The following is a 113,908-nucleotide window of genomic DNA, read 5'->3' as shown; positions in this document are numbered from 1 at the left end:
CAATAATTCATATCATTGGAAAGTACATATCCTGACGGTGACAGACATATGACATTTATGTGTCAGTACACATTCATTAAGAATTTTCCGTGGTTAATGTTTACTGGTCACCGACCAGTTATTTTTTTCATGATGTTTCTGACATACTCCGTGTACAAAGTTTACTGTACCAATAACTTTTATTTTTGTGAAACTATGAGCAAATGCGCCCATTTCTGTCCGTGGAATAAGATTCAGTTGATTTTTATCCCCCCGGCATATAATGCGGGGGAATATAGCGATCAGCCAGTCTGTCTGTCTGTCCGTCCGTCTGTCCGTCCGTAATCATTTCCTTTTCCGGGGCAGAACTCGAAAACAATTCAGTGTATTTGATCTAAACTTGGCAAATTTATCAGTAACATACTGAAGTTGTGCCTTTTGCTATTTAGGAATTTTAGAAATTTGTTTTTTACGTTTCCATGGCAACAAGTTGGTTCTATAAGGGTGGTGTTCATTTCCGGAGCGTAACTCAAAAACCATTAAATACTTTCTTACAAAACTTTGCATGTCTACCAGGCACGTACTTAACTGGTGCCTTTTGCTATTTTGGAATTTTATAAATTTTTATTTTTTACGTTTCCATAGCAACAAGTTGGATCAAAGTTTTAATATAGGGTGGGTTCACTTATGGAGTATAACAAATAAACTGTTAAATATTTCCTTGCCAAACATTGCATGTCTAAATATAAAGCACATACTGAACTGGTGCCGTTTGATATTGAGGAGTTTTAGAAATGTTTATTTTAGAATTTCCATTTCAGCAATTTTGACATGGGCTAAGAGAAATGGTGGGTCAGTTACCTGGTTTGGGACCATAACGTGTTAAAATGGGCGGGGGATATAGATGACTTTGTTGACTATACGCTTGTTTAGTTATTGTTTCTTGTCATTTGTCATTTGTTTGCATCAACTCTTGACTCATTACATACAGAATTGCACATTTACTTGTGGTTACTTTACAGACAGCTGCCGGGGGGATATGTCATCTTTCTGATGACTCTTGTTGTTATAACGCTACGATAGGAAATCGAAACAGTGGAAATATAACTTTCCTGTCGACTTACTGTACCAGTTATGCCATCGTCTTAACAGCACGTACCACGTGATCACGCCCACCGCTTATACAAATTGCATTTTTTAGTATCTCTGGTATCGCACTCAATATTTTTTTCATCAAAATGAATAAGAAATGCTATTATCAATTTGTCGTCTGCAAACTGACAAAAAACAATATTGCCCAAATTCGATCTACTTTATTAGTAGCATCAAACAAACATGGCGGATTGGTGTCCGGTATAATGCATGTGTACTCGAATAGGTTTCAGAATTGTACTTTGGGGAAGAAATGACAGACAGATAGAAAGCAATGACAACTGAAAATGTATTGTCGCGTTGTTTGATTTATATTTTCGCACGAAATACTCACGTGACACAGCCCACGCGTCTTTTCTAAAATTGTATTTCAGCAAGGTGATTATGTTGTTTTTTTCTAATCATTTCCTCACAAGAGTCCATTTATTCATCATTTTCGGATAAATATTTCTCTTTTCAATGAAAACGAGCAATAGTAAAATGAGATGCGATCACGTGCACACTTTAACGGGGAGCTGGCGATATTTGGTCCTCAGCGATAACCGGTCAGTACCGATATAAAATCCCCATGAAATTGTCAGTGTTTTTTACATCAAAACAAAATTGACGGAAGTGGTCGTGATTAGTTCGTACGCAGACTGTCAAAGAGAATGTTACTATAAGAATGGAATGTATATCTTGAAGAAATCCCGATTACGTCGGGGTAATTGACATCGGACATTTTCAAAGGACAAAATGCGAAAGATCGCTAAACAGCCTTAACAATACTCAAATTGACATCGCTCAATATCTGACATCATTATTATTTCTTAATCAGTAGTGATGGTGGTGGTGGTTTATTTCAGTAAATCAGGCCACAGGCCCATTTTACAATATATATATTCAAGCATTCAAACATGTTGCGCCACAAGTGCATGTAGTAATATCAATACTAATCAGTACAAGGGTATCTGAGACCATATACATATGGTGGTAGAATTAGTAGTTTATATAATGGACAACTGCTTGCTCCTCATTTTAAGAGCAAAGAATGTAAACTTGGCAAGATTATTGATTGTGAAAGCATTACTGGTGGTAAATAAAACTTTACATTTATGCTCTGATGGAGATGTATAATAATAACTTGGCAGAAATTTTCTTCTAAGATCGTCATAAAACGGACAAACTAAACAAACATGGTATTCTGTTTCTACACTTGGAATGATACAAAATGGACAAAGTCTTTCACACTTTGGAATACCTAACTTTCTACCCTGTGATTATATTTCTTAATAATAAACAAGATTATTACGTACCACCCAAGCGTAAGTACATGATGATTCAATCAAAATCGTTGAAACGTTTTCATGGGCAGCAAATCTATTCAACAAACCTATTTTCGATCACTCGTAACTTGGGCGCTGTATGTCATACAAGCACATTGCTCCGGTGTGCAATCACACAGACCGCTTAATTATACTTCGGGTGTTATGACGTGTTGTTAATGGTTTATCTACCTCACAAAAAGCTTGAAACGAGATGCAATTGGACAATTTTAATAGTTGAATTTGAAAGCTCAAGAAGCATAGAGTAGGCTATATTTGATACAAAGAAACGATAACATGTAGGTGAAAGAAGGCAATATTATTGTTTTTGCGGTACAATTATAAGTAATATCTAGATCAAGTGAAAGAGAAAATTACGAAAATATGAATTACTTCGATTGAAGTAGTATTCAATATATATACAGTTCATGTGCTCAAAACTCTGAACACACTTGTTTCACTATGACCACTAGAAAACATACATCCTCGTCTCAGCATGTATTTCGAAATTGGCTGCCTCACTTAGACCTTTTCAGTTATTATGTCTTTCCTTTTTTTCCTTTGGCCTAGCTATAAACTACAGCTTGGGGGGGACATAGTAAATTACACATTTTTGTGTATTGTGAAAAAAGAACCACAAGAACGCATTCCTTTTGCTCTTAGACAAGATTTTCTTTTACAAATTCTATTTCTTACTAAGGATGCAAAACAAAGTAATTATTACTAAATATGTATATCACTGATCGAAGTATTTGATAATTTATATAATGCACGAAAGAAACAAAATGAAAACTATTTAAAACATCAAAACGAAATCACAGTAAGTCTACACTGAAATCATTTTGTCATTCAGAAATCGATTATGAATTTATCTATATATTACCAGTAGATCTAATTATATTTACTGCTTATGTTATAAATTGAACCATGCGAGATTCTAATATATGAGGCTAAAAAATGAAAAAGGTTGTTTAATATTGGGTCCATTTTGACAGCTTTCTCACTGTAAAACATTCCATTCCCTTACTCAACTAAATGCACATTATTTTCTTGGAATATCAAGTCTCCAAACAAACAGATATGAAAAGCACATTCGTCAACATACCAAAATTAGAAAACGGCCCAAATATTCTAACAGTGTTAGTCCAGCGATAAACGGTCTCATTCACTCGTCGGTCGCCATGGCAATCTTCCCATTCGTGATGTACTAGTCTACTTTCTAGTTCTGTCAAAAAGAATATATTACTATTTGGAAACTGAAACCACGTGTATCCATTATACGACCACAACATTAGATCAGCTGTTTGACGTGACGCCATCCACGTCGAAACACGCGAGGTGAAATCACGCGCTCCTACGAGTACCAGAGGACAAAATCACAGCGGCGGGAAATATCCGACCGTCTATTTAGCCTACACAAATAAAATTGAAGATTGTAACGTCATTGAACAAAAAAATAAATAAAGCGTTTACTCACTGCTGACTTTCAGATAACATATCAAATAAGAGTTGAAGACTTGCAACAGATTATACGTTAATTGAGAGTACAGTCTACATCAATAATTTGTAAATTTAATATAAATCGGATCTAATATCCATGGCAGAATGTTGGAAATACGAGCAGTCATCCTATGATAATATATTTCATTTTCTGAGGAGATTTATAATGTATACTTCATGATGTATATACATACATAATTGGTTATCAATTACAGCATGTACCATGTACATTAGACTCATGGAAAATACTATTTCAGCAAACTAATCATAGCGCCATTATCACAGTTTCAATGAAAGGAAAAACAAATCCAAATCGAACTTTACAGCACATCGTATCCATAAGCGGTTAACCCAAATGCAAAAAAAGGTATTGCTGTCATCATTTTAGAAGTTATGTCGATGTATTCAATACCATTTGTTTACCATATGGCGTCGACTAACGTTAGATGTCGTGGCCACACTTTTGAAATCTCCTTTTGCGACAAAATTCATTCACACGGTCTGGTAGATTGAGCAATAACACATGACTATTAGTCATTTCTATTAAAAAAGCAGCAGTTATTTGTCGAAACGGGCGAGCATGTAGGACAACTGGTAGACAAGAAATCGCGGCACTGCTATGCATAAACTATACGACCGTAATATAAACGATCATAGCTACCAGTCCATAACTTAGGTTTGAATATTTTCTGTAAATCAGCATCATAAACAAAAAAACAATCTGCTCTGTCGTTTCGTCTCTAGCGCCGTTCTAAATCGCCATGACACGTCCGTTGCGTACTAATGGTTGGTAGTCTCACGCCAATAAACTGTACAGTGGGGAACAGTAAATCTTCCTGGGCAGGTTGATTTTTTTTTTTTTCAAATTGGCTGTCTGATATAATAAAAGTTACGTGTATGTGACATGGGTGCATAATAAATTCGTTCGCATGAAGTTCAAAATGGCAGAAAAAGGACCATGCAAATCTCGCCATAGTTCGCAATCCGCAACACTGTCTAAAATATGAGTTATACGATGCTAAAGCTCAGATGATTAGGTTGATGGTGGTTATAATTTTGATAGTGCATACTTAGTCTTTGACATCTTAATTTACAGTTGAAAAGGGACATTTTCACGGGACAAAATATGGTCCCGTGGCACCAAGAGGGTGTGAAAAGAGAGGGACCATATATGGTCCCGTGGCACCAAGAGGGTAAGGACGCCCTTGACAAAAGATAATTAATGGTGAGTATGTCGATTGTAGTTCACGGTTGCCAATTCTGTTGAGGTTAGTATCGGACAGTTCAGACTAGGTTATATTTAAACCATTTCAATCACAAGCACCAACATATCTCGGCGTAAGTACGTGGACGACGGCTTTTCACATCTTCATAGGAATATACGTAACCAACCACCCGGAACGGGAACAGTAGCAACTGTCCTATGTCGAAACTATCCTGGGATTGGCGATCAGGTATGGTGGTTGTATGACTACCATTTCCGCATTTTTTCAGTATTATGGTTTAAACTCGGCGCTACTCTAACTTCAAATAGTTTCTATAGTCACAGTGACTTTGACTGAATGTAAGCATGTTCTTATACAATTGTACGTTATACCTAGACGACCAAGGTGCCTGGGTCATGGGTTACACATTGCAACTGTCCGTGGTCACGTGGGCTCCATTCTGAGAAAGCCATGTTATGCTGGACTTTCCCTGTGAAGAATGTGGTCAGTAGATATAGGGGTGTATTTTGCTGGTCCGAATGTTCCGAGTAGCGGGGAAAGTATAACCTTCCGCATCCATGGTGAAGTGTAAGAATGAGTTGCGGGTGCTGTCCACACCCAATGATACCCCAGTTACCGTAGAAAGGCAGTTGTAGTGTCAGCTGAGGTCGTCTGGAAGTCTGATCTCTATAGCAAATATACTGATAGATATTAAAAAGCTCTCAGCTTCAGGTTCAAATGAACAGATACATTGACTCCGTTTGGCCATTATTTAGCACAATAGTCAATGCAAAGATTTCGTGTTATGGACCTCTGTTGTGCATATCCGTTCCGGCAATAAACTTTTGTAGAGTTTTATAACCATTTGCGTATAACTACCAAAGGGTCATTTCGAAAACAAAATGAAAACTATAGTCTATACTGAAATATACCACCTCCAGTAACGATGATTTAGTCTTTTAATGTTTTAGATCCAGTTCAGACGACAAAATCCTATTTTAATGATTTGGTCTTTCAATGTTTCAGAACCATTTCAGAAGCTCCCCTTCCTGGTATAATGAGTTGGTCTCTTATGTTTCAGCTCAAGTTGTGATGCGCCTCTTCAAACAATGAGTTGGTCTCTAATGTTTGAGCTCTGATTGTGATGTGCCACTTCATATTAGTTGGTCTCAAATGTTTAAGGACCAGTTGCAGCGCACCACTTCATATATTGACTTGGCCTCTAATGTTTCAGCTCCAGTTGTGATGCAACACATCATATCATGACTTGGTCTCTAATATTTTAGCTCTGATTGTGATGTGACACTTCAAACAATGAGTTGGTCTCTTATGTTTCAGCTCCGGTTGTGATGCGCCTCTTTATACAATGAGTTGGTCTTTACTGTTTCAGCTCCAGTTGTGATGCGCCACTTCATATTAGTTGGTTTCAAATGTTTCAGGTCCTGTTGTAAGCACCACTTCATACAATGAGTTGGTCTCTTATGTTTCAGCTCCGGTTGTGATGCGCCTCTTTATACAATGTGTTGGTCTTTAATGTTTCAGCTCCAGTTGTGATGCGCCACTTCATATTAGTTGGTCTCAAATGTTTCAGGTCCTGTTGTAAGCACCACTTCATACAATGAGTTGGTCTCTTATGTTTCAGCTCCGGTTGTGATGCGCCACTTCATATTAGTTGGTCTCAAATGTTTCAGGTCCTGTTGTAAGCACCACTTCATACAATGAGTTGGTCTCTTATGTTTCAGCTCCGGTTGTGATGCGCCACTTCATATTAGTTGGTCTAAAATGTTTCAGGTCCTGTCGTAAGCACCACTTCATACAATGAGTTGGCCTCTTATGTTTCAGCTCCGGTTGTGATGCGCCTCTTTAAAAAATGAGTTGGTCTTTAATGTTTCAGCTCCAGTTGTGATGCGCCACTTCATATTAGTTGGTCTCAAATGTTTCAGCTCCAGTTGTGACGCACCTTTACATGTGAAAAAATGAGTTGGTCTCTAATGATGTAGTTCCAGTTGTCATGCACCACTTCATATTATGAGTTGGTTTCTTCATTTTCAGCTCCAGTTTTGACGCACCACTTCCTACTAATATGAGCTGATTTTATGATTCATATCCAGTTGAGACGCATCACATAGACGAAGTAGATAATTTTTCCAGAGAGAATCATTTTTTTCAGTTTTGTGGTTTAAACTCGGCGCTACTCTAACTTCAAATAGTTTCTATAGTCACAGTGACTTTGACTGTATGTAAGCATGCTCTTCTACAATTGTACGTTATACCTAGACGACCAAGGTGCCTGGACATGGGTTACACATTGCAACTGTCCGTGGTCACGTGGGCTCCATTCTGAGAAAGCCATGTTATGCTGGACTTTCCCTGTGAAGAATGTGGTCAGTAGATATAGGGGTGTATTTTGCTGGTCCGAATGTTCCGAGTAGCGGGGAAAGTATAACCTTCCGCATCCATGGTGAAGTGTAAGAATGAGTTGCGGGTGCTGTCCACACCCAATGATACCCCAGTTACCGTAGAAAGGCAGTTGTAGTGTCAGCTGAGGTCGTCTGGAAGTCTGATCTCTATAGCAAATATACTGATAGATATTAAAAAGCTCTCAGCTTCAGGTTCAAATGAACAGATACATTGACTCCATTTGGCCATTATTTAGCACAATAGTCAATGCACAGATTTCGTGTTATGTACCTCTGTTGTGCATATCCGTTCCGGCAATAAACTTTTGTAGAGTTTTATAACCATTTGCGTATAACTACCAAAGGGTCATTTCGAAAACAAAATGAAAACTATAGTCTATACTGAAATATACCACCTCCAGTAACGATGATTTAGTCTTTTAATGTTTTAGATCCAGTTCAGACGTACAAAATCCTATTTTAATGATTTGGTCTTTCAATGTTTCAGAACCATTTCAGAAGCTCCCCTTCCTGGTATAATGAGTTGGTCTCTTATGTTTCAACTCCAGTTGTGATGCGCCTCTTCAAACAATGAGTTGGTCTCTAATGTTTCAGCTCTGATTGTGATGTGCCACTTCATATTAGTTGGTCTCAAATGTTTCAGGACCAGTTGCAGCGCACCACTTCATATATTGACTTGGCCTCTAATGTTTCAGCTCCAGTTGTGATGCAACACATCATATCATGACTTGGTCTCTAATATTTTAGCTCTGATTGTGATGTGACACTTCAAACAATGAGTTGGTCTCTTATGTTTCAGCTCCGGTTGTGATGCGCCTCTTTATACAATGAGTTGGTCTTTACTGTTTCAGCTCCAGTTGTGACGCGCCACTTCATATTAGTTGGTCTCAAATGTTTCAGGTCATGTTGTAAGCACCACTTCATACAATGAGTTGGTCTCTTATGTTTCAGCTCCGGTTGTGATGCACCACTTCATATTAGTTGGTCTCAAATGTTTCAGGTCCTGTTGTAAGCACCACTTCATACAATGAGTTGGTCTCTTATGTTTCAGCTCCGGTTGTGATGCGCCACTTCATATTAGTTGGTCTCAAATGTTTCAGGTCCTGTTTTAAGCACCACTTCATACAATGAGTTGGTCTCTTATGTTGTCAACTCCGGTTGTGATGCGCCACTTCATATTAGTTGGTCTCAAATGTTTCAGGTCCTGTTGTAAGCACCACTTCATACAATGAGTTGGCCTCTTATGTTTCAGCTCTGGTTGTGATGCGCCTCTTTAAAAAATGAGTTGGTCTTTAATGTTTCAGCTCCAGTTGTGATGCGCCACTTCATATTAGTTGGTCTCAAATGTTTCAGGTCCTGTTGTAAGCACCACTTCATACAATGAGTTGGTTTCTTATGTTTCAGCTCCGGTTGTGATGCGCCACTTCATATTAGTTGGTCTCAAATGTTTCAGGTCCTGTTGTAAGCACCACTTAATATTAGTTGGTCTCAAATGTTTCAGCTCCAGTTGTGACGCACCTTTACATATGAAAAAATGAGTTGGTCTCTAATGATGTAGTTCCAGTTGTCATGCACCACTTCATATTATGAGTTGGTTTCTTCATTTTCAGCTCCAGTTTTGACGCACCACTTCCTACTAATATGAGCTGATTTTGTATGATTCATATCCAGTTGAGACGCATCACATAGACGAAGTAGATAATTTTTCCAGAGAGAATCATTTTTTTCAGTTTTGTGGTTTAAACTCGGCGCTACTCTAACTTCAAATAGTTTCTATAGTCACAGTGACTTTGACTGAATGTAAGCATGCTCTTCTACAATTGTACGTTATACCTAGACGACCAAGGTGCCTGGACATGGGTTACACATTGCAACTGTCCGTGGTCACGTGGGCTCCATTCTGAGAAAGCCATGTTATGCTGGACTTTCCCTGTGAAGAATGTGGTCAGTAGATATAGGGGTGTAATTTGCTGGTCCGAATGTTCCGAGTAGCGGGGAAAGTATAACCTTCCGCATCCATGGTGAAGTGTAAGAATGAGTTGCGGGTGCTGTCCACACCCAATGATACCCCAGTTACCGTAGAAAGGCAGTTGTAGTGTCAGCTGAGGTCGTCTGGAAGTCTGATCTCTATAGCAAATATACTGATAGATATTAAAAAGCTCTCAGCTTCAGGTTCAAATGAACAGATACATTGACTCCGTTTGGCCATTATTTAGCACAATAGTCAATGCAAAGATTTCGTGTTATGGACCTCTGTTGTGCATATCCGTTCCGGCAAGGAACTTTTGTAGAGTATAACTACCAAAGGGTCATTTCGAAAACAAAATGAAAACTATAGTCTATACTGAAATATACCACCTCCAGTAACGATGATTTAGTCTTTTAATGTTTTAGATCCAGTTCAGACGTACAAAATCCTGTTTTAATGATTTGGTCTTTCAATGTTTCAGAACCATTTAAGAAGCTCCCCTTCCTGGTATAATGAGTTGGTCTCTTATGTTTCAGCTCCAGTTGTGATGCGCCTCTTCAAACAATGAGTTGGTCTCTAATGTTTGAACTCTGATTGTGATGTGCCACTTCATATTAGTTGGTCTCAAATGTTTAAGGACCAGTTGCAGCGCACCACTTCATATATTGACTTGGCCTCTAATGTTTCAGCTCCAGTTGTGATGCAACACATCATATCATGACTTGGTCTCTAATATTTTAGCTCTGATTGTGATGTGACACTTCAAACAATGAGTTGGTCTCTTATGTTTCAGCTCCGGTTGTGATGCGCCTCTTTATACAATGAGTTGGTCTTTAATGTTTCAGCTCCATTTGTGATGTGCCACTTTATATTAGTTGGTCTCAAATGTTTCAGGTCCCGTTGTAAGCACCACTTCATACAATGAGTTGGTCTCTTATGTTTCAGCTCCGGTTGTGATGCGCCACTTCATATTAGTTGGTCTCAAATGTTTCAGGTCCTGTTGTAAGCACCACTTCAAACAATGAGTTGGTCTCTTATGTTTCAGCTCCGGTTGTGATGCGCCTCTTTATACAATGAGTTGGTCTTTAATGTTTCAGCTCCATTTGTGATGTGCCACTTTATATTAGTTGGTCTCAAATGTTTCAGGTCCCGTTGTAAGCACCACTTCATACAATGAGTTGGTCTCTTATGTTTCAGCTCCGGTTGTGATGCGCCACTTCATATTAGTTGGTCTCAAATGTTTCAGGTCCTGTTGTAAGCACCACTTCAAACAATGAGTTGGTCTCTTATGTTTCAGCTCCGGTTGTGATGCGCCTCTTTATACAATGAGTTGGTCTTTAATGTTTCAGCTCCAGTTGTGATGCGCCACTTCATATTAGTTGGTCTCAAATGTTTCAGGTCCCGTTGTAAGCACCACTTCATACAATGAGTTGGTCTCTTATGTTTCAGCTCCAGTTGTGATGCGCCACTTCATATTAGTTGGTCTCAAATGTTTCAGGTCCCGTTGTAAGCACCACTTCATACAATGAGTTGGTCTCTTATGTTTCAGCTCCGGTTGTGATGCGCCACTTCATATTAGTTGGTCTCAAATGTTTCAGGTCCTGTTGTAAGCACCACTTCATACAATGAGTTGGTCTCTTATGTTTCAGCTCCGGTTGTGATGCGCCACTTCATATTAGTTGGTCTCAAATGTTTCAGGTCCTGTTGTAAGCACCACTTCAAACAATGAGTTGGTCTCTTATGTTTCAGCTCCGGTTGTGATGCGCCTCTTTATACAATGAGTTGGTCTTTACTGTTTCAGCTCCAGTTGTGATGCGCCACTTCATATTAGTTGGTCTCAAATGTTTCAGGACCAGTTGCAGCGCACCACTTCATATATTGACTTGGCCTCTAATGTTTCAGCTCCAGTTGTGATGCAACACATCATATCATGACTTGGTCTCTAATATTTTAGCTCTGATTGTGATGTGACACTTCAAACAATGAGTTGGTCTCTTATGTTTCAGCTCCGGTTGTGATGCGCCTCTTTATACAATGAGTTGGTCTTTAATGTTTCAGCTCCAGTTGTGATGTGCCACTTTATATTAGTTGGTCTCAAATGTTTCAGGTCCTGTTGTAAGCACCACTTCATACAATGAGTTGGTCTCTTATGTTTCAGCTCCGGTTGTGATGCGCCACTTCATATTAGTTGGTCTCAAATGTTTCAGGTCCTGTTGTAAGCACCACTTAATATTAGTTGGTCTCAAATGTTTCAGCTCCAGTTGTGACGCACCTTTACATATGAAAAAATGAGTTGGTCTCTAATGATGTAGTTCCAGTTGTCATGCACCACTTCATATTATGAGTTGGTTTCTTCATTTTCAGCTCCAGTTTTGACGCACCACTTCCTACTAATATGAGCTGATTTTGTATGATTCATATCCAGTTGAGACGCATCACATAGACGAAGTAGATAATTTTTCCAGAGAGAATCATTTTTTTCAGTTTTGTGGTTTAAACTCGGCGCTACTCTAACTTCAAATAGTTTCTATAGTCACAGTGACTTTGACTGAATGTAAGCATGCTCTTCTACAATTGTACGTTATACCTAGACGACCAAGGTGCCTGGACATGGGTTACACATTGCAACTGTCCGTGGTCACGTGGGCTCCATTCTGAGAAAGCCATGTTATGCTGGACTTTCCCTGTGAAGAATGTGGTCAGTAGATATAGGGGTGTATTTTGCTGGTCCGAATGTTCCGAGTAGCGGGGAAAGTATAACCTTCCGCATCCATGGTGAAGTGTAAGAATGAGTTGCGGGTGCTGTCCACACCCAATGATACCCCAGTTACCGTAGAAAGGCAGTTGTAGTGTCAGCTGAGGTCGTCTGGAAGTCTGATCTCTATAGCAAATATACTGATAGATATTAAAAAGCTCTCAGCTTCAGGTTCAAATGAACAGATACATTGACTCCATTTGGCCATTATTTAGCAAAATAGTCAATGCACAGATTTCGTGTTATGGACCTCTGTTGTGCATATCCGTTCCGGCAATAAACTTTTGTAGAGTTTTATAACCATTTGCGTATAACTACCAAAGGGTCATTTCGAAAACAAAATGAAAACTATAGTCTATACTGAAATATACCACCTCCAGTAACGAAGATTTAGTCTTTTAATGTTTTAGATCCAGTTCAGACGTACAAAATCCTATTTTAATGATTTGGTCTTTCAATGTTTCAGAACCATTTAAGAAGCTCCCCTTCCTGGTATAATGAGTTGGTCTCTTATGTTTCAGCTCCAGTTGTGATGCGCCTCTTCAAACAATGAGTTGGTCTCTAATGTTTGAGCTCTGATTGTGATGTGCCACTTCATATTAGTTGGTCTCAAATGTTTCAGGACCAGTTGCAGCGCACCACTTCATATATTGACTTGGCCTCTAATGTTTCAGCTCCAGTTGTGATGCAACACATCATATCATGACTTGGTCTCTAATATTTTAGCTCTGATTGTGATGTGACACTTCAAACAATGAGTTGGTCTCTTATGTTTCAGCTCCGGTTGTGATGCGCCTCTTTATACAATGAGTTGGTCTTTAATGTTTCAGCTCAAGTTGTGATGCGCCACTTTATATTAGTTGGTCTCAAATGTTTCAGGTCCTGTTGTAAGCACCACTTCATACAATGAGTTGGTCTCTTATGTTTCAGCTCCGGTTGTGATGCGCCACTTCATATTAGTTGGTCTCAAATGTTTCAGGTCCTGTTGTAAGCACCACTTCAAACAATGAGTTGGTCTCTTATGTTTCAGCTCCGGTTGTGATGCGCCTCTTTATACAATGAGTTGGTCTTTAATGTTTCAGCTCCAGTTGTGATGCGCCACTTCATATTAGTTGGTCTCAAATGTTTCAGGTCCTGTTGTAAGCACCACTTCATACAATGAGTTGGTCTCTTATGTTTCAGCTCCGGTTGTGATGCGCCACTTCATATTAGTTGGTCTCAAATGTTTCAGGTCATGTTGTAAGCACCACTTCATACAATGAGTTGGTCTCTTATGTTTCAGCTCCGGTTGTGATGCGCCACTTCATATTAGTTGGTCTCAAATGTTTCAGGTCCTGTTGTAAGCACCACTTCATACAATGAGTTGGTCTCTTATGTTTCAGCTCCGGTTGTGATGCGCCTCTTTAAAAAATGAGTTGGTCTTTAATGTTTCAGCTCCAGTTGTGATGCGCCACTTCATATTAGTTGGTCTCAAATGTTTCAGCTCCAGTTGTGACGCACCTTTACATGTGAAAAAATGAGTTGGTCTCTAATGATGTAGTTCCAGTTGTCATGCACCACTTCATATTATGAGTTGGTTTCTTCATTTTCAGCTCCAGTTTTGACGCACCACTTCCTACTAATATGAGCTGATTTTGTATGATTCATATCCAGTTGAGACGCATCACATAGACGAAGTAGATAATTTTTCCAGAGAGAATCATTTTTTTCAGTTTTGTGGTTTAAACTCGGCGCTACTCTAACTTCAAATAGTTTCTATAGTCACAGTGACTTTGACTGAATGTAAGCATGCTCTTCTACAATTGTACGTTATACCTAGACGACCAAGGTGCCTGGACATGGGTTACACATTGCAACTGTCCGTGGTCACGTGGGCTCCATTCTGAGAAAGCCATGTTATGCTGGACTTTCCCTGTGAAGAATGTGGTCAGTAGATATAGGGGTGTATTTTGCTGGTCCGAATGTTCCGAGTAGCGGGGAAAGTATAACCTTCCGCATCCATGGTGAAGTGTAAGAATGAGTTGCGGGTGCTGTCCACACCCAATGATACCCCAGTTACCGTAGAAAGGCAGTTGTAGTGTCAGCTGAGGTCGTCTGGAAGTCTGATCTCTATAGCAAATATACTGATAGATATTAAAAAGCTCTCAGCTTCAGGTTCAAATGAACAGATACATTGACTCCGTTTGGCCATTATTTAGCACAATAGTCAATGCAAAGATTTCGTGTTATGGACCTCTGTTGTGCATATCCGTTCCGGCAAGGAACTTTTGTAGAGTATAACTACCAAAGGGTCATTTCGAAAACAAAATGAAAACTATAGTCTATACTGAAATATACCACCTCCAGTAACGATGATTTAGTCTTTTAATGTTTTAGATCCAGTTCAGACGTACAAAATCCTGTTTTAATGATTTGGTCTTTCAATGTTTCAGAACCACTTAAGAAGCTCCCCTTCCTGGTATAATGAGTTGGTCTCTTATGTTTCAGCTCCAGTTGTGATGCGCCTCTTCAAACAATGAGTTGGTCTCTAATGTTTGAGCTCTGATTGTGATGTGCCACTTCATATTAGTTGGTCTCAAATGTTTCAGGACCAGTTGCAGCGCACCACTTCATATATTGACTTGGCCTCTAATGTTTCAGCTCCAGTTGTGATGCAACACATCATATCATGACTTGGTCTCTAATATTTTAGCTCTGATTGTGATGTGACACTTCAAACAATGAGTTGGTCTCTTATGTTTCAGCTCCGGTTGTGATGCGCCTCTTTATACAATGAGTTGGTCTTTAATGTTTCAGCTCCAGTTGTGATGTGCCACTTTATATTAGTTGGTCTCAAATGTTTCAGGTCCCGTTGTAAGCACCACTTCATACAATGAGTTGGTCTCTTATGTTTCAGCTCCGGTTGTGATGCGCCACTTCATATTAGTTGGTCTCAAATGTTTCAGGTCCTGTTGTAAGCACCACTTCAAACAATGAGTTGGTCTCTTATGTTTCAGCTCCGGTTGTGATGCGCCTCTTTATACAATGAGTTGGTCTTTAATGTTTCAGCTCCAGTTGTGATGCGCCACTTTATATTAGTTGGTCTCAAATGTTTCAGGTCCCGTTGTAAGCACCACTTCATACAATGAGTTGGTCTCTTATGTTTCAGCTCCGGTTGTGATGCGCCACTTCATATTAGTTGGTCTCAAATGTTTCAGGTCCCGTTGTAAGCACCACTTCATACAATGAGTTGGTCTCTTATGTTTCAGCTCCGGTTGTGATGCGCCACTTCATATTAGTTGGTCTCAAATGTTTCAGGTCCTGTTGTAAGCACCACTTCAAACAATGAGTTGGTCTCTTATGTTTCAGCTCCGGTTGTGATGCGCCTCTTTATACAATGAGTTGGTCTTTAATGTTTCAGCTCCAGTTGTGATGCGCCACTTCATATTAGTTGGTCTCAAATGTTTAAGGACCAGTTGCAGCGCACCACTTCATATATTGACTTGGCCTCTAATGTTTCAGCTCCAGTTGTGATGCAACACATCATATCATGACTTGGTCTCTAATATTTTAGCTCTGATTGTGATGTGACACTTCAAACAATGAGTTGGTCTCTTATGTTTCAGCTCTGGTTATGATGCGCCTCTTTAAAAAATGAGTTGGTCTTTAATGTTTCAGCTCCAGTTGTGATGTGCCACTTTATATTAGTTGGTCTCAAATGTTTCAGGTCCCGTTGTAAGCACCACTTCATACAATGAGTTGGTCTCTTATGTTTCAGCTCCGGTTGTGATGCGCCACTTCATATTAGTTGGTCTCAAATGTTTCAGGTCCTGTTGTAAGCACCACTTCAAACAATGAGTTGGTCTCTTATGTTTCAGCTCCGGTTGTGATGCGCCTCTTTATACAATGAGTTGGTCTTTAATGTTTCAGCTCCAGTTGTGATGCGCCACTTTATATTAGTTGGTCTCAAATGTTTCAGGTCCCGTTGTAAGCACCACTTCATACAATGAGTTGGTCTCTTATGTTTCAGCTCCGGTTGTGATGCGCCACTTCATATTAGTTGGTCTCAAATGTTTCAGGTCCCGTTGTAAGCACCACTTCATACAATGAGTTGGTCTCTTATGTTTCAGCTCCGGTTGTGATGCGCCACTTCATATTAGTTGGTCTCAAATGTTTCAGGTCCTGTTGTAAGCACCACTTCATACAATGAGTTGGTCTCTTATGTTTCAGCTCCGGTTGTGATGCGCCACTTCATATTAGTTGGTCTCAAATGTTTCAGGTCCTGTTGTAAGCACCACTTCAAACAATGAGTTGGTCTCTTATGTTTCAGCTCCGGTTGTGATGCGCCTCTTTATACAATGAGTTGGTCTTTACTGTTTCAGCTCCAGTTGTGATGCGCCACTTCATATTAGTTGGTCTCAAATGTTTAAGGACCAGTTGCAGCGCACCACTTCATATATTGACTTGGCCTCTAATGTTTCAGCTCCAGTTGTGATGCAACACATCATATCATGACTTGGTCTCTAATATTTTAGCTCTGATTGTGATGTGACACTTCAAACAATGAGTTGGTCTCTTATGTTTCAGCTCCGGTTGTGATGCGCCTCTTTATACAATGAGTTGGTCTTTACTGTTTCAGCTCCAGTTGTGATGCGCCACTTCATATTAGTTGGTCTCAAATGTTTCAGGTCCTGTTGTAAGCACCACTTCAAACAATGAGTTGGTCTCTTATGTTTCAGCTCCGGTTGTGATGCGCCTCTTTATACAATGAGTTGGTCTTTAATGTTTCAGCTCAAGTTGTGATGCGCCACTTTATATTAGTTGGTCTCAAATGTTTCAGGTCCTGTTGTAAGCACCACTTCATACAATGAGTTGGTCTCTTATGTTTCAGCTCCGGTTGTGATGCGCCACTTCATATTAGTTGGTCTCAAATGTTTCAGGTCCTGTTGTAAGCACCACTTCAAACAATGAGTTGGTCTCTTATGTTTCAGCTCCGGTTGTGATGCGCCTCTTTATACAATGAGTTGGTCTTTAATGTTTCAGCTCAAGTTGTGATGCGCCACTTCATATTAGTTGGTCTCAAATGTTTCAGGTCCTGTTGTAAGCACCACTTCATACAATGAGTTGGTCTCTTATGTTTCAGCTCCGGTTGTGATGCGCCACTTCATATTAGTTGGTCTCAAATGTTTCAGGTCATGTTGTAAGCACCACTTCATACAATGAGTTGGTCTCTTATGTTTCAGCTCCGGTTGTGATGCGCCACTTCATATTAGTTGGTCTCAAATGTTTCAGGTCCTGTTGTAAGCACCACTTCATACAATGAGTTGGTCTCTTATGTTTCAGCTCCGGTTGTGATGCGCCTCTTTAAAAAATGAGTTGGTCTTTAATGTTTCAGCTCCAGTTGTGATGCGCCACTTCATATTAGTTGGTCTCAAATGTTTCAGCTCCAGTTGTGACGCACCTTTACATGTGAAAAAATGAGTTGGTCTCTAATGATGTAGTTCCAGTTGTCATGCACCACTTCATATTATGAGTTGGTTTCTTCATTTTCAGCTCCAGTTTTGACGCACCACTTCCTACTAATATGAGCTGATTTTGTATGATTCATATCCAGTTGAGACGCATCACATAGACGAAGTAGATAATTTTTCCAGAGAGAATCATTTTTTTCAGTTTTGTGGTTTAAACTCGGCGCTACTCTAACTTCAAATAGTTTCTATAGTCACAGTGACTTTGACTGAATGTAAGCATGCTCTTCTACAATTGTACGTTATACCTAGACGACCAAGGTGCCTGGACATGGGTTACACATTGCAACTGTCCGTGGTCACGTGGGCTCCATTCTGAGAAAGCCATGTTATGCTGGACTTTCCCTGTGAAGAATGTGGTCAGTAGATATAGGGGTGTATTTTGCTGGTCCGAATGTTCCGAGTAGCGGGGAAAGTATAACCTTCCGCATCCATGGTGAAGTGTAAGAATGAGTTGCGGGTGCTGTCCACACCCAATGATACCCCAGTTACCGTAGAAAGGCAGTTGTAGTGTCAGCTGAGGTCGTCTGGAAGTCTGATCTCTATAGCAAATATACTGATAGATATTAAAAAGCTCTCAGCTTCAGGTTCAAATGAACAGATACATTGACTCCGTTTGGCCATTATTTAGCACAATAGTCAATGCAAAGATTTCGTGTTATGGACCTCTGTTGTGCATATCCGTTCCGGCAAGGAACTTTTGTAGAGTATAACTACCAAAGGGTCATTTCGAAAACAAAATGAAAACTATAGTCTATACTGAAATATACCACCTCCAGTAACGATGATTTAGTCTTTTAATGTTTTAGATCCAGTTCAGACGTACAAAATCCTGTTTTAATGATTTGGTCTTTCAATGTTTCAGAACCACTTAAGAAGCTCCCCTTCCTGGTATAATGAGTTGGTCTCTTATGTTTCAGCTCCAGTTGTGATGCGCCTCTTCAAACAATGAGTTGGTCTCTAATGTTTGAGCTCTGATTGTGATGTGCCACTTCATATTAGTTGGTCTCAAATGTTTCAGGACCAGTTGCAGCGCACCACTTCATATATTGACTTGGCCTCTAATGTTTCAGCTCCAGTTGTGATGCAACACATCATATCATGACTTGGTCTCTAATATTTTAGCTCTGATTGTGATGTGACACTTCAAACAATGAGTTGGTCTCTTATGTTTCAGCTCCGGTTGTGATGCGCCTCTTTATACAATGAGTTGGTCTTTAATGTTTCAGCTCCAGTTGTGATGTGCCACTTTATATTAGTTGGTCTCAAATGTTTCAGGTCCCGTTGTAAGCACCACTTCATACAATGAGTTGGTCTCTTATGTTTCAGCTCCGGTTGTGATGCGCCACTTCATATTAGTTGGTCTCAAATGTTTCAGGTCCTGTTGTAAGCACCACTTCAAACAATGAGTTGGTCTCTTATGTTTCAGCTCCGGTTGTGATGCGCCTCTTTATACAATGAGTTGGTCTTTAATGTTTCAGCTCCAGTTGTGATGCGCCACTTTATATTAGTTGGTCTCAAATGTTTCAGGTCCCGTTGTAAGCACCACTTCATACAATGAGTTGGTCTCTTATGTTTCAGCTCCGGTTGTGATGCGCCACTTCATATTAGTTGGTCTCAAATGTTTCAGGTCCCGTTGTAAGCACCACTTCATACAATGAGTTGGTCTCTTATGTTTCAGCTCCGGTTGTGATGCGCCACTTCATATTAGTTGGTCTCAAATGTTTCAGGTCCTGTTGTAAGCACCACTTCATACAATGAGTTGGTCTCTTATGTTTCAGCTCCGGTTGTGATGCGCCACTTCATATTAGTTGGTCTCAAATGTTTCAGGTCCTGTTGTAAGCACCACTTCAAACAATGAGTTGGTCTCTTATGTTTCAGCTCCGGTTGTGATGCGCCTCTTTATACAATGAGTTGGTCTTTACTGTTTCAGCTCCAGTTGTGATGCGCCACTTCATATTAGTTGGTCTCAAATGTTTAAGGACCAGTTGCAGCGCACCACTTCATATATTGACTTGGCCTCTAATGTTTCAGCTCCAGTTGTGATGCAACACATCATATCATGACTTGGTCTCTAATATTTTAGCTCTGATTGTGATGTGACACTTCAAACAATGAGTTGGTCTCTTATGTTTCAGCTCTGGTTGTGATGCGCCTCTTTAAAAAATGAGTTGGTCTTTAATGTTTCAGCTCCAGTTGTGATGTGCCACTTTATATTAGTTGGTCTCAAATGTTTCAGGTCCCGTTGTAAGCACCACTTCATACAATGAGTTGGTCTCTTATGTTTCAGCTCCGGTTGTGATGCGCCACTTCATATTAGTTGGTCTCAAATGTTTCAGGTCCTGTTGTAAGCACCACTTCAAACAATGAGTTGGTCTCTTATGTTTCAGCTCCGGTTGTGATGCGCCTCTTTATACAATGAGTTGGTCTTTAATGTTTCAGCTCCAGTTGTGATGCGCCACTTTATATTAGTTGGTCTCAAATGTTTCAGGTCCCGTTGTAAGCACCACTTCATACAATGAGTTGGTCTCTTATGTTTCAGCTCCGGTTGTGATGCGCCACTTCATATTAGTTGGTCTCAAATGTTTCAGGTCCCGTTGTAAGCACCACTTCATACAATGAGTTGGTCTCTTATGTTTCAGCTCCGGTTGTGATGCGCCACTTCATATTAGTTGGTCTCAAATGTTTCAGGTCCTGTTGTAAGCACCACTTCATACAATGAGTTGGTCTCTTATGTTTCAGCTCCGGTTGTGATGCGCCACTTCATATTAGTTGGTTTCAAATGTTTCAGGTCCCGTTGTAAGCACCACTTCATACAATGAGTTGGTCTCTTATGTTTCAGCTCCGGTTGTGATGCGCCACTTCATATTAGTTGGTCTCAAATGTTTCAGGTCCCGTTGTAAGCACCACTTCATACAATGAGTTGGTCTCTTATGTTTCAGCTCCGGTTGTGATGCGCCACTTCATATTAGTTGGTCTCAAATGTTTCAGGTCCTGTTGTAAGCACCACTTCATACAATGAGTTGGTCTCTTATGTTTCAGCTCCGGTTGTGATGCGCCACTTCATATTAGTTGGTCTCAAATGTTTCAGGTCCTGTTGTAAGCACCACTTCAAACAATGAGTTGGTCTCTTATGTTTCAGCTCCGGTTGTGATGCGCCTCTTTATACAATGAGTTGGTCTTTACTGTTTCAGCTCCAGTTGTGATGCGCCACTTCATATTAGTTGGTCTCAAATGTTTAAGGACCAGTTGCAGCGCACCACTTCATATATTGACTTGGCCTCTAATGTTTCAGCTCCAGTTGTGATGCAACACATCATATCATGACTTGGTCTCTAATATTTTAGCTCTGATTGTGATGTGACACTTCAAACAATGAGTTGGTCTCTTATGTTTCAGCTCCGGTTGTGATGCGCCTCTTTATACAATGAGTTGGTCTTTACTGTTTCAGCTCCAGTTGTGATGCGCCACTTCATATTAGTTGGTCTCAAATGTTTCAGGTCCTGTTGTAAGCACCACTTCATACAATGAGTTGGTCTCTTATGTTTCAGCTCCGGTTGTGATGCGCCTCTTTATACAATGAGTTGGTCTTTAATGTTTCAGCTCCAGTTGTGATGCGCCACTTCATATTAGTTGGTCTCAAATGTTTCAGGTCCTGTTGTAAGCACCACTTCATACAATGAGTTGGTTTCTTATGTTTCAGCTCCGGTTGTGATGCGCCACTTCATATTAGTTGGTCTCAAATGTTTCAGGTCCTGTTGTAAGCACCACTTAATATTAGTTGGTCTCAAATGTTTCAGCTCCAGTTGTGACGCACCTTTACATATGAAAAAATGAGTTGGTCTCTAATGATGTAGTTCCAGTTGTCATGCACCACTTCATATTATGAGTTGGTTTCTTCATTTTCAGCTCCAGTTTTGACGCACCACTTCCTACTAATATGAGCTGATTTTGTATGATTCATATCCAGTTGAGACGCATCACATAGACGAAGTAGATAATTTTTCCAGAGAGAATCATTTTTTTCAGTTTTGTGGTTTAAACTCGGCGCTACTCTAACTTCAAATAGTTTCTATAGTCACAGTGACTTTGACTGAATGTAAGCATGCTCTTCTACAATTGTACGTTATACCTAGACGACCAAGGTGCCTTGACATGGGTTACACATTGCAACTGTCCGTGGTCACGTGGGCTCCATTCTGAGAAAGCCATGTTATGCTGGACTTTCCCTGTGAAGAATGTGGTCAGTAGATATAGGGGTGTATTTTGCTGGTCCGAATGTTCCGAGTAGCGGGGAAAGTATAACCTTCCGCATCCATGGTGAAGTGTAAGAATGAGTTGCGGGTGCTGTCCACACCCAATGATACCCCAGTTACCGTAGAAAGGCAGTTGTAGTGTCAGCTGAGGTCGTCTGGAAGTCTGATCTCTATAGCAAATATACTGATAGATATTAAAAAGCTCTCAGCTTCAGGTTCAAATGAACAGATACATTGACTCCATTTGGCCATTATTTAGCAAAATAGTCAATGCACAGATTTCGTGTTATGGACCTCTGTTGTGCATATCCGTTCCGGCAATAAACTTTTGTAGAGTTTTATAACCATTTGCGTATAACTACCAAAGGGTCATTTCGAAAACAAAATGAAAACTATAGTCTATACTGAAATATACCACCTCCAGTAACGATGATTTAGTCTTTTAATGTTTTAGATCCAGTTCAGACGTACAAAATCCTATTTTAATAATTTGGTCTTTCAATGTTTCAGAACCATTTAAGAAGCTCCCCTTCCTGGTATAATGAGTTGGTCTCTTATGTTTCAGCTCCAGTTGTGATGCGCCTCTTCAAACAATGAGTTGGTCTCTAATGTTTCAGCTCTGATTGTGATGTGCCACTTCATATTAGTTGGTCTCAAATGTTTCAGGACCAGTTGCAGCGCACCACTTCATATATTGACTTGGCCTCTAATGTTTCAGCTCCAGTTGTGATGCAACACATCATATCATGACTTGGTCTCTAATATTTTAGCTCTGATTGTGATGTGACACTTCAAACAATGAGTTGGTCTCTTATGTTTCAGCTCCGGTTGTGATGCGCCTCTTTATACAATGAGTTGGTCTTTAATGTTTCAGCTCAAGTTGTGATGCGCCACTTCATATTAGTTGGTCTCAAATGTTTCAGGTCCTGTTGTAAGCACCACTTCATACAATGAGTTGGTCTCTTATGTTTCAGCTCCGGTTGTGATGCGCCACTTCATATTAGTTGGTCTCAAATGTTTCAGGTCCTGTTGTAAGCACCACTTCAAACAATGAGTTGGTCTCTTATGTTTCAGCTCCGGTTGTGATGCGCCTCTTTATACAATGAGTTGGTCTTTAATGTTTCAGCTCCAGTTGTGATGCGCCACTTCATATTAGTTGGTCTCAAATGTTTCAGGTCCTGTTGTAAGCACCACTTCATACAATGAGTTGGTCTCTTATGTTTCAGCTCCGGTTGTGATGCGCCACTTCATATTAGTTGGTCTCAAATGTTTCAGGTCCTGTTGTAAGCACCACTTCATACAATGAGTTGGTCTCTTATGTTTCAGCTCCGGTTGTGATGCGCCACTTCATATTAGTTGGTCTCAAATGTTTCAGGTCCTGTTGTAAGCACCACTTCATACAATGAGTTGGTCTCTTATGTTTCAGCTCCGGTTGTGATGCGCCTCTTTAAAAAATGAGTTGGTCTTTAATGTTTCAGCTCCAGTTGTGATGCGCCACTTCATATTAGTTGGTCTCAAATGTTTCAGCTCCAGTTGTGACGCACCTTTACATGTGAAAAAATGAGTTGGTCTCTAATGATGTAGTTCCAGTTGTCATGCACCACTTCATATTATGAGTTGGTTTCTTCATTTTCAGCTCCAGTTTTGACGCACCACTTCCTACTAATATGAGCTGATTTTATATGATTCATATTCAGTTGAGACGCATCACATAGACGAAGTAGATAATTTTTCCAGAGAGAATCATTTTTTTCAGTTTTGTGGTTTAAACTCGGCGCTACTCTAACTTCAAATAGTTTCTATAGTCACAGTGACTTTGACTGTATGTAAGCATGCTCTTCTACAATTGTACGTTATACCTAGACGACCAAGGTGCCTGGACATGGGTTACACATTGCAACTGTCCGTGGTCACGTGGGCTCCATTCTGAGAAAGCCATGTTATGCTGGACTTTCCCTGTGAAGAATGTGGTCAGTAGATATAGGGGTGTAATTTGCTGGTCCGAATGTTCCGAGTAGCGGGGAAAGTATAACCTTCCGCATCCATGGTGAAGTGTAAGAATGAGTTGCGGGTGCTGTCCACACCCAATGATACCCCAGTTACCGTAGAAAGGCAGTTGTAGTGTCAGCTGAGGTCGTCTGGAAGTCTGATCTCTATAGCAAATATACTGATAGATATTAAAAAGCTCTCAGCTTCAGGTTCAAATGAACAGATACATTGACTCTTTTTCTCTCATTCCCTTCATTCACAAATCCACGTCATTTATTCAAATGTTTTACGTGCTACAATCTCACTGATTCGAGATTTTTAAGACAAGAAACAGTTTCATATCAACAACATGACTTCAAATTATTATTTTTCATTATTTCACAGGATTTTCTTTTTACAGTAAAACCCAAAACTACATCTGCGTTGTTTGTAAACAAACATCGATGGCCATTTGACACCTGTCAAAGTAAATGACCTCGTTAGATCTGACTGACATGAAGAGTTATTCGTATAATTCAACCTTGAACACATTTAATGTCTTTGTTGTCAAAACTGCATATGGCCAGATTAAAGTTCCAAGATTCAGATTGCGAGTGTTGCCAGAACCTGTTTCAAGTGCGCCAAGATCAACACCACCAAGTCCGGGTTTGCGTCTGTGTTAGAGGACTTGCTGTTTAACGACTTTGTCGACCACCCGAATCCAAAAACCGGACTTAGTACAGGCAGGTTTGCCTTTTGTGAACGACGATGACATCGATAAGAATCTTATCTGCAACGGAAAATGAAAATACAATGAAAAAGACTAAACTTGACAAGTTGACATGAACTTAGTTCACAAAATGTATACAGGAAAGAAAAACACTAAAATCAAGAATACTCACACTTTCAACAATGTCATCACAACGGAAACAAACTCATTTTGCAACAACTTTTACACATTCCGAAAGACAATATAAAGATCTATTATTTCGTAGAATTTTGTAACGTTGTGACACTTTTTTTATACGTTTTTGTAACCGCGACGTCAGCACGGTGCGGCACTGAGCGGGTATGCAGGCTGACTGACGTCCAGGCACCATGAGGGTATATGACACAGACGGTTCAGAATTCGAACTGTCTACTATGAAGGGGATCAAAGGCAGCGTAGAGCGTTACCTTAGAGACATGATTACCAACATAAGCTCGCGAAATTGATGCACTTTGCTGAGATTTTGAAATAAAAACAAAAATAATTAAAAATACAAGGAAAAGGAAACTTACCCCAACAAGCTGATCCAGTGTCCGATATTGGCACCTAGTCTCCAGATACCGTGATAGTCTATCAACAGCTATTCCACCATTATGAACCACATCAAAATTTACCATCCAAAACTGGCTCCCACAGGAGATATAGCGTGGGTGAGATCAAGCGTTATTTACATTGTAGATATCACTGCAATGAAATTGCATCACAATGCTTTGCAGCCCATTGTGACGTCATTGTTAACATGACGTCACAATCAAATGACATCACTAATGGCACTGCTATTTAAGCTGTGAGCAGTACTTTTTACGCTTAAACACTGCTTAGTACTGTCTACAAACTGAAAAAGTTGGAAGAATGATGTTGGATGATAAATAAAATCTCACCCTCGTGTCTTTTGATATCAACCCGTGCTGATATATTTGATATCAAAAGACACGAGGGTCAGATTCTGTATATCAACAAACTCCTGTCATCCACTAGGCTGTGTCTACTCCACAAGTGTGTTTGACAAGTCCTCCTAAAATCCCACATGTTCCCCATCAGTCACACTTGTCTCAAATCACACACGATGTTCATTAAACTTGTTGTCCGGATTAAACTGTAACGCCGGTTCACTTGTCATTCCTGGTTTCGGCTGTCTCATATCTCGGGTCATTCATTCCGACACTGTGACATCAATCGTACTTTTCAAAGTTTACCTACTTTTCGTAACTATCCTTGAAAAAACATTACTTCTGTGTTGTTCTTATAGGTTTTGCCATTTTTGTCGAATGACACATTGACAGGTTCTCCGTGTTTCCTCTTCTCAATGTCAAATGCATGCCTATGCTGATGCACGACGGCGGCTTGTCTGTCAGTGACGAGGTCTTGTCAAAACAAGCCTTGATTAAAAAACCTGATGAACCTTTTTTGAAACTTGTCTTCTATTATCAATGCTAGATAATTTATGCTGTGTAAATCAGACAGAAATATAACTGCAATAATGTGATCTTTAAAGCTTTTTAACAGAACCATATTTGTCACGCGTAACAACACGTTACAATTGGAGTAAGTGGACAGTGTTGACGCAAAAAGCTGATTCTTGATCGGTGACAGTTTTTTTCCTACTTGGAACATTTCTTTAATATGATTATGGGTAATAAATGGAATAACCCACTCGGTACGAGTGAAAATATGTCACTCGTGAAATTAATGTTTTAAGTTCCTCGCTAATGCAACATTAATTTCACCTCGTGGGTTATTCTATAAGTATTTCATTTCTCCATAGGGACGGTGAGCTAGCCTAGTAGTTAAAACGTTTGCATGTAGATATGTTTTTTACCATATCATTATCAAGCGTCTACTTTCAAAAGGACCCGTGAAGATCCGGGGTAGAATAGGTCTTCAGCAATGCTTCTCGTAAGAGGCAAATAACGGGATCAGGTGGTCAGGTCCGCTGACTTGGTTGATGCATGTCATCGTATCTCAAATGCATGGATCGATGCTCATGATATTAATCACTGGATTGTCTGGTCCAGACTCGATTATTTATAGACCGCCGTCATATAGCTGGAATATTGCTGAGTGCGGCGTAAACAACAAACAAACACACAAACAAACCTTTAAAAGGGAGTAACATCGAAAACATATTTATGTCTCTTTTTTGAAAATCGATGTGGTAAAAACATGAAGCCGATTCGCTTAGAAAACAGACGTCTGGTTGGCTGAAGAACTTATAAGCAGTGGTTGTTCAACAGTTCACGAAACATCACTCTACCTATAAATTCTTCAATAATTACTGAAGCGTACGTACAATACCTTCAGGAATTTCCTTGCACGACGTGTCAGCTTTGAAAAAATATACTTGGTTTGTTCCATATATAGAAGCCATGTAAAAGACAAATTCCACGTTAAACCAAAAGTTCATAACACAATTTGAACAAATTGATAATGTATTTATTTCCCGTTTCCAAGTCCATAGTCCAACATTATCACCAGCAAAGATTCTAGCCGCCAGGATAAGACATTATTAACAGTACTTGTTGAGTTATATTGTGCAATACATGTCACCGTAATGTGTTAAATCCCAGCGTGACTATGTTTAACATTTGTGAAACACTCAAGTACGGTCACAGTGTAGAGGAAAAAAGGAACATAATATGCTATTCGGTCCCAAAACACCGGAGCTGTGGCAGTTATAAGCGTGTGAGCGTGTGAGCGTGTCGTACGTTCGTGTGCGGTAGTCCAACCTAGTCCCTTCCCAGTCGAGGCCTACACATACGTGGTCAAATACAACGCCTGGTTCGCAGTGATTATGTGTCTAGGTTTGTCAGCACCATATCCGTACCTTTGGGTTTCACCGAAGTGGTAAAAGTCTTAGACTTCGGGCTTTCATCCCACATAAAGCTTACACGCCTTGATATAACTGGAATACTGTTCAAAGCGGCGCTAAATGCAACTCATTCACTCACTCAAATAAAATCCGCTATACATATTGGCGAAACATATATTAAGCCGGACAACATGTCGAGTGTCAGTTATCTGATAAATCATCTACTTTGCGTTATGACTGAAATTATAAGTTTCTATTCCTTATCTTCGGCATTTAAATTAATTTATGAATTTTCATTTGAACGCTTCAATTTATTAAGCACGGCATATTTCTCAAGTACCACCGCATGAGGTTTTTATACGAGACAAAAGAAAATTAGCAATCTTTACTTGAATGGGAAGGCTTTATGGTGATGGGTGAAGATGCGTGTTGACACATAAGCGTTCCTGTGGGATTAGACATCTGCAGTGCTTGCCAGAAGTGAGGACGCATGTACTTCGAGCAAACTTCTCTTATGGAGGGGCAGATGGATGGCCTAGTGGTTAAAGGGTTTGTTCATCACGCCGAAGACCCGGGTTCGATTTCCCCCATGGGTGAAAAGCCCATTTCTGGTGCTCCCCCGCCCCCGCCGTGATATTGCTGGAATATGGAATATTGCTTATAGCAGCGTAAAATCATATACTCACTCACTCATTGTTTTATATTTTATTTCTTTTTGGAGAATACAAACATCAAGTTACAAAGTATATCAAATAAAGTTTAAGAACTGTGTATTTACATTGTGAATATGCTGTATTTTTCGTTTGTTGGTATAATTATATGAATAATACTGTTTGGAACCATTATTGTTTTGAGGACACGTTATATCTGTGGAGGCTACGATTAATCATTTGCCATTTACAATTTGTATGGGAGTTATATTATTAATCAGAAGAGTGGTAAATTTAGAGTGTGGGTGTGAATATAACAACCTTTTAATCCAAGATATCTTTTGAGCAGTGGTTGTATTTTTAATCCCTCTTCATACGGTTTTGTTATAATATTTCTACTGATTTTGTCTGGCTTACGTTTCCATATAAAACGAAAGAAAAGGTGGGTTAGTTTTGGTAAAAATAAAATACTTTTAATGTACTGCACTACCTAATGGGGTCAAGGTGCGTGCTAAGCAGGAATTCATGATGATTTTTTAAATTTTAAGTTTGTCTTTGTAATTTCTCGCACACACGCACGCACGCACGCACGCACGCACGCACGCACGCCCGACCTCACTCACTCACGCACGCACGCACGCAGACAGCATCATTTCCGCGTTCTAGAAGACCTTCAATATATTTGTGTTTGAGACTAACAAACCAGTGGTAGATATAATGGCAAACGATCAAAGCCGTCGCGGGTATAAGATGACACACCTACAGCCATGGATATACAGGTCAGGCATTGTATGACCACCCGAGCATCAGCGAAGTCGTTTCTTACAACATGCTGGGAACTGGGGACATATTCTACCCACGACGTTACGGCACCAGCACGCAACACCATAACCTAATAAATGAATAAAATAAAGGTTTCGGATCATTAACCAATATTGTCTTAAACGATATATCGACTTCATATAATTCCTGTTTCCCCATATCAATACCTTAAGTAATTTGCTATTTGAAATAAACGTGTATATACGTTCAGCAATCAACACACAACCCTCCCACATAGTTGATTAAATAAACATATACAATGTTACTTTGAACTAGAAATAAAATATACGTAGGCAGCTTACTATTTGGATCACTGCCTTGTTAATTGCGTGAAACTATCGAAAAAATAACTACATTTTCACACAAATTAAATTGTAAGTAATCCAGATGAAAGTGAATTTGCTCAGTCACGAGTGTCCTAAAACAAATTAACTTTCGCGAAACGCAAGGTGTAACCTTTTCGCATAAGCAATCTGTTGAATTAATTCAATTCTAGATAACTATATCCATATGATTTGAACATTCTGGTTGCTATTCTATATTTCTTTTTATAACATATTTATGCTAATTGCGGTTATGAGTGAATGCCCCTGTCTTTGATAAATAACCTCGCTCTGTTGAAACTATACCACGAGCGGATAATGGCATGAGCAATAGGCGACCAGAGAGGATATCAAATAAGGTCATTAATATCTTACATTTTAGCAAAAATCAATGTGGATTGCACGTACATGTATACACTATTTCGGATAGAATGCGTGGATCAATGCTCATTTTATCAATCACTGGGTTATCTGGTCCAGACTCGATTATTTACAGACCGCTGTCATATAGTTGGAATATAGTGTGGCGTTAAACAGCAAACAAACACACTCATTCATGTCTTATTCATTACTCCAGTAGTGAGGACTTATAACAGGTGCAGAAGATAAGTTAGTGCAAGGTTATTGGATTGTTCAGTCTGACATGACTTTAAATCTGCCGTGAAGATCCGGGGTAGAATTGGTCTTCAGCTACCCATGCTTGCCGTAAAAGCCGTCTATGCTTGTCGTAAGAGGCGACTAATGGGATCGGGTGGTCAGGCTCGCTGACGTGGTTGATGCATGTCATCGATCCCAATTGCGTGGATCGATGCTCATGTTGTCAATCACTGGATTGTCTGGTCCAGACTCGATTATTTACAGACCGCCATCATATAGCTGGAATATTGCTGAGTGCGGCGTTAAACAACAAACAAACAAACAAACAGTTGCAGCATGCCAAAGCAGATAGTATATCACCATCTTTGGATACATACCTTTTAACATATAAAATAATAATAATCAAGCTCCTGTCATTTCAGGGTTTTATTATTTTTTTTATAAACTTAACATGTGGTTTAACATTATTTACAACACTTATGTTCACCAGTGTGACTAGAACAGAGTTAAACATGGGGTATCTATCGGTGGAATACAGTGTAGTGTTATACATATATCTCATACATACATTAAATTATATACATTATGTACAATAAAAAAAACATATGTACTTCGTGATACCCTGCATACATTGTACCCATTCTTGGGTCCATCCAACCGTATGCAGCTTCGCTACGAATAGAATTCCTGGGTGTGTAGTGAATGAGTGAGTGAGTGAGTTGGGTTTAACGCCGCTTTTAACAGTATTCCAGTTATATCACGGCGTGTCAGCTTAATGTGGGAGGAAAGCCCGAAGTGATGCAGGTATCAGACGTTTACCACTTCGGTGAAACCCACGAGCACGGGTATGGTGCTGACAAACCTAGAAACATAATTGGGGCGAACCGGGATTCGAACCCACAATCATAGGTTTCTGGCGTGCCCAAGCGACGCAACTTTGCACAGCGAATCGCGGCGCCTTAGACGACTGGGCCACCCGTGCCCCCTGTAGTGAATGAGTTCGTGTTCATCGAAACATGAGGTATTGCCATCGTGGGTTAAACAGTCCTCGGACCCAGTGATACCCAAATAGTGTACCGCATACTATGCACCACCTTACATTATGGGGCTGCAGAATAAAGCTGCTGCTCTGACTGTCAATCACTGTTTGCTTATTATAGATCATACATAGTAATGCCTTACATACGGTCCTATGTATATGAAACATGCGATATAAAAAAATGAATAATGAGAGGATGTATGAAAAATATGCGAGGATAATGCGCAATATGATTTTTAATAAAATCTATTGAGCAAGAGCAATGAATGTGCCCGTTGTTTTATTTCAGATTTGTAATGTCAGTAGGTCTTTTTGAGTATTTCAAACACTCACCATAATCCCATTCGTCACCACTCGCCCCTTTCCGTAACCTGCAAGAGTCGCTATTCGGCTTGTCCCGGAATAACACGAATTGGTCACGAATGACCATAACCCCATACAGTTTCTAACAGCTATTTCCAGAACCAAGAGTACTACGCCTCCGGTACAGCGGTGTACTGTTCCATGTGTCATGACAGAAGCAGTGCCTGCCTGTGTGACCGAGGTATAGGTAAGGGCTGTCCCGGGGAGACTTATCGTCTGTTTTGCTTTCTGCAGCTTTGGTCACACCCAGCTGAACAGTCTGTCCCGTCCACATGTCCCATGAAACAAGGTGCACACCGAACATATCTGTTGAGTTCGTGTTTTCATGTTCTGCAGACAAGTGCGTTTCGTTTACAGACGCAGATGTCTCACTGACGTTTTCAAAGCTATCAGCAGACGTCAAACTGACGTTTTGTGAGCTGGCAACAGACGTCTGACTGGCGTTTTCAGAGACAGCAGCAGACGTCAAACTGACGTTTTGAGAGTTGGGAGCAGATGACTGACTGACGTTTCCAAAGCGAACAGCCGACGTCTGACGGACGTTTTCAGTACTTATTACAACAGACGAAAAATAGATTTCTTCGGGTTCAGCGCAAGAAGTAGACGAAGAACTGACGTTTTCAATGTTGCAAGCGAAAAACAGAATGTCGTTTTCAGTGCTCCAAGGCGACTTACAGTTGCTATTCACAGTTTTCCAAGAAGACATAGCACTTTCCGACCTAGAGGCAGACGTTAGAACAACCATCGTCGATGCCTGCTACCTGTATTGTCAAATAAACATCAAATGCACTGTTTTATATAATTGTATAGGCGATGTTATGGCGGTAACTCCAATCCGATTTTATCTAAAATTTGAATTCGATTTCTTTATAGCATCAGTCTAACTCATTGGCCTACCAGTTATGTTAGTTTGGTAATTCCAGGGATTAATCCAACCACGTTTCTACATATCCTACTGAATACCCAGAGCGTGGGTTACATGTAGATTTCCACGAATGTATATATACTCCTGATAGAAAAAAGCAAGCACTTATATCAATCCGCGGAAGCTATCAACACGGACAACCCCAGTTAGTCAAACAAGTCTACATGCATGTAATGCACCTGTGCTGGGTTAGAGTGGAGTGGAGTAGCTCACGGTAGAACAGAAAACGTCGGACTACTGTTTCATTGATCCGCTGGTCTTTATATAGCCTGGTAATCTGTCGTGCTGTGTACGTCAGACAGTCACGTGATGGACATACTTGCCGACGTTATACGAGTCGTAACATGTATACATTAGCCTATATATAGCCACTTAGGTATTGTATATCGGCAAATATACGCCGAGTCAGCTGAATGACATAGAAATCCATGTACGTTTAACCCGACAATCGCAAGGTATACGTTTGTGAATACCGTCTGTCAAACGTGGGGAGTTAACTCGGCAATGTCGCAAGTCGTCGTACTGTTCGAATGTGAACTGTTAGTATGGTGGAACTGAAATCATCAGTGCTTGGTGCAACAGGACAGGTGTTTTTGTTGTAAAGGTTTATTTTTACCTGTGGGGATTCCGGGTTAGGATTGGTCCCTAGCAACCTGTGGTGGTCGTGATAGGCAGACTTCAGGTTTATTTCATTCATTAATCGTCAAATTCTGAATGTATACTCAGAATCCAAAGTAACTGATCATGTTTTGATTTTTCAGAAACACGTACATCAAGATTTCTTTCTTATTGGAACCCTGAATTTGTGTTCTGCATGGTGTACACAGAGCCCTATAGATAAGGTTTGGTTATTTGGGTATTTTACCCAGGGGTTTGATTTTGATTGGGTATCCACAATTTTTAGAAGGTATTCAAAAATAATTATGTATCTAATAACCTTTATCTTGACATTTGTGTATTTTAAAAAGAAAACCTGTTCCGTGACAACCCATGTAAATGATTTAAAACTAAATAAACAGTAGCATGCCCGTCTGCGTCTGCGTGGTCTAGAGGTAGAGCGTCCGCCTGGAGAGCGGAAGGTCCGGGGTTCGATCCCCGGCCGCGTCATACCAAAAGACGTTCAAAGATGGTACTTGTTGTTATCCTGTCTGGCGCTCGGCATTAAGGGGCTAAAACAAGGAATGGTCGGCTCGGAGTCAGTATACTGTGTCTGAGTTGGGTATTCATGTTAAACTGCGGTACGGTATCTCAGTAAGCTAGCACAATAAATCGGCATCTGTCCGAACTAGTACAAGCAGACACACAAACATACATGCACGTCGCTATACAAGTGCAACAATCTTGGACGCGACGATAAACCCCATTTCACCTCACCTCACCTGCTTGCGGCTCCCTCGCAGGGAAGCCCTTTTCGTTTGCAAAACCTAGCGTTGAAAGAAAGGCGCTATTTGTTTTTAATCAACAGACTAATCATCAGAGACTGTTTAAGCTACATTGACGAGGCACGATAAGCATTTAAATTGGAATATATCGGTATTCTAGTTTTTGTGTCGCATTTTCCGACTGTTACCGTCTGTAAGTGAATTTCGCGATCGGCTGATATACAATCATTTTATCCAACACAATATACGCAATCGTTTTAGCTAGTTGTAATATAGATTTTGTTGTTGTTGAGTATTTAATAAGCAAGGATTTGATTGAGTATTTCAGTTTATTTTATGCGTATTTTACGCAAATACGCAGCTTATGTCGAGCACTGGTGTCTTAACTGGGCTGAATTTGTTCCTCATGGGATCTCAAATAAATGTCTGGACAGGTGGTCCGTTGTGTACACATGAAAACACCGAAAAGACTATAACTTATTCTATGCATCTTTACCAAAACCGACAACACGCTTTAATAAAAACGTCAATTTTGTCATATGTCCTGTGTGGAAGCCTTCTGCCCATCTGTTTTCGTTCCCTTGCTTCATGCAATGAGAGCTTCCTGGAGGAGTGTGGACGGTCATACATGCCAGGTCAGCTATTGCTCGACTTATGAATTGACCAGACATACCTGTACCCCTCATCTGAATACTTGCAAAATATGTCCCCCCCGTCCAATGACTAAAAAGGAACATTCATTTTTTATTTAATGTTGCAGTAATATTGCTGGATGATTAACATGATACCCCAAACAGACACAGTATAAGGACTCCAATCCGACCAGCCCTTCTTGTTACCCTGTCTGGTGATATGCATGAAATGGATAAAACAAGTGCCATATTCCATCCTCTTTTGGTATTACCTAGCTAGAAATGAAACCACGTGCAGATGCTCACTCCACTAGACAACCCAGGTGGTGTATTGTGTTATATTTTATATTTATTGTACATTATTGATAAAATTCTCTTTAATTCTGTTTTCTTACTGTGGTTCTTCTGCAAGCAGCCTATACCATGCTGTAGTTCTCACAACTTGAAACAGAATCCTAAATATCACAATTACTAATTAACAAACTTAGCTACACATGTGCCGATACTTAAAAAGTGAAAACAAACCATTCTGGTGATAGGGTATATTACTTACAGTAATGCCCAAAATTGCAAACATCATCTGTTTATCACATGGTGGCAATATTTAGCAGTGCTGCATCTCCAAATCCATGTGCAAGCAAACACTTTAGTCACTGGCAGTGGGGTGGTCTTGTGTTAAAATTTATTATCATACCTCCATGTCAGAATGCTGAGATCTGATTGGTTCACTTGATCTGGATAACATATGATGTATCCCGCCTGGGAGGGAAATAAATGTCTCAGCAGGAGAATAAAGCCCAGCTTATAACCAGCTTCAAAGCAAAAAGCCACATGCTTTTTGCCAGTTATTGACGAGACATAGCACAAGTGAACCTATCAATTTTGAATTTGTTTTAAATCTTTAAAAAAAATGTCGGTAAGATGAATTGGTTGATACTGCTACAAATAATCAATAGTCACCATAACTTTCATCACCTCGGTAGTAAAAGATGTTTACTATTAGTGACTTTATTGTCACATTTGTTCTTAGAGTCAAAATTACAAATTTGGAGATTACAAAATATGCAAACAATCTTAAAATTAATATATTCAGACATAAGCAGCAAGCTAGTTGTCAGACCTGTTTATTTTCATACATTTGCCATGCATCAACGAATGATGGGATGACGGCATAGACAAGGTAACAGCACTTTCAAACAGTCTTCCACATTGGAAACAAATCTGTAAAATAATCAGCAACAAAAACTGAAGAGCTGTCTCTCCACCATACAACAAAAAACCATAAACAGACCGGTACATGTGAACCTACTGATGCATGAACTGAAGTGAACCAAAGTGAACCATTCTGGCTCCAACATGACTCGCGTAATGAGGACATCAAACGAACTAAACAGTTTATGGTGTAAACTTAAATCGAATTCATAGTGAGTGGTGTAAACGGTTAAAATGAGACCATGTTAAGATTGTCTCTGTGACACAGTAAAAGATTACCAATGTTTTCTAGAATACACCTTACTACAAGCAAAGTTGTGGTATGTACAGGATCAAAACACTATGATCTTTATACAAACTGGAAGATTAATGACAAGTGATTAATGACACCATGCATAATGAATCTGATATACATAAATAAATAATACAAAAGATGACATATTTACATTATCAAGCTGGACTGCATCATGAAGTAAAACAAAGACATCTGTTCTGGTTATTTTCACAAAATTCTAACCTGAAGCAATGTGTTAAATAAGTTTTGTAAAAAAATGAAATAGATAAGTAGCATGTTAATCAAATAACTGCTATGATTAAAGCTTTGTATGTAGCGTGGACCATCAGGGTCAATACTTGGAAATCTACTCATTTCTTACCGGTTTTCCTGGATTAGAAATAGCTTTAAGCTAAACAAACCCAATTTCACATTTATGTCATGGACAAACAGCCAAAAAATATTTCAAGTAAGGCTTGATACAGAGGACAATCTTAAGCTGATCTGCACGGCAGAGCAAGTCCAGATGTCAGTGATCACAAAGTGAACTTTTTCTGTATTAGCTTAAATAAAACTAATCTCTGAAAACTTCTGTTGGCACATTATTCCCACAACGGGGCAAACGGAAACTTTTTTTTGTGTGTCGGTCAAACCTTATTTCAGTATAGTAGGAATACTCTACTATTGACACATCTCACCCGTCCATGATAATGTCAAAGTTTAGGACTTAAACGTCTTAATTATCTGGTATACTTATACATTCAGTGATTTTGCTAGAGACAAATGGAATCAAGACATCTGCTATAAGACGTTCTGTATCAGTACAAAATCTGAAATATATCTTACGACACTTTGGACGCCTGGGTCCCGTTCCACAAAGCGATCTTAGCGCTACGATTGTCGTAAGTCAGTGTTAAAGAATGGGAGTTACGATCAACTTAGAGCTAAGATCACTTTGTGGAACGGGGCCCTGGGTCCCGTTCCACAAAGCGATCGTAGCGCTATGATTGTCGTAAGTCTGTGTTAAAGTATGGGAGTAACGATTGTCTTAGTGCTACGATCGCTTTGTGGAACGAGGCCCTGAGCTTTAAACCTGTTGAACAACTCTACCAATCAACATTTGTTGCGGACCACACCTTTGACTAAAGATGACTATTTTAGTCCCCACCAACTGTTGAGTCGTATGCATCATGTGAATGAAATGTTTAGTTATGACCAAAACAAATACCGCATTCGATGTAATACACGCCCAGGGTGCTCTCAAAATTAGAAATAGGGGGCTCATATTACAATATTATTTTGGTGAAAAAAACAGAGGTTAAAGATCGTAAATTTCGTGGTTTATGCTGACAGTATATGTTTATATACGACAAATATATTTTTCCTGAATTTAATTGCCCATAATTAAGGCTGCATAAAAACACGAGTGCGTAGTATACACAAATGAATAAGTCTTATGCACATTGCTCAATCGGAAGGGGTGCTAATTGGAATTGTTCACTAGCTAATATATTAGCAAATATCGCTTATTATGGGCGCTTATTAGAGCAGGGCGCTTATTACGTCGTATGCGGTAGGCTGTTAAAGAGACCCATAAAGCATTGTAAGACAACCACATCATGGGATACATTCAGCGTTAAGTTTATTGATGCAGTCTAACTAGATTAGTATTGCAAACACAGTCACAAACAGCTGGCGTTCCACCAGGAGGAATATTACAGTAAAGTCAAGTCATCCAACCGAGGTAGGTTTCTTAAGCATATATATGGTAGGTGTTAAATTAGTGTAGAAATTCCAACATACATATATCATTATCAAATTATTCATCAGTTAATAAAGTCTATGATTTCACCTTTGTACAATTGTCATTCACACATTTTCATTCATTGACAAGGACAGTAAGGAATCAGGTAAGGGTTATCAGTGTCGACATATACAAACAAATCAGGTACGTCTGGTAGGCTGTTGTCAGTCTGCTTCAGGATTCAAAACTTATCTACCACACAGGATTTGTTGGGAGCTGTCAGTTGACCACGTGATACATTCATTCTGGCTTTCATTAATTGCTACACAATAGCTTTATTTTCTCCATACATTCAAAATAATGAACATACACTTTATGACCACACTTTCGCCAGCAAACCATGAATGAATGTAGCTGTGACTAGTCACGGCATTGGGAGATGGCAAGTAAGGGTTATGACGACAGCATTACACTTGACACGGCCTCTAAGGGCGTTTCCTCAATGTCCATAAGTTCTTCACCGTTTTCCTCCACAGCTGCTGTTGAGTCTTTGGAAGAGTCTGCTAACAACACTGAACTATTTGCAGATTCCACACTTGATTCGTGCACACCACCAATCATTTCGGCTTCCACTGCTTCGGAGTCCACACTTTCCTGCGACAGAGAATAGTCAACTTCAGAAATACTTTCAGCTACAGCTTCAGAAGTTGTCGTCACAGCTGCACTCACTGTTGATTCTTGTGTGGTTAAGTGTTCAATGTCCTCCTCTCCTTCATCATCCTCGTCCTCCAGCTCAACAATCTCACCTCCATCTTCATCATCTTCCTCCCCATCCACTTCAGCATCAACCTCCTCGACCCGGGAATCATCCTCCACAATAGTAACATCCTCAGCTATAGTTTCATCCTGTATTGCAGCTTCGACCTCCTCTGCCTCGACCTCCTCTGCCTCGGCCTCCTCTGCCTCGACCTCCTCCTCTTCTTCCTCCTCCTCCTCTTCGTCTTCCTCCTCCTCCTCCTCCTCATCATCATCATCTTCAACCTCATGTTCTTCACCACCTTGAGTTTCATCTTCTTCAAGGTCTTCTTCAAGGTCCTCTTCCTCTTCGTCGTCCTCCTCTAAAACTTCTCCTGCAAGTTCAGCATTGACCACCTGTGTGACCACCCCTTGTAGGACGTCCGACACTGTAGCAGTTGCTGAGAGTTCCATGTTCTCCACACCATGATCTAACTCTTGACTGGACAGAGGTAGATCAGCGTTACCGTTGACAGCTGTAGAAGAAATGTCTGTGATGTCCGGTGTTGCCAGGAGCTCGTCCGGAGGTTCCTGCTTGATAGCGGGTATCACACCATTCTTAATTTGCACACACTGAAAGCAGACGTATTCCTCGTCCTCTGACACTTCCTCCTTGCCGAGTCCAACACACAGCAAGTGGAACCATTTCTCACAACTGTCACACTGCACCCAATTCACCTCCTCACCTATAAAGAAAACAAAAAATTTACGTAACAAGTAAGGTACAACAGTACATAAATGTCTAACATAAGGAGCCTTGGAAAAATATGTCATAATGTTTCTTAATACCTTTAGAATTCAGCACCACAAAATCTACAAACACATCACTGTATCCTATGACATAATTTGTTAAATTTTGTTGCAAGATTCACCGGCAAAACAATGCCCTGTGATGTCAGCTTAGCGATAGGGTTGCTGGGGTCTTCAAGTGTGCAAGCTGTGCATTGAGTACTGAGTGAGTGAGTGAGTGAGTGAGTGAATATTTATAGTCACGTTGGCAATATTTCAGCCATATCGTGACTAGCATTTAGGTACTGAGTGTGTTCAAAGATAGATTTTGTGTGTGGATAAGTAAGAGTGAGTCAGACAAATTTGAAGTTTTGTATATGCACTTGGTGAACGCAGACATAAATATTAGGTAGCGTTTTTCAACAATAGGTTGCATTGGTGCATATTTCGTCGAGCTAAATCGAGCCCTGAAAATGGAGTTCCCTTCCCCACTTTCAGGACAAACCTATTGGTCAAAATCAGAGAAAAGTCCCTTTCACTCACCAACAGGCTTCAGACACTTCACAGCTGAGCAATCTTCATCATTCTCTTCTTCATCGTCATCTTCATCCACAATCAACACGTCCTTGGACTTGTCCTTCTTGATGCGGATCTTCTTAATGGTGGGCGTCTTCTCCCCGAGCTGTTTCATTCCCTCCAGCTTAATCTTCAGTTTCTTCTTTTTCTTCAGCTTCTCACACTTGTCCTTCTTGGTCTTGTCACCAACCTCCTTCGGTTTAAGTTTACCAGAAACTGTAAGCAGTGAGAAGCTTGTATTACTGAATGCGTGTCTCAGAGAGATCACTGTAAAAAGAACAAAAATCTGAAATCCTGGAAAACTTCTTCATTGTGTATCTTGTTACTCAGTTCAGCTGCAGATTTCCTACCTATTTCTTGGACTGGCAACACCACACATGGAAGATTTACCTGTTAACTTCATCTTAAATTTGGTGACAAAGAGACTAAGGCTTGTTAGCTGTATGTGGGCAGAAAGCCCAAAGTGATGCAGGTCTCGACGTTTACCACTTCAGTGAAATCCATGAACATCGATATGGTGTTCACAAACCTAGAAGTACGGACTCAGATCTAAGATCATAAGATTTGGGCTGACCGAAGAGATGCAAGTCAGCAAACACAATACACTCTTACCCGCGAAGATACGGTTTAGAATACGTCTTCAGCAACCCATGCTTGTCGTAATACGCGATTAACAGGATCGGGTGATCAGGCTCCGTTACATGGTTGATGCCTGTCATCGTATCCCAATAACGTAGATCAATGCTCATGATGTTAATCACTGGATTGTCTGGTCTAGACATGAATATTTACAAACCGCCATCGTATAGCTGGAATACTGCTGATTGTGGCGTTAAACAACAGACAAACACATTAACAACTAGCTGCATATGTTGTACCTACAAACAACTTTCCAGACTAGTCTGATCAAACTAGCCTTACCTTTGTTCTCCTTCTCCTTGCTGTCCACTGGCTCCTTGTTTGGATCTTTGATTTTCATCTTCTTTTTCTTGGGTTTCTCGACTCCTACCTCCTCCTTGATCTTCTTGATAACCACAACCCCTGTGCTGTCTTCAGCCTCCTTCTTCCTCTTAATCTTGATCTTCTTCTCCTTTATCTTGTCCTTCTCCTTCTTTATCCTCTTCACCTTCTCCCCTCGTTCCTTCATGGTTACATTTGCCTTGTCCGGATCCTGAATAATGTCGGGAAATAATGCACCATTAGTCACTTTCCAGACAAAATATTTTGTTCTTCGCCAAAAATAATTACCTGGCTATTTATTCAATTTTAGCTAAAATGTCCTTTTTTTCCAAGATGGATGGTGAGAGAAAGATTGAGTGAGTGAGTGAGTATGGTTTTACGCCGCTTTTAGCAATATATAAAATATGTATCACGTCGGGTTTCTCCCCTCAACATTAAGCAGCCATGCTTTGATATAACGGAAATACTGTTCAAAGCGGCGTTACACCCAACTCACTCACTGATCCTACTAGAAATGGGCTTCACACATTGTACCCATGTCGGGAATCGAACCCGGGTCTTCGGCGTGACGAGCGAACGCTTTAACCACTAGGCTACCCGACCGCCCCGTGAGAGAGAGAGAGTGAGTATGGTTTTACGCCGCTTTTAGCAATATTCCAGCAATATCACAGCGGGGGACACCAGAAATCCAAGATGGATGATAAAGCCTTTGAGTCACCATCTTCCTTATCAAAGATCTTTCATCAATTTGGATATTTTCAACTCCAAGTTTGAATTTGAAAATTTTACAATAAATTGTAATATTTATATACTTATCCTACTGAAGCAACTGTTTATATTTTAATGCAAATAATGCCCTTTCCAACTTCCCAATATATTTTCTCTAATGAAACAAACAGCCTGAAATAGCTCCCAGCTCAGTTTAGTCATGTGGTTTATGTTGCATAACTAGGTTTGAGGAGAAAACAAATAATGCTTGTAGCTTAGCTACCTGATTTAATGTTTGATTACGCCCGTGAAGATCTTGGTTAGAAAAGGTCTTCAGCAGCCTAGCTTGTCGTCTAAGGGGATCGAGTGGTCAGGTTCACTGCCTGGTAGATACATGTCATCGTATCCCAATTACATGGATCGATGCTCACGATATCGATCACTGGATTGTCTGGTCCAGATTCAATTATTTACCGACTGCCGTCATATAACGGGCATATTGAAGAATGCAGAGTTGAACAACACAAAACCAAACAAATGATGTTAACTACCCTACCTCAAAGTCAATGAACTTTTCCTCGTGCCGTGGCTGGCAGGCCTGGAGTATCCGCCAGATGTGCTGCGTCTCGTCCAGGGACACCTCCAGGAGGTCGCCCTCCATCATCAGCTCCTCCAGCTGACACTTGGCGATCTCCGACAGCTCCAGCACCGGGGTCTCCAGCTGCCGTGGCACCAGGGGCGACTTCCGCTGGTGTTTCCGGGGGGTCATTGCTGGACAGAAGGAGAACAATGTGAACGAGTAGGGTCTTAGTCTTAAGCCCCCTTTTCCAATGTTTTAGAATTATCACAGAAGGGTACACAGCGCCAGTTAGCAACTGTCGATGGATATTAGGCGCTTTACAAATCAATTATTATTATTATTATTAAACACTAAGAATGGACTTCCTACATTCAGTGATTTAAATTAAACCTGAAAGTTCAGGACTGTTCTGCAAAGTGATCGCAAGACTACGACTGCAATGTTAAAGTATGGGAGTTACGATCATCTTCGCATTATAATCGCTTTGTGGAAATGGGCCTTAGAGTCGAAGTCCTAATGTTAAAAGTTACAAACTCAGCATAGTCAACGTCACTTCTGATCCTTCTTACAAGGTTACTAAACCACATCAGAAGGGTTCAGTGGCTGCATGCAAGAATCATTTCAACAGGAAAGTAAAAAACGTCAAATTTTCCTTTCTGCTTTCATGAAGCACTACCACTATTGTTCAATGATAGGAATACAAGAAGCCAACCTTGGACACACAACAGAGTGCTGCCAGACATGTTATAAACTGTAACCCCAGGGGTAAGGAGAATTCACAACCTAGGACAGTCCAAAAGTTGCAAATACTTGCTTCCAAGATTAACAGACAGCCAAACAACACTGTGAGTAAAGATGGTGAAATGTAGTCGTCAGCTATTAAAGAGTCATTGCTAGATCAATTATTAATACTACTTTCAGAAATACACAATCCTATTACCGTATTTGATGTAATAAGCGCCCAGGGCACTCTCAAAATTGTAAATAAGGGGCTCTTATAAGAATAATATTTTGGTGAAAAAAGAAAGAAAAAAAAAACAGAGTTGAAAGATAAATTTTGTGGTTTATGCTGACAGCGTGAAATGTTTACATACGAAAGAGATATTTTTCCAGGATTTATTTGCCCACAATTAAGGGTGCATATAACACATGAATGTGTATTATACACGAATAAATAAGTCTTGTGTACGCTTATCAATAGGAAAGGGGTGCTAATTGGGATTGTTCCCTAGCCAATATATGAGCAAATATCAACGTGGGCGCTTATTACGTCGAATATGGTATATCTTTACACAAGGCCAGTAGTATAGCACTGCTCATATTGGATCGCAGTTTCTGGAGTAAAATGGCAATACATGCACCAAAACTTGAAATGCACCTTGTCTAGGGTGATTATTCAATCAATCCCAATACATGATACCTCCCAATTCTTAATTGGCATGAAATAATAACCGATCAATAGTCTGTCCACTTACCACTTTGAAGCGAACAAGACACAAACGGCCGATCTATCGATATTTTTCAACATCCCATGTGACAACCTGATACCCAATTAACTAAACATTGACTTAATTATTGACAAACTGTTAACACACATAACTTTATGTAAACTTACTTGATGCGGCTTTTGACACTGAAGAATAGGCATGTTCCGATGACATGCTGCCATGACTAACAGGGATGGTGTCAATGTCGGTGGAGATATCGTCTGATGTTTGTGATGACTGAGGGGACATGGGAATGGAAGATTGTGAACTGTCTATGTCAACACTGAATAAATTGATCTCTCTCTGTGGTGTCCCATTCTGAACTCCACTGAAAGCACTTTGAGTAACACTAGCCAAATGGCTTTGCAGTTCGGGGTTATTTGCTGCCTTGAGTAACTCAGCGTTAATGATTTTCTCGGTTTTCTCCCGGGCGGCCTGTTCAACCATTCTCTGGCTCAACACACTGAGTTTTGTTAAGGCTGAGGCAAGTTCATTAGTTGTGAGAGCTTGTCGTGCCCGGTCTTGCCACGCCATGGCTCGCTCTGTTAAGCACTGTAGGGCTTCCCCTTCGGGAAGGCGGACAGGGAGTTTTTGTAAAGACACCAGTAAAGAGAGGATAGTTTCCAGACGAGGCCGTCGGGATCTGAGACAGAGGGGACACAAAAATTTCATGTCTTTTGTTGCTTGCATCACAGCTGTTTGGGAAGTCTTGTTTTTCATATTGGCAGATTTAGGTAAGGGGACACATGTACCTGTAATGACAAAAATACTTCATTAATGACAATACATGTGGCAGCAATTCGTCTATTTTAGTACTTGCTCATATCCCCCCGTGAAGATCCGGGTTAGAATAGGTCTTCAGCAACCCATGCTTGCCGTAAAAGGTGACTATGCTTGTCATAAAAGGGTGGTCAGGCTCACTGACTTGATTGATGCATGTCATCGATCCCAATTGGGTGGATCGCTGCTCATGATGTCAATCACTGGATTGTCTGGTCCAGACTTGATTATTTACAGACCGCTGTCATATAGCTGGAATATTGCTGAGTGCTGCGTTAAACACTAACCCAACCAACCGACCAACCTACATGCTCACATCTGTTGAAATAAGCCATAAAATCTATTTCAAAGTTTCAGAGCATTGAGGGCAACTTCAAAACATTTATCCAGAAAATTATTTGGGAGGCAAGTTACTGGTAGTTATATGTCACCATCAGCAGAATTAATATTAAATATTGGAGAGGCATTCCAGTGGTCATTGCACTAGCAAGGTCTTTTCATTCTTTGTTTGTTTGTTGTTTAACGCCGCAGTACATATCTGTTGCTGCAGAGCTTTGGGCACTTATGATAGTACAGATCTGTTCTGGCAGATTTAAGGGCATTTGTGATACTATAGATCTGTTGTAACAAATGTTATATTTGGGATAACACTTTCTTAGTAAAGTACAGATTCTCGTACTTTTTGGGGGGTTGAGTCCCGTACGGGATTCAAACCCACAGTTATCAGACTTTCATTTTTGTGGAAGCCTCGGTGACTTTGTGTGCTGGCGATAAGGTGCCTCACTCTGGCAAGTGTGGGTTCAAATCTCGGACAGGACTCAACCCTCAAAAAGTACAAGAATCTGTACTTTACTAAGAAAGTGTTATCCCAAATGTAACATTTATTACATTTGACCACTTTCTAAATGGCATTGTTTATTTATAGATCTATTGCAAAGGTTCTGGCTTTTTGTGACTGTACAGATCAGTATTTGTTTGTTTATTTGTTTGTTTGTTGTTTAATGCTGATTCAGCAATATTCCAGCTATCTGATGGCGGTCTGTAAATAATCGAGTCAGGACAGACGATCAAGTGATTGACATCATGAGCATCGATCCACGCAATTGGGTTACAATGACATGCATCAACCAAGTCAGCAAGCCTGACCAACCGATCCCGTTAGTCGCCTCTTATGGCAAGCATAGTCACCTTTTAAAGCGAGAATGGGTTGCTGAAGACCTATTCTAACCCAGATCTTCACAGGTGTAAACCTAAGAGATGTAACTCGTTAGTCGTCTCTTATGACAAGCATATGGGTTGCTGAAGACGTATTCTAACCCCGGATCTCCACAGGGCTTTTCAAGCTGCATCTGTAGCCGTTCACATCTGACTTTGCATCACTGCTTCTGATTAATCTTTTTCAACGTTACCGCTTTGGTAACATACACTGGTTCCCTGGCTATATTAATATGACCGTGATATAAGAAAGCACAGTATCTATAGAAATTGACAGATCCAACTCACCATGGAACCAATCCTTGCACAGCTCACACTGCAACATAAAACCTGATGCTCCTTTTCGACATATACAGAACTTGGCCTCCCCTTCAGGACAGTGAAGTTTATCCAGGTTCCGGCCTCGCAGGTCACGCATACACTCCACCTCGCGCTGCTCCGACACCTTGAAGGCTGCCACCTGCAATATACCAGTATTGGTTGGGAAAAACCCAAGACAGGCAAGGGTACATAGATTAACCTGTATCAGTGAGTGAGTATGGTTTTATGCCGCTTTTAGCAATATTCCAGCAATATCACGGCGGGGTACACCAGAAATGGGCTTCACACATTGTACCCATGTCGGGAACCGAACCCTGGTCTACGGCATGACGAGCGAATGCTTTAACCACTAGGCTACCCGACCGCCCCTAATCTGTATCAAAGTACTTCTTGAAAGTATAAAGGCCCATTATGTTTTAGCCATGGAGAAAAAATCATCGGATAAATATTTTGCAGTGCAGCCAACGGGACATAAATATGCACATTACCTATGGGACAAGGATGAGGATTAAAAAACAGTTTTTGTTAGGCCTTGATGAGAAATTATAATTTAACCAACTGAAAATAGATGGTCCGATCTGATGTTTTTTCCCCATAGCTATCAAAGAAACAGAAGACAATAGATAATATATAGAACTAGAATGTGTTTTTACTCATAAAAACAGATGTCTCTCGCTCCTTTTTTTTTATGCATTAGTTCAAGTTGTTACTATAAATGTGTTGCAAATCCTAAAAATAGTAATAGCAAAAAATTACTAGAACAGATTCTGATTAATGCATTAATGAAGTGAGTGAGTGAGTATGGTTTTACGCCGCTTTTAGCAATATTCCAGCAATATCAAGGCGGGGGACACCAGAAATGGGCTTCACACATTGTACCCATGTCAGGATTCGAACCCGGGTCTTCGGTGTGACGAGCGAACGCTTCTAACCACTAGGCTACCCGACCGCCCCGCATTAATGAAGCATCATTACAGTTGATGTCATGTTGACTCTTTAAGGTAGATAAGACTACTTAACTTGTAACAGCAGTCTAGATGATAGATTGTATTGTGCAAGTAGATGTACCCATAATGAACAATCAGTAGCTTTATGCTAAGTAGAAAGACTCTTAAGAATTTCCAAACTGTTTCCATGGAAACAAGAAATTAAAAAACTTAATCTTTAAATTCAAAAATATGAAAAGGCAATAGATGAGCATGTTGTCATTGCACATGTAGAGTTTCATGCAGTAATATTTATTAGTTTGAGAGTTGTTGCTCGGAAATGAAGCGTAGGGTTGTCCAAATTATTTCCATGTAAAAAAAATATAACATCGAAAAAATTCAAAATAGCAAAAAGCACCAGTTAAGCTGATGGGCAAAGCATATGCCAAGTTCCATTGAAATATGTTATGTTATTCCCTAGAAACGAACACTACCCTTGTATGTGATTAGTAGAAATAATTTCCATAGAGACAAACAAAACAAAAATTATTTTTTTTAAATGTTTTTTTAAATAGCAAAAGGTTAAGGTTAAGCTGATGGGTAATGCATACGCCTAGTTTTGTTAAAAAACATAGAACAGTTTTCAAGTTATAGCTCAGAATATGATGGGAACACCAATACATATGCCTTTACAAGCCAACAGTAAACAAACAAAAAACAATATGTATCCCCTACCTTTGTGGGGGAGACATAAGAACCTACTTGCATCTTGATATTATGGATTATCAGTTCCTCAAGAACAAATATTAAAAGACCCTTGTAAAGCTGGGGGTAACAAAAGTAGTACACTCAAGACCGATAATAAAAAAAAAATTTGTACGACAGCTTGATAGATATTTTTGAAAAATCATCCATGTGAATTTAATATTACATCAAACATGAACATTTTCATAAACAATACCATACAGTTTGAGGAATACAAAAGAAAAAGATACAACAAACATACACAACTCTCATCATGTCGATTCACAAACAGTAACACTTCAATCACACAAATGTGCCGACTGTACACACTGGTAAACTAAATTTGGAAAGTGCAGCAACCCCTAGTTTCCCTGGGTGTCGGAGAAAGCAGGTTACACTACACAGCAATGACAACAAGAGCAGTAACAGACGACCAAGTAAGCCACACAATGGACTTACAATGGTTGCTGGGTCTCTGGTTTCTTCTACCTTGATGTCTATGGTGTTGTTGTTTTCACTCTCGCGCCGATCTCGCTCCCCTTCTCGCAGCTTCTTCTTCTTGTTCTTCCCACTCGTGTACATGCCGATGTCCTGCCGCGGGGACAGTACCTACAGTAGACAGTAGAGTTGTAGGGCTTTTGTGATAGTACAGACAGGTTGCTGCCGATATTTGGGCTTTTGTGATAGTACAGACATGTTGCTGCCGATATTTGGGCTTTTGTGATAGTACAGACATGTTGCTGCCGATATTTGGGCTTTTGTGATAGTACAGACATGTTGCTGCAGATATTTGGGCTTTTGTGATAGTACGGACATGTTGTTGCCGATATTTGGGCTTTTGTGATAGTACGGACATGTTGCTGCAGATATTTGGGCTTTTGTGATAGTACAGACATGTAGCTGCCGATATTTGGGCTTTTGTGATAGCATAGACATGTTGCTGCAGATATTTGGGCTTTTGTGATAGTACAAATCTGTTGTTGCAGAGCTTTGGGCATTTATGACAGTACAGATCTGTTCTTGCAGTGCTAGGGCATTTGCAGGGATAATTCTAGGGTGGGGCCTTGTGCTTTTTTAGCCCCTAAACTTGAAAAAAGGCCCACGTTTTTAAATACTGTGGGTCATTTTAACATTGTGATGTATGGGCGTACCTCGGGAACATTTTTATTTAAAGGGCACATGTCAGAAAATTCCTAGAGTGAACCCTGCATTTGTGATACTATATATCTATTGTTGCAAAGTTTCGAGCATTCGTGACAGTACAGATCAGTAATTGAAGAGCGATAAATTGATTTGAAACAAAGTTGTTGAGTGCAGTTGTTCTATGCCCCAGTCAGCACTATTCCAGCTATATGACGGCGGCCTGTTAATGACGAAGTCTAGGTCATGCAAGCCAGTGGTTGATAGCGTAAGCAAGGAGCCAGACTATCTGGGGAAGATGACATCAACTTGGTGATCATAGCAAGGGATACCAGGAGTGGGCTTCATGTAAAATGCTTGCTCATAATGCAACATTCAACACTATTGCTGCTTTATCACTGTGGCCACTGCACCAAATGAGAAATAAAAAAGACACAAGAAAACACATATCTGAATCCAAGAGACATTATTTTACCCAACTGTAATGTATCATAACACAGTAATTATTATATGCATCATAACATCACCAACATAATATATTCATTTTCACTTTTCACTACATTAAGATATTGAGTGAGTGAGTGAGTGAGTGAGTATATTTCACACTGTTTTAAGCATTATGTCAGCAATAATACAGTGGAGGATAATACAATGCTATAACCACAAGGTTTTTCCAACGCCTAAACTACTACTCTCTATATGGACACGCTGCGAGAGAGATCCGGACTACGTTACCTCTAACAAGGAGTAGGTGGAGTTCTTCTTGAGGAAGGTTCTGGCTGTCCTCTCCCTCCACGACTTAGCTGCAGCCACCTGGGACTCCACTTGAGGCAGAGAGTCCAGTCTCACGGGGATCGGGCGACCTTTGTTCACAAAGTTCTCCAAGATGTCCAGGTAGGGATAGGAATCACCGTTCTGGGAAGGAAGATCAAGTTTGGTTTTCACCAATGCTACTTTACCAAGAGTCACAGATTCTTTGTTTCTTTTCTGTGTCAGAGTGTCTCATTCTGAGACAAGCATACAGCTGACATTGTCAAGGGAATTCATCTTGCAGCTATTTTAATTTGGGACGGGATTTTTAAGTTAATAATTTCCGAAGAAAGACTATGAAATACAGTCCATAAAAATTATGGAGAAACTGACCAAAAACAATTTTAGATTTATAATCAACTGTAGGTATATGTTGTATGAGTTGATATTTTCAACCTTTTCATTTTCATGAATTTTGACGATTTATCAAATTTGGTAAATTATTCATGATATACTTTATCTGGAAACATATTGCAAATGGACCATCTGTTTCCTCATAATATTAACAGATATTGTTCACCATAAAACTTGATCTGTGTTTATCATGTTTATACATAACAAGCCTCAAATCAGAATTTTATTTATAGTCATCAATATCAAATCGTTTCAATAACACTGCACTCAGGATGTAAAAACCCCAAAAGTATCACGTGCAGAAACATCATCTTGTCAACTACCTCCCACTCCTGCTGTACACTAACCTGGATGGCCTCAACCTTGACTGTCCACTCTTTGGCCTTCCTCACAGCTTCCTTGAGAGCGCACACATTGGGCAGGTAGGCTGGTATCGACTTGGCTTCACTGATGATAGCCTCTAGCGTGGTCATCACGTGTCTTGGTCTACAATACAGTGGTACTCATTTAGCCATCATGACCGAGACATCCAGGGATGCAAATTGGCACTGGCCTGTTAGCATGGGTCAAGTTTGTCTCAAAAAGCATCCCAAGGGATAGTTGAATTTCTGCATTTTTAGGGGTGTTATCACTATTCAGACTTGTTAACTGCTCAGGTTATGTTACATTCCTAGCCTGTTAGCATAGGTCAAGTTTGTCTCATAGCAACCCAAGGGATAATTGAATTTCTGGATTTTTAGGGGTGTTATCACTATTCAGACTTGTTAACTGCTCAGGTTATGTTACATTCCTAGCCTGTTAGCATAGGTCAAGTTTGTCTCATAGCAACCCAAGGGATAATTGAATTTCTGGATATTTAGGGGTGTTATCACTATTCAGACTTGTTAACTGCTCAGGTTACGTTACATTCCTGAATAGTGAGTCGTCATATATATATATATATATATATATGTCATGTTAAACATACAGTTAAATCGTCATTTGTCCCAAAGACCTGTCTTTGGTGAGGTGAGGTGAGGTGAGGTGAGGTGAGGTGAGGTGAAATGGGGTTTAACGTCGCGTCCAAGAATATTTTACTTATATAGCGACGTGCATGCATGTGTACCTGTCTTTGGCAGATTACTGTTGAGAATGTATAAATGAGGTACACAACACCATCATATGTTTATTTGGAAATTTCTAATCTTCAACATGGAACATACCATCTGGACTATTAGATCCAACTGTATTACAACACAGTATGGTTAGGGTTTATAAGTTGTATAATGCTGCACTCAGCTGTATTCCAGCTATATGACAGTAGCCTGACAATACCTAGCGGGGTACAATGACATGCAACCAATCAAATCATAGCCATGTAAATCATTTAATTCTATATATGAAAGTTACTCTGCTGTGGAGTTACAACTGAATCACTGATAGTGATGTGGGTGAGTGAGTGAGTGAGTTGGGTTTAACACCACTTTTAACAGTATTCCAGTTATATCGCGGCGTGTCAGCTTAATGTGGGAGGAAAGCCCAAGTGATGCAGGTCTCACACGTTTACCACTTCGGTGAAATCCACGAGTACGGGTATGGTGCTGACAAACCTAGAAACATAATCGGGGAGAACCGGGATTCGAACCCACAATCATAGGTTTCTGGCATGCCCAAGGGATGCAACTCTGCACAGCGAATCGCGGCGCCTTAGATGACTGGGCCACCCATGCCCCCCGATAGTGATGTGTATATACAACATTTTATATTGTATAAGGGTCTATATTACTAGCGGGTGACATAATAACGATAAATCGTTTTCATGTTCAATTTATTTCTTTTCCAGTTGCTTTTCAGTAGGAGCGGCGGACCCTTGAAACAGAAATTAAAACAGTGTGGCCTTATAAAAAATAGCGTGTACTGTATACAGTGTATAAAGTGTAGCGTGGTAACGTCCAAGGCTGTAATATGCTCCAACAGTGAGGGGTACCTGGCCTGCAGACAGATCCTGGCCTTCTCCTCCCATCTCTCACTGACAGTCAGCAGTTCCTGCAGGTCAGCCATGGCCCGTTCTACAGCCGAGTGGGGGGCCAGGCTCACCCCCGACTCCATCAACTTCCTCATCACCTCCAGTGTAACGTTGGGCGGGTCCTTCAGCGTGTTCCTCACCTCGTCCAGCCATTTGGCTTGCTGTAATACCTGCACACAGCATGTCAAAACACTGTAGCCAGCAGAGCAAGTGGCAATATTGCAGCAATATCATTAAATACTGAAGGTAACGTTTATTGAAACAAGCAAAAAAAGAACAAATCCACAATGCATTAAACTATAATTTCGCTAAGCTGGATATGAATGTGTCATTATTACTGATAAACAGAGATGTGTTGTTGTCACTTTTGTGAAAATTGGGTGCCACACAGGCTAGTGATGATTCAACTATTTTGGAGGTGAGGTGAAATTAGGTTTAGCGTAGCGTCGTGTGTGTCTGCTTGTACTAGTCCGGACCGATGCCGATTTATAGTGCTAGCTCACTGAGATACCATGCCGCAGTTTAACATGAATACCCAACTCAGACACAGTACACTGACTCCGAGCCGACCAGTCCTTGTTTTAGCCCCTTAATGCCGAGTGCCAGACAGGGTAACAACAAGTACCATCTTTTAACGGCTTTTGGTATGATGCAGCCGGGGATCAATCCCCAGACCTTCCACTCTCCGGGCGGACGTTTGGACAGGTAATGTGCCTTTGTATGCAGTTGTGTAATTTACACAGCAAATGGCAGCATCACCATCACCACTGCAAAAACTGATTCATTCATTGGGTCACAATACGATAACTGAGCACAATTGGTGACTGAGCAATTCAAAAGATTAAAATTCAAAAGTTATCATGCCTAACCATAGCTACTTACCTGTTTGAGTTTTGGTATTTCTGGGAGATCAACATCAAGCACAATTCCAACTTCGATAAGTTTTTCTAATTTCTCCGAATCTGGAGTTTCAGCATCTAAAGCATCTTTGGCTTCAGTCTGAAATTTGACCACCTTGTCAAGCAGTTCCTGTAAGATAAATGTCTGATGTTAACCTGATGAAACACACAAGCATGGGTATGGTGTTATCAAACCAATAATCAGTCAGGTCAAATCATTGGTGCTTCTGACAACGCCACACTCAGGACTATTGCAGCTATATGGTGGCGGTCCGTAAATAATCGAGTCTTGACCAGACAATCCAGTGATTGAGATCATGAGCATCGATCCACGCAATTGGGATAGGATGACATGCATCAACCAAGTCAGCAAGCCTGACCACCCAATCCCGTTTGACGCCTCTTACGTCAAGCATAGTCGCCTTTTAAAGCGAGAATGGGTTACTGAAGACCTTTTCTAACCCAGATCTTCACAGGTGTAAACCTAAGAGACGCAACTCGGCACAGATGCTCGCAGCCCACTGTGGCAGAACCAGACTCTTCATACATATTGATGTGTATCAAACTCATTTGATTAAAATATATTTTGCAACATTACAAATCAAAGTCAATCAGAATGGAGGTGCTGCTATGACCACTCAACTTGATGTGGATGTCCCTGAATTTGGTAGGACTAAAACCTCAAAGGTATTCATACTCTTAGAGCTAAATAATACACACCCTGTCAAATCAACAACTTTATTGACTTTTGAAAATTGAAACTGTCTGAACCATTTGCTCGACACACAGAGAGTGAGTGAGTGAGTTTGGTTTAACGCCACTTTTAACAGTATTCCAGTCATTTCACGGCGTGTCAGCTTAATGTGGGAGGAAAGCCTGAAGTGATGCAGGTCTCAAACGTTTACCACTTCGGTGAAACCTACGAGCACGGGTATGGTGCTGACAAACCTAGAAACATAATCGGGGCGAACCAGGAACCCACAATCATAGGTTCCTGGCGTGAGTAAGGGACGTAAATCTGCACAGCGAATCACGGCGCCTTTGACGACTGGGCCACCCGTGCCCTTGACACACAGAGAGAAATGAGCAAGTGTAACAGTACTGACCTTGACAAGCTTGGCCTCCAAGATCACACATGGTAGACTGATGACCTGTTCATGAAAGATGTTGAGTTCCTCAAGGTTTAACTTGGCTATGTATTTTCCCTCGAGGCTTTGGCGATTCCTGAAATACATAACAAATTGGTGTATTTGTCACAAAGTCAAGTCAACAAAACGAATTCGCTTTCTATACATATTACATTATGAATTCCTAAGACTGACCTGCTGACTATCATTACAGACGACCCAGAACTAGGGGAGATAATGCTTGTGACCTTGGTTGTGTTACCTTGTTCTCACTTTCTTGCTGACCAACTGGTTGGCAACATTGGCACACTTTTCTGCTTCATTCACAGCACTGGTGAGCTGTTGAAACAACTCGTTGTCGGGAAACTTTTTCTCTTCTGCCTCGGTAACTAAATCCTTCAGTTCTTGTAAATCTGTAAGAAGAGAAATTAATTCTTTTTGGCAATGAAGTAACTTTTTCCCCCTTTCTTAGATGCCACTGCCACAGCAAAGTGAAAACACAACTCATCTTCCAAATACTTTCCCATCACAAGAAACTCAACTACATCATCACCTGGAGCTAGAATGTGTTTCCACTTCGCTTATTTTCATAATTTACTTTTCAACTGAATAACTAATAATTGTTGGCAAAAAGTGGTGAAAGGAAGTATTACACTGTGACCTGAATAGCAAATGAATTTGACTTATGCAGCAATATTCCAGTCTGAGCTAGGTAAACCAGTGGCTGAATGCATGTTTATCTGTTTCTTGTTTAACGCCGCACTCAGCACATGTGACGTTAAATATTAACTAACTCACTCACTCCAGCTATATGACAGCGGTCTGTAAATATTCGAGTCTGGTCCAGACAATCCAGTGATTGACATCATGAGCATCAATCTACCCAATTGGGACACGATGACGTACATCAACCAAGTCAGACCGCCTGACCGCCTGACCACCTGATCCCGCTAGTCACCTCTTACGACAAGCATAGTTGCCTCTTACGGCAAGCATGGGTTCCTGAAGACCTATTCTCTACACGGATCGTCACGGGTCGACTGAATGCATGAGCAACAGCTCACACTGTTGAGATGTAGACACAATCAGCCCAGTCATATACTGTAACCACTGATCCTGTCTCATGACAAGCACTGGCAACTAGGGATGCGTTCTAAACGGAATCCCAAAAGGAGTACGGTTTTGAAAAGCCTGAAAAATTTAATAGCTGTTGACTGTTGACAGCAATTGGCTTTGCTCCTCAAGCTACTCCCAGAGAGAGAATGGCTGTTGGTTTGTCTCTCCAATGTCACCTACCTAATTTATCCTCCTGTGGTGCATCCAGTGCAGCCTTGACCTTCACATTCCAGTTATCGAAGGACTCGGCCCTCATCTTGAGCTTGTGTAGCATGGACGGCAGTTCGTCAAGCGTGTAGCGGTAGCGGAGGCATAGCTGAGTTGTGTCACAAGTGCATATGTGTTCTGTGTGGTACAGGCAGACCACCTTGTCTGAAAGCACAAGAGTTCACGCATATCATTGGAAGAAAAACATCTACCCCACTCAAGACACATAATACTGACCAGTGATCGAAACTAACAGTTTTAGCCCACTAGTCCTTATAACGATAACACATAGCAAAGCCCTTAATAAGGGCAAATTTCTACTAGCCCTTATGACACATTAACTATTGGGCAGATTGGCAAGGACCATAGGACTACATCGTTTGGCACTAGTCCTATAGTCCTTGCCAAACTGCCCAATGGTAAAGGTATCATAAGGACTAGTAGAAATTTGCCCTTTTTAAGGGTTTTGCTGTATGTTATCATTATAAGGACTAGTGGATGAAAACTGTTAGTTTCTAACCCTGGACTAGTGCCAACTTCTAATGCTGCTGACTCCCACACAACCAGTCCTTGTTTTATCCCCTTAATGCTGAGTGATAATGCCTTAATCATCCTTATACAGCGTTCGAAATTGGCACTAGTCCTATGGTCCTTGCCAAATTGCCCAATAGTTAAGGTATCATAAGGGCTAGTAGAAATTTTGACTTTTTTAAGGGTTTTGCTATATGTTATCATTATAAGGACTAGTGGACGAAAACTGTTAGTTTCTAACCCTGGACTAGTGCCAACTTCTAATGCTGCTGACTCCCACCCAACCAGTCCTTGTTTTATCCCCTTAATGCTGAGTGCCAGACAGGGGAACAACAAGTACCATCTGTTTACATGTTATGAATGACGAGTCTGGGGATCAAACCACTGACTTTCCACTCTCAGGGCAGACGCTCTACCCACTACACCACAGAGAAGGTCTTATGGAGTCATCAGTAATTACTTTGCTGCTTATACAATCAATAGACTAATCTGTGGACATTGTGTTTCATTACATCAAATTGGGCAGAAAATGTGATAACTGATTTAAGAAGATAAAACCATTCAGTAGAGGGGAAATATTTTTCGAACATTGGGACTTGAATTGATGAGATAATGCCTTAAACATCACCAAACTGCCCAATAGTTAAGGTATCCTAAGGGCTAGTAGAAATGCCATTTTTAAGGGTTTTGCTATATGTTATCATCATAAGGACTAGTGGACTAAAACTGTTAGCTTCTATCGCTGTAATAATAATAAGAAGAAGAAGAATGCTTGTACTTATATTACTCTAGCCTCCAATACACTTGGTGAATGCTCAAAGTACTAACATTATCAACCCGGTCAATAGATCAGTGTTCATCAAATGTTTTTCATTCTCACTTCCCTGGGGAGTATACAACCCACACTATTTTGTCAGTCACATTACCATCTCATCCTACTGGTAGCCCATTCACAGCTGGGTGAACAGAGGAATATTTCGAAACAAATCACTTGCCTAAGGAGACACCACATGTGCTTCAGTGCAGGGCAGGACCAAAGCACTAGCAACCCTCAGGAGTAAAGCTCCAGAACGTGGCCACCCATCCAACTACTCTCCGCAACTAATATGTCACTTAACTTCACCTGATTTGTGACCTGTGCACCGTGTGAACTGAGTACAGGTCAACATGCCACCAATGTAATCACTAGCCTCGTCACATATCCCAATATTATCAGGAATCAAGAGCTCCCAGAGTACCAGGATTAGATTGAGTGTAGGTTCTTACTTGGACTACAGGGGCAGGTGATCCCGGACAGGAAACATGTTGTCTTGCAGTGGTAACACTGGCGCTCGTCATCCGGGAGCAGCTCAAACGCTTCTCTCTCAGCTTCAACAACACCCTGCAACACACAGAAACACACTCAATACATGGTATGTTGAACAGGAAAAACTACTTAATTTGATGAGACTTGGTAATTTATGCCATTTTTAACAATGGAACCAGAAAATGGGTGTATCATTTTTGCAAGCCCTATTTGATATATTACAAACAACACAAGATGCAAAATTATCACTGTATAAAAGGGAAAACTGAAATGTAGTCATCTCTGAACTTCTGTGTCAATCAATTTGCTGCATCTAGAACCAACTACCTGGCACAGGATCACAGTGATAAACCAACTACCTGGTACAGGATCACAGTGATAAACCAACTACCTGGCACAGGATCACAGTGATAAACCAACTACCTGGCACAGGATCACAGTGATAAACCAACTACTTGGCACAGGATCACAGTGATAAACCAACTACCTGGCACAGGATCACAGTGATAAACCAACTACCTGGTACAGGATCACAGTGATAAACCAACTACCTGGCACAGGATCACAGTGATAAACCAACTACCTGGCACAGGATCACAGTGATAAACCAAAAACCTGGCACAGGATCACAGTGATAAACCAACTACCTGGCACAGGATCACTGTGATAAACCAACTAACCGGCACAGGATCACAGTGATAAACCAACTACCTGGCACAGGATCACAGTGATAAACCAACTACCTGGCACAGGATCACAGTGATAAACCAACTACTTGGCACAGGATCACAGTGATAAACCAACTACCTGGCACAGGATCACAGTGATAAACCAACTACCTGGCACAGGATCGCAGTGATAAACCAACTACTTGGCACAGGATCACAGTGATAAACCAACTACTTGGCACAGGATCACAGTGATAAACCAACTAACCGGCACAGGATCACAGTGATAAACCAACTACTTGGCACAGGATCACAGTGATAAACCAACTAACCGGCACAGGATCACAGTGATAAACCAACTACCTGGCACAGGATCACAGTGATAAACCAACTACTTGGCACAGGATCACAGTGATAAACCAACTACCTGGCACAGGATCACAGTGATAAACCAACTACCTGGCACAGGATCACAGTGATAAACCAACTACTTGGCACAGGATCACAGTGATAAACCAACTAACCGGCACAGGATCACAGTGATAAACCAACTACTTGGCACAGGATCACAGTGATAAACCAACTAACCGGCACAGGATCACAGTGTTAACCAACTACCTGGCACAGGATCACAGTGATAAACCAACTACCTGGCACAGGATCACAGTGATAAACCAACTAACTGGCACAGGATCACTGTGATAAACCAACTAACTGGCACAGCCAAGCAGTGATAAACCAAATAACTGACACAGCCCAGCAGTGATAAACCAAATAACTGACACAGCCCAGCAGTGATAAACCAACTAACTGGCAGAGCCCAGCAGTGATAAACCCACCAACTGGCACAGCCATGCAGTGATAAACCCACTAACTGGCACAGCCATGCAGTGACAAACCAACTAACTGGCACAGCCCAGCAGTGATAAACCAACTAACTGGCACAGCCACTCAGTGATAAACCAACTAACTGGCACAGCCCAGCAGTGATAAACCAACTAACTGGCACAGCCACTCAGTGATAAACCCACTAACTGGCACAGCCCAGCAGTGATAAACCAACTAACTGGCACAGCCACTCAGTGATAAACCAACTAACTGGCACAGCCCAGCAGTGATAAACCAACTAACTGGCACAGCCACTCAGTGATAAACCAACTAACTGGCACAGCCCAGCAGTGATAAACCAACTAGCTGCTACATGCTAGCAGTGATAAACCCACCAACTGGCACAGCCCAGCAGTGATAAACCAACTAACTGGCACAGCCCAGCAGTGATAAACCCACCAACTGGCATAGCCCAGCAGTGATAAACCCACAAACTGGCCCAGCCCTGCAGTGATAAACCCACTAACTGGCACAGCCCAGCAGTGACAAAACCAACTAACTGGCACAGCCCAGCAGTGATAAACCAACTAACTGGCACAGCCATGCAGTGATAAACCAACTAACTGGCACAGCCAAGCAGTGATAAACCAAATAACTGACACAGCCTAGCAGTGATAAACCCACCAACTGGCCCAGCCCAGCAGTGATAAACCAACTAACTGACACAGCCATGCAGTGATAAACCAACTAACTGGCACAGCCAAGCAGTGATAAACCAACTAACTGACACAGCCATGCAGTGATAAACCAACTAACTGGCACAGCCAAGCAGTGATAAACCAACTAGCTGCTACATGCTAGCAGTGATAAACCCACCAACTGGCACAGCCCAGCAGTGATAAACCAACTAGCTACTACATGCTAGCAGTGATAAACCCACCAACTGGCACAGCCCAGCAGTGATAAAGCAACTAACTGGCACAGCCCAGCAGTGATAAACCAAATAACTGACACAGCCTAGCAGTGATAAACCCACCAACTGGCCCAGCCCAGCAGTGATAAACCCACCAACTGGCACAGCCCTGCAGTGATAAACCCACAAACTGGCCCAGCCCAGCCCAGCCCAGCAGTGATAAACCCACTAACTGGCACAGCCCAGCAGTGATAAACCAACTAACTGGCACAGCCATGCAGTTATAAACCCACTAACTGGCACAGCCAAGCAGTGATAAACCCACTAACTGGAACAGCCATGCAGGGATAAACCCACCAACTGGCATAGCCATGCAGTGATAAACCAACTAACAGGCACAGCCCAGCAGTGATAAACCAACTAACAGGCGCAGCCCAGCAGTGATAAACCCACTAACCATGCTAACTGTCACAGCCCAGCAGTGACAAACCCACTAACTGGCACAGCCAAGCAGTGATAAACCAACTAACTGGCATAGCCCAGCAGTGATAAACCCACAAACTGGCCCAGCCAAGCAGTGATAAACCAACTAACTGGCACAGCCCAGCAGTGATAAACCAACTAACTGGCACAGCCAAGCAGTGATAAACCAAATAACTGACACAGCCATGCAGTGATAAACCAACTAACTGGCACAGCCAAGCAGTGATAAACCAACTAGCTGCTACATGCTAGCAGTGATAAACCCACCAACTGGCATAGCCCAGCAGTGATAAACCAACTAGCTACTACATGCTAGCAGTGATAAACCCACCAACTGGCACAGCCCAGCAGTGATAAACCAACTAACTGGCACAGCCCAGCAGTGATAAACCAAATAACTGACACAGCCTAGCAGTGATAAACCCACCAACTGGCCCAGCCCAGCAGTGATAAACCCACCAACTGGCACAGCCCTGCAGTGATAAACCCACAAACTGGCCCAGCCCAGCCCAGCCCAGCAGTGATAAACCCACTAACTGGCACAGCCCAGCAGTGATAAACCAACTAACTGGCACAGCCCAGCAGTAACAAACCAACTAACTGGCACAGCCCAGCAGTGATAAACCAACTAACTGGCACAGCCATGCAGTGATAAACCCACTAACTGGCACAGCCCAGCAGTGATAAACCAACTAACTGGCACAGCCATGCAGTTATAAACCCACTAACTGGCACAGCCAAGCAGTGATAAACCCACTAACTGGAACAGCCATGCAGGGATAAACCCACCAACTGGCATAGCCCAGCAGTGATAAACCAACTAACAGGCACAGCCCAGCAGTGATAAACCAACTAACAGGCGCAGCCCAGCAGTGATAAACCCACTAACTGGCACAGCCCAGCAGTGATAAACCAACTAACTGGCACAGCCCAGCAGTGATAAACCCACTAACTGGCACAGCCCAGCAGTGATAAACCCACTAACTGGCACAGCCCAGCAGTGATAAACCAACTAACTGGCACGGCCCAGCAGTGACAAACCAACTAACTGGCACGGCCCAGCAGTGACAAACCAACTAACTGGCACGGCCCAGCAGTGACAAACCAACTAACTGGCACAGCCTAGCAGTGATAAACCCACTAACTGGCACAGCCCAGCAGTGACAAACCAACTAACCAAACAGTGGTGGGTACAACCAAGATAACACTTACCATATCCAACAACTTCTTCCTCAGCTGTTTCTCCTCCTCCACAATGGCCAGCATGTCCTGATGTGTGCAGGCTGCCAGGTTGAGATCCAGACTGTCAGGATCTGCAGCCATCTTACAGATCAACTCCTCATGTGAGAACACACACTGACGGTGAAGGCTACGGTAGTTGTCAATGCATAGACGGCCCATGCCCAGCTGAAGAAAAGATCATACAATTTAAATAAGTAGTGCGTGAGTGAGTGAGTGAGTGAGTGAGTGAGTGAGTGAGTGAGTGAGTGAGTGAGTTTGGTTTTACTCTTTGAACACATGTAAGTAATGTCAGATTCAAATCCACAATGTTCACATGGCAAAGGGAAGCATCTCTGCTTAGTGAATTGTGGCACCTTCAATGATTGGGCTACCAGTGCCCATGAGTAGTTTGTTCGTTAGTTTGTTGTTTAACGCTGCACTCAGCAATATTCCAGCTATATGACTACGGTCTGTAAATGATCGACTCTGGACCAGACAATCCAGTGATTGACATCACGAGCATCGGTCCACACCATTGGGATACGATGACATGCATCAACCAAGTCAGAGAGCATGACCACTCAATCCTGTAAGTCGCCATTTACGGCAAACATGGGTAGTAGGTCAATGGTACAATGTCAATGGAGTGGTGACACAACTATATTTTGGAATCTGAATCTACTTAGTAATGAGCTACAATACCTTAACATGGTAAGAACAGCCTGTACATTTTCTAGTCTGGAGCAGACAAACCACAGAAAAATCGAGCACAATGAGTTGCAATCAACCAAGTCATCGCGCCTGACCGTTTCATAAACTTTTGAAACAGAAAGTCCATGCCTCTAGCTGGCTTCAATGAAGTGATATACATGGACCTGCTTAATAAGAGGTGAGGTGAAGTGAAAAGGGGTTTAACGTCACGTCCAAGATTATTGCACGTGTGTGTGTGTGTGGCTGTGTGTGTGTGGCTGTGTGTGTGGCTGCTTGTACTAGTCCAGACTGATCCCTATTTATAGTGCTAGCTCACTGAGATACCATGCCGCAGTTTAACATGAACACAAAAGGGAAAACTGAAATGTAGTCATCAGTGTAGTGTTTCAAGTCTTAGCCCCTTAAGCAGCGTTAGAAATCGGCACTAGTCCTGTAGTCCTTACCAAACTGCCCAATAGTAAAGGTATCCTAAGGACTAGTAGAAATTGGCCCATTTTAAGGGTTTTGCAATATGTTATCATTACAAGGACTAGTGGGCAAAAACTGTTAGTTTCTAACCCTGTTAAGCCCCTTTATGCCGAGCGCCAGACAGGGTAACAGCGACCATCTTTTAACGTCTTTTTGTATGACGCAGCTCGGGATCAAACTCCGTACCTTCCGCTCTCCGGGCGGACGCTCTACCACTAGACCACGGAGGTGGTCTTGCTTAATAAGAACTTACCCAGTCAGCAGGACAGAAGTTGACAGCCTCAGCGAAGTTGTATCCCTGGTTGAAGCCTGCATGGTAGGCTCTCGGGAAGGTCACCACAAACTCACCCGCATGCTGGTTTGTACGGACAATCTACATAGGACAAATAGAAGTATCAGGCAATGTATCCACATGATAATGCTTCACTGACTAGTGCAGATCAGCATATACATGGACAAATCAACATGATTAGGTCACTCTTCAAAGAAATTGAGAATGGGATATCATCAGTAACATTACAGGAGGAACACACTGTTTAAAATGGAACATCAATAAAAGCAAGGCCATCTGAACAAGTTGTTGGCAGTGGGTTTGGTATGAGCGAGTGAGTGAGTGAGTTGGGTTTAACGCCGCTTTTAAACAGTATTCCAGTTATATCGCGGCGTGTCAGCTTAATGTGGGAGGAAAGCCCGAAGTGATGCAGGTCACAGACGTTTACCACTTTGGTGAAACCCACGAGCACGGGTATGGTGCTGACAAACCTAGAAACATAATCAGGGCGAACCGGGATTCGAACCCACGATCATAGGTTTCTGGCGTGCCCAAGGGACGCAACTCTGCACAGCGAATCGCGGCGCCTTAGACGACTGGGCCACCCGTGCCCCCGGGTTTGGTTTGACTTCCCTTGAACAGTATTCCAGTTGTATCAGGGTGTATTACAGTGGTCCCTCGCTACAACGCTACCAATGGGGTCCAAATAATTGGTGGGCGTTATAGACGATGAGCCGTTCAACCGAGGCCGAGGCGGGGGAGCGCGCTCGGCCAATCTCACGATCTTCGCCTTGTCTCGCACATTGCAATGATACAAGTTGTTTACCTTTCATAGTGTAAAAATATATATCCATTATGTTTTCACCGTTTGTTATTATTTACAAGCCTTAACTGTCACATTCAATGTGAATGTAGTCTACTTACATGAAAATATCGATTGATAATGGTAGTAACAGACGCTATGAGTGAAGAGCCAATCACAATTCATTACACAAGTACAGAGTGTTTCAGTGGCATTGATTGGTCATGAGTTTTAACCAGCACTATGCGCATTCATACACATTCCTACAAATATAGATACACATTCAAGCCAGATTAATTGGTTTGATACGGTTACTTGATCCGAATCAAAAGGAATGACCGCCGTGTTGTGACAGCAACATGTGAGTTGACAGTGTCGCCTCAAATTGGATTGCCCACTAATTAAGAATATAAACTTTGCTTGTGGTTCTCTTTTATTGCATTCATGCGCTTCTAAGATCAAAGGATGTATAGTGTGAAAAGTTAACTAGTAGAACAATCGTATTTCCGGGACTTGCCGCGGATGTTTTCAAACAGATTATTAGAACTCCATTCAGCGATAAACGGTTGATTATGCAATGAGAAGCGTTATGTGCAAATGAACAACGAACAACAATACAATCATGGCTGTGTAAAACTCTCAGTATTAAAAGTGTACATAAATTTTGGGAGCCATGCGATACCGCGCGTAGTAACCAAGGTAGCGCTTTATCAAAGAGCCCAATAGCGAGGGATCACTGTAGTTGATATGGAGGCTGTTCTAGTACTTTGACGATCTGACCTGCTGCCAACACATTATTATTTGTACGATTTTTACATAGATCTGAGCAAAATGAAAACATACTGGCACGCCCTTTGCCATCAGCAGATTCGGGTTCATGATGGTCGTCAGCTGATGAAGCAGGTCTGGAGCCTGCTCAAACAGCTCTGGAGCCATCTGCCTCATGGCTCTCTCGAAGATGTCAGCCGATTCCCCAGGGACCCCATACCATGTCTTGGGTTCTCCCCTAAATAAGACAGATTTATTTAGAAAACTCGTCACATCAAGTCACACAACAGCTGATGACAACAGTCTATCATTGTTGACATCATATGTAATAAGTCACACAACAGATTCTTTATTTGTTTGTTGTTTTACGCCGAAATCGACAATATTCCAGCTTTAACATGCGGTCTGTAAATAATCAAGTCAGGACCAGACAATCCAGTGATTGATATCATGAGCATCAATCCATGTCATTGGGAAAGGATGACATGCATCAACCAAGTCAGCGAGCCTGACCACCCGATCCCATTAGTCGCCTTTTACGACAAGCATAGTGGCCTTTTACGGCAAGCATGGGTTGCTCAGGGTGCGATTTCATTCTATTTTTACCACCTGCTCCAGGTGCACGTCTCACGGTCAGACATGCACAAATCACTGCCAGATATAACCAATGAAATTGTTCCGAAAGAATTTGTTAAATTCTGCATTGTGGTGATAGATGTCACATAGCTAGGCAGCCAATTGCTGCCTAATTCTGTGAAATGTGATGTTTATAGAACGGGATTTACAAGAATTTTTGCTAGTAATTTCCAATGCCTGCTCTGTGAAAATGGACTTTTCTACACCATATAAATTCAGAAATGTGGCATTAATAGTGTTTGGGCGTATAAAGTGGCGAGTGAATATATATGTTTGAGCCAATGGTGTCAAAAATGTGCTACTTATGCAAATACAAACACTAGATGCAACTGTGGGCCTGTAAATTAAATGCGTGTGGTCCAGACAATCAAGTGTCTGTCCGAGGTACAACCCACAGTTGTTCACTGTTGATCGCGTGTGGGCAAAGTTCGACACAGCTTTTTCCATAATAGACACTGCTTCATCACAACAGTTGAGTAATAAATGTGTAATAAACTACTGTATTCAACGTAATAAGCGCCCACGGCAATATTTGCAAATGTATTGGCTAGTGAACAATCCCAATTAGCACCCCTTCCAATTGATCAATGTACACAAGACTTATTTATTCGCGTATAATTCGCACTCGTGTGTTATCTGTACCCTTAATTATGGGCAATTAAATACTGGAAAACATATCTGTCCAGCATACACACAGACTTTTCTTTTGTATCATTTCAGGCTGTCAGCATAAACCACGAAATTTACGATCTTTCAACTGTTTTTTTTTCGCCAATTTTTTTTATTCTAATAAGAGCCCCCTATTTCTAATTTTGTGAGTGCCCTGGGCGCTTATTGCAGCATTTACGGTAAATACTACACTGGTATATAAACCTGTGAACCCAAACAGGACATGGCTGTTTCCTGTACACAAATGTGACTCACCAATGCAGGTAGTTGATGGAGTAGCTCCAGTGGTCCTCATTGTGCCAGCAGAAGCTGGAGAAACACATGCCAACATAACACCAAGGGATCTGAAAAAACAAATGGAAGCATGAAACTACTCTAAATGCGATGAAACAAGTTTTAGTGAAGTTCAAATGCCGATAAACAGTATTTCAATGAAGGGAAGGAAGTTCAAAGAGAGACATGTTGTTTGTTTCTTGTATAACACTGCACTCAGCAATATTCCAGGCACATTTAATATGCAACTCTGACCCAGACAATCCAGTGATTGATATTATGAGCAATGATCCAAGCCTCTTGTGACCAGCATAGGTTGCTTAGGACCTATTATAACCTGGAATCCCCACATGGAGACAAGCAATAGGTTGCTGGGGACTTATCCTAACCCAGCATCCCCATGGGGAGACAAGCAATAGGTTGCTGGGGACCTATATTTACCCAGCATCCCCACAGGGAGACAAGCAATAGGTTGCTCGAGACCTATTCTAACCTCGAATCCCCACATGGAGACAAGCAATAGGTTGCTGGGGACTTATCCTAACCCAGCATCCCTATGGGGATACAAGCAATAGGTTGCTGGGGACCTATTCTAACCCAGCATCCCCATGGGGAGACAAGCAATAGGTTGCTGGGGACCTATTCTAACCCAGCATCCCCATGGGGAGACAAGCAATAGGTTGCTGGGGACCTATTCTAACCCAGCTTCCCCATGGGGAATAAAGGAATAGGTTGCTGGGGACTTATCCTAACCCAGCATCCCCATGGGGAGACAAGAAATAGGTTGCTGGGGACCTATTCTAACCCAGCTTCCCCATGGGGATACAAGCAATAGGTTGCTGGGGACCTATTTTAACCTGGAATCCCCATGGGGAGACAAGCAATAGGTTGCTGGGGACCTATAATTACCCAGCATCCCCATGGGGATACAAGCAATAGGTTGCTGGGGACCTATAATTACCCAGCATCCCCATGGGGAGACAAGCAATAGGTTGCTGGGGACCTATAATTACCCAGCATCCCCACAGGGAGACAAGCAATAGGTTGCTCGAGACCTATTCTAACCTGGAATCCCCACATGGAGACAAGCAACAGGTTGCTGGGTAATGAACAAAATATGTTCCAAAGAAGTGACACATGCTTCATCAACATATTGCTATGCTGGCTGGCTGTTTGTACATCTTACCTTCATCCCTGAGATGTCAGCATTGATATGGCAAAGCACGGACTGTTCTAGAACCGGCAAGTTGTTGAGATTCCAGCCTGAGTTTACATACTCCTGTAACAAAGTTCACATGACCAGAACTTTCATCACACAATACAACCTGAAGCACATACACCAGTTACCACCATTTCTTTAATTTATTTCATTTACATAATATTTTCCCTTGACCATGTCTATTATTTCAGAACAGTGAATTACAAATACCTAACTGAGGCTAAAAAATATATAATAGTCCCAGTTCTCAGGCACCTCCCCCATCATCATAAAGTTTGACGCATGTTTCGGTTTTATTTCCATTTTAAAAAACAAATAAGAAATCCTTTAATATTCCAAGCCCAACAGTATTCAAATACAAGTCCAGCATTTTACACATCAAGGAATACATTAATGTTAGGAGGCCCTTTCCCAGGTTGATTGAACACAATTGTTTATTTGGTTACACAACTGTTTATTTGGTTACATACTAGTTTGAACAAAAAGAAAAAGAAAGAAAAGACACCACCCACCCGCACTATAGTTTACAAAAATATTGCCTGAGAACCAATTGTTGTTTTTTTTAAAGCATAAGTATGGATATCTTACCTCATCCTCGGGACACATGACATCGGACTTCTGTGTAGGGAAGCCACTGCCCATCTCAGAGGCATGGATGTCCGCTCCATACTGTACTGACACATCTTCCTCGATACAGCTGACAAGTCGCCAGAACTCCTTCTCCACAACAGCACAGGGAACCATCTGTCACAGAAACAGGAGCCATGAAATCACAGGATCTTGGAAGTAGAGGGTCTTGCTTCTTAAAGACCGACCATTAAAAATTGGGGGCTTGCTTCAAGACATACAAATGTTTTCTCTGACCCAAACAATTTTCATTTTTTTCTGTAACACATTTTCTCAGGACATCCAGCCTTGCAAAGAATTATTTGAAAAATCTGAACACGTCATTTTTTTCAAGTATTTTCGGGAATCAGATTTTTTGTTTTCCCCAAACAGTCCTAGTCCCTATCAGGGTACAATGATACATAATCAACCATGTCACTGATCATGGCCACCAGGTCCATTAAGTCACCCCTTATGACAAGCAATAGAAAATTGCCAAGACTGTAAAAGTCAGTGTCAGGATTACTGGGGGCTGAAGCAGTGGGTGTGTTCTGTGTTGGCCTTGATAGGCTGAGGGGTAACTGTCACACTCGTCAAACTGGGCAAATGTCTGGCCTGCTGGAACTTGCTTTGCTATTTTCACAATATCCTGAGGTGTGAGATGCTTGGACTATCCTACCTACAGCCTTGTCTAATGTTGCTCAAACAATTTCCCTTCCAGTTATATCATATGGGAGGAAAGCCAAAAGTGAAGCAGGTCTTAGACGTTTACCACTTTGGTTAAAAAAAGCCACGAGCACAGGTGTTGTGCTGACAAACCTAGGAACAAAATAGGGGCGAACCGGGTTTCGAACCCATGATCATTGGTTTCTGGCGTGCCAAAAGGATGCAACTCTGCATAGCCAATTGCGGCACCTTAGACAACCCAACTACTAACTACACATAAGACAAATTTCAAAACATTTTGAAAAAAATAATGAGTTTCCAAATATGTCTTCTGTGGCAGCAGTGTTTCAACCAAATTGAAATTCTATGAGCAAGTGTTGGAGACACCCTGAAAAGATTCAGCTTTATAAATCTTGTAGTTTCAGGGATAACGAAAATGCTAACGTCAATGGACAACAATAAAGACAGAAAAACAATGCTCAAAGACATGAGCTCCCTTGCCTTTACAGTGTACAAAAATGTAAACTATATATATGCACATAAATGATGGCTTGTAAATACTTACATGCACAGGCATGTTGAAGTAGTTAGACTTGAAGTTGTCAGCCATCTCCCCAAATGACTGAAGAGAGTACTCAGTCCTGGACTGCTCAAACCCATAGGGATCCTGAGGCCTTGAACATGCCTGATGAAGAGAAAGATTAATCAAATAATCCAGCGTGAGTGTTGCTTTACAATGCTATAGGAGTGAGTGAGTGAGTATGGTTTTACATCGCTTTTAGCAGTATTCCAGCAGTATTCCAGCAGGGAATACCAGCTATGGGCTTCATACATTGTATCCATGTGGAGAATCGAACCCGGTCCTTTGGCATAATGAGCGAACACCCTAACCACAAGGCTATCCCAATGTCAGACAATGCTATTTGAACATGCATTAATGTTAGTATTAGATTAAAATCACTGTCTAAAAATTAAAAAATTAAAAATTAAAATGGTACTGGAGTCCACTTACTTGTTTGACACACTTAGGACATCTCCAGTCTCCCTTAGGTACATCTACAAGTGGTGGGATGAGGCAGTAGGTGTGGAAGGCATCGTCACAGCCGTCACACAGTAGCATGTACTCCTCCCCATCTCCCCCTTCACACATGTGACACAGATACTTGTCAACCTGGAACACAACACACACAATACAGGTGCTTGTCAACCTGGAACACACAACGCACATAATACAGGTGCTTGTCAACCTGGAACACACAACGCACACAATACAGGTGCTTGTCAACCTGGAACACAACACACACAATACAGGTGCTTGTCAACCTGGAACACACAACGCACACAATACAGGTGCTTGTCAACCTGGAACACACAACGCACACAATACAGGTGCTTGTCAACCTGGAACACACAACGCACACAATACAGGTGCTTGTCAACCTGGAACACACAACACACACAATACAGGTGCTTGTCAACCTGGAACACAATACAGGTGCTTGTCAACCTGGAACACACAACGCACATAATACAGGTGCTTGTCAACCTGGAACACAATACAGGTGCTTGTCAACTTGGAACGCACAATACATGTGCTTGTCAGCCGGGAACACACAACGAACACACAATACAGGTGCTTGTCAACTTGGAACGCACAATACATGTGCTTGTCAACCTGGAACACACAACAAACACACAATACAGGTGCTTGTCAACCACTAACACACAAATCAAAGTACAGGTGCTTGTCAATCTTTAACACACATGACACAGGGTCCATCTCATACACCTCAACACATACAGGGTCCATCTCAAACACCCCCACACATGAGATCCATACAGGGTCCATCTCATACACCCCCACACATAAGATCCATATAGGGTCCATCTCATACACCCCCACACATAAGATCCATACAGGGTCCATCTCATACACCCCCACACATAAGATCCATACAGGGTCCATCTCATACACCTCAACACATACAGGGTCCATCTCATACACCCCCACACATAAGATCCATACAGGGTCCATCTCATACACCTCAACACGCGAGACTCATATAGGGTCCATCTCATACACCCCCACACATAACACACATATAGGGTCCATCTCATTCACCTCCACACGACACACATACAGGGTCCATCTAATACACCCCCACACACAAGATTCATATAGGGTCCATCTCATACACCTCCACACACGAGATTCATATAGGGTCCATCTCATACACCCCCACACATAACACACATATAGGGTCCATCTCATACACCCCCACACATAACACACATATAGGGTCCATCTCATACACCCCCACACACGAGATTCATATAGGGTCTATCTCATACACCCCCACACATAACACACATATAGGGTCCATCTCATACACCCCCACACACGAGATTCATATAGGGTCCATCTCATACACCCCCACACACGAGATTCATATAGGGTCTATCTCATACACCCCCACACAAGAGATTCATATAGGGTCCATCTCATACACCTCCACACACGAGATTCATATAGGGTCCATCTCATACACCCCAAAAACACGAGATTCATATAGGGTCCATCTCATACACCCCCACACACGAGATTCATATAGGGTCCATCTCATACACCTCCACACACGAGATTCATATAGGGTCCATCTCATACACCTCCACACATAACACACATATAGGGTCCATCTCATACACCTCCACACACGAGATTCATATTGGGTCCATCTCATACACCCCCACACATAACACACATATAGGGACCATCTCATACACCTCCACACACGAGATTCATATAGGGTCCATCTCATACACCCCCACACATAACACCTAATAGGGTCCATCTCATACACCCCCACACATAACACCTAATAGGGTCCATCTCATACAACCACCCCCACATGACGCACATATAGGGTCCATCTCATACACCTCCACACATAAGGGATCCATCTCATACACCTCCACACGACACACATATAAGAGTCCATCTCATACACCTCCACACGACACACATATAAGAGTCCACCTACATCTCACACACCTCCAACATGACACACAAATAGCATCCATCGCATCTTATACATCTCAACAGACAGAGAAATAAATCACAATACTGAATCAACAAATTGAGATTTCTGATTGTTTCAGATGTATTAACACTTTATTTTCTTGTTGGGCAAAACTATTTCAACTTAAACATTATACAACATGATGAAGAAGCAGGAAGGTAGCTGGGATAGCAATGGCATTAAAGACAGGAAGATACACCAACACTGTGCAGCAAATCATAACCCTGAGTGTTTAACCAGCCTTATCTCACCTTGCATTAAGATACTCGATTCTGATTGACTACTGAATGGGCAATTTTACTGACAGTAAGGTACAAATTTAAAATACCCAGCTGGGAAATGCAGAATGTCATACCAACGCAAATATGTTCATTACCTCAAAACTAAACACGCATCAACTTCAGCTTAGAGAACATAAAGGAACACAGCTGACTGTAATGCAAGGGGCGATAACTCTGGATGTACTGACATCGTCTACTCAAGCCTGATGAAGACACATGTCAGTAAAATCAATTTGTTTACAACTGGTCCCTCGGGGCATAGAGTGTGATGTAGTCTGTGTGCGAGCCTATGTAGCCCTTTCCTGGCGGCTCGGAGTATATAGGCTCACACACAGGCTACATAACACCATATACCCCTCGAGATTAGTCAATAAGGCTAAAAAAAATAAAAGAATTGGTTCTCAGGCAATGCTTTTTGAAAATTTAGTGTTGGCGGGCGGTGTCTTTTTTCGGGGGGGGGGGGGGGGGAAATGTTGAAACTAGTATGTAACCAATAAACAGTTGTGTAATCAATAAACAATTGTGTACAATCAACCTGGGGAAGGGCCTCCCTACATAAATGTATTCCTTAATGAGTAAAATACTGGAATACAGTATTTGATTACCGTTGGACTTGGAATATTTAAGGATTTTTTTTGTTTAAAAAAAAAAAAGGAAATAAAAACGAAACGAACGGCGAAGTGCCTGAGAACCAAGTCCATCATTTTTTTTGCCTAACTGATAATATTACAATTATTATATCACTGGTTAAGATATATGCCCCAGCTTGCTATGATGTGCAAATATTGTAGTGTTGAGGTGCCACTAATTTGAATTAAGGAGTTACATGGACAGTGGCAAACAAAGTGGTGTGTATCAGTGACACAAATGCACTTGTCTTCAAGTGTGCCTCAGGGCATTCCATGAATACCGTATTCAACGTAATAAGCGCCTAGGGCGCTCTCAAAATTAGAAATAGGGGGCTCTTATTAGAATATATATTTTTGAGTTCAAAGAGCGTAAATTTCGTGGTTTATGCTGAAATGTTTATAAACGACAGATATATTTTTCCAGAATTTAATTGACCATAATTAAGGGTGCATATAACAAACGTATTATGCACGAATAAATAGCCTTGTGTACATTTATCAATCGGAAGGGGTGCTAATTAGGATTGTTCACTAGCCAGTATATTAACAAATATCGCCGTGGGCGCTTATTAGAGCGGGGCGCTTATTACGTCGAATATGGTATGTTTAGATGTGCCCTCCGGAATTTGAATGTGTCAACAAGAGGAATTTTGTTTCATTAAACTCTGTGAATGACATTTCACCAAGGCTATATACATAATAAGCAGTTGTACCGTATATTGCCTTCTATAAAGCGACCCCACGTATAAAGCGAACCCCCCGTACAATTTATATACCCTGTCTATTAAGCGAATCAGAATGAAGCATGTCACCAGCACAGACACAATCCCCACATTTGTAATAAAAACGTGTTTGTCTTCTACAGATAGAAATGACATTTTATCCCTTCAGCGAATTCAGGGAAACGAACAGATCATAACAATTAAACTTGGTCAATACAAATTTAAAATTTGAGATAAAAAACCCACTAGACATGATGATTTACCGATTAAATTGTATTTCCTGTTCTGATAGGCATTGTTTTATATGTACAGATTAAGATTACTGTGTGTATTTTCACGTAAACTAAGCCGAAAGTAGCAATCAGCTGTACACACGTTTCTCGGAATCTAGCGGTGATTCGGTAAAAAATTACCCAATAATATAATTATAAAGAATTTTGATACAATGATCGAAAGAATTATGTCTGAAACTATATTTTATCACGAATAATTTATTCCAATATCATGTTATTTTAGTAGTACTTTACTATATTTATTTTAAATAAATTAATAACCATAAGCGTAGCACTTTGGTACTGCTGATCATTATTGCCGGACATTTTTTCATATGGAACAATTTGACCAATCACCGTCGATGCTCCTGCACTTGCGATAGTGAAAACTATGTTGACATGTAACCAAACTACAACAAATATGACTTTCAGCAAGTCAAAGTATCCATTCTCTATCCACTAAAGTTCGTTCAAGGTGTCAATAGCGGCAATATAAACTGTGGTTGCTGTATTTGTTTGTTTGTTGTTTAACGCCACACTCAGCAATATTCCAGCTAAATGACGGCGGTCTGTAAATAATCGAGTCTGGACAAGACAATCCAATGACTGACGTCATAAGCATCGATCCATGCAACTGGGATACAATGACATGCATCAACCAAGTCAGCGAGCCTGACCCCCCGATCCCATTAGTCGCCTCTTACGACAAGCATTGTCGCCTTTTACGGCAAGCATGGGTTGCTGACAGTGTCAGCAGTATCACAGCTGGGTACATCAGCAATTATACCCATGTATTCATACCCAGGTGGGGAATCATACCCTGGCTTTCAGCGTGACGAGCAAATGCCTTAACTACTAGCCTACCCAATCACATTAAAATCAGATCCTAGTTCTCACTACCGCTAAACAAAGATCTGAGGACATCCCATTACGGGTCACGTCAGACTGACCTTGCGCAAACTTTGACCGACAAATGGTATGACCAATCAGAAGGCAGCTTTCTCATGCTTAACGGCACTAATTTCAAATTGGCAACTACGCTGCAAAACATATTTTGACAAATTCTCGATTACAGATTTGAAACCTGAACAAAAGAACATTCTGGAATGGCTTATAGATGGTCTAGATTGTATGGATTCAGTCGTTAAACCCGTAACTATCGTTCGGGGTTAAAGTTTTCAAGGTTGCATGATTAGAAATCACATTCCGACTGTCACTTTCATCATCTGGTAAGCGATGCTCTGGTCGGATGATAGGTCGTTCTGACGTGACCCCCTAATCGGATGTCCTCAGAACTTTGTTTAGCGGTAGCGAGAACTGAGGTCTGATTTTAATGAGATTGCTAGCCTACCCCTCTGATCTGATAGAAGTTATGTGCCACCAAGCCATGAAGAAATTGCGTTACAATTCAGATTGCAAACTTTTAAATGAACATCTTATACCATATCAAATTCACACAGTTTACATAGGAGATATAAAAAACAGTAAGAATGTAAAGAAACACATAAATATGTAGACATAACAATGATTATAGATTCTGACAAAACAAAATAAGAACAAGATACCTCCAGTTTACAACAGACATATGCTATAACATTAACTCGTTTCTAAAGAAACAAAGGACACAAACTTTTTTTTCTTAAACACCAATATCATGACAGTGTTCTGGTTTTCTGTCTGTAAGCAAAAATTCCAGTTATTTTTAAGGACAGTTAAAGTTATACATTTGACATTATTTTATTGTGTAAGAATACACATCTTTTCTGATAATTTCCTCTACAATATCATATTGAGAAAGACTTTGAATTAATTGGGATACTGTTAAGTCTGGTTAAAAAAGAAAATTTGTAATTATTTCCTTACAATTCTGGTGAGAGTAACTTACTACAATGATCACCATACCTTTCAAAATGCACCAAAAAATTAAAATGCACCAAAAAATGCAGATTCATATTTACAAATGTTCATAAACAATGCAATTAATTTGTGTAACTGTACTGTAATTATATTTCTTGAGTATGCACAAAGGCCTAGAAAACAACAAAACACTTTCATGTTAAGTCTGATGTTAATTCTGATTACCATAACTTAAGTCCTTGAAAATAGTCCTCGATATTTTGAAGAGGTGTGTTCTAAAGTTTGTCATATAATAGGAAGCTATTTCACAGGGGTTAGTCTGTTTGAAGAGTTAGGATACTGCCTACGACTGTTTGGAGAGATGTTAAAACTACACCACACATAGAGTAAAGACAATCTATACAGATAAAGTCTGATAATCAGCAGGCAGACAAATTGTATCTGCCTCAGACATCGTGTACATACCTGTCCATAGCCACCTTCTAACCATTTCATCTGTAGATTCACGCCGGAACATAAAACGATAAATGTGATATGTGCAATATGTTATATCGACCCTAAGTCGTCACGCAGGCATTATCATAAAGGAAAATCTAGGTCTGCTTACAAATGTAGCACGTTCAGGATGAATGCGATTCGATAACATACACATTATAATATTTATGCTGCTTTTGGGGGTATTGCGTGCATTGTTTAACATGGTGTGGGTCATCTTCCCGAGGCAAGTGCGTCCACTAGCCTTTTTATCAAAGTCTTGTTTCAATGAACCCTTGCCACATCAAGCCCACTTTCCTGTGCTAAATATGATTGGACTATCACACATATCGATAGTCCAATCAGAGAATGTTTCACAAAATAAACATACACGACTGGAACTTCTTCGTACGAAAGTGAATTCCTGCTGCCTGTCTGTGTTGGCACGAATTTGTCTTTTCCTCTTTTAACACCCAACGATTGCCTATGTTTTTGTGTCAGGGATGAAATTGGGAATGTTTTTGTTATCTGCTCGACTAGGTCATCGCCTATGGTAGTCACCGTCTTTGTGAAGCTATACGAGATAAGAGCAGCGACCTGATTGGACATTGTGTTTTCATTACAAGGGGCACAACTCATGAACTACACGCGGTGGCAGCAGGGTCGAGCCAAGAAAAGTGGCCTTGATGTGGCAAGGGTAGAAAGTAGGGTTTGATACAGGGTAGTGGACACGCTTGCCTTGGGAAGATGGGTGTGGGTTGGTATATACATTTGTTCACACTGTCTTTTGTAAATACATTTTGTCATATACAAGATGGGGCATAACAATTTCGTTGCTGTCAAATTTTGTAATACACCATACCAATATGACACACAAATAAAAATAATGTAAAAAACATACAAAGATAAATTGCATGTTTTAATTGTTTTGTGGCAAAATAGACCCGAAGTAAAATAGATTCGATTTTTGTCAAATCATTTCAGCAATATGTATCATATTGGGACTCCTGTGTTACAAAATGTATCATATCGCGCTCCCAGTGTATGCTACACCCCGTTTAATCCCAACTCTCCGCCACGTAAAGTTACACCCGTGGCCACACTGTTACAGATATGGACCCGAGTAACGAAGGTAAAGCAGCAGGCAAGTTGTTGCAGGATAAAATGATATGCAAAATGGGTACACACAAAACACAAGCGAAGATATCAAAGATATCAAAGACATTGCAAACTCATACACTCTCATTCTTTTACTTATATTATCAGAATACTCCAGTTACTTTGAATCATCACAAAACTAGAATACACTGACACCATTCACTATCTGCAACTTGAATGCTGGAGATTTTTCTTTCAACACAAGAAAATTATCCATGAGTTTATGAGAGATATTTAGTCTTTTTTGTATCATTTATAGATTCAGAATCCTAACTGAGATTACTCACATCTGCATATGTGCCAGGAATAATCTGCCTCTCCCGAGTCTTGATTTTCTCATCTTTAATTTTCTCAATCTGTTTTTCTTCTGTAGAGAAAAAGAATGCATTCCAAATCCGTGACATGGGTTTTGACTGATTTGACATGTCAATACATACTACTCAAAGGAAGAAAACAAATAATAACATATTCCTTCTTTGATAGGCATTTAGAAGTTGGAGTACTAAGCAAAGATAAGAATTTATGGATGATCAACTTCTTTATTAAAATTAAGAGCGACGTTCCGGTGTCTAACACCGTTATCACTTGCTCCAAGACCTAATTCATTAAGATTTTTAGTGCAATAACGATAATCTGTTAACTATAAAAGTTATGCAGCCTGATAAATGTAAAACATTAATGTCAAATTACATCATTTATTGAAATCAATTCAGAAAGAACAATATAAACATGGTAGTCAAATTAAGGGGCCATTCTCCAGGTAATATCCAGGTATTAGTAAGAATACACACAGATAATGTTACACCACGTCTACAGGCTTCAGTGGTTACAGGTGTTACAGGTGTTACAGGTAAATCGACAGTGGACGTGTACATGGACAAACAAACAAGTCAAAGTCATTTACTCATTTCACAAACAACTGTTCAAGATGTCTCCTTTTCTGCCAACAATGCTCCCCCAGTAAAGCCAATCAAAACCACACTGTTACCATGGTTACCACATGCGCATAATCTTTCCAGTGCTGTATTTCCACAAGAATCCTTTTTTTTTTTCAAATTCACCAGCATACTGACAAAATTGTGTCACAAATACTAGTAGGTTTATTTCTATTCACAAGACAAGGTTGTGAAAGAAGGAAACGGGGATTTACCTGTGTCTATATGTTAGCAATTCCTCATAATCATCAATACATTTTTGGGGTCCCAGGCATTAGAACTGGGTGTCAGAGACAAGTTGTGGGTGCCAGGTAGTATGTGTGATGCTGTATGGTTATCATAGACAAGGATTTTCTTGTTGGGCTCGCAACTTACTGAGTGAAGTTATGTACTGTTCGAACACTGACTGGATTTGTAAACAGGACAGGAATATCAGATAAATCTTTAATACATGCTTCAATATAATTCATTTTAATCATTCCAACATCAAAGCCCTTTCGCATTTAGTGGGACTGGTAGTAGATATTATTTGTCCATTCCCTATCTGTATTATCTTCCAAGTCCAACTGGTAACAGCCACTGGTGGGGCTACGATCGAGCCAGTTATTTCAGCCTAGTTTGGCAAGGGTGGAAACTGGACTTTTATAGTCAGTTAACTCTCTTGCCTCGGGAAGATGAATTTGTATGTGTATGTGACATAATTTTGCATCTGGTAAAACCCTGGGAAAGCATCTAAGATATGCCTCATACACTCGGTTTGTTCTAAAAGCAACTTTTTGTAAACATCTACATCAGATGATCATGACGTTTCCGAATGTGCATCGCTGCAACGTTGTTGACTGACTTGTACTTGTAAAGCCCGATCCTACCCTCTGATGAAAGGGAGCACTGTTATAGCAGTATCTGGATACCTTTAACATTGGAGTTACCAGAAGGCACGGCAGCTTTCGGACCAGCTCCGTAGAACTGTAGCTTCTTCAGTTCTGAGTTGGCAGAGTAGTCGATCACTGGCTCCTTGAAAACAACCATTCATAATCATAATAATGAAATAATCCACATCAAATCAGATCATGCAGATGTTTCTGTATCCTATATATTAGGCATAAAGAGAAAAATATATCAATAACCTTGGTCGAGGATCTGACAAATAATTCGCAAGTAAAAAATCAAAAGTACCATTCTATGGGCAACATAAAAATTGACAAGAAAAATTATTTGTTGCTAAATACACTATTGACGATGTTAACTTGACACCATAAAGCAGTTCAACGTATTTAAGACCGATCTTACAAATGGAAGTGCTCAACATAACAGTGCTTTAGCTTGTAGTGTTTGTTTGTTGTTTAATGCCGCACTCAGCAATATTCCAGCTATATGACGGTGGTCATAAATAATCGAGTCTGGACCAGACAATCCAGTGATTGACATCATGAGCATCGATCCATGCAATTGGGATACGATGACATGTATCAACCAAGTCAGCGAGCCTGACCACCCGATCCCATCAGTCGCCTCTTACAAGCAGAGTCGCCTTTTACTAGTGGCCATAGCAGCTGACTGACATCCCCAAATAAAGGTCTGGGGTAGAGCTTGGACAGGAAGAGCACTTCATTACCCCTGTGCGGTATTGTCATATGTTTCTGCTTTTCTAAAGTGTTGTATTTGAATGGCGATTTTTTTACCTCCTTCATAGCTCGCTTGGACTTCCTGATATGGCCAGCTTGAGATTCCTTCCCTGGCCCTTTATGGGGCTTGTACTCAATGTCTTCCATATCCTCCTTGTCCTTCTCTACCTTCTTGAGCTTCTGAAGGGAGGAGATGCATTGGTTTGTCCTAGTACTATCATGACTGTATGCACACACGCAGGCACGCACGCACGCCATACACACGCACAGGAATGTCACTCTTGTTCTTAATGACATCAGTCTACAACTTTTTTGAAAGCATGTGTAAGAAAACTTCCAGATCGAAACTAAAAAAATAAACTTGTCATAAGAACATATGACATGTGATTGTTACTTTGCAGAGTTGCTTTTTTAAGGCCTGTCTGTATTTACAAGGTGTTCATAAATTGGTGTCCTAAGTCCATTTGGTCTACCAAATGACACCACTATCATTCTCATTAATACCGAGACCACGTACACTGACAATTTATACTTTTGCCCATATACTGCTAAATTCATTCAAATGAAAATTGTTCATTTACTTTCTTGTTGCACACTTAACGGAGCCAACATTTCACCTCAAATCTTGGGTAAAAAATCCTGAAACATCTGTTTGGACTAAGGGTAAGAATATAGGCCCTCAGCAATGTATGCTTGTTGTAAGAGACGACGAAATGGATCGGGTGGTCCGGCTTGATGACTTGGTTGATTGCATGTCATCGTTTCCAAATTGCATGGATCGATGCTCATGATGTCAATCACTGTATTGTCTGGTCCAGACTAGAGTATATACAGAATACCATCATACGACTGGAACATTGCTCAGTGCAGCGTTAAACAACAAACAAAAACTATTATCAGTCTGCTCAAAAAACATTTCAGTCTACTTGACCATCTTGAGCAAACGTTGATAAAAGCATCATTATCTGTAGATCTCAATGTTATTAGACTAATGCCACCTGAGTTTCCTAGACTGAACAGATTTTACTGGATACAAGCTTTGGACTAGTTGCTAAAGTTGCAGTCTGTTATTTTTCAAAATAATTTGCTCACTGCAGCATGCAGAAAGTAATATATCTTACATCAAATTCGTAAGCATCTCCTTTCCGGAACACAAAGAAAGGATAGAGGATTCTTTCATAGTGTCCTCGGACAATGGTTCCACATCCCTTCCCCGTTGGCATTCCCAGCTTTGTGGAGATCTTCGACCACTTCCTTTCTGCCGAAACCTGCTCCATCCCTCCCTCCTCTTCCACAAACTGAAACGACAAGCTCCATGAAATTTGACCTGGACAATGTGCAAGTTGGGAATACAGCATACATACACTATCACAACCCCAGTAGGTGGAATAATGGGGTTGAAAAGTATGTCCACTACTCTAAAACAAGTAAGATTCAGGAAGACAAGTGACATTTCCTTGTGGACTACGACTTTTTTTCTAAGGTCGATGGCAACATCTGGGATTATTTTTATGGAATGGGGAAAATAAAAACTAATTTCTAACACTGTATTGTCAGTCAAAGAGCTTCATCTGTTGACACAGCAACTGACATTGATTTATGCGTTTTAACATGATTTTCACCATCTCTACAGCATATCAAGAATTTGCATAATTTGGGAATGCTTGACTGTGTTTATTAGCCATGTTTACAATAACAATGCAGTGCAAACAAATCATAAATAACAATACACCTTTTCTTTTATTTCATTGATAGTTTACCATGTTTATTACCTAATTTTGTAATGTTATCAATAATGGTATAGTTGACAGAATAAGAAAACGTCTTACACCAAAGACTAACATTGAAACAATAACAGTGAAAAGTGATAGACACAAACATTACTTGGTTATCTCAGGACTTAAAATCTGAAAGGGCTATATGTTTTTCTCTAACAATCTAGTTATGTTACATAAACCAGTTCAATATTGCTGAGTCAGCGTTAAACAACAAACAAACAAACAAACAAACAATATGATCTGTGGACTACAATGGAATTAGATTTTACTCATGGTGTATCCTGCATAATTTACATCACCGATAACTGTAAAATGGTAGTCTACGTAACTCTTGCAAACAAAGATCAAAATCACATGACATTTTTTTTCCAATGCCTAGGTTCAATGACATTATCAAAGCGTGGCAATGAATCAAGCAACTGTATCCTTGGCAGAGCAAAGGCACCTGTCTCATGGTGGCTAAATCTGTAATGGATCAATACTCAGTTTCATAGCACATCAACCTCAAAAGATGTAGCTAGTCCTTCCCTTGCTTCATAGATAAGACTGGCAACATGCTGGGGACGCTTATCTCTGCTCATAGTATCACACAAACAACTTGTCTCAAGGAAACTAATACTTAGTAAAAGCACTTCCATATGAAGAAAACATTTCAAGGATATAAACGTGATGCATATTCTTATTTTTTGCTATCATGATCTATAAGATAAAGAGTTGAAAACACAGTTGCTGAGTATGAAGGTGATTATGCTAGTTCCTTTCACAAATCCATGTCAATCTTCACCAGAAAATGAACACTGCCTTGATGGGTGAATCCAACATGGCTGCCATTATTTACAATGCACATCACAGTTGATCAACATAAACCAGATATACCGATTCTACAGTCTCCATTTTGAGTTTGTACAGGTAATTAGAAAGTGCTGTCAATATTTCCCTTTTCATGCCAACGAAAAACTATTTCTTTCTTTTTAAAGTTCAGATACCTTGATCACTTTATCAAGCATAGAGATGTTTATCATGTTTTTTGTCAATGTTTATATGATCTTATACCATATCCACATCAACAAAATACATTCAACATCTGGTAGAAGCAAATGGATAATTATAAACTATCACTGCAGGAATTCCTTATGCAATCTCTTTTTGAGCCAGTGTCATCTTTGACCACAAAATAGAATAAACAACTAAACCTTCCTTCTTGAAATAATTCCACAACAAGTAGGGACATTGAAATATATAATTCTTATTTTTTAAATATTAACAAATTTAATACTGTATGAGCAATTAGAACATGCTTATTTGTAAAAGTGGATAAAATACTGTGTGGCATAACATCTGAGAAAGATGCAAACAATAATTTGGTGTGAAGCCTGCCTATAATCTTGTCTGGCTCATACTATAATTCAGACTTGTGTCAAAATGTCTGCAATTTTTGTAACGATAATTCATTTACAAAGCTTAGCTCATTGTTATGCATCTTTTATTGAGAGCCATAAACGACTGACTATGGTATTATTATTGGTATGGGAAAGAATTGATGACTCACTGACCATAACATCATTTAAGTATTGGTGTGTTTGTAAACAGAGCCAAGCAAGTGTAATCAAATATCTTTATATAGTTTTAATCAGGTAACATGACAACATCTGACAGTCTTTAAATATTTTAAGGACTTTTGGTCCCTAGCCCAGTTTGCATAGTTTGTTTCATGAACTGTCTCCTCCGTAGAAAAGCCTTTCTCAAACTTGACGTTTTTCACTCTTTCGCATTAGTAATGCAATGGATTTTACATCCAGTCTGAATACTACAGTTGTGGAAATGGTAAGTCAGATTCAAACAAAGATATGATTTTGTTTTTATCATGTTTATTAGTCTTTGAAAGCAGATTATCTACATAGAAAGCAGATCTACTTATGTAAGGGTATTGATCTAATGTTAGGTAGTCATACTGGTAGTATGAACGATGTATCTCACACAGAAACTACTCATCCCTATATATCTTGACCTAAATACAACACACTTGACTGCATAACTGACATGTAGATACTTCTGACTCAGATTCTCTCTCCCTGCCTCTATCTCATCATACAAACTGCAACTCCTGCTATTTCCATTAATGTCATCCTTGAACCAATCATACTTTTCATATAAATGTAACTATCATGATCAGATGATATTCTAAAACTATTGCTGCCTAAAAATGTTGATCAGATAAGACCAATAGTCATAATAATGGCTTTCAACAGGTCATTAACGTAATGAAATATACAGTTACACGGACCCATAGCGTTTTTTCGATCAACCATTCTTATGTTTTGGAAAAACAATCTTGCACACATTTGAATACCCAACCATATTGGCCATGTCAACAATGGCCAATGAAGCATAAATATTACAGAAGTCTGCACTGGCAGCCATCTTGTTCACTTGTGATTTTGTGAAAGGCTTTTGGAGGACAGAGTCCTAAATTTCTCCACACCTCAACTTTTCAACACTATTTATGAACAGTATGTCTATGAATAAACAAGTTAAGAAGGCATATGGACCAATTTTTTCTAAGTATGCCAAAGAAAAGGGCTACTATTACCTAATGCTGGGGAAAAAACCAAGATTCAACTTGAGTACCTATTATTAAAATCTTCCTACCAATAAAAAGCATGGTCAGATGAATCAGCTTTGGTCTTCATTAAAGTAATCATGGCAACTTGTATCTTGACAAAAACAGATGTTCTAAAAACGTCCAGTCGTCAAAAACTATTTTTTTAGTACCGACTATTATCAATCATCCTTTGAGGGTTGCTTAAAAATATACCATGTTCATAGCTCCACTAAAAGATAGGTTTTGCTTCTAAAATGGTATTTTATGTATATCTGTAATAGATAAACATACCTATCACATAAATATCATATGAAATTATGAATGTGTACTTACCTTGTACAAACCAAACAAATCCACCAATTTTTTCTCCACATGAGGAATCCTGAGTGCACATCCCTTAAAACACACAAACAGTGGGTCCAGTATGTTGCAATGTTTGCTCAGATAGGTTCAGACACAATCCATTTATCACTGATATAATTGTGGGTGCCACAAGTCACGTAAATTTAATATTGCCTTGCTGACAGCTATGGCGACAAAGATATTTAGAAGTGGCCATGCCATGGGGGCTCCCAGATACATTTTGAATTTTTTTTTAAAGTTTTCTTGCTTATGAAAACATTTTATACAATTTTGTCTCTTAGGATTGGCTGGTGGTGCCATAATTCTTCAAACATGACATTAGATGATTCGATCTAGTGAATGTGCAATGCCATGTCTACCATGTTTACTCCTGAGGTAAAAGATGAATATTGCAATGACAGAAACAAATGATGGCATTGTCAAAATTATGACTATCAGGCAATAAACATTATAAACACAGTATTAGTGTATACAGTGGCATCTGGTTTTCATGCAAAAATAATGGTATGTATTGTCTCCAGAAAAAGTCTCATACCTGCAACTCCCAAAATTTGGCCAGTCGATCAAGGAAATTGAGTTTTATTCTGGATTTAGCCTGTTGAGAAAATGGGTAGAAGAGTCACATGACTAGAAAGGTTAATATGCCCTTGTCAATGCAACAACATTAAGAATATAATCAACCAAGAACTTTATTTTCCAACTGTCATACAAAGTTGAGTCAGTTAATATGCAATTCCATGATTTATATGTTGTATGTGTACATTATGACACACTTCAGACTATTGTTCTTCAACCTGATGGTAGATTGAGCTTGATGGGGCGAGTCTGTGCTGTCAATAGCAAAGCAATATGGAGAAAGGTATGGGCAGAAATCCAAAATGGCTGCCTGGGGAAATGCCCAAACTACCTTTGCTCATACTTTAAACAACCAAAAACATCTAAATGATGTTTGAAATATGTGTAAAATACATTATGAGACATTAAAGCAACATATGAAGAAGATTTTTTATGAAAAAAATATGGTTTATAGGGAGAACTTACCTCCAACTCATTAAGTCTTTGTACTCTGGGTACAAATTTAAATTTTTCGACATCTACTGCAAATGGTGGTTGCCAATCCTATAGAAATGGAAATTAAAGATATGTTTCACTTGAATGTGTTGATAATTGGGTTTTCATGTTATAAAACACCTTGTAATTGTCATTTTTTATAATTTCCATATTTTCTTAGTCAGATAATTAGTAGATTATTCATCTGTATGTACATATTTTGGTTAGGAAATAAAAGCTCATTATTGATATGAAAAGAATTTAAAAATAAATGGACAAATAATGACAACTGATCACAAAAGAACTTTGGATCAAACCACACCCTCTTTTTACAAAATACAATTTCAGGGCCAACAACACTCCTGCGTCCCCTTTTGACAATTATTTCTCATCAGAAACTGAAAGAACATGTTCTTTTGGAGATTTTCAATGATTAATGTAAAAGGGGGTGATGATGTCAAGTTTATGCTTATGTATTCTGTGTTGCTAGTCCCTACAAGTTTGATCAACAATTCTTTCAACTTCCTTCATACTTTTCAAATTATTCGTCCAAGTACATTCTGAACTAATAAAACTATACTTAGAATTCGATTCTAAACGATTTGGGTATTTTTTGTTACGATAATAGTATCTCTTTAGTGTTCTGAGACACGCTGACGCGTCAACTATGGCAAAGATCGGAAGGCCCAGCAAATAACATCTGCAGCTAGAGCAAGGGGTCCTGTTTCCCATTGGCTTGTCTAAAACGTCATTTGCTGGTATTACATCCTGTATCTTTGACGTTGGGCATCGAAAATATACTACCAAATGCCATAAAATCCACCTATTTACCAAAAAGAATCAACTTTTAAAACTGTTATCCAAGAAATTAATGACAGTTCTTAGGTGATAGTCCAAATCTAAACAAAAGCGTCGCCATGTTCTCTGTTCAAGATTGCACGTATGGATAACCTGGGCACAGGACTTAAAGACTGGTCAACAACATGTTTGCACTGTAATAACTCAAATAACACAAACAATTTGAAACACATAACGCACCGGTGGTGGTTTTATTTTGCATATCCCTCCTTTGACGGCAATGGGTCTTATCTTAGCAATATAACCCAATGGATCTGCAAACTCCTCCTCTGTAGGAGTGAAAACCGGTGCCTCAGGTGGAGCCACGAAGTTAATATAGGGGTCATCCATTCCAAACGAATGAGAATAACACTGTATCCTCCAGGAATTACAGGTGACACATGTATTCACTCCAAGGAACTAGTATTTTCACATAAAATCCATTGAAAACACCTTCAGTACAACACACCGTAAACGATGCCTAACAACATCCCAAACTGTATCAATCAGCATACCATATAGTTCCTTAACTGTCAACATTTGCAATGAAAATTCATGATTTACTTTATTTTCTTCTAGTAACACAAAATATTATTCCAAACTACACGTAAGAAGTTTTCTTTATTTACAAATTATTATTTTTTTAAATTTGCACAAAAGTACGTGATTTTGCGTATGAATACAACGTATACTGAGGTCATGCAAATGTCATAGGCAAAACGGCAATACGTTTCACTCTGCATGCCTACATAAAAAATAGACGTAAACAAATTGATTAACAATAATTAAGATAGAATCTATTTAATTTAAACTAAAAATGTTGGTAACCAATCATGGTTTATTATTGATAATGGATCGGAATTTTACCGCGGACCTTCTGTACGCGGAACTTTCAAAATGGCGTCTGCAGGTGCGAGGTAAGATGTGCAAGGTTAAAATTTGTTGATATATACAGTTATGAGCAAGGGTTGAGAAGTACTTGATCCCACGTTGGACGCACAAACAATATGGACATCTAAAGATGCACAGAAAGAAAAAACTACAGTGTCATAAATGTAAAGTGTTGACATTAATTGTGTTTGAGACATGCACGAACTTGCAAACGTCTGCTCTGCCGCTAATGACAGACCTACTAACAGCTAAATTGTAATGATGTCCTTTTCGAGAAATTCAAATTGGAACATCATCACACTTGTCAGCACACAGACCAACCCTGTGGGTGTTGTCAAAATCAGTTTATATGTAATGCTCCTTATAAACGTTTTTGATTTTGACTTGAGGCAACAGACCTACGTACTCCCCCACTGCGTTTCCTAATAGATCCCCGATCTGCATCACACTGTATGTGCTCCAGCAAAGTGCATGCATGGGTTGTAGTGCACTTTACCGTGTGCACTTTTCCCGATTTCAATTAACGCTGCATGGAAGATCAAACTTATGTCAGCTTGAAGCATAGCTAGGCTAATGACTAGTAATGAGTTAGTCTAATAAACCGACACTTCGATCAGTGCCGAAAACTTAGACCGAAAACGGGTGTTGGATCATAAAGACGTGTAAGTTTCCCTAAGATCGAGAACGGGTGTTGGATTGTAAAGATGTGTAAGTTTCCCTAAGACCGAAAACGGGCGTTGGATCGTGAAGCGAGAGTCACCAGAGCGTGAGGCACGGTAACGGTATACCGAGACAGCGGTGGCACTATTGCCCGGTAATTGAGCGGATGGTAGAGCTCGGCTGTGCCCGGTAAACTGCATTGTTGCCGACATTTCCTTTGCAAAACTCAAAGCTTTATAAAAAAAATGTTTGGTGTTTTCTCAAATTACATTAGGAATAATTCGTTGTGAAATAATAGCTAACCCATACCCTACCTCACAACTAACCCTAAGGATTGTAAAAGGGTGCCTTACTGTAGGTATCTTGGAGGGATGCTTGATTGGAAAGGGGATCCGAGGGCTATGGATAGAGTTGGAGGTAACCTATCCTAACAAACCTAACCCTCAGGATTGAAGAGGCGCAAGAACCACAGCTGGCAATCTAAGCCAATTAGCGCTATAGATAATTTAACAATATATTTACTTATCTAGCCATTATGTTGCAGTGGAGTTTTATACACCCTGTCCCCAAAGGGGGTACCATCAACAATGTCGTTAAAATCAGATCTTTTACTCGATACAATACCTCTATCCGATTTTTAATGAGCATGATGAGATTGTATCTTCAAAGGAATATTTATGTTCAGTATGGGTTTTCTTTTGGTATAATAATAATTCAGCGGTAGAAACATTTTTGATCCACTAGTCCTTATAATGATAATATATAGCAAAACCCCTAAAAATGACAAATATCTACTAGCCCTTAGGATACCTTAACTATTGGGCAGATTTGCAAGGACTATACGACTAGTGCCAATTTCTAACCCTGATAATAACAGATTAAAGGTGGAAAAGAAATTAAACATAATTTTTGTAGAAAGCTGACACCTGATTTGCTCAACATGCTCAACATGCTCAAGTAACCACACATCCTTCATTTAGATTGGGAGGGCACGGGTGGCCCAGTCGTCTAAGGCGCCGCGATTCGCTGTGCAGAGTTGCGTCCCTTGGGCACGCCAGAAATCTATGATTGTGGGTTCGAATCCCGGTTTGCCCCGATTATGTTTCTAGGTTTGTCAGCACCATACCCGTGCCCGTGGGTTTCACCGAAGTGGTAAACGTCTGAGACCTGCATCACTTCGGGCTTTCCTCCCACATTAAGCTGACACGCCGCGATATAACTGGAATACTGTTAAAAGCGGCGTTAAACCAAACTCACTCACTCACTCATTTAGATTGGGCAGTCAAAGTTCACTCGGGGGTTTACCTGATGCATTGTCCCATGGAGAGGTATCGTATTGTTGTAAAAGATCTGATTATAAGAAGACTGGTAAAGATTCCATTTCATTGAATCTCTATGCAATAGTGTCTTGTAGAAGAGACACAGTAATGGAACATAAACTGATTTTGATTTGAATTTTTCAGTCCTGGCAGATCGAAAAAGTCAGTACGCTCCCCGCGGACCCCACAGTCCCATAATAATGCTGGCGACAGGAGTCATTTGAATAACAGCTTTGAAGAAAACATGAATAACAACAGCTTCAGCAAGAGAAATGCAAAATCACCAGATCTCCCAAGCATCAATGAAAGACTGGGTGAGTTTTCTGATTGTATATCCTTTTGACTCTTCTGGTCCAAAGGGGTCACAGGTGGCCCAGTCATCTAAATCGCAGCAATTCGCTTTGCAGAGTTGCGTCCGTTGGGCACACCAGAAACCTACAGTCGTGGGTTCGAATCCTGGTTCTTCCTAATTATGTTTCTCGGCACCATACCCGTGCTCATGGGTTTCTCCGAAGTGGTAAACTTGTGAGACCTTCATCACCTTGTGCTTTTCCCCGACATTAAGCTGACAAGCTGTGGTATAAGTGGAATACTTTTCAAAGCTGTGTTAGACCAAACTCACTCACTGGATTAAGCACATTGTCATTATTGGTGGATGCATGGCCACTAAGGCTGAAATATTGTCATTATTGGTGAATGCATGGCCACTAAGGCTGAAATATTGTCATTATTGGTGGATGCATGGCCATTAAGGCTGAAATATTGTCATTATTGGTGAATGCATGGCCACTACGGCTGAAATATTATCATTATTGGTCGATGCATGGCCACTAAGGCTGAAATATTGTCATTATTGGTGGATGCATGGCCATTAAGGCTGAAATATTGTCATTATTGGTGAATGCATGGCCACTAAGGCTGAAATATTATCATTATTGGTCGATGCATGGCCACTAAGGCTGAAATATTGTCATTATTGGTGGATGCATGGCCATTAAGGCTGAAATATTGTCATTATTGGTGAATGCATGGCCACTAAGGCTGAAATATTGTCATTATTGGTGGATGCATGGCCATTAAGGCTGAAATATTGTCATTATTGGTGAATGCATGGCCACTAAGGCTGAAATATTATCATTATTGGTCGATGCATGGCCACTAAGGCTGAAATATTGTCATTATTGGTGGATGCATGGCCACTAAGGCTGAAATATTGTCATTATTGGTGGATGCATGGCCACTAAGGCTGAAATATTGTCATTATTGGTGGATGCATTGCCACTAAGGCTGAAATATTGTCATTATTGGTGGATGCATGGCCACTACGGCTGAAATATTGTCATTATTGGTGGATGCATGGCCACTACGGCTGAAATATTGTCATTATTGGTGGATGCATGGCCACTAAGGCTGAAATATTGTCATTATTGGTGGATGCATGGCCATTAAGGCTGAAATATTGTCATTATTGGTGAATGCATGGCCACTACGGCTGAAATATTATCATTATTGGTCGATGCATGGCCACTAAGGCTGAAATATTGTCATTATTGGTGGATGCATGGCCACTAAGGCTGAAATATTGTCATTATTGGTGGATGCATGGCCACTAAGGCTGAAATATTGTCATTATTGGTGGATGCATGGCCACTACGGCTGAAATATTGTCATTATTGGTGGATGCATGGCCACTAAGGCTGAAATATTGTCATTATTGGTGGATGCATGGCCACTAAGGCTGAAATATTGTCATTATTGGTGGATGCATGGCCACTTAGGCTGAAATATTGTCATTATTGGTGGATGCATGGCCACTAAGGCTGAAATATTGTCATTATTGGTGGATGCATGGCCACTAAGGCTGAAATACTGTCATTATTGGTGGATGCATGGCCACTAAGGCTGAAATATTGTCATTATTGGTGGATGCATGGCCACTAAGGCTGAAATATTGTCATTATTGGTGGATGCATGGCCACTAAGGCTGAAATATTGTCATTATTGGTGGATGCATGGCCACTAAGGCTCAAATATGTCTGTAGTTGCAATATACCAGCAATATGATGGAGGTCTGTAAATAATCAATCACGCAACAATCCAGTGATTGACATAGTCAGTTAGGATATGATGATATACAACTTGATCCATTTATTTGCCTCTTACTACAGAAGCATAAGTTGCTGGGGAGCTTTGGTCTTACCCAGGGTCCACACAGGTTTATAATTTTACAAGTAATACAAGTGGTATATATTAGGGCTGCAACGAATACACTTTGAGGCGAATGCGATTCGTATCATCAATATAGAGTAACGAATAAGAATATTAATTCAAATATACAATAAAAAGTCAGCTGTTGAGGTATTATTTGTTATATTCAGTGAAACAATAACACAAATTATTCGACATGGTTTGTTAAATATTAACATATTATACATTTATATACTTCACTCATCCAGGTGCTATTATCTGCTCAAATGCAATAATGACCAGTGACATTACTGTCATATTAAATGTTATAAGAGTGTTGTCTTTCAAGAAATCTATGCATATAATATGCTTTTATGGATATTTTTAGATACAGGGTATTTAAATGAAAATGACTGCATATTCATGAATATTCGATTGTATTGGTCACGAATAACGAATTCAATTCATGAAAGGATACGGTCCAATTCACTGAATACGCGAGTGATTCGTAACAGCCCTAGTTTATACAGTCAAGTCTCGTTAATCCGACATCGTTGGTTGCACATGATTGTGTCGGATTAACGAGTATGTCGGATTAACGAAATTAAGTGATTTGTGATCGAAAATCGGACATCTTCACGATAGATAATAACTGTGTGTTTCCTCGTGTAAATGCAAGTGCTACTGTCTTAACAACTTGCTTCATCTACTTAAAATAGTCTGTCAGTGTTTTCTGTTTCTCACATTTTGAAGGCACATTTCTCAAAGTCCCCTGTTCGCTTGACGTCTAGGGCTGATGACCACGGAGTACGCTGACCACTGTGTCAGATTAACGAGACTGATTAATGAGTGATTTCGGTAATTCGTTGCACATTAGGTGTGTTGGAGTCGGAGTGCGAGAATGTCGGATTAACGGGACTAAATAGCGCTGAATCAATCGGTTCCCATCATTTGTGTCAGATAAAGCCGAGTGTCGGATTAACGAGTGTTGGATTAACGAGACTTGACTGTATGTATTCTAGAGCTACCGGTTATCTTGAAGCTTTTTTTTTCTCTTAAAAACAGCTTGCACAAGTTTAATATCACTTTAGCACAGCTATAAATATAGATTCATGACCGCAATGACTGAAGGAGATACGATTCACTACTTCACCAAAGCATTCATGATTTATTAATAATAAGTCTGTTTATACTGCTCATGGTGCTACATTATTGTTACCCCGGTCACTAGATCAGTGTGCACTCGATTATCATTCTCTGCTCCCTGGGGAGTATACAGTGATAATTATCATTGATGTCCTGAACTCCTGAATGCTCTGTAAAATAGTAAATCTTGGAATCTATGGTATTGCACAAGCGTAAGTGCATCTGGCTGTCCGCTGTATGAAGACACTAGTTTGTGTGATGTTTCAGGCCATCTACGTCCCTCCCGAGAGCTACTGGAGTACTACAGGAAGAAGATAGCTGAGTATGATGATGAACATGATCAAGTTGTGTGTAAGCTGGAGGAATATAAAGTCACATATGAGGACCAGGTACATACACCAGACAACATTTATAAGTGAATATTTTATCAATCTCATTAAAATCAGACCTTCGTTCTCGCTAAACAAAGATCTGAAGACATCCTATTAGGGGTCACGTCAGAACAACCTTTCATCCGACCAATCAGAGCATCGCTTACCAGATTATGAAAGTGACAGTCGGAATGTGATTTCTAATCATGCAATTTCGAAAACTTTAACACAGGGTATTCCGAACGATAGTTACGGGTTTAACGACTGAATCCATACAATCTAGACCATCTATTAGCCATTCCAGAATGTTTTGTTTAGGTTTCAAATTTGTAATCGAGAATTTGGTCATTGGTCATTCCATTGGTCGGTCAAAGTTCGCGCAAGGTCGGTCTGACGTGACCCATAATGGGATGTCCTCAAATCTTTGTTTAGCGGTAGTGAGAACTAAGATCTGATTTTAATGAGATTGATATTTTATTGAATCCCCAGTGAACAGAATGTGAAGTATTGCCAATGTTGAATGCCATACCTAAGGACATCTTGCCCCCCATTGTTTACCCCTGAATGGCATTGCATTCTGGGTTAGATGTAGAGTATATTATGTGTGTATGGCTGAAAGTTGAACCAGCATAGAGAGCGATGATCAAAGTTGATAATGCTTATATAAAATTAGAACACTGGGTGTCATATTTTTGTTATTTGCGTATTCCTGAAAATTGATCGTTTATTATATCGTGTTTACAGGCTGCTGTAATACAGCTGGAAATATCGCCCACTGCGGCTTAAAACAACATGCACTCACCCACTGCAGTGTATATCTGTTTTACATGTGATGCATCTGAAAATATTGCCCGCTGTGGCATAAAACAACATGCACTCACCCACTGTAGCGTATATCTGTTTTACATGTGATGCATCTGAAAAAATCGCCTACTGTGGCATAAAACAACATGCACTCACTCACTGCAGCGTATATCTGTTTTACATGTGATGCATCTGAAAATATCGCCTACTGTGGCATAAAACAACGTGCACTCACCCACTGCAGTGTATATCCGTTTTACATGTGATGCATCTGAAAATATTGCCTACTGTGGCATAAAACAACATGATCTCACTCACTGCAGCGTATATCTGTTTTACATGTGATGCATCTGAAAATATCGCCTACTGTGGCATAAAACAACATGCACTCACCCACTGTAGCGTATATCCGTTTTACATGTGATGCATCTGAAAATATTGCCTGCTGCGACATAAAACAACATGCACTCACCCACTGCAGCGTATACCTGTTTTACATGTGATGCATCTGAAAATATCGCCTACTGTGGCATAAAACAACATGCACTCACCCACTGCAGCTTATACCTGTTTTACATGTGATGCATCTGAAAATATCGCCTACTGTGGCATAACACAACATGCACTCACCCACTGCAGCGTATATCTGTTTTACAGCTGCAGTAGAACCAGTGTTGACATTAATAGGGTCCAGGAGTCCTTAGGGCTTCTATTGTGTTTTAAATCTAGCTCCCTCTAAATCTTTAAACCTTTAACATCTTGGTTATGGAAAGGACCCCTCAAGTGTGGTAAGATTTATGTGAAATTCAAACACTGGTGACGATGTTGTTGTTGCAGCACAAGATGCAGTGGGAGTTGCGGCAGCGGGAGGAGGAGATTGTGGAGTTGCAGAAGGCCCTCAGTGACATGCAGATCTACCTGTTCCAGGAGAGGGAGCATGTACTCCGACTCTACTCTGAAAATGACAGGCTCAAGGTACAGCATTAAGACTGTCGATGTAAACCTAATTAAACTCTAAAACATGTACAAAGTATTCAGTGCGTAGGATTCATCTGCAATGCGAAGATCTGTTGTTTGTCCCAATACAAAATGGGAATGATACTTTAATGTTTGTGTTGAATAAGGTTGTCATTGATAATCATTAATCATGAATTAAACAAATAGATTTTGATCTTGTTAATAAAGAATAGTTACCTATTGTTTGACAGATCTGTGTGATAGATCCATGTGATTGTGTGATAGATCCATGTGATTGTGTGATAGATCCATGTGATTGTGTGATAGATCTGTGTGATTGTGTGACAGATCTGTATGATAGATCCATGTGATTGTGTGATGGATCCGTGTGATTGTGTGACAGATCCATGTGATTGTGTGACAGATCCATGTGATTGTGTGATAGATCCATGTAATTGTGTAACAGATCCATGTGATTGTGTGACAGATCCATGTGATTGTGTGACAGATCCATGTGATTGTGTGATAGATCCATGTGATTGTGTGATAGATCTGTGTGATTATGTGACAGATCCATGTGATTGTGTGACAGATCCGTGTGATTGTGTGACAGATCCATGTGATTGTGTGATAGATCCATGTGATTGTGTGACAAATCCATGTGATTGTGTGACAGATCCATGTGATTGTGTGACAGATCCATGTGATTGTGTAACAGATCCATGTGATTGTGTGACAGATCCATGTGATTGTGTGATAGACCCATGCAATTGTGTGATAGACCCATGCGATTGTGTGATAGATCCATGTGATTGTGTGTAAGATCCATGTGATTGTGTGACAGATCCATGTGATTGTGTGATAGATCCATGTGATTGTGTGATAGATCCATGTGATTGTGTGACCGATCCATGTGATTGTGTGACAGATCCATGTGATTGTGTGACAGAACCATGTGATTGTATGATAGATCCATGTGATTGTGTTACAGATCTGTGTAATAGATCCATGTGATTGTGTGATAGATCTGTGTGATTGTGTGACAGATCCATGTGATTGTGTGACAGATCCATGTGATTGTGTAACAGATCCATGTGATTGTGTGACAGATCCATGTGATTGTGTGATAGACCCATGCAATTGTGTGATAGACCCATGCGATTGTGTGATACATCCATGTGATTGTGTGACAGATCCATGTGATTGTGTGATAGATCCATGTGATTGTGTGATAGATCCATGTGATTGTGTGACCGATCCATGTGATTGTGTGACCGATCCATGTGATTGTGTGACAGATCCATGTGATTGTGTGACAGAACCATGTGATTGTATGATAGATCCATGTGATTGTGTTACAGATCTGTGTAATAGATCCATGTGATTGTGTGATAGATCTGTGTGATTGTGTGACAGATCCATGTGATTGTGTGACGGATCCATGTGATTGTGTGATAGATCCATGTGATTGTGTGATAGATCTGTGTAATTGTGTGATAGATCCGTGTGATTGTGTGACAGATCCGTGAGCTGGAGGACAAGAAGAAGATCCAGCAGCTGTTGGCGCTGGGGACAACGCCCGACAGTGAGATCACATACTTCATGAAGGAACCTCCAGCTAAAGCCATCGTAGAACAGAAGCTGCCCAGGAAGGCTGGTAACCAAGACAACCGGACGCACCATCAGCAGCACAAATGTAAGCTGGGCAATCAGTGTTTTTTTCTATCAATGAACCACTCAAATAAAGTAGGCATGTCATGGTTTAAAAACCTTTGAACTAATTACTCATCTTACTGAAATCCTTTCATGTCCGATTAACTGTTTTCCGATTGGCAAAATATTAAAAGTGCAAGGTACAAGTGTCCCAAAAGAACAGTAACTGACTGACAATCAGGGCGGTCAGGTAGCCTAGTGGTTAAAGCGTTCGCTCGTCACAACGAAGACGCTGGTTCGATTCCCGACATGGGTACAATGTGTGAAGCCCATTTCTGGTGTCCCCCGCCGTGATATTGCTGGACACACACTCAATCACTCTAGCAAAAGGTGAGGTGAGGTGAAATGGGGTTTAACGTCGCGTCCAAGATTATTGCACTCACTCACTCACTCACTCACTCACTCACTCACTCACTCACTCACTCACTCACTCACTCACATTCATTCCATTGTTTCGTGTTTCCCATGGACATGTCTTGTATCATTGACAGAGTGCTGTAAACTGTGAATTCAGTGTCGTTTTTATGACATTTTTATAGTGAATACATTATATTGTGTCCATATTATTATTGATAGTTTCTTAAAGGTAATTACAAATGACTATTAATGATATTAAACTAGTACATAGTGAATACGGTTTGGCAAATTATAGAACCAGTTAGTTATTCTAATCAAACCCTAACCGGTTATCCAAGAAACCATGACGGGACTTGTCAAAACAATTAATTAATTCATCATCTTCAAAAAAAATGTTGACACAATCACAGTTAATCTGGAGGCACAATGTGGTCCAGTTGTCTGAGGCATTGCAAGGTCCTTTCATCTAACCAGCCCAGTGATTACTTTGTGGAATAGGGCATAGGACTGCAATAAACAGTCATAATAATACGGGGCGGTCGGTTAGCCTAGTGGTTAAAGCGTTTGCTCGTCACGCCGAAGACCCGGGTTCGATTCCCGACATGGGTACAATGTGTGAAGCCCATTTCTGGTGTCCCCTGCCGTGATATTGCTGGAATATTGCTAAAAGCGGTGTAAAACCATGCTCACTCACTCACTCACTCACTCACTCACTCACTCATCTAACCAGGATCCGCTGATCATAGGTTCAAACCCCAGACTCTCCTTCATTATAATATTTGTAGTACAGTAGAACACGGATAAAACGAACAAGGATAGAGCGAACAAACGGATACAACGAACTGTTAAAAAATCCCGGATTTATCTCCTATATATTATCATATAACAATTACCAACATAACGAACTCTCTACAGCGAACTAACGGATATAGCGAACCGATATCTGATCCCTGACAAGGCCCATCTACCACTAATTAGTGACGTGTATAGCGAACTGAGAAACCTCACTCAGTGTCAAGGTGTCACTGACAATTGGCTGTATGCAATCAGCGGAAAATCAACACAATTGCGGCGAATCAACACAATCACTAGTGACAATTTAACTTTGTTAAACTTGCATCATGTTAATCTTACCTGTCCATGTAATTTGGACACATCTTGTCTGTTAAACAAACATTGATCCTACAACTGGATCAAAATATTTGAAGTTGTATCATTGGGTACTTTTTAACTGAATCACCGGTAATGCAGGAAGAAATGTGTATAAACGTGTATGTGTGTTGTGTTTTGCTTTAGCAAAGATGGCGGACGCGCTGAACGAAAACATATATAACAAACAACGTATATAACAAACTGATTTCTCTGGTCCCTTGTAGTTCGTTATATCCATGTTCTACTGTGCTAACTAGTGGAATTGTTATTTGGTGCGTGTTTAGGTTAATCCTCTTGTTCATTTAGTAATAAGACATGTACAATATTGTCGTCTGAAATTGCTTTTAAGGCTTCAAATTCTTGGGCTGCAGTAACCAGATAAGATTTGCTCACAGTCTCACAATACAAACTTTGTTTCCAGTAAAGAAGAAGCAGGTTGCACTGAGCGACCGAAGGACGTCGTTGTCGCCGGACCCAGAGGCGAAGTACCAGCACGACAACCAGGCCTTGTGTCTACAGGTCGAGGCTCTGCAGGCCCAGATGGAGGAGCAGGCCAAACTAGCGAAGGAGCAGGCCGAGGCTATGTTGGAGGACCGGCGCGTCAAGGAAGAGGAGTTTGAGACACGCAGGCAGCGGGACGAGGACAAGATCAGAACACTCACTGAAAAGTAAATATGGTGTATCAGTGTCCAAACTGTGGAATGTTTAAATGTTCATTGTCAAAATTAGATTTGGAGTGTTGAAGTCGGCGATGAAGTAAATAGATCCATTATTAAAGGAGTCTGATCAGTTTGTTTAAACACCACTTTGTATAAGTAAACAAAAACTTTATTGAAATTAATATCAGAACACTTGGCAAAAAAGTAAATACATAGGTTAATTTGTAACCCTAATATTGCAATATTTTGTATGTTTCAAATATATTTGTAGTGTTGCACTTCATTTTGGGTGGAGGTAAACAGATATGTCAAGTTGTCAACAGTATTTATTATGTTTATCTGTTCTAAATGTCTGTTGATGATTACCCTTATTATGTTATAGAGTCAATGTCATTTTCACACATGGAACTGGGACCTCTGTGAAGCATACTTTCCTTAGAATTGACCCGTGATGATCCGGGGTAGAATAGGTACTCAGCAACCCATGCTTGCCGTAAAAGGCGACTTTGCTTGTGGTAAAAGGCGACTAACGGGATCAGGTGGTCAGACTCGCTGACTTCGTTGATGCATGTCATCGATCCCAATTGCGTGGATCGATCCTCATGATATCAATCACTGGATTGTCTGGTCCAGACTCGATTATTTACAGACTGCCGTCATATAGATGGAATATTGCTGAGTGCGGCGTTAAACAACAAACTAACCAACCAACCTTGGGGATTCCCCAGTAGAATTGGTCCCCAGTAATGTACATGGTACTCTTGGCTACATGGACAAAGGGGAGATAATTTGACATTTTGTTATCTTAGATTATTCCCCTTGAAATATTATGTAGGCCATCCTTCCACATTTAGTACTCAGCACTATCCTTTGTGTCAGTGAGGACTTATATTTCAAGGTGTTTTTGTGTGTTTCCATTCTGATCACCAGCTATTGTCTGGAGGGCATAGGTTGTGCAGAGTTGCATCCCTTGGTCAAGCCAGGAACCTATTATTGTGGGTTTGAATCCCGGATTGCCCCAATTATGTTTCTATATTTGTCCGCACTATATCTGTGCTTGGGGGTTTCACCGAAGTGGTAAACGTCTGAGACCTGCATCCCTTCGGGCTTTACTCCCACATTAAGCTGACATGCCGAGATATAACTGGAATACTGTTCAAACAGGCGTTAAACCCAACTCACTCACTCATTAAGCTATGGACAGAGATCAGTGATGGTAGACTTATTTGCAATCTTTTGTGCTTGTATTCTTTACTTGTACCATGTTGATTTTTTGGAAAAACATTAAGAATTTTAAATTTCTTTATTGCAGATTACATAAAACACAAGACTTGCTGTATGACAGTACAAAAGATTTCCTGGAACTCCGCTACCAGGGTCGAGCCAATGAGCGGGGATGGATGGCTGAGAAAGATGGCTTGCTCCGTGAGATGGACGAGTGTAAACAGAGGCTGAGCTCTGGTGGGAAGGACACCGTCATCAATGTCACCGATGCAGGCTACGACAGAGGCCACTATGCTGAAGAACTCCAGGTATCTCACACAGCTCCATGTAGAAATGGCTGCTCTATACTATTGTTGGACTGCCTCTGTGGTCTAGTGGTAGAGCGTCCGCCCGGAGAGCGGAAGGTCCGGGGTTCGATCCCCGGCCGCGTCATACCAAAAGATGTTAAAAGATGGTACTTGTTGTTACCCAGTCTGGTGCTCGGCATCAAGGGGCTAAAACAAGGACTGGTCGGCTCGGAGTCAGTATACTGTGTCTGAGTGGGGTATTCATGTTAAACTGCGGCATGGTATCTCAGTGAGCTAGCACTGTAAATCTGTATCATTCCGGACTTGTACAAGAGCCACACAAACACACACACGTCCATGCACGTGGCCATATAAGTGCAATAATCTTGGACGCGACGTTAAACCCCATTTCACCTCACCTCACCTATAGTATTGTTTGAATCTTAAGGTGCAGAGACATCTCAGGGATATTATGTTAAAAGTTTGTCCTTTGTTCCATTGTGTTTTGTAAACACAGTCATTATTTGTGTCTTAGTAATCCACTGTAGTTAAGTAAAACATGGTATGTACCCTGGGGATGGGCCATAAACTGAATTTTTTAGCAATGTCTGTATGCAGACACCTTAAGACTAATAGGGTTTGTAAGTAGGTCTGTCGTAATTTTCTTGGATGTCGTCTTTTTATTTGATCTTCACTTTTGTAGTACTTAGTTTGTATTCTACATTCTTGCTAAGATCATACACAGTTCCACATGGGTGCAGGGCTTTTTTGAAAGATACTAATCATGTCAACATATTAAAAACATACAACTGCATGTTTTGGGGACATGTATTTAAAAATATCAGTGATTAATTCACCATGTTTTGGCATGCAAATGCAAATTGTTCCTGGAGGAATTATTGGTATTCATTCTGTATTTTCTTGTTTTGTGTACACCCCCTTTTTAAAAAAGGTGCATGATGTGTTTTACTATAAATATATTTCAAATGGTTCCAAGGCATTTGATTGGCTAAGCAAGCAAAATGTTTTGCATTTATGTTTCCATAAACAAAACAAATTAGTCCTAGGCCTCGTCCACTAACAGACTACTGTTTCCTTATTAGCTGATAAAAGTATGGTTACTGATTTTCTATTGTTACAGTTTTTTTGTTAATGATTAAATAATCAGTATTAAGGTATTTTTGTTTATGTATTTATGTATTTACAGTAGAACACGGATATAACGAACACGGATATAGCGAAAAAACGGATACAATGAACTGTTAAAAAATCCCGATTTATCTCCTATATAATATCATATAAAATTCACGTATATAACAAACTCTCTACAGCGAACTAACGGATACAGCGAACTGATATCTGATCACCGACAAGCCCGTCTATCACTTATTAGTGACGTGTATAGTGAACTGAGAAATCTCACTCAGTGTCAAGTGTCACTGACAATTGGCTGTACGCAATCAGTGGCGAATCAACACAATCGCGGTGAATCAATACAATCAGAGGTGACGGATCAACCTTGTTAAATTTGCATCATGTTAATCTTACCTGTAATGTAATCTTGTCTGTAAAACAAACATTAAACATATACATTTTACGAGATTGTGTCCAAGTGTCAGTACACTTGCATATGCTCTCATGGCGGGCAATAAGAGGAAAGCTATCAGTTTAGACACAAAATTGAGAATTATTAATGCTGTTGATGCTGGCATAAAAACCAAGAAAGACCAAAGCTGACGAACTTGCAGTGAAATTAGGCCATGAAGATTTCTCGTGTAACACTGCAATTACGTGTATTGTGTTTTGTCTTATCAAGGACGTTTCCGAGCTCAAAACGTGTATAACGAACAACGGATATAACGAACTGATTTCTCTGGTCCCTTGTAGTTCGTCATATCCGTGTTCTACTGTATTTATATGGATTGATTATGCAGATTTTGACAGCGTGTGTTTTGTGTTCCCCGACAGTCCCTGGAGTACCAGCTGCAGCAGTCCCAGAAGGTGGGAGACATGTACCGGGAACAGGTGATACAGCTGGAGGACGAGCTGTCTCGGATCAGGGAGGAGGGGGACGTCACGCGCGAGATATTCAAGGTAACACTCCGACCTCAGACAGTTGTCTCAAGTCCAACTGTATAAGGGGCGGTCGGGTAGCCTAGTGGTTAAAGCGTTTGCTCTTCACGTCGAAGACCCGGGTTCGATTCCTGACATGGGTATACTGTGGGAAGCCCATTTCTGGTGTCCTCCGCCGTGATATTGCTGGAATATTGCTAAAAGCGGCGTAAAACCATACTCACTCACTCACTCACTCACTCACTCACTCACTCACTCACTCCAAGTGTATTAATAACAGCAGATTACTTCCATATTTAAAAAAAACATGGAGTTGTGCTCAATAGATTCATAGGTTCATTGCATCTGACATTTTAGTTGTTTAAGTTGTTCATTACTACAGACATGTTACCATGGTGACACTGGAGTATACTAAATAAGACAACTCAAAATTGAGTTTTAAGCCAACCCTTTTTTAATTCAGATATGCCAGTGCTTTATTCTATATATCACTCTTTGACACCTTAATAGAGAAAATGAAGAAAAAAGATGTGAAATGTCAGCCCTACGGAGAAACTTCAATTCAGATGGCATGATGTAATCAATTTGTGGACAATCATGATGTCATATCATTTTTCCTTTAACAATAAATATGGGAACTTTCAACATCTACTGAATGTCGTATTGAATCGTAGACCATTCATTGTGTGCTATGATGAATAGATAAACCACTAAACTCGTGAAGTACACGTAATAATTTTCAAACAATCCTGATAGTGCAAGACGTCAGTTTTAAATCACACACATTCAAGTACTCACACGTCTTCCCATGTATCCACATTCACCCGCTAACCACACAGGCCGCGGACACCTAAACGAGCCTCCTGGTGGTAATGAAGGCCGGGAATCAACCAAGCGCTAGCCGTGAAGTGACACCAATACACAGGATATTCAAAGTCCTTTTACACGTGCTTCAGTGACTTTGCCCACGCACGTGAAAAACCGGGTCCTGCAGTAGGAATTGAAAATCCACATCCCAAAGAGGACACCTTGACTGATAAAGCTTTGTGATTGTTAAATGGTTTCAACTGACCAATCATCATTGAGAATTGCTAAAATGCACATGTGCAATATCGGAAAGTTATTAGACACGGTCATTCTACCCTTATCAATGCCTATGGGTAATATTATAGGAATGTGTATGATGTAGATATCGAAAGGTGAAATGCTTCCACGGAATTCATTCTAATGTTGATTCACCCATTTGCACATTGGCGAACTTGGTGTCGTTCTTCAAAACACATGACTGGAGTGCATTGATTTATTAGCCAATAGACATAGGCACAGTCGAGGGCTTTATGGTTGAAAAAGTCCATTTTAAGAGATTACATGTGTCTCTTTTAGCAAGTGACTTTGTTCGAAATGCGGCTCTGATCACCCATCAGTGAATGATTACCCACTCGTATGCAACTTGAGGTGTATACTTCCCAGGGAGTTGAGTTGTATTCAGGTGGACACTGATTGATTGAGTGGGGTAATAATGAGGTGGCACCATGAGCACTCTCTGCTGGAATAATGCATTATGAATTGACTGGTTATTAAAAATGGTTGAGATTGATTAATTGCTCATGTGACTGTGTGGTGGTAGTGAGGAGAGAGGCATTTAACTATTATTGATGCTTAAAAAAAGAAAAGAATTTGATCTCAGGCAATGACTTGAGAAAATATAGAGCAGGCGGGTGGTGGTTCTTTGGGGTGTGTACCATCAACCTTGGAAAGGGTCTTCCTACATAAACTAGCATACAAATGCACGAGACACATAGTAAAGCAGTATGCGTGTAAAGGGAAGTAACTGTGTGGTATATTGGATCACATTGTTTTTAAGTAGTAGGATTTTTTTATTTGTTTGAAATTGGAAATAAAAACGAACCGTGCGGCAGACTTTATGATGATGCGGGCGGCGCCTGAGAACCAAGACTATTATTTTGTTTAGCCTGATAGAGCTGTCACAATGCAAGTATGGTCTCTAGCTGCTTGTTTGTGATGTGTAGGACCGCAGTGACAAGATGACGAAGCGCCTGCAGCTGATGAACCAGCGCTACACAGACTTGGAGAGGCGGCGCAACCTGGAAGTCGAGGGCTTCAAGAATGACATAAAAAATCTTCGAAGCCGACTGAAGGATGTGGAGAAGCAGCTGTACAAGGTGAGGGCAGCAGTGAGTGAGTGAGTGAGTATGGTTTTACGCCGATTTCAGCAATATTCCAGCAATATCACGGCGGGGGACGCCAGAAATGGGCTTCACACATTGTACCCATGTCGGGAATCGAACCCGGGTCTTCGGCGTGACGAGGGAACGCTTTTAACCACTAGGCTACCCGACCGCCCCCGTTTGTAGCAGCAAATGAAGCGAGTGGGATATTTGGGTATTCTTAAGATGTAGCATGTAGTGCCTTGTTTAAGTGGCATTTAGAAGTTGGTGTGATGAAATAAGACAAGTTCTATGGATGAACAACTTCTTTATTACAATTAGTGCGAAGTTTCGGTGTAGATCCTAACACCTTCATCAAGCAAGTGATGGATAGTGCTTACTTACTTACTTACTTTGGAGATTTAACGTGCGCTTTCCGACTGATGAGTATTTCGCACACGGATTGATGGACACAGAGAGCTGATTAAGATATTGGAAGCCAGTGAACGACTAATGGGACAGGGTAAACAACCACAGAAGCTGACTGGGATGATTGGAAGCCAGTGACTAGGGATTTAGCAATTAGGTGATGGTAAGCAGGCGGGATGTAGTAGCCATTATTTTAGCATGTAGTGAGTGGAACTGGTCAAAATTCACTAATTACCGGTAGTATTATCAGTATTATCATTCACCACACAATTATTAAGATAATGATATATTTCAAAAATAATTATGAGCATAGATGATCAACTCCATGGTTGGAAGCTGATAAATTTGAACAAAGCAAGAACTGACAAGATATTTAGATTAGGGATAATCTTTACTTGACAGTGTAAAATTATTTTCAAAGTACAAACTATATTCTCCAGACCCATTACTACTTAACATGCTATTGTTACTTCTTTCTTTTGTAAGTCTGTGAAAAACGAATACTGTCACAATAATATATTGGTTTGGTAAGGTGAATAGGGGCCATGCATTGAAATTGAAGAAGCAATGGTCTAGGGGAGATAATTTGTACAAAACGTTTCCTTTTAATCCCCTCTTGAGTAAAGTTTTCCATGTGATATTTATCACATTTGGTAACCTCCGTTTCCTCTTGATGTCTTTTGTTCTACCTTCTAAAAACTATTTGGTTTAGAAATTACTTTGAAAACAATTCAAATTTGTACTGACCAAGTTTCTCATCACTTGTTCGTTTACCGGAATTTGCTGAAGGGGTACGGTGTAATTTATTTCTGCGCATAATAATCGATTTTTTTTGAATTTTTTTTTTTTGGATTTTTTCAAAAAATCTGAATCCACTAGAGGGAGATGCGCATTATACTTGGGTGTGCACTATATTGAAGAAAATATGGTATCTTTATGATCCTGTGATATATTTAAATGCTTTTATGCAACTTTTAGAAAAATTTCTTTGGCAGGAATTTTTGTCACTTTCCATACCGTAATAAATCAAATAAATAATGATAAACTGGTTAGTGATGACCATTCTATTAAATAATGAAAGAGAATTGTACTGTTAATTTATAAATGATACATCAATATCATTTATCTATCTATCAATAGATTTACAGCAACATTTAATTTGAAGACTGACAATTTTCTAACTGAGAAGGAAACTTTTGTGATTTGCCGGCCCTGCTGTCTGGACAGATTGTTTGTGACTGTTCACCACTGATATGATTGTGTCTGCAGGTCACCCTGGGCTTCACCGAGGACATGGACATCCAGCGGCCGGACGATCTGGACATGCAAGTTCTCCGGAATGTCCGCTTCACGGCCGGCAAGTCCAAGAAGATGATGGGAGAGCTGAAGAACCTCAAGGCTAAAGTTTACGGACTTGAAAGCGATCTCAAGCACTTGTGACAGCATTGATAGACTTTCAACAAGGTCATTCCATAAACTATTGCTCTCCAACCACTGTGATATGTCAGCCCAACTGATGATGAATCAAAACCAACACCATATATTTGTTGGTTGTGCTTTTTTAAGTGTCATGCTATCATACCTTTCTCAATAAGGCTCATTCAGCTCCCTCAAGCAATAGCCAAACCATATGCAGCTCAACTGGTTACTTTCAAGTCTTTCTGACCTCAAAATGAATAATAGTTGTTCGTGGTAAAATAAATGTAACCTAGTATTATGCATACAGAATGTATATTTTATGATCAGTAGGATTTGTTTCTATTGAACCTAGTACCCTTACAATGTGGATATGTTCATTTTTAAAGCCCAATTTTAAAGTTAATTTGCAGATGTGTCTTTGCCCAACTTTCTAGTGTACATATCTTACATACCAAGTTTGGTAATGTTTTGTCTAAATAGGAACTCTGTTATGGTTCTTGTTACTATTTCTAAGATGGATGCCTTCAGCCACATTTGGTTGCCATAGAGATGAGTTGAACAAAGAAGAAACTATTATGATTCTTGTATTCATTTTAGCATGCTCTTTTGTTTGATATCTGGTATGACTTTTACCCCTAAAGTCAAGAAAAACCATTGCTCAACAATGGGCACATGTTCCTGAGGCAAGGGAGGTAACTGACTGTTAAAGTCCAGTTTTCACCCTTGATAAACTAGGCTGGAATTATGGAGTTATATTTTGGCTGGACTAACGAGTCTGTGCATAGTTCACTCATAATTGCGTAACGAAAGCGACATCCTGTTGATTGCAGGATTTGCAAAGCCTGTGTACTGACAACTTATTGTCAACAGATATTTTCCAAATCTTTTCATGTTTTTAATCAGGGTGTTTGCGTGATTTGATCCACTTCGCGAAGTGAGATCCGTTATATTACAACATAGATTTTGATTATTGATCAGATCCTCGCAGCCATTTTATTTGAAGCAAATTCAAGTGATATGATATATGAAATCTGATTGGTCAGTAGGGGGACATAGAATGGACATAACTCATAATTGCCATTGGTGGCGCTACGATCGTGCCCAGAAATTCCAGCCAGTTAACTCCCTTGCCTCGGGAAGATGCATTAGTCACTCAGCAAGAAATAAAATAAAAAGTCCAATTTGCAAAGAGCTAACAGGGTGACCAGTGCCATCCACTCAAGTTCATTCAGCCAGATTAGGTAAAAACATTTTCCTAAGCAGTGATTGAAGTCAACTGTACATGACATGATCTCAAAGTGTCAGTGTGGCATTATTTCTTAAATCTACATGATAACATATGATTAACATGATGTCTTCTTGTCAGGACGTTGTCACATGTCTCCATTATCAGGAATATGTCAGGATATTTCCAGCGATAGAAACTAACATTTTTTTGTCCTCTGGTTCTTATAATAACGTATAGCAAAACCCCCAAAAATGGCAAATTTCATCTAGTTCTTATGATACCTTAACTATTGGGCAGTTTGGCAAGGAGTACAGGACTAGAGCCAATGTCGAACGCTGACATTTCACCAGATGATAATGTGTCCTCCAAAATAATGGGAAGAAAACAGTTTTGAATTTAAGTAGACAACAGTTTTGAAACTACAGGGAAATAGAACCATATTATCTGTAGATTTGGAACTTGTTACATCCCAGATTGTTGTCTTTAATATTGCTAACTAACATTCCTGTAGAGGGTTGATGGAATTGAGGAGATGACGCTCTATGCCATCAGCTGAAATGGAACAGATCTTTTCAGAGGTTTTGTTTCTTATTAGTATGGAATATTTGTACATAGTATTAGGGTTCAGGCTGAAATAATGAACACAATTTTATGTTTAGCCTATGCAGTATGTTTGCATTTGTATTGAATAAATATTGTATGACATATTCTTGTAATTGCTTCCTTTCTTTTAAATACCAGCTTCATTACTCATTTCCCTGATGCCTGGATTTCAAATAATTTGGTCAGAGTTGAACTCCTTTGTATTACGACCGCCTCCGTGGTCTAGTGGTAGAGCGTCCGCCCGGAGAGCGGAAGGTCCAGGGTTCGATCACCGGCCGCGTCATACCAAAAGATGATAAAAGATGGTACTTGTTGTTACCCTGTCTGGCGCTCGGCATTAAGGGGCTAAAACAAGGACTGGTCGGCTCAGAGTCAGTACACTGTGTCTGAGTGGGTTATCCATGTTAAACTGCGGCATGGTATCTCAGTGAGCTAGCACTTTAAATCGGCATCAGTCCAGACTAGTACCAGCAGCCACACACACACACACGTACATGCACGTTGCATTAAAGTGCAATAATCTTGGACCTATTCTTCCAAGGGGATCTGCGGATAACTGTTTAGAATCCATGATTTAACCTGACTCTGGTCTGTTGTCATTCAGTATAAATGATGTCACTTTAGGCTTTCCAAACCTATTTGGTTGGCATACCATCATATACATGACACACTGTTCAAACTAATGTGGGGGCACGGGTGGCCCAGTCGTCTAAGGTGCGGCGATTCGCTGTGGAGTGTTGCGTCCCTTTTGCACGTCAGAAACCTATGATTGTGGGTTCGAATCCCGGTTCACCGAGATAATATTTCTAGGTTTGTCAGGACCATACCAGGCTCCTGGGTTTCACCGAAGTGGTAAACATCTGATACCTGCATCACTTCGGGCTTTCCTGCCACATTAAGCTGCCACGCCGCGATATAACTGTAATACTGTTAAAAGGGGCGTTAAACCCAACTCACTCACTCACTCAAACTAATGTTAAACCATTCGCACTAATGTTTGTCACAATAGTGTACCTTTACATTTAGTTTCTGGAAGAGTTGTCTCCCCTAGACCAGAGCGATTTCACTTCTCATGGGGGAAAGAACTGTCTTAGGCTGCATAGCTGCTTGTGTTCTGTGTTTTGGATTCAGTTATTGAAAATTTTACATTAAGTTATATATTTATATACTTATCCCATCTCACACTATGCATTTCTTTTCTTCTTTCGATCCTTGTGTGGAAACTTTGTAAAACAAAGTTTGCAGGCTTGCAGATTCCACCGCAGTAGCAATGGATGTGGATCGCAAGGTGTAAATAGTGTCGACGCTTTTACAGGACGGGGTCTTTTGATCAGTCCCCATGGCGTAGATGTTGATAATAGTTAAATTGATGAAGTTTGAAGTCGGATTGTAATTAGGCCTAGATATGGAGAACCTACGTCGTGTGTTTTTAACAAATAAAACAAACCAGGTGTTCATTGGTGTTTGGACATTTATTTTATTAGTTTATCTCTGTACTCTCACTGAATATGTGGAATCAGATGGGAAACAGCATGAAGTTTATGGAAGCCAGTGATTACCCCGCGGTCAACTGAATCCGTGGTATCGCGAATGGCGTTATCGCGGGGATGACTGTATAAGAGGAAGCTAATCAAAATGAACAAAAAAAAAAGAAAGTTGTATTCTCTACTTGATAACATGTCTCCACACGGAGGCAAAGAGAAAGAGAATGATGTGACATAGGGAGTCAGATGATCAAACCGCTTATGTCACGGTGCACAGGATTGTAGTGCGTGACCCGATTGTGTGGGTGGTGACTATGGTGATGCGACGGGTGTTCGGGCTAAATGGTTTTAGAAGCTGGAAACTGTTAAAGATGTTTCCACACAAGGATCAAAAGAAGAAGGAAGAAATGCATAGTGTGAGATAGGATAAGTTTAGAAATTCTACATGTATTATAATGAATGAGTAAGTGAATGTTGTATGACACTGCAGAAGGTAGTCATACCCTCACGGTAATGTCTTTCCATAGGGGAAAAAAACATCCAAACTCATAATTCGTGTATAATGCGCACCCCCTTCCACACAGCTGTGTTTTTTGGAAAAAAAGTGCGCACTATACTCAAGAAAATACGGTAGTATTCAAGGTAGATGTAAGGCATGGTGGCCTGTAGAGAACGTCACCATCGGAAGTGTATAGGCCATGAGAAAAAACTTCATCATACTCAATCAGCCAGGACAAACTGTGAAACCATCCTTTCCTCTTTAGTCAGGGGGGCACGGGTGGCCCAGTCGTCTAAGGCGCCGCGATTTGCTGTGCAGAGTTGTGTCCCTTGTGGGTTCGAATCCTGGTTCGCCCCGATTATGTTTCTAGGTTTGTCAGCACCATACCCGTGCTCGTGGGTTTCACCGAAGTGGTAAACGTCTGAGACTTCGGGCTTTCCTCCCACATTAAGCTGACACGCTGCGATATAACTGGAATACTGTTAAAAGCGGCGTAAACCCAACTCACTCACTCACTGTGACCTTTGGAAAATGTACAAACGTGCAGTGATCGTGCACTTGCAGAAAAAAGGGCTTAACGCACCAACCTCCCAATAAAAAAGAAGATAAGATAAACACTGGGTAATGCTGCCCCTTCCTATGCCACCATAAAGAGGAGGGCAGCAAGGTCAGTTGAGCAAATTGTTTCACTGTGACAAGTCAGTAAAATAAACATGGATCTGCGACCTTTGGAAAATGGAACACAGTTGGATGGTTTCACAGTTTGTCCTGGCTGATTGAGTATGATGAAGTTTTTTCTCATGGCCTATCCACTTCCGATGGTGACGTTCTCTACAGGCCACCATGCCTTACATCTACCTTGAATACTACCTTCTGCAGTGTCATACAACATTCACTTACTCATTCATTGCAATACATGTAGAATTTCTAAACTTATCCTATCTCACACTATGCATTTCTTCCTTCTTCTTTTGATCCTTGTGTGGAAACGTCTTTAACAGTTTCCAGCTTCTAAAACCATTTAGCCCGAACACCCGTCGCATCACCATAGTCACCACCCACACAATCGGGTCACGCACTACAATCCTGTGCACCGTGACATAAGCGGTTTGATCATCTGACTCCCTATGTCACATCATTCTCTTTCTCTTTGCCTCCGTGTGGAGACATGTTATCAAGTAGAGAATACAACTTTCTTTTTTTTTGTTCATTTTGATTAGCTTCCTCTTATACAGTCATCCCCGCGATAACGCCATTCGCGATAGACGACTAACGACGTGTGAGTGAGTGAGTGAGTGAGTGAGTGAGTTATATCGCAGCATGTCAGCCTAATGTGGGAGGAAAGCCTGAAGCGATGCAGGTTTCAGATGTTTACCACTTCGGTGAAACCCACGAGCACAGGTATGGTGCTGACAAACCTAGAAACATAATCGGGCAAACCGGGATTCTAACCCACAATCATAGGTTTCTGGCGTGCCCAAGGGACGCGACTCTGCATAGCGAATCGCGGCGCCTTAGACGACTGAGCCACCCGTGCCCCCCAAAGGTCACAGACCCCTGCATATTTTGCTGACTTGTTACAGCAAAACATTTTGCTCAGGTGACTCAAGTTGTTGTGGATATACCTCTATGAAATCATATAATGTCCTCAAAAAAGGGTTCTGAGAGGCTCAGAACTTCAGGTTAACCTTTGTAGATAAATGTATTTGACATATCTCTTGCTTGGCTGTGGCTGTATGTGAATGTATTGGACATATCTCTTGCTTGGCTGTGGCTGTATGTGAATGTATTTGACATATCTCTTGCTTGGCTGTGGCTGTATGTGAATGTATTGGACATATGTCTTGCTTTACTGTGGATGTATGTGAATGTATTGCACATATCTCTTGCTTGGCTGTGGCTGTATGTGAATGTATTGGACATATCTCTTGCTTGGCTGAGGCTGTATGTGAATGTATTGGACATATCTCTTGCTTGACTGTGGCTGTATGTGAAAGTATTGGACATATCTTTTGCTTGGCTGTGGCTGTATGTGAAAGTATTGGACATATCTCTTGCTTGACTGTGGATGTATGTGAATGTATTTGACATATCTCTTGCTTGACTGTGGCTGTATGTGAATGTATTTGACATATCTCTTGCTTGACTGTGGATGTATGTGAATGTATTTGACATATCTCTTGCTTGGCTGTGGCTGTATGTGAATGTATTGGACATATCTCTTGCTTGGCTGTGGCTGTATGTGAAAGTATTTGACATATCTCTTGCTTGACTGTGGATGTATGTGAATGTATTGCACATATCTCTTGCTTGGCTGTGGCTGTATGTGAATGTATTGGACATATCTCTTGCTTGACTGTGGATGTATGTGAATGTATTTGACATATCTCTTGCTTGGCTGTGGATGTATGTGAATGTATTGCACATATCTCTTAATTGGCTGTGGCTGTATGTGAATGTATTTGACATATCTCTTGCTTGACTGTGGCTGTATGTGAATGTATTTGACATATCTCTTGCTTGACTGTGGCTGTATGTGAATGTATTTGACATATCTCTTGCTTGACTGTGGCTGTATGTGAATGTATTTGACATATCTCTTGCTTGGCTGTGGCTGTATGTGAATGTATTGGACATATCTCTTGCTTGACTGTGGATGTATGTGAATGTATTGCACATATCTCTTGCTTGGCTGTGGATGTATGTGAATGTATTGCACATATCTCTTAATTGGCTGTGGCTGTATGTGAATGTATTGCACATATCTCTTGCTTGGCTGTGGCTGTATGTGAATGTATTGGACATATCTCTTGCTTGACTGTGGATGTATGTGAATGTATTGCACATATCTCTTGATTGGCTGTAGCTGTATGTGAATGTATTTGACATATCTCTTGCTTGACTGTGGATGTATGTGAATGTATTGGACATATCTCTTGCTTGGCTGTGGCTGTATGTGAATGTATTGGACATATCTCTTGCATGACTGTGGCTGTATGTGAACGTATTGGACATATCTCTTGCTTGACTGGATGTATGTGAACGTATTTGACATATCTCTTGCTTGACTGTGGATGTATGTGAATGTATTGCACATATCTCTTGCTTGGCTCTGGCTGTATGTGAATGTATTGGACATATATCTTGCTTGGCTGTGGCTGTATGTGAATGTATTGGACATATCTCTTGCTTGGCTGTGGCTGTATGTGAATGTATTGGACATATCTCTTGCTTGGCTGTGGCTGTATGTGAAAGTATTTGACATATCTCTTGCATGACTGTGGCTGTATGTGAACGTATTGGACATATCTCTTGCTTGACTGGATGTATGTGAACGTATTTGACATATCTCTTGCTTGACTGTGGATGTATGTGAATGTATTGCACATATCTCTTGCTTGGCTCTGGCTGTATGTGAATGTATTGGACATATATCTTGCTTGGCTGTGGCTGTATGTGAATGTATTGGACATATCTCTTGCTTGACTGTGGATGTATGTGAATGTATTGCACATATATCTTGCTTGTCTGGATGAATGTGAATGTATTGGACATATCTCTTGCTTGACTGTGGTTGTATGTGAATGTATTGCACAGGTCTCTTGCTTGACTGGATGAATGTGAATGTATTGGACATATCTCTTGCTTGGCTGTGGCTGTATATGAATGTATTTGACAGACATCTTGTTGACTGTGGTTGTATGTGAATGTATTTGACAGACATCTTGTTGACTGTGGCTGTATGAGAATGTATTGGACATATCTCTTGCTTGACTGTGGATGTATGTGAATGTATAGGACAGACATCTTGTTGACTGTGGATGTATGTGAATGTATAGGACAGACATCTTGTTGACTGTGGATGTAGGTGAATGTATTGGACAGACATCTTGCTTGACTGTGGCTGTATGTGAATGTATTGCACATATCTCTTGCTTGGCTGTGGATGTATGTGAATGTATTGGACATATCTCTTGCTTGACTGTGGATGTATGTGAATGTATTGCACATATCTCTTGCTTGACTGTGGCTGTATGTGAATGTATTGGACATATCTCTTGCTTGACTGTGGCTGTATGTGAATGTATTGGACATATCTCTTGCTTGACTGTGGATGTATGTGAATGTATTGCACATATCTCTTGCTTGACTGTAGCTGTATGTGAATGTATTTGACATATCTCTTGCTTGACTGTGGATGTATGTGAATGTTTTGCACATATCTCTTGCTTGGCTGTGGCTGTATGTGAATGTATTGGATATATCTCTTGCTTGACTGTGGATGTATGTGAATGTATTATGTTACGTATTGATGGCTTGAGAGTTACCTCCCTTACTGTACGCATACAGGCATGACGTGACTGTGAGCGTTGTCTGATGGCGTTCTGGAAGCTGAGAAGTAAATCCAATGACCAACCACTTCTATCTGTTATAACTTGGTAGTTATGAAGCCTGGTAGCATCAAACACTTAACATATTGCACATATCTCTTGCTTGGCTGTGGCTGTATGTGAATGTATTGGACATATCTCTTGCTTGAC

The 113,908-nt window shown here is 40.5% G+C and overlaps 2 protein-coding genes across 9 annotated transcripts; one reads left to right on the top strand and one right to left on the bottom strand.

Annotated features, from left to right (window-relative positions):
* Positions 1 to 35,434: 35,434 nt before the first annotated feature.
* Positions 35,435 to 86,234, bottom strand: LOC124146116 (lysine-specific demethylase 5A-like). 7 transcript variants are annotated; one of them, XM_046516211.2, is made up of 32 exons: positions 85,939 to 86,234; positions 84,892 to 84,969; positions 84,386 to 84,445; positions 83,821 to 83,883; positions 80,229 to 80,405; positions 79,165 to 79,287; positions 78,394 to 78,496; positions 76,835 to 76,914; positions 75,381 to 75,410; positions 69,087 to 69,245; positions 68,640 to 68,759; positions 67,391 to 67,546; positions 66,770 to 66,862; positions 65,566 to 65,654; positions 64,081 to 64,243; positions 62,418 to 62,537; positions 60,977 to 61,171; positions 56,833 to 56,947; positions 55,009 to 55,200; positions 53,975 to 54,125; positions 53,692 to 53,809; positions 52,569 to 52,715; positions 51,648 to 51,856; positions 50,029 to 50,167; positions 49,253 to 49,432; positions 47,837 to 47,986; positions 45,675 to 45,846; positions 43,520 to 44,143; positions 41,881 to 42,095; positions 40,578 to 40,827; positions 39,624 to 39,872; positions 35,435 to 39,037 (listed from the first exon to the last, which is right to left on the bottom strand). In XM_046516211.2, the coding sequence occupies exons 1-32, from the start codon at positions 86,086 to 86,088 to the stop codon at positions 38,010 to 38,012; spliced, it is 5,898 nt and encodes a 1,965-aa protein (XP_046372167.2). In that variant the 5' UTR covers positions 86,089 to 86,234; the 3' UTR covers positions 35,435 to 38,009. The 7 variants fall into 7 exon arrangements, with proteins under 7 accessions (XP_046372167.2, XP_046372172.2, XP_046372170.2 ...); XM_046516216.2 differs by having other exon boundaries at positions 47,867 to 47,986; XM_046516214.2 differs by having other exon boundaries at positions 78,412 to 78,496.
* Positions 86,235 to 86,515: 281 nt separating this feature from the next.
* LOC124146117 (coiled-coil domain-containing protein 77-like) lies at positions 86,516 to 107,488 on the top strand. 2 transcript variants are annotated; one of them, XM_048387183.1, is made up of 10 exons: positions 86,516 to 86,654; positions 88,752 to 88,921; positions 92,208 to 92,329; positions 93,953 to 94,090; positions 95,594 to 95,768; positions 97,716 to 97,962; positions 99,266 to 99,485; positions 101,433 to 101,558; positions 103,568 to 103,720; positions 105,404 to 107,488. In XM_048387183.1, exons 1-10 carry the CDS (start codon positions 86,635 to 86,637, stop codon positions 105,572 to 105,574), a joined length of 1,542 nt encoding a protein of 513 aa, XP_048243140.1. In that variant the 5' UTR covers positions 86,516 to 86,634; the 3' UTR covers positions 105,575 to 107,488. The 2 variants fall into 2 exon arrangements, with proteins under 2 accessions (XP_048243140.1, XP_048243141.1); XM_048387184.1 differs by lacking the exon at positions 86,516 to 86,654 and adding an exon at positions 86,674 to 86,792.
* Positions 107,489 to 113,908: the final 6,420 nt, after the last annotated feature.

The sequence above is a fragment of the Haliotis rufescens genome, unplaced genomic scaffold, assembly GCF_023055435.1.
Source record: "Haliotis rufescens isolate VD_foot unplaced genomic scaffold, xgHalRufe1.0.p SCAF_68, whole genome shotgun sequence".
In the NCBI taxonomy this organism is placed as follows: domain Eukaryota; kingdom Metazoa; phylum Mollusca; class Gastropoda; order Lepetellida; family Haliotidae; genus Haliotis; species Haliotis rufescens.
Note: the sequence above shows the minus strand (reverse complement) of the source record. Positions and strands in the feature narration are given on the sequence as shown.

Excerpts from the sequence above, each read along its gene's own strand:
- LOC124146117 (XM_048387183.1), top strand. The coding sequence starts at position 86,635 with ATGGCGTCTGCAGGTGCGAG. Across the intron at positions 92,330-93,952 it reads AAGTCACATATGAGGACCAG|CACAAGATGCAGTGGGAGTT; the intron begins GTACATACACCA and ends TTGTTGTTGCAG. Across the intron at positions 103,721-105,403 it reads TGGAGAAGCAGCTGTACAAG|GTCACCCTGGGCTTCACCGA; the intron begins GTGAGGGCAGCA and ends TTGTGTCTGCAG.
- LOC124146116 (XM_046516211.2), bottom strand. The coding sequence starts at position 86,088 with ATGGATGACCCCTATATTAACTTCGTGGCTCCACCTGAGGCACCGGTT. Across the intron at positions 67,547-68,639 it reads ACTTCAACATGCCTGTGCAT|ATGGTTCCCTGTGCTGTTGT; the intron begins GTAAGTATTTAC and ends TTTCTGTGACAG. Across the intron at positions 44,144-45,674 it reads GTGCAAGGATTGGTTCCATG|GTACATGTGTCCCCTTACCT; the intron begins GTGAGTTGGATC and ends TTGTCATTACAG.